At 39.9% G+C, this 144,179-nt stretch overlaps 2 protein-coding genes across 2 annotated transcripts; one reads left to right on the top strand and one right to left on the bottom strand.

The window, feature by feature from the left end:
- Positions 1-10,296: 10,296 nt before the first annotated feature.
- Positions 10,297-12,191, top strand: LOC311625510 (uncharacterized protein C6orf141). The gene has a single exon (XM_084889858.1). It carries the CDS (start codon positions 10,393-10,395, stop codon positions 10,957-10,959), a length of 567 nt encoding a protein of 188 aa, XP_084745984.1. The 5' UTR covers positions 10,297-10,392; the 3' UTR covers positions 10,960-12,191.
- Positions 12,192-43,670: 31,479 nt separating this feature from the next.
- On the bottom strand, positions 43,671-142,945 carry CD2AP (CD2 associated protein). The gene is made up of 18 exons (XM_084890505.1): positions 142,806-142,945; positions 124,531-124,691; positions 112,454-112,607; positions 98,341-98,441; positions 94,320-94,440; positions 87,532-87,719; positions 80,277-80,355; positions 79,786-79,880; positions 78,687-78,791; positions 76,442-76,478; positions 74,753-74,815; positions 63,160-63,325; positions 62,652-62,794; positions 56,287-56,399; positions 55,490-55,591; positions 53,316-53,497; positions 49,268-49,331; positions 43,671-44,016 (listed from the first exon to the last, which is right to left on the bottom strand). Exons 1-18 carry the CDS (start codon positions 142,807-142,809, stop codon positions 43,975-43,977), a joined length of 1,920 nt encoding a protein of 639 aa, XP_084746631.1. The 5' UTR covers positions 142,810-142,945; the 3' UTR covers positions 43,671-43,974.
- Between the last annotated feature and the right edge of the window lie 1,234 nt (positions 142,946-144,179).

Genomic DNA, 144,179 nt, shown 5'->3' with positions numbered 1-144,179 from the left:
CCCGCCGCTTTCAACTCCCTAAAAAAAAAAAAAAAATCAATGGGAAAAATATCCTCAGGTGAGCATTTAAAAAAATTTTTAATGTAAATTATTTTATTTTAAATGTTACTTTATTCTCACTTTTCCTGCAATGAGTTCTGCTTTATTCATTGGTAACCTCATGATTAATAATTTTTTAATTGATTTCAGAGAGGAAGGGAGAGACAGAAACATCAATGATGACAGAGAATCACTGATCAGCTGCCTCCTGCATGCCCCACAGAGGGGATCAAGCCCGAAACCCAAGCATACGCCCTGACTGGGAATTGAACTGTGACCTCCAGGCCACCTAGGTCAACACTCAACCACTGAGCTACACTGGCCGGGTATGACTAATAATTTTTAATAAATATTGAAATGCTATATTTCATTCCACTCAAAAAACTTAAACCTAGCTCTAGCCTGGTGGCTCCATTGGTTGGAATGTTGTCCCATACACTGAAAGGTTGCAGGTTTGATCCTCAGTAGGGGCGAGTATAGGATTTAAGAAAACCAAAATACCTTAAACCCAGACAGGAGACAATTTAGGTCAGCAACAGATTATGAAACCAAGAGAGGCAAAGAGTGCAGAACTTGAAACAATGAGGTCTCAAGAAGGAAAGAAAGAGGAAGCATGGATAAAAAAATAAAAATTAAAAAAATTTAAAAAAAGAAAGAAAAGAACTGAAAGACAAATATAGTAGAAATAGAAAACTGATTAATTCAACAATGATGTCTGGCATTGATCTAGGTATTGGGGATGCAGCAGTGATAGTTAGATTGCAGTACACAAAATTTTAAAAATATGCCTGCCTTTATTTATTCTAGAGGAAATAGCATTTATTATGGGGTGGGTACTGCTCTTGGGACTTTACATATATTAAATCCACCCCCAACAACCTATAGCATTGGTGTATTCTTTGTTTTTTGTTTTTTTGTTTTTTTACACTATTGAATCTAATTCCTTACTAGAGTGCCAGTCTCCAAAAGCATAAAAGAAGGTGCTTTTGAGCCTAATCCCTTACTATGGTGTTCTTCTCAGAATGCCCACCAGGGGACACTATTGAACCAAATCCCTCACTAGGGTGCTATTCTCTGAATGCCCACAAGATGGCGCTATTGAGTCTAATCCTTTACCATTATGCTGTTCTCAGAATGTCCATAAGAAGGAAGATTAAATATTGCCACAGAATAAGTAGATGCTACACAGACAAGTTCCCAAAACCAAACTGGAATTACAACTAAATTACCAAAATATCATCCTGAAGTTAGAGCTCAGAAGGCAGACACTATGCTTTTCTGAGTCACTCCTTCACGCTGAGGAGGCCACCTTTCTCAGGCAGCTTTTTGCTATGTGGGCAGCTTTTGTCTAAGCGGGGAGACAGCTGTCCCATGGGGTAGAGTCTCTGAGGCCCATTAAGAGACTGAAAATGACAATTAGCCTCCAGGCAGCAGCAATTGCCCCACCCTATTGGAACATCTCTCACCACACCTGAGGATGATTGTCTGAGGGCTGCTTAAGAGTTAATCCAATCAGTCTACAGGCAGGGGCTGGTCTCTGGAGGCTTTGGGAATTTGCCTGATCTCATTAGTTAGAAACAGCATTTGACACTATCCTATACTGGAGATTGAGAGGCGTAGCAGATATACCTAATACTTAGTCACAAACCCAAACACATGGCCAAAATGGGCGGACAAAAACAACCCCCTAAATGAAAGAACAAGAGAATTCTCCAGAAGAAATATTAATAGAAATTAAATGAAGATAAGTGATTTACCTGATATAGAGTTTAGAATAATGGTGGTAAAGATGCTCAACAGCATGAGAAAAGATATAGTAACTATGAAAAAAGAACAGTCAGAAATATAGGCTGAGGGAGCACTAATAAAGATTACACTGGAAGGAATACACAGCAGATTAGGAAAAGCTGGGGACTGGATCAGTGTATTGGAAAACAGGCATTGGTGCTATTCTTAACCTCACTTTTCAGATGAGTCAACTAAGACAAAGAAAGTAGGCTGCCTAAAGCCAAGCAGCCAATATATGGCGGGGTAGAAAGTAAATCCATGGAGTTGGGCTCCACCACTCACACTCTTAAATTCTGCACTATATCACATAAGTAGGGAAGGAACTGCAAAAAAGGCGGGCAGGGGGTGGGGTTGAGAAGAAGAAAGTTCAAAAAAACAGTAGAAGAGACACAAATTATGGTCAGAGAAAAGGATAGCTATTAGGAGTACTAAGGAAGGGCTAGATTCCAAACATTTCTTAACGAGTTTATAGTATGGAAAATAAGAAAAGATTTTCCTTAATATAAAAGTTGAGAAAGAGAAGTAAGTTGAGAGAGACAGTGGGGCCAAGTCAATGTATTATACCAGTAGTCAGCAAACTCATTAGTCAATAGAGCCAAATATCAACAGTACAACGATTGAAATTTCTTTTGAGAACCACATTTTTTAAACTTAAGCTTCTTCTAATGCCACTTCTTCAAAATAGACTCGCCCAGGCCATGGTATTTTGTGGAAGAGCCACATTCAAGGGGCCAAAGAGCCGCATGTGGTTCGCGAGCCACGGTTTGTCAACCACTGTATTATACCATTTTGGCTAAGCCTTGCCCTTGAGGGGTGAATTATGAAGTATGTGTAAGAGGAAAAGAGGGATTATTACTAACAGTTTCTTTAGAGTTCATGGACATTCCAGATCAACTAGTTTGCAAACTTGCTAAACAAGAGACTCATCCTTTTCCACCCACTCTCCTTCGTTGCTATAACGTTAGCACATTATAACCCTGAGCTACTTGGGAAATTAAGTCTTACTAAGGATTTCCACAGCTGGCATCCCCACTGGTCGCATACATGCACATTGATTAATACAATAATGTGATGGAAAGAAAAGGTGCCTTGCCCCTTAAAATTTTTAATTATAACCTAATCAAGACTAGGTATTAAGATCATGACCTTTATTTTACTACCCAAGTGATTATTTTATTTAACATATTTAATGAATATTAATACACCCATGTTGAGTCACAGATAAAAATGATCTCTGGAATAACATTACCTGCTGCTGCTGGACTTTTGTTTATGCTGAAAATGAGTGTAGGGTAAAGAGCACTGGTGCTTTCTTATCACTAAATGCTGACTCAGTCACTAATGATGCCATTTCCTGTTTAATAAGTCACTTAGTCATATACTCAAGGAGAGGGCCCGGGCTTGCATCCTGGCCTCTACCAGGAGAGCACGATGATGAATATACTTTAAAACTTAGGATAACGCAGGTAGCTGACACTGACTTACAATTTTAAAACCTCATTTAAGCAGCTGTTGCTGAGTGCTACGTGAGCCACCTTTTGCAGTTGCCTGGGTGGAAAATAATTTTTTTCTCCCACCTTTATAACTTTTTCTGGCCAGAATCATAATCAAATTAACATGAGACAGATTAACAGGAGAAAATCTCCAGCTTTATCACATGCGTGCATATGGAGGTAGCATAAGAGTAGGAGCCCCGAGGACACACTGGGCATTGAAGCTTATGGGCCTTTCTGGAGTAAGGAGAGAGGGCAGGGGTCTGGGATTTCCAAGGGCAAGTAGGCAGCTCATAGGCAGATGAGAAAGAGCAAGCATGTGACAGACACATTCTTGCTGGGCTCCCGGAAACAATGGTGCACACAGAGGAGTCCAACAAGGAGGCTCTGCCAGCACACTCACCCAGCACACTAACCCTTGCACTCTCACCTCACATATAAACTGCCACACAGTTTATATGTGAGGTGAGAGTGCAAGGGTTAGTGTGCTGGGTGAGTGTGCTGGGTGATTGTGCTGGGTGAGTGTGCTAAGGTGAGTGTGCTATGGTGAGTGTGCTGGGTGAGTGTGCTGGGTGAGTGTGCTGGGTTAGTGTGCTGGGTGATTGTGCTAGGTGAGTGTGCTATGGTGATTGTGCTGGGTGAGTGTGCTGGGTGATTGTGCTGAGTGATTGTGCTGGGTGAGTGTGCTGGGTGAGTGTGCTAAGGTGAGTGTGCTGGGTGATTGTGCTGGGTGAGTGTGCTGGGTGATTGTGCTAGGTGAGTGTGCTAAGGTGATTGTGTATGGTGAGTGTGCTAAGGTGAGTGTGCTGGGTGAGTGTGCTAAGGTGAGTGTGCTGGGTGAGTGTGCTAAGGTAAGTGTGCTGGGTGAGTGTGCTAAGGTGAATGTGCTGGGTGAGTGTGCTAAGGTGAGTGTGCTGGGTTAGTGTGCTGGGTGATTGTGCTAGGTGAGTGTGCTGGGTGATTGTGCTAGGTGAGTGTGCTGGGTGAGTGTGCTGGGTGAGTGTGCTGGGTGAGTGTGCTGGGTGATTGTGCTGGGTGAGTGTGCTGGGTGAGTGTGCTGGGTGAGTGTGCTGGGTGATTGTGCTAGGTGAGTGTGCTGGGTGAGTGTGCTGGGTGATTGTGCTAGGTGAGTGTGCTGGGTTAGTGTGCTGGGTTAGTGTGCTGGGTGATTGTGCTAGGTGAATGTGCTGGGTGAGTGTGCTAGGTGAGTGTGCTAGGTGAATGTGCTGGGTGAGTGTGCTGGGTGATTGTGCTAGGTGAATGTGCTAGGTGAATGTGCTGGGTGAGTGTGCTAGGTGAATGTGCTGAGGTGAATAGCAAAGGTATTCCTTCAAGCAGGTATTCCTTTAGGCAGGTAAGGTTCTGAGTCCTTTGGTTCTTACGGTAAAAATAACCAGCTTAAATTAATCAATATCCCTAAAGGCATATTAAAAAAAAAAAAAAAAACACTTTTAAAAAAAATGTTTTTATTGATTTCAGAAAGGAAGGGAGAGGGGAAGAGACAGAAATATCAATGATGAGAGAGAATCATTGATTTGCTGCCTCCTGCATGCCCCACAGTGGGGATCGAGGCCGCAACCTGGGCATGTGCCCTGACCAGGAATCAAGCCGTGATCCCCTGGTTCATAGGTCGATGCTCAACCACTGAGTCACACCGGCCGGGCAAAAGGCATATTTTGCAATGGCAAACTCTGGTCCCCCTCACAGTTAACCGGCAAACTTAGTATTTTTGTCTTTTAACCCAACATCATGCAGCTTCCAACCAGAGTACCTACTCAAACCAACAGAGATAGAATTTCACTCCTTCCATCTCATTCCATGAAGCTTTTCTCAACTGCTCTGGCTGTCACCCATCCCCCCTAACTCTGGACTGGATCTCTTTAACTTCTTTTCAGTAATTGTGGCACCTACTGTACATATTGTTCTTAAATTTTCTTTTCCTGGTGTCATAAAGATAATCTACTCCAGTGGCTCTCCTGCTATTGGTGGCTGTTAGAATCAGCTGGGAAGCATTCATCAACTCGCCAGTGCCCCAAGCTGCCCAGGCCAACGGAATCAGATCTCTTGGAGCGGGCCAGATAATACTTTTTTAAATAGATTTTTATAGAGGAAGGAAGAGAGAGAGCAATCAGTAACCTCCCTTACACACTATGAAGGGGAATCGAACCCACCACTCTTTGGTAAACGGGACCACGCTCCAACCAACTGAGCCGACCGACCAGGATGGAGATAACACTTTTTAAAAATACTCTCCAGGTGATTCCAATGTGTACTCAAGTTTGAAAAGTAACAAGGTAGTTCAAGTTCATTCAGATTGGAAAACTTGGCTGTTTCATGCCTATTCATTTTTCTCTCCCCAATGTGATTGTAAATTCCTTGAAACAGGAATTCTTGCATTTACTTAGCAAGGATCACTTAGTTATTTGTGATGGAGGCATATCTAGCAAACAATAAAGAAGCTCCATTATCTAGTGACCCATTATTCCTTTCAGACAGGGCGGCTTACAACAATACACCTGCCTGCACCTGGCCTGATTTATTCGCTTAGGGAGGCCTGAGCTTCATGAACAGCTGTCCTCGAGAAAACCCTGATAATTCCCCATAAAAGTGACACGTGCGTGAGCATGACCTGTCATACTGTGACAGGCTCATTTATTTCTAAAGATGAAAAACATTATCTGAACGAATTTATTTACCAACAGACCCAGGAGGAGTGAGCCACAGAGTCTTTGCTGAAAGATTCTTGTCTGAGTTGTGACTCCCGTGGCCGAAGGCACGGATAAGCTCTCATGCTGCCAGTCCGCCAAGGGCCCAGTACAAGCTTCTCGGACCCTTCCCACCCGGGTGTAGAAATGGGAACGGTAGCCAATACGCTGAAATACACATTTCTTGGCCATTCCATTTGCCACAACTCTTTGCATTTCCCGAGTTTTAAAAGTGAAACCCTATTACCATATGACTTTGTCTGATGAATGTACTGATTCAAGAGAGGTACTGATTCATATCCCAATGTCAGCGCCACCCCAAGCTGCCTGTAGCCAAACCACTAGAAACCCATTCTGGCAGCAGCTTTTGCCCTCCCCTTTCACCCCAGCCTCTTCCTGTCCCAACAATTTTCCTACTTCACGTCAGGGCGTGGCACCATAAACTTTCCAAATTAGTAAATGGTAAACCACGGCAGCAGCCAAAGACCAGCAGGAACACACCAGCACTACAAATCTAATTAGGCTTATTTCTCTCGCTCAGGCCAGTCGCTTCGGCAAGTCAGAATGCACCTCAGAGAAATTGGGGGACCTGTCATTACGTGGAGTTGGGAGGCACATCTCAGAGGATTCAGACTCAAGTTAGCTGATTCTAAGAAAGCAGGAGCTGCTCCTGATTAGATCTGGTCAAGGAGAGGGCGATGCAGAGAAAGGTGCCTTGGTGATTTTTATCTAGCAAGCCAGAGAATTTAAGCAGGAGCAGGAGAGCGGCATCATGGGTAACACAGCAGGGCCAATTATGTTAACCATGGGGGAGTGGAGGGGGAGATGCTGGATCTTTTTTATGGTTTTGTCTCTGGTCTCAGCGTGTTCTTCACATGGTCAATGTTTATATGTGTGAGTGTTCGCTAAGTGCCATTGGCACCAACACGGCCTGGCTGCCAGCAGGGCCGCTTTATTTTTACTTTTCCACGAGTAAAAAACAAACAAAAAAACTGTTTACTAGGTCAGTTTCCCAAGTCAAGAATTTTAGATCTGCTAGGAGAAGAAAGCTATAAAATATCGCCCTGGCTATAAAACAAAGCCAGAGGCCTGCAAGTGGGGGGGTAAACCTCCTAAAGGCAAAGGCACTAGAATAACTGAGAATGAGAGCATAGTAGAATTTAAAATAACGTCTGAATCTAATAAGCAAACGAGAGAGCCAGGTCCTTGGGAGACTGGGCTACCTCCAAATGACAGGCTTCCTCTGACAACGTCTGCTGTGACTTTTCGGGCCTCAGGGGTATACATTATTATACTACCTGACCGGCCCAAAACTATAATAAGCAATCCAGAGAGCCAGGGGGGTCCTTTACAACCTTTCTCAGCCGTTCTGGCACTCTGAGTCATTAAGGCGCAGCAGACACCACCACCCTGGAGGCACGCCACCTGTTTCTCTGGCTTCCAGTCTTGTTGGGCTTTGTCTCATGGAAGCTCAATGTACTCGGCATTTCCTCCCCCTCATGTCCTTCTATGCATGTACATACAACTTCCTGACATCCAGAAATTCAGGTGCTATGTGATAGGTGCCTCTCACTTCTCCACAAAGGGGTTTTTCTCATTCTCCAATATTGAAATGCTGAATACTGAAATACTGGAAGCTAAAAATCTTGTGGTTTACGTTAGGCTTCCCTAGGAATACAGACCTCTTCGCTGGAATTTCCCCAATATTCCTGTAAAGAAGGAAAATACAGTGTTCTTGTTGCCATTTGAAAGCAGAAAAAAAAAAACAAAAAAAAAAACCTCGAGTTTATCTAAGCTGATGTTTGGTGATGTTTCTCATAAAGTTGTCCAGGGACTCTGGGATCAGAATCACTGAGGGTCTTGCTAAAACCCCATATTCTAAGCCCTACCCCAAACTTATGAGAACAGAATCTGACAGTAGGTTAGGGCATTAATTTGCAGGTGATGTTCATGTACATCAAAGTTAATTTATCATCTCTTATTTCTGGATAGAGAACTTGATTTGTGTTACTACATATAACAAATACTTCAAGAGGACAAGCAATTTGGTTTGTCTCTTCCCCTACCCCACCCTGTCCCCATCACTTAGAATAGCAGCTGACACTCAGCACACACTCAGTCATTACTGGTCAAGTAAATGAACAGGAAAGAACATGAAGTCATAGGCTTAAAACAGGCAGGCAATTTCTGGCTCCACTCCTTATAAGTGCTTGACCCTGGGCAAATAAATACATGACCTCCCTGTCCTTCAAAATTGTCGAGGAGACTGGAGCAATACTTCTGTTATCGGTGGAAGTGGGGTTCTTGGAGTTCCACTGGGATAAGCATTTGCAGAGGGTGAGATATGGTAGAACGCTATTTCCACGGAATTACATCCTTCCCACAAAGCTAGAAGCAGATCAGAGTCCAGAGTTCCCTTTCCACGTTGGAGCCCTTTAGTTCCAGTCCATTGTGTGTGGGGTCACATGACCATGGCTGTAGTCCATCAGTCCATTGTGTGTGGGGCCGCCTGACCATGGCTAGTTGCAGACCATTATTCCATTGTGTGTGGGGTCACATGACCATGGCTAGTTGCAACCATTAGTCCATTGTGTGTGGGGTCACATGACCATGGCTAGCTGCAGTCCATTATTCCATTGTGTGTGGGGTCACATGACCATGGCTAGTTGCAACCATTAGTTCATTGTGTGTGGGGTCACATGACCATGGCTAGCTGCAGTCCATTAGTCCATTGTGAGTGGGACTGCATGACCATGGGCCATGTGCGGGAGCACAAAGGGAGCGCCACAATCCCAAAATCACAAAAGTCCCCAGAGCAGCAAGAGGAACGAAGGGCATGTACTCCTTCATTCAGGGGATTAAACTGTCCCAAATGTCCTGCCCTTACAGTGGCCACGCCCACTCTGGCCAATGACTTTTTGACAGCAAGCACCTTCCCTATGCTACCCCAGCTTTACTGGACATGCTCCTGCTCCCCTTTGTTGGGCCCCGGGGAGTGTGAAGTTGTAGCTTCCTGGTGAAGCTGCCCAATAGACAAGCCTATAGTGTCTGGCCTTTCCTTTGCTCCTTTCCTGCTGTTAATAACTAGTTAATTACAACAGGATCGCTCCTCCCTTAGTTTGTTGCAAAGAGTGGAAGAGTTTTAAATCTAAAAACCCTCAAAAAACTTCAGTGAGCTGTGATTTACCAGAAACCAGTCCAAGGTCAGGCCTCAAATCCGCCAGGTCTGACCCAGGTTTTCTCATCGACCACACTTTTCCTAATTCTAAGTCCTGGCAGGCTACTTGGTCCCACCTATATGGGCAAACATTTCTACCGCTGCTGTATTTCTTCTAAGGCAGAGAGGAACACTGAGCAGTGTCTAATAAAACCGAACCTAAGAATGGACGGGACATCACACACCCATTTTCCTCTTCGCTAGCTTCCACCTACCTCCGGCGGAGATTAGTGTGGCAGAGGGGATCGCAGTAAGCAGATGCCAACAGCACACACATAAGAGCACACACATCCATTTTCCAACTCTGGCGTTAAAGAGAGGGGACTGGGGGAGAAGGGGACGGGGGGGGGGGGGGGGGGGGGTGCTGGTGACGGGGGGGGGGGGGGGGGAACAATATGAACACATCATAAACCCTCAAGAAGTTCATTTAGCGCTTTGCTTCCCTTTGGTCAAAGGCACCAAGGCCCTTCCTGGGAAGCACGCTGACTGTCACCAGAGGGGAGACAAGTGCAGCCCAGTCCCACAGTCCCACAGAAGGGGGACCAGCAAACCGAAGCCCTCTCCCACCGGCGTCCCCTTTCCCAGTCTGATCCCTGGATCGACATTCGGTTGCCTAGGCCCAGGGTGGGGTGGGGGGTGGGGAGTGGGGTGGGTCCGAGTGGACAGGAGCCCTTTTTCAGAAGAATTTGATGAGGTCAGATCACTTTTCCAGGGAACTTCCTCGTTCCTGCACCAGGAGGCGCGTCCTGGGAGCTACTAGGTCGGCCAACCCCGAGGTGCGCAGAGCGGGGTGTCCGCGCCTCGGTCCCGGGGGATTCGGGGGTGGGGGTAGGGGTGGGATGCGAGGAAAGAGGGGCCGGAGCCAGAGCCAGAGCTGTGGCCTCGGGAGATCAGGCTTTTAGTCTCTAAATGGCTGCACGCGGGGGGAAGGAGGCGAGGGAGTGGAGGGAGGGGAAGGAGTGGCGGGTCCGGTCCCAGGTTCGCCCCAGCCGATCACCCCCAGCTCCGCGGGCGGGACACCCCGGGGGCGGAGGGGGCGGGGGCGGGGGCGTGGCCACACCCGGGCGGCCGGTCCCGCGCTTCCCGGGCTCGGACGGATGGACGGACGGACGGACGAAGTCGGCAGCGGAACCGGGGACGGCGCCGGCGGATGAATGAGCCTCCGGCCGGGATGGGGGCCCCGCGTCTCCGCGGAGCTGCGCCCCCCGCGCGCGCCCCCCTCGGCCTGGGGCGCGCCGAGCTCTTCCTGCGCGAGACGGGCCCCCCCCGGGCGGCGGGCACCCCGAGGCACCCAGAGGTGGCGGCGGGGGCGAGCGGCAGCGCGGGCGGCGCCCCCGAGGCCCTCGGGGCCGGGGAGGATCTGGACTCCGAGTCCCGGGTGCGAGAGAAGGTGCTGTTCCTTCTCCACCCGGAGCGCGGGCAGCGGGCTCGCGAGGACCCGGCGCGGGAGGAGGGCGCGGACCGGGAGGCCCAGGGGTGCCCTCCCGCTCACTCACCCCGGGAGACGCGGGCTCCCCGCGCGGCGCGGCCGCCCAGCGTGCTGGTGCGGGTGGAGGACTACCGGGCCACGGAGGAGGTGCAGCTCACCGAGTGGGCGCGGGGCTGCCTGGCCACCCGCACCGCGGAGCGCGCCGTGACCGTGCTCACCTTCCGCACCGGCGGCGACGCGGGCTGCGGAGAGACCGACTTTCCTGGGCCACGAGGCCCCAGAAGGTGAACCGAGGAGGTGAACCAGGAGGGGAACCAGGAGGTGAACCAGGAGGGGAACCAGGAGGTGAACCAGGGAGCCGGAGCCGGAGCGATGTGCGGGGCGGGGGGTGAGTGCAGATCTTCGGGAACCGAAAACGCTCCTCCCGGAACCCCCGCCCGCAACGGACCGACCGCAACCGAGGACTGGCCGCGGGGCTGGCGGTGCTGGGAAAGGAGAATTGTAAGCAAATACTACCTCTTTGTGACTTCATTACTGTGAGGGTCTCAGGCCCGCGTCGTTCGGAAGGAGCGGGTGTTTTGAAATTAACAGAATGCGGGGCTTTTTGAAATAAGATGATCTGTTGTTCATTCCCATATTGCAATCCCCCTCACTCATCTGGTTTCCGCTAACCCGCTTTCTCTTTAAGACTTCAAAGCAGGACGTTTTATAAAAGCTGAAAAAGTAAAACAGAGCAGCGAGCAAACAGCGCTGCCTTTCTGCTGGTGTGTGCACTTTTTTCTGCTTTCGCGGTTCGGTGTTAGGGAGAAGGCAGAGGAGCTGCGAATGGAGCTCCCACGGGGAAATGCCACTTCAAGGAGCTTTACCCCGAAGTGTCCATTTTAGGCCAGTGAAAAGGCTTTGCATCTGAAAATGTTGATTGTCTGAATGTTTAAAACACCCAGATAAAGCTTCTGATCTGAAGGTGGAAATGTATAGTTTGCTATAAAATGACTGTATATATTTTCCATGTCCAGGGTTATTTTATTAATAAGCTATGTAGTCAAGACCGTTTGATGCTGTTGAAGACACATTTCTTCTGGTGCTTTGGAAAGAATTAATTTTTATTCCACTTATTCCTCTTTTTATTAAATTCCATCTTTATTATCCCTTTAGTAGCGTGGTGTGGTTTGGGAATCTGAGGAGACAGGCACCCCCTCTGGAAATAGACTGCTGACTGGCAGGACTGAAGGGCAGGTATTTGGTTACCGAGAGAATTCACAAGACAAGGGGACTTGGCTTTTGAGGGATAGCTGTTCACAGTGTCCCCTACCTTACTGGCCCCTCCCTCTCTGCCCCTTGTTTTCAGTTTAGAGCTTGAAATGCCCTCAAATATCCTCTGATCCACGTCTTGCCTCCAGGCAGACAAGACTGGGAAAGTATGTCCCTATTTTATAGATGAGCCAGCCGAGGCCTAGAGGTCATGTGACTTGTGTAGGTCACAGCTGGTAAAGCATCTTCTTGCCAAATAATACAGGTGGCTGTGCAACCAATAAAACTATTTAGGGACACAAAAATTTGTATTTCATGTAACTTTCCAATGTCATGAAATGTTATTCTTATCATTTCTTTCCATCTATTTAAAAATGAAAGGACATTGTTAGCACACTCGCCCTACAAAGCGGTGATGGCCTGATTTGATCTGTGGGCAGTTGTTTGCTGAACCTTGTATGATCGGTCATAAAACTCAAATGATAAAGGGCTTTCACTCTTTGATGTGTAGCAGAGTCCCTGGCATGAGCTCAGGATACTCAGGGCGAAATTTCTACTGAAATAGTGAAGCATTTATGGGTAAATTGGATGTAAATGTAACTAGCATGCACTTTCCTTATATCTACGTGCTATTCCCATAATTTTAGATAAAACTGCACTGAGGGAGGCAAGGATAGGATCATCTCTCTCCTCAAGGCTGGGGATGGCCTTTAGCAGGTCTTCGAGGAAGTCAAGGTGATCTTGGGTTTTCCAACTCACGTTCATGAGAAGTACTGGCATCACCTCGACGTTCCCAAGTCCTGCAGGCCTGTTGGCTGAAGAGTCACCACTAACAGTGCTCAGGCCCAGGAGCCCCACACTTGAGAGAGGAATTCAGGGCCTGAGCTCATCTGTGTGCAAAAGTGCCTGGTGGGTAGAAGAGGAAATAAAGATCCTTATCTCCTCCCACCCCACCCTCAGCAACCCTGCTTGCCTGTGAGGTTCACCTTGGCTGATAGATTTCAAACCCGAGTTAGTAAATTTGGTTGTGAGTCCTGGTATGCGCCACGTGATAGAGCATTGACTAGTCAACAAGAAAAGCCTTTTTATTTTTAAAAAATATATATATTTTATTGATTTTTTACAGAGAAGAAGGGAGAGGGATAGAGAGCTAGAAACATCAATGAGAATCATCGACCAGCTGCCTCTTGCACACCCCCTACCAGGGATGTGCCCGCAACCAATGTACATGCCCTTGACCAGAATCGAAGCTGGGACCTTTCAGTCTGCAGACCGACGCTCTACCACTGAGCCAAACCGGTTTCGGCAAGAAAAGCCTTGCCAATCAAAAACAGCATCATTTGGTTGTCTTTATGGAGATCTGTGTGCCTGTGTCCTTATTTGTTAAGTAGGGATAATAGATTCTATCATCCTCATAGGGGTTTTCCCCCCTAGAGTTAAGTTAAATGAAAAATACTTAGAACAATGCTTGGCATGTAGTGAATGATCAATGTTAGCCATTATTATTATTATTATTATTATTATTAGTGTTATTCTTTTTAAGTATGTTCTTATTGATTTTTAGAGATAGAGGAATGGAGAGGGATAGAGAGATAGAAACATCGATGAGAGAGGAACATCACTGATCAGCTGCCTCTTGCAGGCTCTCACTGGGGATCGAGCCTGCAACCCTGACCAGGAATCAAACTGGCAACCTCTTGGTTCCTGGGTAAACACTACTGCTGAGCAACACCAGCTGGGCATTCATGTTATTGTTATTTTTGGCTCACTTTCATCCTAAACAGGTGTCAGTCTTTTGTTTAATGAAATCAGCTGAAGGCATACAGCCCAAGAAATCATTTCGAACTCAAAACCAGTGGTTTTTATTCGCTCTTCTCTCCGTTGCTGAAAGAAGACTTATTTCTAGCTTTTTCCAACACTTAAAGAATCAGTAAATACATTCCTTAAATTCCTTAGAAATGACCCCATCTTTGTAATAAAAATTCACTCTAAGGGTCAGAGACCTACTGTGGACCATGCTTGTGTCTTCACACACTGCTTAGCCCCTGGGGCTGGTAGGAGCTTTGAATTCTTTCTTTGGGACCTGTCAGGATCTTTGTTTTCCCTCTGGGACTCAAAATCTGATGCTGTACAGTTGTAAGGGAAAAAACAAAAAACAGCATGGGCACAATTAAATTTCCATTTTACAATATTTCCTTTCTTTTAAATGTATTTACTCAACTCAGCTCAACTCCATTTGTTGGGATAAGGGTCTGAAGGTCTGGGCAGTTCTTACTAAATACTGTTCTTGCTAAAGGTTAAAACGGAGCACAGTATTTTGTAGGAAGGGCTGTCATTACAATCAGCTTGACAGGAACCCAACCTGATAGGTGCAGCCAGCTGCAGAGAACAAAGCAATAGGAATTAACCAAACAGTGGCCATAAGCAATGGCTAAGTCTCCCTTTTAGGGAGGTGAGTGTTTTATGTGGCTCCCATTTCCTGTACTTGGTACAAGTAAATACAGCTACCTAATGACTGACGGGATCAGCCCAACAACACACAGTAGGTCCTCGGGGTATGTGGGAGATCTGTTCCTATGGCACAACATAGCGATTTTCACTGGAAGTCGGAACTCCCCTGCATAATAAGCACCTACATCACTCACATGGAGCACACACACAGCAGCAATGAAGTGAAACAGTAAAAATAATCTAAAAGAAAGATAATTCCTGACCTTTACTTGTAAGTAATAAAAAATATAAAGCACATATGTACATACGTCAAAATGACGGAACTTTTTTTTTTATATAAACAAATGGGAGATGGCAACGTAACCACAAAAGACGTATGTCGAGTCCAAGGTAACCTGAGGACTTGCTGTGTATGCATACTCCATAGACACAGACAACAGGGTGGTGATGGCCAGAGGGAAGGGGGCGGGAGGGCTGGGTGGAGGTGGGCAAAGGATGAGGTGGGGAGAAATAGGGACACCTGTCATAGTAACAATAAAAATAAATTAAAAAAATAAAACTAATGACAGCCATGTCCAATGGAGCACCCCAAATAGTGCACCTCCCCCAACACTTTCATCCAAATGTGTTGGTTATTTTTAGCTCTTTTAAGTAAAAATTCTTTTTAAAGCGCTTACCAACCTCCCTGTTAAATGCCTGCAATGTACTTACAGATTTCCTAGTTTAGACAGATGTCTCCCTGATAGGAAAAGGAGAAAGTGGAAGTGCTGTTGAATTTGCTTCACAGGTTTTCCTGATCCCAGCAAACTCTGTCCGGGGAGGAGCCTATAGAGCAGTGTTTCCCAAACTTCTCTCATGATGAGAATCACCTGGTGGAGTTGTTAAAACACAGATTCCTGAATCCCAACTAAGAAGTGCTAAACTAGAATTTTTGGGAACATATAGGTAAAATTGCATACCTAACTTAGTGCTCTGTATATAACATCTGTCTTAGAGCACTAGTTAAGTATACAATTTTACCTATATGTTCCCAAAAATTCTAGTTTAGCACTTCTTAGTTGGGATTCAGGAATCTGTGTTTTAACAACTCCACCAGGTGATTCTCATCATGAGAGAAGGTTGGGAAACACTGCTGTAGAGTATTGCCATTCACAGTCCTGGGATAGGATCAAGTGAGACTCGGCCATCATCAGTGCTAAGATGGCTGAGAACGGCTGGGTCTTGACCCTTCGGTCTCACCTCCACTCACTGAAAAGTGTGACCCTCTATAATAAAATCGTCTTAGGCGGATGAATCCCAGCAAGGGCTCCCCGAAGCCACCTGGCGCTCATTATGTTAAGTGAAATAAGCCAGACAATGAAAGAAAAATACACATGATCTCCCTCATTTATGAAAAATAAAGAACAATATAACCCGATGAGCAAAAAGATAGACACAGCAATAAAGCACCGAGCAGACTGTCAAATTACAGCGGGAAGGCTGGGGAGTGTTGGGGGGGGGGGGGGAGGGGGAGATCAACTGAAGGACTTGTATGCATAAAGCACAACCAATGGACACAGACACTGGGGGGGGGGGGGGGGGCGGGGCGGGGCGCGAGAGGTGAGGGCATGTGACAAGGGGTAGGGGAGGCTGGGGGAAAGTCTATAGGGGGAAAAAGGAGATATATGTACTACTATATGTAATACTTTAAATAAAAGATTTCTATCACACACACACACAAATGGTAAGACAGTATCACAGTCACATAACCACCATGGGTCGGGCAAGTGTCAACCTCTCTCAGAACCTCTGTCCACAACCTCCATCACTTTTGAGATTCAATACATGACTTGCTACTGAGAAAGAGAGAGAAAGCTGCAGAAAAATTGGAGGAAATATTTTGCTAGGGAAAAGAAAAATAAAAGAAAACAAACTTACCCATGACCCCACATCTCTTTTCATAATTGGTATGTTTCCAGTCTGGTTTTATTGCTTTTATTCTGTTTCTTATATGTATATGTACACTTTTCTGAGCATAAACTAAAATCTAAGTATTATCTTTACACAAACTAATGTATGCTGATGCTTTTCAAGGTGTAGTCTGTGAGCCTGCAGCCTGGACATTCTCAAGAAAGTTTAGAAATGCGGCATGTCAGGCCCCAAACCCCGATCTGCCGAATCAGAATATGCAGCTGACTAAAGCCCTAGATCAGTGGTCGGCAAACTGCGACTCGAGAGCCACATGCGGCTTTTTGGCCCCTTGAGTGTGGCTCTCCCACAAAATACCACGGCGAGTCTATTTTGAATAAGTGGCATTAGAAGAAGTTTAAGTTTAAAAAATTTGGCTCTCAAAAGGAATTTCAATTGTTGCACTGTTGATATTTGGCTCTGTTGACTAATGAGTTTGCCTACCACTGCCCTAGGTGATTCACATTAAAGTTTGAGAAGTAACAATCAATATATACCAGACTTCACTCTTGTAATCTCTAAACGTTAAAGATTGACATTACAATGTATGTATTTCTGTATCCCACTTTGTCACTTGTTAAAAGTTTTTATTTTTTTCCTGCATTCATTCCCCCTGGTTAACAATGCTGTGTAAATAATACTTTATAGAATTATGAAAACATTTAGAGATTACAAAAAAGTAAAGTCTGGTAGATATTGATTTGTGATTTGGCAAAGAAAGCTCTAAAAAGCCTTATAATTTTTAAAAAGGCCATATTATTATAAATTTTTTCCTAATAAAACATTGATTGATGATGAGAGTTAGAACTACAGCTATGTGGGGCTTAAAGACAGATACAGAGGAGAATCCAAGATGGCTGCTCGGGTAGGCAACTAGCCGCAGCCGCACACAACAATTTTAATAAAATACAACTAAAATATAAAATGGACATTACCCAGAACTACAGGAAAGTCGACTGACTGGAAATCCTACAACAAGAAGCAAGGAGAAAACCAGAAGGAAGCGCGGAGGAGCTGTAAAAGCCTAAGGTACGGAGACACGTGGCGCGCGGAGAGGACGGAGCCGGAGAGGAGGGAGGCCGAGTGCCTGGCGGGCGTTCCCTAGCGGAAAGGAGATAAAACTCCGACTGTGCTGGGCCCCTGACTGCTCTGAACCTCAGTTCTGGGCCAGACCCCGGGGACTCAGGCTCAGCCATAGGGAGCTGGGCTGTAAGTCGGAACCCCGGGGTAGCGGAGAAAGGAGGTCCCGGAGGTGCGCACACAGCGCGCAGAGAAGGGACGGCCGACTGTGCCGCGGGATTGCCCTGACGGGAAGGAGACTGGGGCTCCAGACTGCTGTGAACGCCACCTCCAACTCCACTTCCAACTGAACTGAACCCCAATACCGGGCTCATTGTGGGAGAGCATAGACTGTTTGGCAGCAGGCGAAAATCGAGGGCACCTTTCTCTCAGAGGCGCCGGCAGCGAGCACTGAAGGACCCGCATAGGGCGGGGCTGACGGAAGCCAAAGCTGCAGGCTCCACCCTGAAACCCCGTCCCATCTGTAACTGCGAAATGCGACAACAAAATAGATCACAAACGAAAGAAATGGAGGACAAAAAGCGTCTGGATATAGAGTTCAAATCTACGCTTATAAGGTTTTTCAAGAATTTCCTAGAAAAGATGGATAAGGCCTATGAGGATATGAAAAGAGATCAACTAGAATTAATAAGGAGTCAACAAGAAATGATAAGGGATCAACAAGAAATAAAGAATACATTGTCTGAAATAAAAAATATTCTACAGAGTCCTAAAAACAGAAGGGAAGATCGCAAGAATCAAGTCAAAGATTTGGAACATAAAGAGCCAGAAGACACTCCTCCCCAGAAGCTAGAAGGCAAGAGAATCCAGAAAATTGAAGATAATGTTAGAAACCTCTGGGACAACTTCAAGCGAACCAACATCAGAATTATGGGGGTTCCAGAAGATGAGAGAGAGCAAGATATCGAAAACATACTGAAAGAAATAGTGACAGAAAACTTCCCCTACCTGGTGAAAGAATTTGACTTACAAGTCCAGGAAGCGCACAGAACTCCAAACAAAAGGAATCCAAAGAGGACCACACCGAGACACATCATTATTAAAATTCCAAGAGCAAAAGATAAAGAGAGAATATTAAAAGAAGCAAGAGCAAAGAAGGTAGTAACTTATAAAGGAGCACCTATACGATTGTCAGCTGACTTCTCAACAGAAACCATGCAGGCCAGAAGGGAATGGCAAGAAATATTCAAGGTGATGAATAACAAGAACCTACAGCCAAAAATAAGCTACCCAGCAAAGCTATCACTCAGAATCGAAGGCCAGATAAAGAGCTTCACTAATAAAAAAAAGCTAAAGGAGTTCATCACCACCAAACCAGAATTATATGAATTGCTGAAGGGGGTTCTTTCAGAAGAGAAAGTAAACAAAGATAAAAATTATGAACAACAAATACGTAATTATCAACAAGTGAATCTAAAAACCAAGGAAATTAAAAAAATCTGATGAACAATATTAACTGTTGAATATAATAGAATCAGAGGTATGGAAGGGGAGTGAACTGACGATTCTTGGGGAAAAGGGGAGAGGGGGGCGTGGGAAGAGACTGAACATAAACTGTGCACCTATGGATGAGGACAATGGGGAGAGGGGAAAGGGCAGAGGGTGGGGTGGGAACCTGGTGGAGGAGAGCAATGGTGGTGGGGGGGGGAAGGAACATTTGTAATAATATGAAAAATAAAAACTTATTAAAAAAAAAAATAATAAAAAATAAAGACAGATACATATGTTCTGAGAAATGCATTTTCACATTGCAGGCATTTTTATGTTTGTGTGAACATAGAGTGTGCTCACAAACCCACATGGTCAGCCTACTACACACCCCTGGGGGTAACAATGGTATAGCCTATTGCTCCCAGGCTGCATACCTGTGCAACTTGTTACGGTACTGAATACTGTCAGCAGTTGTAACACAATGCTAGGTATTTGTGTATCTAAACATAGAACAGGTGCAATAAATACACAGTATAAAATAGAAAAGAGGGTACACCTGTGTAGGGCACTCACCATGAATGGAGCTGGCAGGACTGGAATTGGCCCTGGGTGAGTCAGAGTGAATGGTGAGTGAGTGCAAAAGCCTGGGACAATACTGGACACCATTGTAGCTTTTATCAGCGCTGTACACTCAGGCTACACTACATTTATAAAACAAAATGAGATGAAGTCAAGCACAAGAGAAAATAATGCAATCGAAGAGACATGCTAAACACAAGCTGTATGATGAGGCTTTTCATTATGAGTAGAAAGAGTATGCTATAAAGTAATGATCAAATAGCCAGTTTAGCTCAGTGTTTAGGGTGTCGCTCATGGACTAAAGGGTGAAGGGCATGTACCCCGGTTGCAGGTGCAATCCCTGGCCCCTGTTGGGGCAGGTGCATGCAGCAGGCAATCAATCAATGTGTCTCTCACACCAATGCTTTTCTATCCCCCCTCCCCCTGCCCCCTTCCACTCTCTAAAAACCAATGGGAAAAATGTACCGGGATGAGAATTAACAAAAAAAAATATATAGTAAACACAAAAATAAGTAACATAGTCCATGTTATCATTACCAAGTATTAGGTAGTGGACATAATTGTCTGTGCTGTATTTTCGTGCAGTTGGCAGCGCAAGAGGTTTGATTGCACGAGCAACATCACAAACCCATGAGTAATGCTTTGCAGTATGACTTCAGGATGGCTACCCAGTCACCAGCCAACAGGAGTTCTCTCTGCTCCATTATAACCTTACAGGACCACCAACTCACACGTGGTCCCTCTTGGTGGAATATCTTTATGTGGTACATGACTGAACTTCAGAAATGTGCTTCTTTCATTATCTAAGAATGTGAGACAATACACACACACACAAAAACGCCCTTAGGGAAGGAGGGCAACAAGTCACTAATGAGAGCACAGTTGCCACCGTTCAGCAGGCCAGCCAGGACGTGTCAGCACTTGCAGTAAATTGCTAGGAGGTGGGGGAAAGGTGGAACCTGAATTTCAATCAACTGATTCAGATAAGAACACAAAGGCTGTGACTGCTGAACATCTGGACATCGTACAGCTCTACTCTCCTCTTTCGTTCGAGCAAAAGGCTTGGTGGCTTCTCCAGGTAAGAAAAGAGAGAGCTCCGTGCACTTTGGGAAGATATAAGGAATTACAACCAGCTCTCAGGCATCAGGCAGACAGTAGGCAACAAAACAAGATTTGGTTACTTCAAAGCAAGGCACTAATTTTGCATTCTAACTCTGCATAAAATGGACTTCCGAGAGCTTGCAGGAGCCCATAGCCTTCACTACGGAGGACAAAAACACTCAGAGCCTGATACAGGAAGGGAGTCGGTGGGCAGCACTTGTGCTTGACTGGGAGCAAAGGCAGGCAGGGCAGTGGGAAGACTCCAGAGTGACTGAAGTGACCACATTATCCTCAGCTTGACTTACAGTTAGGCAGGTTTCTTAGTCTGTAGGCCCCTGACCGCCCTTTTTCCTACAGCATTTACATAAGAAAACTTGCAGGTATAAATGCTTTCTCTGCCCTTGGAGATGTAAATCTCCCAGCCTCTTGGAGTGTCTACAACCTAGGAGTGTCTTTCTTAAGGTCCTGGGAGCCGCCTCTTTGAAAGGTAATCAAGAAAGATCATACCTAGCTCTAACCGGTTTGGCTCAGTGGGTAGAGCATTGGCCTGCAGATTGAAGGTCCCAGGTTCGATTCCAGTCAAAGGCATGTGCCTTAGTTGCAGGCACATACCTGCAGATTGAAGGTCCCAGGTTCGATTCCAGTCAAAGGCATGTGCCTTAGTTGCAGGCACATACCCAGTAGGGGGTGTGCAGGAGGTAGTTAATTGATGTTTCTCTCTAATCGATGTTTCTAACTCTCTATCCCTCTTCCTACCTCTCTGTAAAAAAATCAATAAAATGTATTCTTTAAAAAGAAAGAAAAGACCATACCCCAAACCTCACAGGAGCCCAACCTTCTTAAGCATTCGTTAGCAAACAGATGGCTTACTGACACTGGCCAATCTCCCCTAATGGCTTTCCAGTTCTCTTCCAGGAGCTCACTCCAGTGCCTCAAAACCCCCCACCTTTTGTGTCAAAGGGGTTGAGTTCACTCTCTCCTATTGCATAGTCTTGAATAAAGTCTGACCTGTTTAACTCTGGTGTAATTTTCCTCTGACAATAGTGAAAAAGGAAGGCTTAGCGTATGCTCTGATAGTATGGGGAGCTGGAGGTTAGTTTGGGGCTTTCTCCGGTGGGTCCTGAGTTGAAAGGGTGCGGTCAAATAGGGAAGCTGGCAATCAAATAGGGAAGCTGGCATCAACCACATCCTAATCTCTCTGGGCTGATTGCAGCAGAGGCTATAGTTTGGCTTCCCAGGCTTGTTGCTCCAGAGGTTGTAGGTCAGAGTTCTACAACATGACAAATAGTATCAGTCTCATAGGGTTTTCCTCTAGGAGTACGTTAAAAATACAATGCCTGGCATGCAAGAAATATTCAAACTTAGCTGTGATTATTGTTCTTTAGTTCACTTTTCATTCTAACCATGCTTTAGTCTTTTAATTTTTTAATTTATTGATTGATTTTTTTTTTTAGAGAGAGAGAAATATCCATTTGTTGTTCCACCCATGTATGCATTCATTGGTTGATTCCTGTATGCACCCTGACCAGGGATCAAACTGCAAACCTGGTGCATCGGGAGGATGCTCCAACTGAGCTACCTGGCCAGGGCCTGGTCTTTTATGTAATCTCCTTCTCCCCCTTCCCCTTCTCCTTCTCCTTCTCCTTCTCCCCCTTCCCCTTCCCCTTCCCCTTCCCCTTCCCCTTCCCCTTCCCCTTCCCCTTCCCCTTCCCCTTCCCCTTCCCCTTCCCCTTCCCCTTCCCCTTCCCCTTCCCCTTCCCTCCTCCTCCTCCTCCTCCTCCTCCTCCTCCCCCTCCCCCTCCCCCTCCCCCTCCCCCTCCCCCTCCCCCTCCCCCTCCCCCTCCCCCTCCCCCTCCCCCTCCCCCTCCCCCTCCCCCTCCCCCTCCCCCTCCCCCTCCTCCTTCTCCTTCTCCCCCTTCTCCTTCTCCTTCTCCTTCTCCTTCTCCTTCTCCTTCTCCTTCTCCTTCTCCTTCTCCTCCTCCTCCTCCTCCTCCTCCTCCTCCTCCTCCTCCTCCTCCTCCTCCTCCTCCTCCTCCTCCTCCTTCTTCTTCTTCTTCTTCTTCTTCTTCTTCTTCTTCTTCTTCTTCTTCTCCTCCAGGGCAGAAAGCATACAACACAAAAAATCTTGTCAAACAGAATCCAGGGTTTTAAACTAATACTCTTCTTTGTCTCTCCCTCCTCCCCCCCCCCCCCCGCCCCTGCCAACATATTACATGTGGTATGGACACTGTCCATCTATATACTTAATTATTAATTACAGGACTGTCTTAAAAGATAGAGTTGGTAACCAGAAGACCCAGTCACAGTATTTTCTTTGCAGGGGATGGGGGAGGGGGGAGATTATCACATATTTTTCATTTATTTCTTAGAAACGTCCAGAATACAGCATTGTAAGAAGTTCCTTATGATGCTGTAGTGGGGGGAACTATGCTTCAACATATAGTTCAGCTCTAACTGTGGCACCCAAGATGCTATCGAATGGATTGATGACACCTTACTGAGAGTAGAGTAAGATCTGCAGAGAGTCCACCTGAGCAGAGTCTTCCTCAACGATCACTGAGGTCACTGAGTGCATAAACTTCATCGTAAAGCTGATTTGTTGCACACCCTGCCCCAGGCACAAAACCCCGGGTGTCAAAGCTGGTTTGTGTGCCCCCTGGATCGTCATTAGGCTCATGTTCTACCTTCAAAAAATCTTGTGAAGGTTTACTTTGAAAGCCCACTAGGTCCATGGGCAAGTGGCAAAATTATATCCGGAATTCACCTTGGCAATCACACAGTGAAATGTGACAGGAGTCAGCAAGAGGTACATTAAATGGCTACAAGCGGCAGGGAGTGTCCAGCTGAAGTAGGATAGCATCACTGTAGTGGAAGCAATCATGAAGTTGGGGTGGAAAAAACACGTCTACTTTGTCCTGCCTGCAATCTTAAGGCTGGCAGAAATGAGTTACCTCTAGATTACTTCTCACTGCCTTCTCTTCTTCCAAATCTTTTCGTAGTTTGTTTTCTTTTTCTTCATTTCTTTCCTAAAAAAACAAAGTCTTTATTTCTGTTGAGGCTTTCAAAACATTTTTAAATTGTTTATTTATTGATTGATTAATTTTAAAGAGAGAGAAACACCAACTTGTTGTGTATTCCTGCATTCATTGGTTGCTTCCCATATGTGCCCTGACCAGGGATAGAACCTGTAACCTTGGCATATCAGGACAATACTCTAACCAATTGAGCTACACAGCCAGGGCTACTACTGTTAACTCCTTTAATAAATGGATTAATGTTACCAGTCTCTGTGTTGTCTGACATCCTAGAACATGGGGCAAAGTTTTTTCTTTTTAATTTTAATATATATATTTTTTATTGATTTCAGAGAAGAAGGGAGAGGGAAAGACAGATAGACACATCAATGATGAGAGAGAATCATTGATTGACTGCCTCCTGCATGCCCTCTACTGGGGATCAAGCCCGCAACCCAGGCATGTGCCCTTGACCAGAATGGAACCTGGACCCTCCAGTCTGAAGGCAGACACTCCATCCACTGAGCCAAACCAGCTAGGGTGGGGAGAACTTTTTAAGGAAAGAACTCTATTGCTTGAGAAAAATTTCAAAATCTTAGATGAAAAAAGTTCAATGTAATAGTTAATACTCAGCAAACATAGCACAACTACCTGAGATTTAAAAAAAAATTTTTTTTTTTAATGAATACAGACCAGTGGATGATAAAATAAATAATATACTGGCTTTTGGAAGCAGTTTCTCATATCCAGTTACCATGCATTTCCCAGGTTGGGCACTCTAAGAGACTAAACAATTTGGTAAAATAATTGTCAAAATATGTCCTAACATAAGGCTAATTATAGTTTATTAAATAAGAACCTAGGTTTTACAGTTCTCTTCCTATTTTTTAAAATAAAATGGTACATTAAAATCCCCAAACCAGCCCTAACCGGTTTGGCTCAGTGGATAGAGCGTTGGCCTGTGGACTGAAAGGTCCCAGGTTTGATCCCAGTCAAGGGCATGTACCTTGTTTGCGGGCACATCTTCAGTAGGGAGTGTGCAGGAGGCAGCTGATGGATGTTTCTCTCTCATGGATGTTTCTAACTCTCTATCCCTCTTCCTTTCTCTCTGTAAAATATCAATAAAATGTAATAACAAAAAAAAAAAAAACCAAAACAAACCAATAAACAAAAAACTTCAGCCAACAATCCCTCTTCTAAAGAACTCATGCGTTCATTTTTATGTGTTGCATCTACCTCTTTATAGAGTCAACCCCCCCCCCAACAGCTCTAAGTATATATTTTATATTGTGTCTTTTCACAAAGTATTTTAAGCCATTTCTAAAATTTTCATAATTCTGATGACTGCTGTTTGTATTCAAACAACCAGATTTTTGTTTGGTTAGTTGGGTTGTGGAGAGGGACAAAGGAAATGGGAGGAATAGTAAATTTACACATTAGTAGATTTTCTAAATAAAAATTGTGGACATTTTCAGTCTCTCAATATACTAGTAAAATTATCTTCAAGCATATTGTAGAAATAACGTGAGAAATCTGTGAAAAACTCTCATGGGGAAGGAATATATGAGAATGGAAGAAAAAAATTATATTGTACCAAAACAAATTTGTTCTGTGATTTTAATAGTTAAAAAACTTGTCTATATTGGGAGTAAATTTTCTGTTTTAACTGATTATAGTTGTTAAGTAGTATTTAACTCAAATTTATCTAGAGCTTATTTTCCTATGTGATATAAAAAGTACTTCTAAGCTATTTAACTTCTTCTTTTCATAAGGTTATTACTAAATAAACTAATGCTTCCTTTGTCCAATTATTCTATTATTCTGAGTTTAATAACATTTCATTTATATTTAAATTAGGATCTACTCCTAGAATATTTATCCTGTTCTCCTTATCTATACTTACCATAATGTTACATTTTTCTAATTAATTGTTTTTTGATCTGATAATTTAGTATCACTCTCACATTTTTATTGTTCTTTTTAAAAACCCATTTGGTTTAGAAGCACTTGAGATATTTGAAGGTATTTAAAGGTACAGAGATAGATGAAAAGATCATAGAAATTTTTCTGATTTTATTTGTATTCATTTAAGTTCAAAAGATTTTTATAACATGGAGATAAATAATTAAAGTAATACTTTACAATAAATTATTTTTATTTTTCAATTAAAGATGACATACATTATTATATTTCTGTCAGGTATATACCTCAATGATTAGAAATTACTAAACTGACTAGGTGATCATTCTGATAAATCTAGTACCCATCTGACATCATACATAGATATTAGAATATTAGTGGCCCAGTGCATAAAATTTGTGCACATTAAAAGGGAATTAATTAGAGGAAATATTTGAATATTGCTTTTTGCCCTTTCACTATAAGTGTCAGAGATGAATGAAAATTAATAAAATGTATATGAATATATAAATTTATTAATAAATAATCACAACATAATATAACAACAACAAAGACATGATATAAATAGAATAAAAACATGATGTAAAAACAACACTGATACAATTACTGATAAATTGATTAACTTATTCTAATATTTCCCTGTATACCACATTAAGATTGAAAACACTTTCAGAGTGCTTGACTTGTGATGAAGTATTTACAACTTTAACTTTAGTATCACATGCTCTTCAAACGTGAGAGAAAACAACATATAACTGACCATGTGTGAAAGTGAGTTCAGGTAGGAATATTCCTACTCTGTCTAGAGTTTGTCCTTGTGATTTTTTATAGTCATCGCAAGTGCTGGCATCATGGGAAACTGTCTTCAAATTAATTGTATGGGAGGCCAGTGTCTGATCAGGGTCCAGGGTGCAAGGGAATGGGATTTCTGGCTGGCAGGCAAGCTGTGTGGCAGCTGATTCTGTGAGGAATGGGGCTACATCCTCCCTCCTGTCAAGGTCTGGTTTGAAGGCCAGCAATGCCTCTGATCGCTTGAGACCCAGACTTCTGCCACACCCAGGCCGGAGCCGGGTGGGAGCCTGCTGTTTGGTTGTCTGTCTGGTCATTTAGGTCATGATGGCCCCTGGCTTTTTATATATTAGGATTATTGGCTATATTCCCTATGCTGTACTTTATACCCAACCAATTTGTACTTCTTTATCTTTTCACCTTTTTCCATTCATCCTCTCAAACGCCTTCTCATCTGTCAAACATCAAAATGTTCTCTGTACCTATGAGTCCATTTCTATTCTGCTTGTTCATTTTATTTTTTAGATTCAATTGTTGAGTATATATATTTATTGCCATTTTTATTGTTCATATTTTTTATCCTTTTTTCCCCTACATTTTTTTCCTAAATAATACTGGTTTGATGAACTCCTTTCACTTTTTCTTATGTGGGCAGCTCTTTATCTGTCCTTCGATTCTAAATGGTAGCTTGACTGGGTGGAATAAGCTTGGTGGTCTTGGTGTTACCAGATGGGGACCAGTGGGTCTGCTTCAGGCTAGAGGATACTGTGTAGATTCTTGGCTTCATGTAGGAAAGATTCCATAACATGAGTTCAGGTGGTTCTAAAGGTATGTTCATTAAAGCTGGGGACACTGAAACAAAGGAGGGGCTTAGGACAGAAAAGGCCACAGGAGAGAGCCTGAGCAGGGCTGCTGTAGCTCACTGGGAAGTCAGAGAAAGAGGAGGTTTAGAGACAGGAGTGGGGGGGGGGGGGCGGGTAGTCCTGGACAAGTTGTTGCTGCCTGCTGCTCCTTTGGTTGCAAGTCTTTTCCTCAGAGTTTAAGAAAAAGGAAGTGAAAAGTTCCTGCCCGAGAAGGCATGGGTGTGCTCCAGAGAGTGAGAGCCCTCACTGGTATTCTTTGTCTTGAGGGTTTTTAATCTTCTGTGGGGGAGACTCAGGGTTTCAGCAGAATATTCATCAGCTTTCCAAGTGCATTTTTCATATGCTGATGCATCAAAATGAGGGTACAGGGAAGTCTGGAATTATTCTCTGGGCAGTTTCATTGCTTCACTTTTATCTTGGGTGTCTGCTTCTCATTGCGTTCTTGTTATTTGTTCCCCAGACTTCATCCATCTTTGGGATTAAATGGCATTAATTGAGCCTTTGCTCTCTATTTTCCCAGGCCAGGGTGATTTAAGCTATGTACTCTCTGCTGAGGGAGGAGAGGTATAAACCATTTGCTCTCAAGTGTCCTTGGTTGGGGAAGATAAGGTCTTGAGATCTACTAGCTGTAAACTGCTCAAATTGTTTGGCCTTGTTTTCTTCTCTAGTCTCAGTTTCCCTATTCCACTTGCCCAGGAATTGTCCTGGCTTCTTACTATCCCATCTCAGTAGTGCAGGGTTGACAAATGTCTCCAACAAATTAATATATTTGAGCATGTTTCATTCTTAGTATAAAAATGTTATTGAAAAACTTACCTTTAGTTTTACTTCAGTGTCTGATTCTGGTTATCTCCACACTCAGAATTCTAGATCTTAGTGACTGTATGGTACAATTAAGGGCTAGAATAGAGGAGAATGAGATCAGCTATTTTAAGCTAGAATGAAGATAATACTGTTAAACAAAGTCTCCAATTACAGTTGTGCAGCTTTCCCTAGAGATACTTAGGGCCAGATTAGTAATGAGACTGAAAACTTGTCCATGAAACAAAGATCTTAAAAGCGACCTAAATGATAGCTCAGAACGCCCAGCTTTTAAAACCTCCCAGTTTTATGACAGAAAATACTCTGATACCCATAACACATTACCCTAATTTTAGAGCCTCTAAAATAACAATAGCATTTGAAAACTTATGGGCCAATCCCTGAGCTAAGAACTTTACATTCAATATAACTTGGTCTGCAGAACACCCTGCATAAGGTAGACACTAACATTTATACCTTTTATGGACTAAGAAACAGTTACATAATCCGATCATGAGAAGAGTAATTTAGTAGAACCCAGATTGAAACCCAGAAAGTATAATTTTCTTTGGACAAAGAAAATATGAAATAGAAACAGAAGCATAAAGCATCAGAGCTCCGAATGCAGCAGCAAACTGCTCCTTGCTGACAGACTACCACAGAAAGACTTGGAAATCAAACTTCTGGGAAGAAGACAGACAGAGCTAAGGAATTAGGTGCAGGAGCTGCAGTCAATATGACTTTTTATGTTTTAAAAAATGCTTAATGAGAAATGGAGTTAATCTAAGTAAAATTTATCAATATTACATTTTCTGATTTTTCTCTTCTGTTTCTCTACTGGATGCTCTTGTCCTAACTGTCACAGAGCCTTCTCCAAATCCATTCCTTCGAATTTCCTTTGGCTGTGTCACCGATCCGAGTGCAGTTCCATTCCCATTCTCCTGAAACAGGAAAGACAAAGGGGGCCCAAAACAAACAGTGTTAAAGAATAACTTGTTTTTGTTTTTAATTAATCCTCACCAAGGATATTTTTTCCATTGACTTTTAGAGAGTGGAAGGGTAAAGGGGAGAGAGAGAGAAAGAGAGAAACAGTGATGTGACACATTGATTGGTTAACTTTTGCATGTACCCCAATCTGGGGCCAGGGTTGAGCGGAGTAAGTGTCCCTGATTGGAATTGAACCCTGGACCCTTCAGTTTGCAGGCCAGCACTCTAGCCACTGAGCCAAACTGGCTAGGGTAATTTGTTTTTGAAGAATGACACCTAACATCCTGAAAAGCCTGATACTCCCCCTTCCATAGTGTTTCTATTCTATGCCTCCTAATAAAAAATGTCAAATAAAAATAATAAATTAAATTAAATGAGTATTAACATATCCAAAAGAGTAAGATGCACTTTATACCAATGTTTTTGTGGATGCAGTGTAAAACAAGAACAATTTAGGTATTTTGAATTAGTAAGTGCTAATTAAGAAATCCAAGAAGTCATATTATATAAGATCCTTATGGCAGCTGGTCCAATTTACAGCTTTGGACAAAGAAAATATGAAATAGGAGACTGAAGCATTAAAGAGGTAAAGTTGACCGTTTTAAGAAGTTGAATGACTCCATCTGATCAAAGTTAGGATGAGTTTCCAAATATGAGAACTGATAATAATAGCAAGTGTTTTTTTAATTTAGAAAGTCAACAGTTCAAGATCTGTCACTTTAAATCATGGATGAAGTGATGTAAGCCTACATTTGATGCAGTCCTGAAATTTTGCATTATAATGGTAAAAAATACTTCTAAAACTTGAACATTAGAGGAGTAAGACAGTTGTTTCTACCCGTTTCCTCAGTAGCAAAGGTTCTTATTCAGAGGCCTCCATGAGTCTATGAACAGCCCCAGGGAAAACTGTGTGGATATTTTTTTCAGTTTACTTTTTCTGGGTAAAAGCAGCACAGCTCGTACCAGATTCTCAAAGGGCCTTGTAATCTAAACAATGAAGTTATTGAGTAAATCATCCACAAAAATTGCAGTAACATTTCAGAGAGGGGGTGAGGAATGGGAAACATTACAGAATATCAGTTCATTCAACTGTGAGTCAGTTGAAATTTATCAGTAAGAATAACAATGGGCAAGTATAAAAACAGTACTGAAGTGAAGTCAGAGGAATGGCTGCATGAGAGAGCCCTTCGATTTTTCTTCTCAAAGTTTCAACAATTTGAACAGCTAGCTCCTCAACAAAAGCAACCCACAAAGGCACCTGGGGGATCAGAGAACCGCCTAAGGAAACATTCAGAGGTGGTCACATGGGAACAAATGGGGGCGGCAAGAAGGGAGAAGGGCTGAGAGTGGAGGTGAGAGGAGACAAGGCTGAGATGATCCTGGGACGCAGCCCTATGGCCCAGAGCCCTCTGAGGGCCTCAGTCCGGAAAGGGCAGGAAATCGGTTGTGGCCGGGCCTCCTTCAGCAGGGAGGAGCAGAGAGATTCGGTGGGCACTCCTGCAGGAGTGAGCAGCCTGAGCTGCGGCTAAGCCCAGAGATTTGGGCAAGGACACTGCGCAAAGGTCTAGCTGCGGTTGCTGGGGAGTGCACATTCCAAAAAGAGGAACAGCGCCTAAAGCCCTGCTGGCCTGCAGCCTCCTGGGATTGCAGCACGTTATCTGCAAACCTGAGAACTGGAACTACAGAATCACACGTTCCCCTGAGCAAAGGGTGCACTCTGGGACGGTGCCAGGGTCGGGGCTCAGGGGGGACCCCAGGGAGGTCTGAGGTCATCATTACTGAAGGGCAAAATGACTAAGAAGCTGACCAGTTCCTCCAGCGTATCCCATCCCCAGACATCTCTGTTGCACCAATAGCAGCTTCTGGCTGCAGGGACTCACTGGGATTTCACAGAGCTAAAAACTTGTTATTTGGCGCCACCTTCTGGAAATTAATAGAAAGACAACTTTGTATTAATCTGCTAGAGAAGTGCCCAGACAAGTAATCCATCAATTACCAAGAATATAAAAAGGTAGCCAGGCAGCTCAGAAAGAATATGACTCTCCAGAGAACATGCTTAAGGACATGGAAATATGTAAGAGACAGAATTCAGGATCGCAGTTCTGAAAATACTCAAGATGAGGGGAAAAAATACAGACAGGCAAGTTAATGTTTTCAGAAAACAAATTAATGAACAAAATGAGTACTTTACCAAACAGATTGAAACTTTAGAAAGAACCAAAGAGAGCCCTGATTTGGTATTTCCCAATGGTTAGAGCGCCGGCCTTTGCACTGAAGGGTCGTGGTTCAATTCCCGGTCAAGGGCATGTACCTGGGTTGCAGGTTGGATCCCCAGAGTGCGTGTGGGAGGCAACCAATTGATGTCTCTCTCATATCTCTCTCTCTCTCTCTCTCTCTCTCTCTCTCTCTCTCTCTCTCTCTCTCTCTCTCTCTCTCTCTTCCTCCTTCCCTCTCTCCCTCCCTCTTTCCCTTCCTCCCCCCCTCCCTCTCTCCTTCCCTCTCTCCCTCCCTTCCACTTTCTCTAAAAATCAATGGAAAATATCCTAGGTTAGGATTAAAAAAAAAAAAAGAAGAACCAAACAGAAATTCTGGAGAATAAATCAATATCCAAACAGGCCTTCTCTAAGGCATATTGCATTAAAATTGTCAAAAATCAATGACAAAGAAAGAATTTTCAAGGTAGCCAGGGAAAAGAAGGAAGCAACCAACAAAGAAAAACCAATCAGGTTATCATCAGTCTTCTCAGTGGAAGTTCTACAAGTCAGAAGAGAGTGGAACCAAATATTCAAATTACTGAAAGAGAGAAATTACCAGCCACAAATAATATATCCAATAAGGTTACCTATAAGTATGTAGGACAAATAAAGACTTTTCCAGACATACAGAATTTGTCACCAGAATTTATCACCAGGAGACAAATTTGTCACCAAAAGACTTGCATTGCAGGAAATACTCAAGGATGTTATTCTACTTGAAACAAAGAACAAAAGATCATAACACTATGAGTATGATTGCCATCAGACTTATAGCATAAACAGAGATAATTTCTGACAACAAAAACATAAACTGGGAGGGATAAAAGTCTGAATTTGCAAAGGAGGGTGGAGGTCAGATTATTCAAAATAAAAAGGACTACTGAATATGTAACTTTCTTTTTCATAAATCTAATAGTAACCACACACACACACACACACACACACAAACAAAACTGAGACACTTGGCATAGAAAAGAGGAAACAGAGAAAAGAAGTATGGAACACCATCAAACAAAAATAGCAGACAAAACACAAAGGAAAAGAACAAATCTTTTGTTTTCTGGAGGCACAAAGTTACCAGAAAACAAAAGATAAAATGGCTAGAGGAATCCTTAAACATCAGTAATTACCCTAAATGTAAATGGACTGAATTCACCATTAAAGAGGCACAGAGAAGACTGGATAACAACAAAACAAAACACACAACAAAACCTCAAACATATGGCTACCTTCAGGAGACACATCGAAGCTACAAAGACAAAGGTAGATTCAAAGTAAAAGGGTGGAAAATGATTCACCAAGCAAATAACATCTACAGAAAAGCAGATGTAGCCATACTTATATCTAACAAAACAGCTCTCACGATAACAAAATTAATAAGAGACAAAAATGGACATTTTATAATGACAAAGGGAACACCACATCAAGAAGACATAACACTTCTTAAATATGCACCCAATCATGGAGCACCAAAATATATAAAGCAACTACTAACAGAATTGAAAGGAGAAACAGACCAAAGCACAATCATAGTGGGGGACCTTAACACTCCATTGACAGCTCTTGACAGATCATCCAAACAGAAAATCAACAAATATTGGCCTTAAATATGACACTGCTAGGTCGAGGTGTGTGTGTGTGTGGGGGTAAGCCCAGAGCCGATGCAGGCCTCTGCAAGGTGGATGGTGACAAAGACAGCTGGCTAGCTGGTCCTTCCTGGGGCCTTCCTAGACCCCTGGCAGGAATTCCACCCCTCTCATGCCCCCCACCCTCCCCTCACTAAACAGCTGTATAAAAGAAGTACCTGTGCCGCTTTTTGGCGCTAACTTCCCTGGCCCACCCTCGGACCAGCGAGCTTCGCCCGGGAGCGCAGATTAAAACCTCCCTCCTTTTTTAATCACCTGGACTCTGTGCCTTGCTTCTGTGTAGCAAACCTCTCAGGTGGAACCTTACAGACACACTAGACCAAGTGGACATGAGTGACATCTACCGAGCCTTTCATCCCAGAACATCGGATTACACACGTGCTTCTCCCGTGCACATGGAACACTCCCAAGGACAGGCCATAAGCTAGGTCACAAAGCTAGCCTCAACAAATGCAAGAGTTTTGAAATTATACCACCAAACAAACAACCCGGCCAGGGCCCAATAAATTTAATTTCAAAATAAATACAATTTTAAAAAATAACATTCATTAACCACTCTCCCCCCACCCCCCACCTCCCAACACACACATACACACACACACACACACACACACACACACACACACACACACACAGTACTTACCATGGGTGAAATGGCAGTGGCAGGCCTGGGGGTGACTGCACTGCTCCTCGGAAGGGTGGGGGTGTCTGTTCTGGCTGGTGTTGCCACAGCCCCCAGCAGGGTGCGGGGCAGCAGTTGTGGTCCGTTGAATGGGGACTGGGGCTGAGGCACCTGGGGCTGCTGGAGTGGTCATTTCAGATAGATGACAACACCCACTCCGGGAAGGGGCCTCACTGCTCTGGGAAGAGCAGGACGGCACCTTGTCCCTGTCACAGCGGCAGCTCAATGACGAGGAGCTGGGTCAGCTTTGGGACATGGCCGCCCTGAATGGCCTGTGCTGTGTCGGAGTCCGCAGAGCTCTGGGGCCCCTGATGGCCCTGAAGCTGGGGCTAAGGCTCCTCTGGTCCCCACACCCTAGGATGGCAGCCTTCTCAGTGCCTGGAGATGGGGCAGGCGCAGAAGGCCAAGGACGCCAGGAGCAGAAGTCCTTCATCCTGAATAGTGGATGAACATCACTCCTATTCTCCTGTCCCTTATGACGGGGGAGGGACAGATCCCAGGGTCCAAGTGGGTGGAGGTGGTCTGTGCAGGGCTTGGTCCAGTCAATACCGTCCTCTTTCATCAAGGGATTCCCTCCTGCCCAGAGCGCTGAGTCCTGGGTCTTCCCAAGAGGGATTCCCTGTAGCCTCAAAGGCTTCCCAATGGATGGAATCTAAGCTCCTGAGCCCCATGGAACTTCTGTCCTGTCATCTCTACCCCCCCCCCCGCCCCCCACACACACACACACAGCTCTGCAGTATGGGAACATGCCAGCTCTCTCCAGCCTCTGGGCCTTTGTTCTCAGTTCTCACCTTGCCTTCCCAACCTGGCTAGCCAGTCCCCTGCCTCCTAGATGATCTAACTCCGTGGGCGGCAAAACCCCGGCTCAGGAGCCACATTTGGCCCCTGGAGTGTGGCTCTTCCACAAAATAACACGGCCTGGGCGAGTCTATTTGAAGAAGTGGCGTTAGAAGAAGTTTAAGTTTAAAAAATGTGGCTCTCAAAAGAAATTTCAATCATTGTACTGTTGATAGTTGGCTCTGTTGACTGAGTGTGCCAACCATAAATCTAACTCATCAGACACACTCCCGTCTCCCTGTCCTTGTGGTCACAGAGCAGGCCTGGGCTGGCCTGGCCCTGGGCATCGGGCTCCACTCCTCCTAGAATCCTGCCCCCGGGCCCTGCTCTGCCTTGTCTCTTCCCTGTTCAGGTCGCCAGGCCCTGCTTAGGCGCCGGAGGTTTCACTGTGTCATTTCACGTCTCCAGGCCCCTGCACACAGTATGCCTTACGCCTAGGTCAACCCTTCATCTCATTTGCTGGCCAACTGTTTGTCCTCAGTCATGGTTCAACCCAACTGTCTCCTGAGAAAGTCTCCTCCAAAGCCTGAGGTGAGCCTGAGTAGCCCTCCTTCTGCACACATCCCCCTAGCACTCACGCTGTAATGCTGGAAGCTGATTCTTCCCCTCTGACGTCATCCTCACTAGGGTACACATCTGCCCTGTCTTGTCCATCTTGCTCTAGCCTAATGTCAAACTGGTTCACGTCCCTCTTCTTTTCCATTGGCCTCCACTGCAGCCTGAATGGACTCCACCCACCTCTACCCAGAGCCTCCCCTGGCTGACTCATCCTTGTCTTCAACTGTCTCCTCCACTGTCTCACCTTGCATGACCACCCGGGGCTAGACCACCATGATACATGGTACACGAGACTGACACCATCTCATCACTTATTTTTATTCCCTAACCCCCATCACCACCCCTTTAGCAACTATCAGCTCATCTACACTAATAAAAGAATAAGATGCAAATTGACTGTACCTTCAAGACGCCCATAGCCAATCAGGTGTAGGCAAATTAACCCAACAAATATGGCAGGTTAATTTGCATATGCAGGCACCGAGAGGCTGAGGGCGGGTTGGGAAGCTTGTGTTGTTGCCATGGCGATGGCACAGGCATTCTGCACCACCCCAGCCGCTCTGGCCCTCTGGGCAGTGTGGGAAGGTGGAGAGGCAGCTTGGGCCAGAGCGAAGGTGGTGCCAGCAGCCAGGGGAAGGAAGGCCCATTCTTGCAGGAATCTCTGTGCATCAGGCCTCTAGTCATTTAGAATTGAGTTCAACTGTCACCTCTTCAGAGAAGCATTCCCTAATTTGGCAGCCACCATTTACGTACCCACGGTCATTCCATCTTCTTTGTTGCCAAAAATCTACATTTGATAATTTAAAATGAATTTTTTTTCACCCATTGTGGCCACTTTTCTTTTCTGGTCATCAACTTAGATATAGAAATATGACCATTTGTGTTCGATGAATTTTAGGCAGAAGTTGGCTGAAGAGGACTGAACTTCTAAGAAAATTGTTTTTCCTGATAAAATGAGAGACCAACTCTAGGAAAAAGGTTACCTTGACCCTCTTCTCCTATTTCTTTCTCATTTCTGACTTTCAAATCTGTAAAGGAATGTAATATCTGCAGCTACAGCAACCATCTTGCAACCATGAAGCATCAAGCCTGAGGAGAAGGCCCAAATGTTGAGGGTAGGGGAGCAAAAAGATGAAAAGCCTTGGTCCTTAATGACACCACTAAATGACTGAGCCCACCTTGGGATCAATAACCTCTGGGCTTTTAAAATAAAAAATTAATGCTCCTAAGTCTTGTGCCCCCCCGTGAGGTCTTCTATTACTTGTCGCCAAAGTAGCTTAATTGATACTTCTAACACCCGGTCAATGGCAGCACCCCCGTCATTCTCTCTCACATCCCACTTACTTTTTACCTATATAACTGGTCAAAATGATCATGCTTGGAAAGGTTATTGGTTAATTTTATTCCCCAAGGATTATGGGGGCAGGAATTTAGTCAATTTCATTACTGCTGTATTTCTGTGACCTAGATTAACGCCTGACACCTTGAGGGAGCTCAATGAATGTGCTATAGAAGTGCTCAGAGGAATGAATACCTCTGGTGACAATTCTGCTTCTTGTCCATCTCACAACAGATTGTGAGCTCCTATAGGTCAGAGACCCAGATTTCATTATTTTATTTCCCCAAACCTAGCAGACTGCTCGGCATATAGCAGGCAAATAATATTTTATGAATGGATACACATGCTTTCTGGATCCCTTCTTCAATAACCACCTTTCTACTGAAGATACAACTTCTGAGCATCCAATACTGAACACCTTGAATTCTAGACTATCATTTCATGAGAGTTGAACTTACAAGAAAATTTTATGATAGAGTCTTAAATTGGCAAAAGATCACAGAGATTGGCATTGTAGGCCAAACGTCTAAATGAAACACTTCCAGTAACACAGAGCTGATCACCTCAGGAGAAAGGGCTTACAATGATGTTGGAAATACATAAAATGTGAGTGGGCTCAGAGAACCCAGATGGCAGCATAGCTAACCGCCCGTACTCACCGCCTCCCACAACCACATCCAAATTACAACTAAAAAACAGAACAATCACCACCTAGAACCACCTGACATCTGGCTGACTGGAAGTCCCACAATTAGAGAAGTAAAGAAGAAAGCATATTCTTCCTGGTAGGAGGGGCAAAGACCCCCAACGGTCTGGTCTGACACCCACGTGCGACATTTTTTAATTGGGAGGGATATCGCCAAAGCCCCCTGTAAGAAATGGGGGTGCCAGCTGCACACCAGCCCCCCAGCCCAGGGTTCCAGAGCTGGAAAGAGAAGTCCCTGTAAATGTGGGCTCTAAAAACCAGCGGGGATTGTGGCCGAGTGACATGTAAACTGCTGGAGTCCCAGGTGGTCTTCTTAAAGGGTCCACGTATGAACTTATAGTTTCACTTTCCCTAAACTCCAGCTCCAGGTGGCGGCTTTGGGGGAGTCCAGGGACATACAGGCAGGAGCTCAGGGGCAGCTCCTTCCCTGTCAGGGATCACACAGGGGTCATTTTTCCTGCGCTGGGACCTCCCCCACCAGAGGGCCGAGTGGTAGCCACATCTGAGCTTCCCCCAGTGTGGCTCACACTGATGGCTTTACCCTGGGGATACTTTCAACAATAAGTTTTTTGTTGTTGTTGTTTTGTTTTTAAATGTGAGAGGGCTCAAATAGGCCTCTTTGTGATAGGCAGCTATTGTCAAGCTGTTATCTCTTCATCTTGTTTTTGAAACCTGATCCTGAAAGAAATGCCTTTTCCATGACTTCACACAGGCAGCTGAGCTTGGCAAAGATACAATTACCATATTTCATTGATTATAGGATGCTTATTGCTTTATGGACCATTGATTAAAAAAAAAAAATGCTGACAAACTCTGAAACTGCTAGAAAACTATGGAACAATATTAGAAGGTATTCCAATGTCAGCATACGTCTTAGATTTGACCAACATAAAACATGGTCATTTGGGTGTTTTATAAAATTAATACGAAATTCCAGAGCCCTCCATGCAGTTGGGCAATCCTCCTGTGGTTGACCAGCAGGCTCGTTTTCCCACGATCCTGGATGACTGAAGGCATATGTTTGATCTCTTCAAAGTGCTGGTAGAACTTCTCCCCACCCCTCACATTATCAAGGTCACCTCACATTTTGCAGAGAAAATAGAAACCATCCGGTGTAAACTCTATCCCCTCTCACCTTCAGGCCCACATACCTACCTGCATGCATCCCCACCTTCTCTGCCTTCCCTCCTGTCATCTTAGAGCAGTGTTTCCCAAAGTGTGGTACGCGTACCTCAGGGGTACGGGAAGCGTTTGGTGGGGATATGCACTGCACCGTGCTTAGCTGCACCTAATTCTACGTTCTCATGAGTACGAGGGGTACTCAGCGTTACAAAAATTATAGAAGGGGTACACATGTCAAAAGTTTGGGAAACACTGTCTTAGAGGAACTGTCTTGTCAAAACTCATCCCTTCCCAAGAGCTGCTCCCTTCTCCCCGCACTTCCCCGAGGACAGCATTCCTTAAGACTGGTACTCCCCGCTTCATCACTCTCTCCCTGACAAGCATCATTCCATTAACATTCAAATATGTTCAAATAGCTTCCTTCTTCAAACAAAACCAAAACCAAAAGTATCCCTTAGTTTCTACTGACTCTGACCCAAGTCTTACTCCTTGCTAAGCTTCCCAATTCTAACCACCTATCTTCCAATCTGATGTCACCTGCAAGCGTAGCAAATGTTTACCAGTTTATCAACTCCTGGATCAGTGATCAGAGCGAGCCTCACAAGCCCACCGCAGGGACTGAGACGACTCTCACTAACGACAGCTCTGGAGCGGAGGGCATTATCGATGGCGATGGGAAGATTACCAGTGTGGGCGTCCATGCACAGGCGTGGGCACTAGCACAAAACGCGCCCAACCTGTGCTCTAAACATGGGTGCGCACCACTGTGTGAATTCTGTCTCAAATGTGAAATAAATGGGGCGTGGAAGTCACAGGCTGCAGGGCATGAGCTGTGTGACAAAGCCAAAGGCAAGGAGTGTTTTCTGGGACAGAGGCCCGGGGGGAGGTGTCACTGGAGAAGAGCCCCTCCCCAGGGGCCTCACCTGGAAGCCCCCACTCAGACGTTGCCTAGCAACAGCTCATTGGCATCTGATCCTTAGCTCCGCCCGCATCGTGATTCCTAGACAATTGGCCGCATTGTCTGATGGCGCTGGACGCTTTGGGCAGAGCGACCAGGTCAGTCCTAAGACCCGCAGGGATGGCCATTCCCTGGGGCAAGTGGGCGGCTGAGTGGCTTCCTTCAGACACAGCTCTAACTTCACAGAAGGGACTGATGGAGGATCAGAAAAAGAGCAAGACACCTGACTTGAAGGAGGTGGGAGCCACTCAGGCAATGCTAAGAGCAGAGAATGAAGGACCTGAAACTGTGGTGACCCAGAACAGAAGCATGAAGCGTCAGAGCTCCGAATGCAGCAGCAAACGGCTCATTGCTGACAGACTACAACAGACAGACTTGGAGATCAAACTTCTGAGAGGAAGACAGAGCTAAGGCACAAGGTGCAGAAGCTGCAGTCAGCCCGTAGTCAGGAAATTCTGAAGCTGGGTTGTACCCATCACCCCGGCATCACCTTCACTGGTGATGACATCAACGCTCAGGCTACTGCTGCTTACAAAGACTTAGACATCAAACTTCTGAGAGGAAGACAGATGGTTCTAAAGAATAAGTTGCAGAAGCTGCAGCCAGCCACTCAGTCAGGAAATTCGTGGCGCAAGGGTGGGGCTGGGGTGGCTAGTGGGGGACTGGGGCAACGTAGCCGGTCAGCTGAGCACGTACTAGAGCAGGCACAGCACTGCACCGCACCCGTCCTGTGCTTCCACACCTGCACCTGCGTCCCTCCCCGCCCCCTCCATCCTGCCTGGTCACTGGCAGGAGTGATGGAGCAGGCATAGCACCGCCACCACAGCCACAGCAATGTCCCTGGCTCCACCACTTCAGCCCGCCACACTCACCTGGCTCCCCTCCATGCTCCAGCTGTGGTTGGCATGTGCCCACCTGAGAGCAGGGGCTAGTGGGGTGGCGCACAGCGCCAGGATGTGGCAGAGAGGGCAGGAGCGCAGAGGCGCTCAGGATCACCTTTTGACTACCTCAGCAGGTACCAGAGCAGGCACAGCACCACTGCCCCCTTCTACCTCAGCTGCCAGCTATTCCAGTGATCTTGACTTTTGCCCCCAAACTGAGCTGAACTGTGTTGCACCAAGGCCTGAGAGCTTCACAGTGGCGTCGTACTCCTTTTCTGAGACTCAGGTCTCACAGTGCATTTCTAGAAAGCCTGGAGCCATGTACGTGGCATATTGTCAATAAGAGGACATAGTCCCAATGTCTTCCGGACTCTCCGTGTTGTATTTACCAGGATTTCTAGTTTTAAGTTCAGAAACCCACGTTGATGAGCATGTTTATGCTTAAGGAACCTAGCAATGCATGGGTAGCTGGGGCTCATGAATGATTTGTAATCAGTTTAAAAATTCTTGTGGATTGTTTGCATCTCTGTATGCTTTATTAAGTAGGTTCTTTCAAATCAGCTTTTTCCAGGTGGCAGAAGAATGTAACTGCAGAGAGCTCCCATGCTGAGTCTAACTCTTTATATTTCAAATGTTTTAAATCTCAAAGTCTCTAAGACAATAACACAATTTGGGCACAGCCCTCTCCCTCTGCCAATCACTGGGTGGCCAGAAAGGTGGGATCTGTGAGATGGAAGCAGCTCTGTTGTGAAAATAATACAAAGGAAAGGGGTATTTCCCCCCAAAAGGCAGTACTAGGCTTCCTTTCCCTTAACTGTATCCATCTTTGTAAAATGCTTTTGAGAAGAGTTTTGAGAGGGCCCCATTAAAAAAACAAAACAAAAAAACAACAACTCCATGCCAAGCACTTTATAAGGTACTTTATATAAATTACTCAAATTCCCCCAATATTCCTGTGACATAGAAAACATCATCTCACAGTTCTAGGTGAAAAAACAGACTCACAAATGTTTAGTAAACACCACACAGATCTAGAACTTTTAATGCTTTCATTTTACTATTTATATTGTTACTTTTATTTACAAAACTGAAATATAAAATAATTTTCACTGTACTCAACACTAAGCATATGCTGTTAATTAAAAAATAATCAAGAGACTACACAACTGGCAATAGTATTTTTTATTAATTTTTCTTTTTAAAGGAGAAGCACGCTTTTTTTTTTTTTTTCTTTACAGCACCTGGAAACAAGTCAGTAAGTTTTGAGTTTCTGAATTTATATATATATATTTTTTCCACCCTCCACGGAATGTTAGCATATCACACCACCAAACAGCGTTACATAATAGTTATGTAGGCAATCATTACCAAAGGTAAGTTGGGCAAAAACAAGGGTAAAATTTCATGGTTAAAAATATTCATAGCAGCAACTTCTAAAAGATGATTTTATTAAATCAAGTCATTGCACTTGGTCATTTTATTGCTATAGCAAAACAAGGCCATGAAGTTTATAACACTTCTCATTTCTGGTTTCAACTGATTGTCTCATTCTGCTTGTGCATTTCAAGTTTAAATGCAAGCATAAAATGTTTACCAACACCCAGAGAGCACTTGAGTTTGGTTTCAATGATCACAGTAAGAAGCATATAAAAAAGAATTATCTGTTACTCCAGGCCCACTTTCCTTTCTCCTATCTTCAGACTTAGAATTTCTGAAGGAGCTTCAGAATTAAATTCTGTAAAGGAGCTTTGTGGCCACATATACGTGCACACACATACTACTTCTAATACTGAAGCACAATTAGGAAATTAGTAATATTATGTGTTTCAAAGAACAGCAACCTGAACGATACATTCACAAATAACTTGGCAATGACAGATTCTGTGCTACTCACCCGTCTGTCATTTATGCTCTCAGAGCAAATAATAATGTTTTACCCCCAAGTAAAGGCTGTTATTATTACACACCACTTTGTGTTATAAACTTTATGAATAGGCATTAACAAAATTCCCATATCAGGGACAAATACTGGTAAATTACTAGATTTAAGTAACCAGTTTTCCCTTTGAGTATGAGATTGTTTGGTTTTCTCTATTTTTTGGTCAAAGGTAGAAAAATAGAAAGCACTTTAATTGTTTTTCTATTCTGATTGAGGAAATTTATAAGCAAACATTTGAAATGTATTTCTGGACTCATGACCATCTTCCCTTTATGTGAGAAAATGACCAACAGAAACTTTAACAATAGCCTGAAGTCTGCTGGAAACTTCCCCACCCCATTATTAGGGGGAGGAGGAGTCACTTACAGACTTTTTTTCAGACAGAAAGCTGAGGATGATTTCTAGGACACACTGCTTATATTTCTACTTGAGGACTTTCATTAAAAGAAAATAAGGTGTAATTTATTTAACAAGAAGGAAGTCATCCATTTGACAAGTCATTTAAAAACTTTAGAACAGGAATAAACAATTTTGTTCAGTAATGAACCTCATCAGTAGAGCCCAAGGACTTTCAAGAGTTAAAACATACATATTCAACACAATTAGGTTTGCTCCAAACACTCATGTAAGTTATGAATCTAATATAAAGTAATTATGAATTGGAATTTCTACTTTTTCAGCTTTAGTTATTTTATTTGAAATGTGACAAAATTAATACAAGATTTCAGAATTATAAGATCAAAACTTTAAAGGAAAAATATTGGTTTGATGCTTTAAAATAACACAAAAAGGAAGCATGATAGAGGGTACTCAAAATCTAAGTCATTTGCAATTAAAAAATCTTAAAATCTAAATTATTTTGCAAATGAAGAATGTTAAATTTCTACTTTTATTACAAAAACGGACATTTTCAGACGACACGTGTAATACTTTAAAATATCCAACTGTTCATAAATGACTTTGAAGGAACTGCTAATTCATCCATTTTGTGAAAATGCATTTTTGATATGGTCAACTATATTTGGTTTTAAATAAGCTACAATTTAATGATATATTAACTTCTTTTTATGAAGTTGCTTCCTAAATCACAGTCCAAAATATCTCCACCTCTTAGTTCAGTCTATTAGGTCAATTAAACATTGTAAAAATCTAGCATTTACATAATGATAACTTGTCAAAGTATGAAACCTCACACTGAACTTCTGAAAGTTTTGAGTTTTGTTTACAATTATTAACTATCAGAGGAAGGGGCAATAAAGGATTAAATCACAAGATTATGAAATGGGTAACAAAGAAGCCTGTAAAATAATCAGAAAAGCACAGCAATAAGGCTGGTGTTTGCATATCATGTATGTGCTATAGTTTCTAGGCACAACACGTTAAGGGTTAAATTGACATTTTTACTTCTTTACACCCAATGAATTTAAAATATAGCTCGTATTTTTCCAAATATATTTAACAATCCAATATACCTTAACTAAATTCCTTTTATAAATCCTATAGTGCAAGCAATATAAAATATTCTAAAAGCAGAAGAAATTGTTTTGATTAATTCATTAGATATTACTATATGCATGGGTGAGTAATCTGGATACAGCTAGAAAACTCCTATTACATCGCCCAGAATATAAACAGCACTGCAAACAAACAGGCACAACAGTGTCTCCTGGGTAAGAAGCTAAAAGTGAAAGAAAAAATACATATTTATATATATATATACACACAAAGTACATATCCCCTAAATATAATGTAGTTACTATCGTTACTATAACGCTAATTTGTCCCTCTCAAATAGTATATTTTACAGATTTGTAAAGATATCACCATATTTATAGTATAGATCTCTTTAAAAATAATGTTCCAATAAAAAAAAAAAACTATTGTGAATTTTCCTTTTTATATAGATTCAGTAGTATTTTCAAGCAAACTAAAAAAGAAGTTTGCAATCCCAGCAAGTAAGAAGTAAGGCCTCTTTTCCCCTCATATTGGCAAAGCAAAATATATAAAAAAATTCGCCCTCCACTTTTCTCTAGATATTATAGTTCATATACTCATATTTCTTTACCACAACATCAGCATTTGTTATTTTTAAGTAACCAGTCAATTGAAGTTCATAGTGTTGCCTCTGAGTCCCCATTTCATTATAAATACTGGGTCTGTGCCTCTTCAAGAAGTCAGGACAGCTTTTTTCAGCTTCTCTATTTCTACCTAAAATACAAAACATAAATTGAGCAGCAGAGACAATATCTTTACCCTAGTCAAGTTTTTTCATTTTATCATATGCCATTAAGATCTGGTCATACTTTCAAGTTTACAGATGCTGATTTCCAGTCTAAATCCAATTTCCAATGGTGTTTACAAAGTTCAACAGAAGAAAATGTCACAATGCAAGTTCCTAAATGGCAGGCAATAACAACACAAGGCAACTACAGTTGTTTCAGCCAGAAGGTTAAGCCATGTGAGTATTTAGAAGAACTGTAAGAAAATCAGCCCCACAAAGAACAAGGATTTTTGAAAACAAATTAAGAACTTATACACAGATCTTTAACTGAACAAAAGGGACAGTATAGAACAGAAAAAATAAAATAAAAAAATCAAAAAAATAAAAAAAAAAAAAAATCTATCTATCTATCTATCTATCTATAAAGCACTAGATTAGTTCTCTTTTTCATGTACAACCAATGTGATGTTGGTAAATCACTTAACCTCACTTGGTCTCAATTTCTGTATCTGCAAATAACATCTTCTAGATTGTTATCTTTAAACCCCAGAAATGTATTTAAGATTCAATGTATTGGAAATATTTTGACCTGTAGGCAGACTCTATCCTTCCATTAACAGAAGTTCACAATTCAGAAACTTAAGGAAATTTGAAAACTTCACTGAATTATCATAATAACTACAGTTATGTAATTTTGATATATTACAACCAACTAAGTTGAGGCTCGAAGAGATTAAATACTATGCCAATGGTTCCATGCTAGTAAGTGACAGAGAACTTGTACTGATAAATTCTAAGGCCCTAAAGCACCATTTTTATATTCTCTTTACATTGATATATTTTGATCATCTTTGACCTTTCTTGGCATGTGGAAATATAATATTTAGGCCTCACTATCTCCTGATAGCATCATCCCTCTACCCAAAAGTCCATACATGCTATGACTAACCTCTGACAAATAATTCATCATTAAACAAGTAGAGGTCCAGAGCACAAACTCAGCAAAATTGGGGTCCCTCCGCCTGGCCTGTGGGATCGGGCTAAAACTAGCTCTCCAACATCCCCCGAGGGGTACTGGATTGCGAGAGGATGCAGGCCAGGCCAAGAAACCCCATAAGTGCACCATGGGCGCTGGGGAGGGACACAAAGGTTAGCCAGCAGGGGAGGGGCTGTGGGAGGGCTCCAGGGGCATGTCCGACCCATCTTGCTCAGTCCTAATCTGCTGGACCCTAACAGCATCTGCCCCCTGGTGGTCAGTGCACATCATAACATCTGGTTGACCAGTGGACTGTCTGCCCCCTGGTTGTCACATTATAGTGAGCGGTTGAGCGGCCTTAGCATGTCATTAGCATATTACATTTTGATTGGTTGAATGGCCAAACGGACAACAAGACACTTAGCATATTAGGCTTTTATGATATATGATGAGCATTTTTTGTCAGTAAAAAACTGGAATTCAATATCTCCAAGGGATTCTAACCATTCAAGAATGGTTTGTTGCCCAGCCGATGTGGCTCAGTGGTTGAGCATCAGGAGGCCACAGTTTGATTCCCAGTTAGGGTGCATGCCTGGGTTGTGGGCTCAATCCCCAGTGGGGGGTGGGATGGGCAGGAGGCAGTCAATTAACGATTCTCTCTCATCATTGATGTTTCTATCTCTCTCCCTCTCCCTTCCTCTCTAAAGTCAATAAAAACATGTTTAAAAGAAGAAAAGAAAAAGAATGGTTTGTTAATTCCAGGGTCTTTCTTGATATTATTACTCAACTAATATGATTATTATACATTTTAGCAGTATTGGATTGGGACAATTCTTAGTCTTTAGACTGGACCAAGACAACATTGCTCAATGGTCTGCCTAATGTGGTATTATTGTTTCTAGTCCAAAGATACATTAACCAACCATACCAATTTTAATGGGAGAGCATACACAGAAATAGGGGGGGGGGGGGGAACTCAAAAACCAAACATTGATGGAAGAGAGTAGAGGGTGGAAAAAATAATCCCATATGCAGTCAGTAATATTCCTGAAAGACTGCATAAGTTTAGATATTAGGCAAATACTTATATTGCTGTAGTTTCTCTCATCTAGTTCCTTTATGTTCATTATTCATATATAGCGCTATATAATGCTAACTTCATAGTAGCTCAAAGTACTACTTTTAATTATTGGGGAAATAAAATTTCTCCTCTAAACAGATGATTCTAAAACTCAAATGCCTAAAGAAGAGTGCTTTTACAAATAGAAGTAAAAACTTTCCCCATTAGGGAAAAAACAAACAGCACAAGTCACTGAGTGGCTAATAGCTGATTTGGCTAAAAATATTGAGTCAAAGAACTTTCTTCAAAATAACGAAGAGTTCAGGCCCTGGCTGGGTAGCTCAGTTGTTTAGAGCGTCGCTCTACCAAGGTTGCAGGTTCGATTTCTGATCAGGGCACATACAAGAAGTAACTAATAAATAAGTGAACAACAAATCAACATCTCTCTCTCTCTCTCTCTCAAATCAATTAAAAAAAAAAAAACACAGTTCATTTGACTTTGATTTTTGTAATTTTTTTTACATATCATATATTGAGACTCGATACTGTATTAGTTCCTCTTACCTATTATCTTATTTTCACATATGAATATAAATGTGTATGTATAAAATGTAAAAAATAAAAATAAAAACAAAACATTTTTAAATTTCTCAATTTCCACATGTTACACACTGGGAATCTAAGACCTTTTTAGCATGTATCCTCTAACATCAATTTGACAAAAGTTGACTTGCTAATATAATATGTACATAGCACTGTGCTAGAAGCTATGGGCAAAGATGAAACAGACATAGATCCTGTCTCCAACAGTCTTCTAGCTAAAAGGTAGGCAAAAAGAAGTATATAATGCAATGATGATAAGATAAAATTAATCTAATAAAATTAAAGTATATGAACTTGGAGAAACATAAATTAATCTTAATCAGAAAAGACTGGTACCAACTTAAGGTGACTGAGCTGGGCCCTGAGAACCTGGAGAATTTGGGCATGAGAAGATGAGACCAAAGGAAAATACAATAGGCATAAAAGTTCAGATGATTAACTGTAAGGGACTATGGAGGATCAGCAAATAAGGAAAGAGGGAAAAACTAGGATCAGGTCATAAAAAACATATGCCTAGTCGAGAAGGTTAAACTTTATTCAGCAATTAAGAGAAAGTTCTGAGAAGTACTGAGTAAGGAAATTTGAGATAAGCCAAACAGAAAGATAAAGAGCATGAGAAATAGTAGGAAAAAGAAGATGAAGGTTAGGATGTGAAGCTAACAGGCTTGAATGGAATAGAATCAGAAGAGAACAGAAGTACCATTTCCAAATGCCTAGAAGAGCAACAAAACCATTGACAGAAACAAAGAATCACAAGAGTAGGAAAGAAAGATGATAAATTTCATAGGGGTCATGCTAAATCTACATTCAAGTGGAACATCCAGGAGAACTAATAGCTAGAAACAAGATAGAAGATGAGACAGGAAGGATTAGATTTAGATGGCGATACACTAGAGCTAATCTCGCTATTCATGGGCTCAGAGAAGCAAGAGGTAATGTACAGAAAGGAGAATCAAGGACAGTCCTGAGGGAGCACCTCACTTAACAGCACAAGAAAGGAAGAGATGGAAAAGTTAAAGATAAAAATTCAAGATCATAAAAACCAAGCAAAACCTTGAAAGAGTAGCAATGTCAAAATGGGAAATGCTGTGGAAACTGCAGACACTTTGGAATTGCCATTAGTAAACCAAAAATGCCAGGGGTGAATTCCATGCCAGGACTGAATTAAAGGTGAAGAATTAGAGACTGCTAACGCATGCATTTTTTTCTTCTTCTTCTTCAATAAATGAATCCCAAATGAAAAGAGAAAACTACAGTAGATGCAGAGGGTATCAGAACATGAAAGGGGGCTTTTCTTTGTTTTACTTAGACTAAAAAAAGAAAAAACAAACAAATGTATTTTTATGGAAGAGCCAGTAAAGGGAATATCTATATATATTTAAAAGCCTAATATGCTAAGTGTTTGACCATTCATTCAACTAGTCTTTACGAAATGCACTGAGCACCAGAGGACAGATGCTCCGACGGGTAGGTTAGCTTGCTGCTGGAGTTCGGCTGATTGGGATTGGGCGAGACAGGCTGAACACGCCCTGGAGTCCTCCCGTGGTCCCACCCCAACCCCAATTGTCTAGTGTCATATAAGAGTAAAAACAGAGTTTTGATAATTGACTAAATACCTTCACATATAATACCTCAACAACCAAAACCAAATAAGGCTAAGTGACTTCCTCAAGTTCAAACTGTATAACTTAATCCCTATGAGCGAAGGTTCTGAAGTCTGGCTGCCTTTGTTAAAAATTTCAGCTCCACCAGTGACTTAATCATTCTAATCCTGTTTCTTCATCCTTAAAATGAGAACAATAATCCTACAAGTTGTTATGTGTGTTCAATGAGATAATGTACAGGAAGTGTTAAGCCTGACTGACCCATGGTTTAGAACTGGAAATCATGAGAAGCCAAAAGAGGAGCGCAAGGTTTTAATGGCAAGTCCACCTCCTCTCCGTGTCTCAGTGCTAACAGAAGAAATGGGTAAGTATAATGAGGCAAGGGAAAAGTTGAGAAAAGTATAAACAGAGAATGGAATGAGCCTCTGAAAAAAGGCAGGACACACTTTCTCTGAAGAAGACAAATGAAGGCCAAAGTCAGTGAGGATGGGGAAAAAGTTACAGAAGACAAAGTAAACAAGTGAAATTGTCAGTCATCAGCACAGTGAAGATGATGACATTAGTTATAAACTCTCAGTGAGAAATTCAAGTCAGCAAATCAATAGCCATCCCATTACCACCACCACTACCAAATTTGCCCCCAGCAAAAGCTGGAGAAAAAAAAAAGAAAAAAAAAAAGAGAGAACTTAGCTCCAGTAAGAAGCAATGTTGAGTGCAAAAGATTTAGAAGTAGACACTCTTAAGAGGTCAGAACCATGCTTTACCCACATGCCTCATGCTCCGCCAATGAGTGGTAGTGCAAACAGCATGTGCTCCAACACAATGGGATGTGACAGGGAGTCAACAAGAGGTACATTAAATGGCTACAAGCGGCAGGGAGTGTCCAGCTGAAGTAGGATAGCATCACTGTAGTGGAAGCCATCACAAAGTTGGGATGGAAAAAACACGTCTACTTTGTCCTGCCTGCAATCTTAAGGCTGGCAGAAATGAGTTACCTCTAGATTACTTCTCGCTGCCTTCTCTTCTTCCAAATCTTTTCGTAGTTTTTCCAGTTCTTTCCTAAAAACAAAGTCATTATTACTGTTGAGGCTTTCAATTAAAATATACATTTGACTACTGTTACCAGTCTCTGTGTTGCCTGACATCCCAAAACATGGGGAAACTTTTTAAAGTAGAGAGCCAAGTTAATTGAGAAAAATTTCAAAATCTCTATGTGGAATGGTTCAGTATAAGAGGTAATACTCAACAAAACATGGCACAAGTACCTGAGAATAAAAATAATTTTTTAAGTGAATTCGGAACAGCTCATGACAAAATAAATAATAACTTGTTTTTAGAAGCAATCTCCCACATTCAGTTAACATGCATTTCCCAGGCCTAAACAATTTGGTAAAACAAATATCAAAATGTGCCCCACTATAAGGCAAATTATAGTTTATTAAATAAGATAACCTTTTCTCTTCTCTATTTTTTAAATTAAACATTACATTAAAATCCCAAAACCAAATATACAAAATAACTTCAGCCAACAATCCCTCTTCTTTAACTCATGTGTTCATTTTGCTATGTCCTATCGACCTTTTCATAGTCATTTTTCCTTCCACAGATCTCAGTATATACTGTATATGTGTCTTTTTCACAAAGTATTTTACACAACATTTCCACGTTGCTAAAATTTTCATATTTCTGATGACTGCTGTTCGTTATTCAAATATTCAAGTTTTTTATTTGGCTATAGTTGGTATTTTGGGGGAACAAAGGAAATAGGAGGAATAGGAACTTTATTTAACATCATGAACACATCAATAGATCAAATTTCTAAACCAAAAAGTGCGGATATTATCAACTTCTTGATATACTAGGAAAATTATCTTTAAGAGTATTGTAGAAATAGCTTAAGAAAACTGTGAAAATTTTCATGAAGAATATATGAGAAAAAAAAGGAAGTTTTAAATTATATAATATCAAAACTAATTTCTTCTGTGGTTTCAATGATTATAAAGCTATATTGTGATTACATTTTCTAATTTTTAAAATATTTAACTCATATTTATCTAGAGTTGTTTGATATGTGATATAAAATGTACTTCTAAGCTATTTAACTTCCTATTTTGATAGTTTTCATTAAATAAAATAATGCTTCTTTTGTCCAACTATTCTGAATTATACATTTAATTTATATCTAAATTAGGATCTACTCCTAGAATATTTATCCTGTTCTCTATATCTATACTTAAAATACTGTTACATTATTCTATTTGCTTTTTATTTTGATAATTTAGTACCACTTTTACATCTTGATTGCCTTTCAAAAACAGATTTACAAATATAAGCTTTTTACATAGCATTGTTTTCTCTTTACAAGAATAAGATCAAACTACACATCTTGTCCTGTAACTTTTCTACTGAAAAAATAAACTACTGATGTATTTCTCCACCATCACTCTTTGCAGGGCAATCTCCCTCAGTTTTTTAATGACTTTTTCTATGCATTTGTGGTTTTAATATTGAACGCATAAAGTCTATGTTTTTATAAACTATAAAGATATAATTAACAAAGCAAAAAGCTAAGAACTCCAAGTCAGCTTAGGAAATAAAATATATACCACCAGTACCTCTGAAACCCAAAAGTGCCACCCCCTCCTCAATCCCATTTCTCCCCTCCCCTTTATAGGATGAGTTTTATAGTATTTACTAGAGGCCCAGTGCACAAAATGCGTGCATGGGAGTGGGAGGGTGGGGGCAGGGGCAGTGGGATCGGGCCCAAACGGGCAGCCAGACATCCCTCTCACAATCCAGGGCTGCTGGCTCCCAACCACTCACCTGCCTGCCTTCCTGATTGCCCCTAACTGCTTCTGCCTGCCAGCCTGATCATCCCCTAATCACTCCCCTGCCAGCCTGATCAATGCCCAACTGCTCCCCCTACCAGCCTGGTTGCCCCCAACTGGCCTCCCCTGCCGGCCCAGTGTCAACCCTAAGTATCCTCCCCTGCTAACCTGGTTGCCCCCAAATGCCCTCCCTTGCAGGCCTGGTCCTTCCCAACTGCCCTCCCCTGCTGGCCTGATTGCCCATAACTTCCCTCCCCTGCAGGCCTGATCGCCCACAACTGCCCTCCCCTGCTGACCATCTGTAGTGGCCATCTTTGACCACACGGGGGCAGCCATCTTGTTTGTTGGAATGATAGTTAATTTGCATATTAGGCTTTTATTATATAGCATTGTTCTTTTCTTTCTAATTCTGTTACACATACATATATATCATAAAACAAAACACTGTCTGATGCTGTATGTTTTTCAACTTTATGTAAATACTGTATGTATGTCTCTAAATTACTTCCACCCCACATTTCTTAGATTAATTCATGTTGACACATGTAGCCATAATTCATTTATTTTGATCACTGTACATGGTACAGTACTTCTCTGTATCAATATACATACATATATGGGATATATATATATCAATATACATACATATATGGAATATATATGTATATTGATACAGAAAAGTACTGTACAGTGTACAGTGATAAAAAATATATATATATATATATACACATACACACACACACTCTACTATGATGCTCTTCTTCAGTTTAAATCACTGCCATTCATTTCATTTTTCAAGTAGAAGACTTCTAAAATACATCATGTTTAAAAATAAATATACATCATAAATATTTTATTCATTTTACAGCTTATTTAAGAGCACCTACAGGAAATTTGTATATGTAATTATGAGTTCATTAAGCACACCTGGTATCAAAAACATAAAATGTCAAAATCAACAAATCAGTAGGACTCTTGGGTACATGGGTGGTACTCAGTAAATATTTCCTAGATGAGCCAAGACCGGTTTGGCTCAATGGATAGAGCGTCGGCTTGGGGACTGAAGGGTCCCTGGTTCGATTCCGGTCAAGGGCATGTACCTTGGTTGCGGGCATATCCCCAGTAGGGGGTGTGCAAGAGGCAGCTGATCGATGACTCTCTCTCATCGATGTTTCTAACTCTCTATCTCTCTCTCCCTTCCTCTCCGTACAAAATCAATAAAATATGTTTAAAAAAATATATATATATATTTCCTAGATGAAATAACTTACAGTTAATAATGTGCATATTACAGAATCTGTGAAAAAATTGCTGAATTCAGAAGAGATAACTGAAGGATTCAAGAAAGAGCCATAATATATCAAATTACAAATATTCTCTCTATATGATTATATATGCATAAAGTATTATTTAAGTAGATGCTCAAGATAAAATTTTTATTTGTATCCAAGAGATGTTTACAAAAATGCTCTGCAAACTATAAATATATCCTATTATTCATCTTAATATTGTTTTTATTAAAGAACCCAATGCCAACTGAGTATTGGGGGAGAAATTGTACATTCAGGCTCAGAGGTAACATGGTTTCTGGAGGGGGCTTTTACACCAGATTCCAGATTCCAGGAAATAGTTGTAGAGGCTACAGGAGACAGTGAAAAAGGAAAAAAGCACCTGACCTTTTATCCTCACTTCAGTTAGATAGCTGATCTTTGATCTAACTACTGGGCTTTTGCAGAAAACGTTCTTAACTTTCACTGAAGGTATGTGTCAACATATACCATTATCAAAAACTTTCAGAGGTAACAGATGGGTCCTTAGAGACCACCTCTCCCAACCCATTTCTTTTACAAACATGCAGCTTGACTCTAGCAGAAACAGCGATCAAAGTCTCTGAGAAATAAACATACAAAAAGACATACCCAGATCCAACATATAATATGGTTTTCCTAATTTTTTAAGTTTAATTAACTCCTGATTTTGGCCAGTAAATTTCTAGCTTTAAATGATAGGTAGGCTTGTACCTTTCTTATAATTGGGCTACTTGGACAAGTTTTCTAATTCAAGTTTGTTTGTTTTTTTTGCCAAGAGGAGATAAGCACTATTAATGGAAATTTCTTTGAAAATAATACTTGTTGATATCAATAACTTGGAATACTTCATCTGATTTGGAAGAATTCTTTACACAAGTGTCAAGTAGTATTCAAAGGCTCCTTACCCGTGCTCTTTTTTCAGTGCTTCCACAATGCACAGCAGCTCAATCATCTCAGCTTTAATTTCATCCAGGGAATTTTTTTTCCCATCATCTGCTTCTAATTTAGCTTTGATTTCTAATGGAGTTAAAAAACTAGCTGCATTTGGTTTTGAAGGACTTGAAGGTGTTGAAAGGTACAGAGATGGCTGAAAATACAATAGAAATTATTGTGAATTTATTTGTATTCAGATTTAATATTACATTTAAATCCAAAAGGTTTTTATAGCAAGGAGACAAATAAAGCAATATGGCAAGATAAATAGTAAATTTGGAATACTAAAAGCAGTCTGGTATTCACAACTGGAAAACACTACACTAAAGAATGAACTTGCAAATCATTAAGGTATTTTTGTGAGAAATAACAAGGATTTTGTTTTCTTAAAAAAAAAAAAAATACATTAGATTTACATTATGAATAGTTTGCCTAGTGGACTATCTAGAAGCAAGAATATACAGTCCCTCCCTTCTGCAGTTTTCCATTATGCACTTTTTACCTGCAGTCAACCTCGGTCTGAAAATATTTCTTTTCCATCTTAAAATATTAAATAAGCAATTCCAGAGATAACAATTCCTGTTTTAAATTGTAGGCCATTCTGAGTAGTGTGATTAAATCTCGAGTTGTCTCGTTCTGTCCTGCCCAGAATGTGAATTATCTGTTTGTCCTGGTGTCCAAGTGGCTTATAGACTACTTGTTAGTCACTTGTCACTTAGTAGCCATCTTGGTTATCAGATCAACTTGTCCTGGCAATTGATATGCTAAAGAGAAGTCACTGATGCTTCCCCAAAGGAAAAAGATATGTATGCATGTACGTATTAAATATAAAATTATATATATTGGGGGGGGGGGGGGGGCGGAGATCTGGAAACAGAATCACCACAGATAATGGGAGAAAATGACCTTCTTAAATATGATTCCATAGTGGTAATACTCCTTTAATAACGGGAGGCCCAGTACATGAAAATTCATGCACTGGAGGGGGCATCCCTCAGCCTGGCCTGCCCCCCTCTCACAGTCTGGGAGCCCTCAGGAGACCAGGTGATCAGGGGAAGGCGATGCCCCATCACAGTTCTGCTGCTGCCACTGCCAGCAGCACAAGCCTTGGGCAGCCCTGGGCAACTGATCAGCCGCCATCCGAGGCTTGCCTGTGCCTTGGGCCAGTGCTGGGTGGCTAGGGTGCTGAGGGGTCTGGGGGACTCGAGGTAGGCATGGAGTGGCAGGGCCTGGCCTTGTTGTGTACCTGCTGCCCCAGTGGGGCTGAGGAGACTGGGTGCCACCATCTTGGAAGGTGTGGCAGTCAATTAGCATATTCCCTCCTTATTGGCTATGAGCACTGCCATCTTTGTTTTATTTATTTGTTTTTTTAAATATTTTTATTGATTTTTTACAGAGAGGAAGGGAGAGGAATAGTTAGAAATATCAATGAGAGACATTGATCAGCTGCCTCCTGCACACCACCCACTGGGGATGTGCCCACAACCAAGGTACATGTCCTTGACTAGAATTGAACCTAGGACCCTTCAGTCTGCAGGGTGACGTTCCATCCACTGAGCTAAACCAGTCAGGGCAGAACCACCGTCTTTGAGTGCAGGGAAGTCAATTAGCATATTCCCTCCTATTGGCTGTGAGTGCCACCATCTTTGTGATGCTATGTCGGTCCATTAGCATATTCCCTCTTTATTAGATAGGATAGCTAGAGTTTAGAAAAAGGTCTTATCATAAAATAGATGGGAGAAACCATATATTCTACTACTCATTCCAGTGCTTATTATGGTACCAAGCATCAAGCTAGATAAGAAGCAAACATGTGAATGCTTCTCCCCTAATGAGTTTATGTTTCATGAAAGCAAAATAAATGTATAGATCTATGCCTTAACAAGTAGAAAACCTATTCATTTAAAATAAATGTGAGGTCTTTCTAAAAAAAAAAAAAAAAAAAAAAAAAAAAAAAAAGATCTGCAGAGAATAGTGTGACAATTTAACAGTTCAATTTTTTTAGCAAGTATTATTTTATTTCTTGGCAGAAGAAATATTTCTTAAAGGACACTTCAAATTACACAGCTTTGACGTTTAAAAAGAATCTTACACAATATATAAACCTTAGACCACAACGACAGTATATAAATCTTGGACACCTCACCTTTGGAGAGTTGCAAGAATCCTTTTTAAATTCAGATGGCTTTATGTTGGCACTATCTTCTTCTTTGGGTGACTTCAAGATTTTTTCTGGGCTTTGAGTTGGCTAGATGATTTTTTTTTTTTAATCAAGAAACAGAAAACACCAAAGTAGGAAAAGTTAGTACTTGATAATAAAATAAATAACTTTTATCTCTGTTCTCAGCACCTAATGTTCCATTATTATTAACAGGATGTTACATAATTTCAAGCTGAATAAGTCACTTGCATAGCTTGAGGGAAAAACAGGTTCCCTCTCAGTGGTAAAAAGTTCTCTAGTTAAAGATATGTACTTAAAAACGATATATTAGCACTAAAGTATTACTAGTATCCCAAGTAATATATAAAAAGCATAAAAGGAAGTTCCACATTTATATACCAGGATTAGTACTATATAAATCACTTCCTACTTCAAGGAGAAAGATGTTTTCCATCTTTCCTAAAATGTATATATGTACCACTCAATTCTAATTATTGTTGTTGGTCAGGCAGATTATACAATACACCGTGTCCTTTTTTGAGTGCTCTGTGGTTATGGTCTCAGGACTCTCTATTTCTGATTCTGGAACCTTCCATTCCCAGCTCTTTAAATGAGCAAGACACATTCCCCACATCTTAAATACAACATGTACCACTTGAGTACAACAGCTAGCTTCCTGTTTTTCAAACTTTAGTAAAGCTATAGAGCCTCCCTCAATCTTATCTTCAGAAGGACTCTGGAGCTGCTAAATTCCTTGTTTTACAACAGTAAGTGTAACTCACAGAATGCCCGCCATTGAAGCGGCCAGGCAACCTTCTTCCAGGCATCTTCGGTCTGTTTGCAGTGAGATGTAGTAAGTTTTCTGAGGAAGCTATGTCATCAAAATTCACAATATCTGGAGAATAAAATTCAATGTATACACTAAGAGATAACTGTGCATTTTGAAAAGTAAAAAATATTTCTGGATTTTTAGCAAACTTTAAATGAAAGAACTCACAAGTTGACCTGTGCTTTTCATATGCATTTAGAAAACAACACTCACCCTTAGAAAACAAACATCCTCTTCACCTGATACATTTTATAGCATAAGGCTTTAGTAACAATATAAAGTTCATGCTTTTAACAGAGCAAAAAGTTCTTGAAAGATATAAATCTGTACACAAGCTGTTGTTGCATTAAAAAAGCTATCATCTTAAGTTCTTCCTTATAAAAAATAATTTATTTCAACTCATAATTACTGTATCATATAATAAAAACAAATGCTTTGTTTTAAACTTCAGGTAGTATCCTGATATTCAAATTTTAAGGACTCAACTATATCTGGGACCCACACTGCTGTTTTCCAGTTGCTTTTTATAAAGTGAAAACACAATTTAATGTGTTTGATATGTATGTATGTACACAGTATATTAAAGCTGGGATGCACACTGTTTATAGTTTACTGCATTTCTACAGAGACATCAGCATGTTTAGAAGTTACAAGGTAGTTATAAATCTAAGGCATATGGGAAATCAAGGAAAAATCCTACATAGATCATCCACTAGTTTCCCCTTCAAAGGCTAGCTGACCTTAGATCCAATAACAGGTGTAAAGAGAAATCTAGTAACTCGTATTCCTGAAACAATAGTGTATAATGCCTTTTTCTAAATGATCCAGAAAACCTTCCTAAAGGAGCTGGTCTTTAATTTTGAAGCACAGGTATCTATAAGTATACAAAAATCTTAAGGGTAATTCCAGATACTTCCACTGTCAATATTATTTTCCTTCAGACCAAATTATAAACTAGGGATATTAACCACAGTCAAGATTCTTGAAATGGCAGATTTCTTTGGCCTAGTCTTCCAGGTATAGAATCATTCTTCATGTTTTCGTTACCTGAATGTTTATACACTTTCTGTAAAATATTTAGATGCCCCACCTCAGTTATACTATTTTATAATAGGATCTAAAGATTCTAATCATTACTGTCCTCAGCTTATTCATCAACTTTTATATTTAAAATAATTCATTTAGATTTTTTTTTAAAGAGATGAAGAAAAAAGGGGTAAGGCAGAGGAAGTTAGGTATCACTTTTTGGCAATATGTAATTTATGACACCTAAACGTCTGTTGACCACTTTATTCTTCTTACCTTCACATTCTGGGATTCTATTCTGGATTCTATTTTACATCTAGTCACTAGGTTAATATGTCACAACAGGCAATCTAATGTGCTTGGTTTAATTATTGAGTAAAATAATTGTCTATAAGTAAGTATAAAATAAAACAAATCATAATAAACAGTGGATTTAATGTAAAAGTCATTATACAGTGTGTGTGTGTATGTGTGTGTGTGTGTGTGTATCACTTTATCTGTAAATGTCACCCACAAAGCAAATATATATATATATATATATATATATATATATATATATATATATATATATATTTAAATATTTTTTAAATGTAGTTTAAAGGGTGAAAAAATATTTTTACACTGATGTATATTGATAACCTAAAAAAAAAAAAAAAAAAAAAAAAAACCACCTTGAAAAGTACAATCTAATCATTTTGGTCCCTGGAGATTATTTTCAAATGCATATTGAAGCAACTTGCAGAAAGAAAAAGAAATAAACAGAAAACCATAGAAAGGGATGAAGATAAATGAAACTGAAAGAGTAAATAAAAGGTAAATTATACATCATGCTAATGTAAAAAAAAAGGCCTTTTATGTGTCTAATTTTGGGCTACAACAGCAAGATAAATGATTTTACTATTCTAAAACTTTCTCAGGTCCTCCATTGAAGCCATTCGGTTAGTAAAATAAAATAGTGCACATCTTGGACTCATGATATATTAAACACTTTTCAATTTCCCTGAGTAATAACAATAGATTTAGACTGTCCATGTGGCATAAAAGGCATGACAACTACTTAATTCTTGCAATCACATTGTCACTCTGCCAGCCATTTAAATTTCTAAATACTGCCTAAGAAGACATGGAGTTTTTAAAAATCTCAATGAAATATCAAATTGGGGGAGAAAGTAAACTGATTTTTATTGTTTTCAAGTAAACAAAAAACTTTTATCAAAAAATATCTTAAACTGACCAGGAAAATTTTTCTAACATGAATTTCATTTTATTTTAAAATGGAAAACCAAAGGGTTAGAATAGACAGACAAACATGTACACTTTTAGTAAAGTTACACAAAAAAAGAAAAATAATCAATGTGCACCACCTATTTATAGTGAATATAATATTTTGATTTCTTTTATAAATTGTTATCTTACCAAAATGGAGAAAGGTAGAATAATTTTCTGACACGTAAGAAGGGAAACATGGCAAACAGGCTAGGAAACAAAATCTGGAAAGAAAAGTCAAGGATAGAAATGTCTAGAAAAAAGACTAAACCAAAAATTTATTTTACAAAGCAGGAAAAAGAAACAGTTGCAGAACGAATAGAATTAGCTCAATATTTAGCACATACCTATTACAAATAATCTAAACTTACATAAGATTTGTCCTGGATTTTAGATTTTTTCTTTTGTTTTTCAAAGGGAAAATTATGATGGGTATAAATTTCTATATATATATATTTAATATAGCTGTTACTAAAATTAAACTACCTTTTAGTCAAGGTTTAGTCTTCAGCATATAGTAAATATGAGAAAATTTTAATTCTATGATCTAATAAAAACTATATTTTTCTTTAAAAATATTTCAATATAAAAATGCAACTTAGTATAACACTTGAAATCTCATATGAGATTTCAAGTGTTATACTAAGTTGCATTTTTATATTGAAATATAAATATATATATATATATATAAATGAAAATTCAATAATATCTTATACTCTCTAGAATGACATCAAGGAAATTATTAGAAGATACAAATTTTAACCCAAGAATTTACCACAGAAAAGCAATTAAAAAGATAAAAAATACACCGTGGCCTGTGTATCTCAGTGGTTAGAGAATGGCCCTGCATACAAAAGGGTTGCAGTTTCGAACCCCAGCCTCAGTTGGGGTGTGTGCAGAAGACAACCAATCACTGTGTCTCTCTTACATCTCTCTCTCCCTCTCTGTCTCTCTCTCACTCTATTTCCCCCCCTCTCTTCCAGTGTATCGAAAAGTCAATGAAAAAAAATATCATGGGGTTCAGATTAATAACAACAAAAAAGATTAAAATGCTACACTCTTAAGAATACTTCATCATCTGTGCTTTTGACATAATTACTTTACCACTACATTTTCTATTTTAAAACTAATTGTAAACTGTCTGGAAAATTATTTAGATCACATAAAGTTTATGATCAACCAGCAGTGGCAGCGAGATTATCCAAACCAATTTTTTAATGAAGTGTTTGAAAAAGCAATTAAAACATGGTTGTAACAGCTCTACAATTTGTAGTACTATTTTATATCATATATGAGGATATATATATAAACTTTTCAAAAGAAAAATAAAACCTAACTGGCTGCTTTGGAATGTTTTTCTTACATGTACAAAAGTCAGAGTCTGTACTTATATACATACATGTGTTTTATATGCCTTTATATACAGGAAAATCCTATCTGAGAGGAGGATCAGGAATTTACATCCTTCCTAGATAGGAGCAGAAACAGAATGAGATGGGATTAACAATGGAGGAGGGGAGCAGAAAGGAAATAACTTTTTATACCAACTTCCATGTCAGGCATTCTAGTATCATAGAAATTTTGGGCTGTTCAATTGTTACTTAAGCAAGAAAATATATTTATAGAAGAAATATGCCAAAAATGACCATCAACTAATAATTTACAACCCACTTTTTACTCTGTCATTTCACTTGAAATTATTTATTACTTTACAAACATCATAATGAAACTCTAAGATTTTTGTATTTTTTAAAACTGTCTGAAACTTGTTAAAGGGCTGTATTTGATGCAGAACAGTTTCTGAAGAAGAGGTAAAACATCTTATTAAAAGAAAATAAGAAATAGCCTGAGTTATGGTCTGAGACCATAAGCTACTGTCACCAACTGTGCCTTTTATGTTGATACACTACTTATGCCTACAATAGTACTGAAGAAAGAACACTTTTTAGTAAATATCTGCCACTTAAGATGAACTCAATTTCCAAAATTTATATTTTCTGAACTTTACAGGGTATAAGTGTGGTACACCTAGGGCAGTCTGATACTTTATCCCTGAAAGAATAAAGGACAGCAGCTTGAAAGTCAGCTCTTAGTTTCTTGACCATATATAAATCTCAGCATCTCTAAGTTACTCCCTTATTCATTTGATAAAGAAAGAAAACAGAAAATTTCAAAACCCTGCTCCACAAAGCCTCTGGTTTTTAATGAAGACTGAATAATGGCTATGTATGTAAGATAAGAATTGGGACCAAAAACAAGGCAAAAAGTAGAACTTTTCAACTACCAATACTTTCACACTGTTACACATAATTTTTATTAGAAATGTAGCAAAGGAAACAGAATTTACTGGTGATCATATGTAGAAAAAGTTTGGAAAACTAAAAATGTTTTTTATTTACTTAAAATTTTTTTTTTGCAATTTTCATGACCTTGAGACAACCAAATGATGAAAAATATGCAAGAATGATACAAAGTAACAGAAAAATAGAGACTATAGAAGCTCTAAATATTACTTCTTCAGCTCCCAAAATGACTCATTAAAATTTAAGACTTCTGATAAAGGTGGAAGATAATTGTGGAAATTAAAAAAGGTAATGTCCATGGAGTTTTGTTTTCCAGAGTTAAAACTGTGCACTTCATCTTTATTTCTCCAACTATGACTTTTGAAAACACATTTCTAGCTGTATTTTACATCAAACAGAAAACAAGTAAGAACTGATAGAATCATATTTTCACCACTAACCTCAACAGAAAGGAGTATTTTGAAAAACACAGAGAATTTTACTTTATTTAACTAACAGTGAATATGAATAATTTTCATCAGATAAAACATACTGAACATATTTGAGTAAATGGCTCTAAAATACAACCAACATCTTAAATTCCAGAAATTATTAATGAATATGCCTTCATCCAGAGCAGGCAGGATCCAAAATACATGACAAAAGAATCGATAAAACACTTCCACAATTAAAAAACTGTGGGAGGCCATGTTAGGTCAGAGCTTTGGTATTGGCAAACTGAAGAGGAAAGACAAATAAAATCATCTGAAGAATTTTTAAAGTTAATAAATAGTACATTTTCCAATATAGTGACAAAATAAAAATCTAAGTATAACTGACCTTCAGTTTATATTAACACTGAAACTAAAAATATATTTAAAATATTAAAATTTTAAAAAATATTTCACAGAGCGTTTAGTATAAATATGATTTAAAAAGTTCCCTTCTGGTTTATGTGCTATTGAACATCTGATGTACCTTTAGCTTACTCTGTTTAGATGTACCATAGAAAAATTAGTATTTGCCTCTTACAATTACTGTAAAAATCTGAGAAAGTGCTTTGAAAATGTATAAAAACTAAAAACAAATTCAAAGTACTATACAAAAACCATTACCACAAGTGTACAATGTTTTAATAGTGACACTTTTGACTTGTATCAAGACTTCCTGTTTCAAGTGTTCCATTTTAGAACTAAAATGGATAAAAGACTAGAAACTAATAAAGATGATTAATAGGCTGAAAAAGTCAGTCTAAAACTTAATGAACATCATTTACCCAAAGAAGTAAAGACTGCTGATATGTAGAGAGTAAGTCACAAAAAGCCTATTGTTCTGAATAGAAAAGTATATTGGTTTTAAGTAGAAAAAAAAAAATTTTTAAATGTAATCTAGTGCTAGCATTGAAGTCTTTATTTTTAAACTTCTAAAACTAAAACATTTTCAGATCTGTGTGACTTAGGTGGTGTGGTCATCTATTCTGAAGAGTCAGATGACAAATGAATGAACTCTTAATCGCCACCTCAGTCCTCTGGCCAATAAGAAAGTTTATGTGAATCATAAATATCCTGCCCATTTATCTTCTTTTATGTTTTTCTATTTTGGCTTCATAGATTTAAAACAAATTTTAATTAAATTCCACTGTATCTGTCCACACACAAATTGTGTATACAAATTTATTTAAATTGTTTCTGAAAATTATACTGGCAACTTTTAAAATGTACCACCTTTCTACATGTTAACTTACCGGTTTCTTTAAAGCTCCTAACTGTAAATGAATCTAGATCTACTGATTTTGGTCTAAGTGGTGACTGTTCAGAATCTAACTTTGGTTTTGATACTGGTTCAGTTTCAAATTTTGATGAAATGGCAGGCACTTCCCCATTAATTCTGAAATGAGAAAATCAAACAGAGGCAAAAATCACTTGTATGTAAAATATGACCATTTTTTAACATTTTAATTTAATGATATTAAGATGTTATAGCATAATACTGATTTTTCTTTCTGTTCTATAAAATGATTTCCATAAATATTGACTTCTACCTTAAAACTAATCCCAATAAATTCAGAAATGTAAAAAACAGCTTAATATGAGTATATTCACTGAATATAAGTGTGAATATAAGATTAATATTTAATAGAGAATTATTAAAATCTATAGAAAAATATGGAAACAAAATACTTTAAAATTTTCTTTGAGATTTAGAAAGGCATTGATGTCAAAGGCAGGTAAATTAATTAGCTTAAATCGTACCTGGCTACAGGTGGTAGTGGAGGAACTGGTTTCTCAGGTCGCTTTGGGTACACTGTTCCAGAAGATCTCAATAAATTATTGGCTTTGGTGGGTGGAGTAGGCTTCTTGGGTGGAACTTGTGGAGCAGCTGGTTTAGAAGGTTTCTGGTCCAGAATGGATTTCTCATCTGATTATTTAAAAATAGTTAACAAGTTATTAACAATGGGAACTGTTTAGGTTTTTCTATGGCTTAAAGCTAATACCAGGCTGGGAAAGTGTGAAACAGAGCGCATACACACTCTTATATGTTTTAAAGGTATAATAAGCCTAAATAACTTTTAAAAAGTTTACTTTGCTGGGGTAGGGCCCCCCAAATAAGCACTGATATATAAATGCTACCTGGTTCTTATTTTCTTCTCAGCATCCTTTGCTCTTAGGGGTGGTATTCCACTTAAATATAAGTTTACGCTAAGCTGAGAACAAGATTATTTAGACTTAACTCCATCAGATCACTTAGTAAAAATAAAGAAGGGGGAGCTGAAAATGAGTACTAATCCTAGTGCCATTTAACATAATTATTTTGAAATAATCACAATGACAAAGAAAAAAAAATCAAATGTTAGAGAAACTGATGCTAGGCTGATTAAGCAAAGATAAGAAAATTACATGCTATATTTATAATTCTCACTGTGGTATTAGAAATTTTATTAACATTTCATTTAGTAACTCTATGAAATAAATGTGAAAATATTTATTGGACAAAACAGCATTGAGGGCTTTTTTAAAGAATGTTAAGAAAAACAATTTTATCACTAAAAGTGCATGGTATTAACACACTTCCTTGGATCATTTGAAATATAACTTAGTCTATTAAAGCCCTGGTCATCCAAACTTAAATTTCTATAAAAAAGTTAAATAGATGTTTAATAAAAAATGTTAAAGGATAGCAAATAGAAGTTCACTGATTAAGTGAATATACACACTTCTCTTAACAGATAATATTCATGGAAAGCAAATGTAACAAAAATAAGACTCATCATCCCTGGTATATCTGTGATTAAATCAACTATAGTATACTGATTTATTATACAGGGCATCCCAAAAATGTATTATAATTTGAATGATTATAAAGTCAGTGTTTATTAATATAAAGTCCATTTTCAAAATTTTAAAAAATCTACAGAAATTTTTTTGTCAATGCCTGTTTTCTTTATTTTATTTTATTATTATTTAAAAATATATATATTTTATTGATTTTGTACAGAGAGGAAGGGAGAGAGATAGAGAATTAGAAACATCGATGAAAGAGAATCATCAATCATCTGCCTCTTGCATACCCCCTACTGGGGATGTGCCCGCAACCAAGGTACATGCCCTTGACCGGAATTGAACCCGGGACCCTTCAGTCCCCAAGCCGATGCTCTATCCATTGAGCCAAACCGGTTTCGGCATAATGCCTGTTCTCAAACTGATGACCATTCTGATCCAGGAACTGCTGATAACAGGAAGCAATGAAATCACAGACATCAAGAATAATTTCCTTTGGTATTTGTGCGCCCTCAATTCGTCGACTGCTGCTGGTTTTGTACCATAACAAAACCAGTATGAGTATGATAGTATGTATACATAAAAGGATACATACTATCTTTTATGTATCCCCATTAAAAAAAAAAAAAAAAGTCTAGTGGCACTTTAGGATAAATTGTCTTTGTTCAAAGCTTAGTCTGGCTTCACCCATTATTTCAAATTAAACCCTGAAAGGAATAAAAAGTGAGTTAGCTGCTTTTAAAATGTGTACACATTTTTTTGGATCCCCTATATAATTAATATATGATGGCAATGTATTTGTGTACTAGATTTTAATTCAGGTAAAACTTACTTAAAATTAACCACATTAAAGTGAACAAGTCAGTGCCATTTAATATATTCACAATGTTTTACAACCACCATGTCTACCTACCTCTAAAACCCTTCCATCTCCCAAAAAGAAAACGTTGTTCTCCTTCATCATTTACTCCCTTTTCCCTCTACCCAGCCCCTAGAAACCACCAAGCTGCCTTCTACCTCTATAGATTTACTTATTCTATATATACACGGAATCATACAGTACGTGACCTTTTTTGTCTGGCTTAATTCATGTAGCATAATAATGTTTTCGAGGTTCATCCTCATTATAGCAGGTATCACTATTTTCTTTCTTTTTCTGACTGAATAGTATCCATGAATATATTATAGCATAATCCATTCATTTATAGAAAGACATTTGGGTTGTTTCCACCTTTTGGCTATTGTGAGCTGTGCTGCTATGAACATCTGTGTACAAGTATTTGTTTGAATACATGTTTTCAATTCTTTCTGGTATATATCTATGAGGAATGGCTGAAACATATGGTAATTCTGTTTAACTTTTTGAAGAACTACCAAAAATTTTAACAGCAACTGTAACATTTTATATTTTTATCAGCAATATACGTGAGGTTTAATTTCAGCACATCCTTGCTAATATTGCTTTTTCCATTTTTAATATTATAGTCATCCCTGTAAATGTGAAGTGGTAGCTCGTTGTGGTTTGGTTTTCATTTCCCTAATGACTAATGACACTGAACATCTTGTCATGTGCTTGTAAGCCATTTGTGTGTCTCCTTTAGAAAAATGTCATGTTACCTTGTCACTGTCAACATTGTTGTAGATAAAGTACAATTTAGAAGATAAAGTAGACACTAAGGCCGGCAGAATAGAGAGAGAGAGATTATCCAAGTTCATCATAAATTATAGAGTTCAGGGTGAAAAAGGTCAGATGACCCCTACTTTTGGACTTCTAATTACCTAAGACTGTTTCCCTATTGTTTAAGTAAGTTTGAATGATGATTTTATTTTCTTTGCTTTTAAATTGTCCAACATTTTTTTAATCCATACTATCACTACATCTACCTAAATAGCATGAGAACAAAGTCTCAGAAAAACATATATCTAAACAGGTCACACCAGTGTTTAAATTATACAATAAATATTGTACTGGGTATCTACATACATTATATACCTACTGTACAAGGAACTACAGAACCAATGTCAAATAAGATTTAGACACACACACACACACACACACACACACACACACACTCCCTAAACCTGTGTCCTTATGAAGTTTAGTCACGTGAGAAAAAAAACACAACAAACTAAACTAATAGGTGACATATGACAATGAGTTATATCTACTTTTAGATAAGAGTAATTAAAAAAATTAATTCAAGGTGACATAAGCTGGATATTATAACTGAAACCTGAAAAATAAAAAGGAATAGCCATAAAAAGTTTCTGAAAGGAATATGAGAGAGATAGGATTCCAGGGAAAGAGTACTATACCATGTAATTATGAAAAAAAGAAACTGGTATTCTCTAAACATGATATAGTGGTGGACTGTACTATACTCAGTGATCAAGAAAATTCAACAGAAGCAAGTTCACTCAAAACTTGCAAGGCTAGGCTAAGGCTAAAGTAATCAAGAAAGTCTGCTTTTGAGAAAAAAATATTATAAACTGGATATTTCTCCCACATACAATAGGAAGCATTCAAACACATTAAGTTGATGTGTTATATATAAAATACACATATTCGAGGGAAAATACACACACACTATTTATTTCCATAGTATAAATTCTGAAATCCTTATTACTACTTTAAATCCTTTTTGGAGCAGGGCAAAATATAAACAAACTAGAGGTTTGATGCATGAAATTTGTGCAAGGGGCTCAGCCCTTGCAGCCCCAGCTTCATCTGGAAGGTTGTCTGGCTGTCAGTCTAATTAGCATATTACACTTTTATTATTATAGACCAGAGGCCCAGTGCACAAAATTCGTGCAGGGGTGTGTATGCGCCCCTCAGCCTAGCCTGCACACTCTCCAATCTGGGACCCTGGTGGGACTGGGCTTAAATGGGCAGTCGGATATCCCTCTCACAATCCAGGACTGCTGGCTCCCAACCGCTCGCCTGCCTGCCAGCCTGATCACACCCTAACCACTACCTGCCAGCCCAATCGATGCCTAATTGCTCCCCTGCCAGCCCAATTGCCCCTAACTGCCCTCCCTTGCCAGCCTGGTTGCCCCTAATTGCCTCCCCTGCAGTATGGTTGCTCCCAACTGCCCTCCCCTGCAAGCCTGGCCACCCCCAACTGCCCTCCTCTGTCAGCCTGGTCCCCCCCAACTGCCCTCCCCTGCAGGCCTGGCCACCCCCAACTGCCCTCCTGTCAGCCTGGTCCCCCCCATCTACCCTCCCCTGCAGGCTTGGCCACCCCCAACTGCCCTCCCTTGCAGGCCTGGTCCCTCCCAACTGCCCTCCCCTGCTGGCCTGATCACCCACAACTGCCCTCCCCTGCCAGCCATCTTGTGGCAATCATCTTGTATCTACATGGGGGTGGCCATCTTGTGTGCTGGAGTGATGGTCAATTTGCATCGTACCTCTTTATTCGATAGGATAGTTAATTACACACTCCATCCCACACCACTGAAAGTTCTTTCATGAACTACACAAATGGTTCTCAAGTTTGTCTTCAGATTAAGAATCATGTTATATATGCTAATGATGGTACCTGAGCCCTACCCTATAAAATTCTGTAGAGTAACCTAGGCATGAACATTTTTTCATTGAGAACAACTGTACCAAAGCTACCTTTCTAGCTTAGTTCCTCAAAATTCCTCCTAGGTGTCCGTAGCCATTTCCTGAATATGCTATGGTTTCTCTCATTCTTTTCATGTTCTCTTTTTGTACAATCACCTTTGCTTTCCTAGCCAACACATTCTGCTCATTTTCCAAGTCTCTGTATAATCACAACACAGTAGTTAATGTCTATTAACTATTCAACTAGCAATGGTCAGAATATTTAAAAAAAGAAACTTTTAAATCTTCCCAGTACTTAGCAGAAGCAAATTGCCTCATACATAACTGATTGAATTTATGTTATATGTTTAGCACTCGTTAAGTCTGTTTCAGGTATGCTTATAAATGAAGAATATAGTTTGACATATCCTAAGAGGTCAAGATTATTTTTTAATTCAATCTGGAGAAAGAAATTAAGAGTTATCAAAATGTTCTTTGTAGCCGGGACCGGTTTAGCTCAATGGATAGAGCGTCGGCTTGGGGACTGAAGGGACCCGGGTTCGATTCTGGTCAAGGGCATGTACCTTGGTTGTGGGCATATCCCCAGTAGGGGGTGTGCAAGAGGCAGCTGATCGATGACTCTCTCTCATCGATGTTTCTAACTCTCTATCTCTCTCCCTTCCTCTCTGTACAAAATCAATAAAATATATTTTTTAAAAAAAATGTTCTTTGTAGAACATTAGAGATAAGTATCATTTCCTTTTTGGTAAGCATGCTAAATATAAAATACAATAGAGTCCTGCCACAGCTCTCAACTCAATGTCTACTAGTATGTACTACAGATTGTGTTACAAATTAAAAGACACATCCAATAATAAATGACCTTAAATGAGTCTGGTAATGTTTTGTTTAGAATCAACTGAAAAATAAGAAGGCTGACCCCAACTTCTCAAACAGAGAAGAAATGCTCCTCAAGGAACAGTGAGCAGATTCACTGCCTCTAATAATAAAAATGTGGAAACAAGAGAGGGTTTAGCAGCCTATTCTGTTCTTGCTGTGAACGTGTCTGGGGCCTTGGGGAGGACATGCTAACGGTTACCATTTAACTGATTTTTATAAGCCTGACTAGAGGCCTGGTGCATGACATTCATGCACTAGGAGGTGAGAGGGGTAGGGGAGCCCCTCAGCCAGGCCTGCACCCTTCAGTAGGGGATGTCTTCTAAGGGCTTATCGGACATCCTTAGCACTGCCGTGGAGGTGGGAGAGGCTCCCGCCACTGCTGCTGTGCTCCGCAGCTCTCAGCCCAGCTTGTCGCTGAGCGGTGCTCCCCCTGTGGAGCACACTGACCACCAGGGGGCAGCTCCTGCACTGAGCATCTGACCCTGGTGCTCAGTGCGCATCATAGGGATCAGTCGTTCCACCATTGAGTCAATTTGCATATTACCCTTTTATTATATAGGATAGAGCTTTTGTTGTATCCTATCATACACCTCCCTGCCTAGCACCCCAAAATAACATCTGTTCATCCCTTCCTGTCATACATATTTCATGCCAACGATGAGACAGTACACCAAGAATGAAATAAACCACTGATAGGTATGCCTAGGAAAACTTTCCCAAAAAGTAAGAGAAAAACTTAAACTCCAAAGTGCTGACAGTACTAGTCTTCTGAGTCATAGTATTACTGGCATTCAAGGTACCTCTGAGAAAATCAACGGCATAAAACTGCTACGTAGGTCTGAGAAGATACACATGGCGTCTTGGGGTAAGGAGTAGACAGTGAAGATTTAAACTCCATTCTTAAGATTTGAAAAAGTATCCCAAGGAAAAAAGCATCCTCACTTAAGAGTCAAATGTAGGATGATCAGATGCATGTCTTCTAGTGGCTCTTTACCCCCACTCCCCATCACAGCAGAGCTTTTCAAAACATATCTTATCTGCAATTAGGATCATGAGAGATAAAAGTCAGGAACACACTTACTGGTGAAATATACTGTATTTCCTGTTGGAAAGCTAAGGCTTCTAATGTGGCACTTGACATGGCTTAAAAAGGCTTGTTCTGCTGACTGTGGAACAAGGACAGAACTTGCATGTATGCCTATTTTTATTTTAAAAGGGTTAAATTAATCTGTACCAATATTTAATATCAGATTGAAACCGGCTCTCTCCCCTAGTCTATTTCCCCTATTCTTTGCACCAGATCTATCAAAGTCATGTCAAGTTAATAAAAACATTTTGAAAAATATTGAGTTTTGTCCCTTGTTGTACATGTCGTTTCACTTATAAAACAATTTTTATATTTGCACTTAAACTTTAAAACCAACACATTAAAATAAGTTTTAAAATATTTTCAGTGAAGCCCTGACTGGTGTTGCACAGTGATTAGACCATCAATGAGCCATGGGTTCAATTCCCAGTCAAGGGCAAGTATTTTAGTTGCAGGTTTAAACCCGACACCAGTTGGAGTATGTGCAAGAAGCAACCAATAAATGTATCTCTCACATAGATATTTCTCTACCACCCTCTCTCCCTTTCACTCTCTTAACCCTTTGCACTCCGCTGTCCCCTCTCAGGGGACATCGGAATTCTAGCATATCACTCGGATGTCCCCTCTCAGGGGGGACATTGCAGTTTATTAGTGATTATGGGGAATTGAGTTAATTCAACGCACGTTTCCGCCACAAAGTAGCGTCGAGAAGCTGGTAGCCAATGTCCAGAATGGTTCGGAGTGCAAAGGGTTAAAAAAATCTTTTCAGTGAAATTTTGGTATTAAGACTCAAAACTAAGAGAACAAATTTATCTTTTCTATTTATTTACATACTAGAGGCCCGGTGCACGAAATTCATGCATGGGGTAGGGGTGTCCCTCAGCCGGCCTGCACCTTTCCATTCTGGGACCCCCTCGGGGGATGTCTGTCTCGCAATCTGGGAACCCTGGCTCCTAATTGCCTGCCTTCCTGATGGCCTCTAACTCCTCTGCCTGCCTGCCTGATCGCCCCTAACTACCTCTGCACACCTGCCGGCTTGATTGCCCCTACCTTGCCCCTCAGCCTGATCACCCCAACTGCCTCTGCCTCGGCCCACAGCCTAAGCCGCAGTCTGGCCTCCTTCTGCTGGAGGCGAACTGGCCGATCAGGGTAAGGCGCCATCCCTATTACCCCGCTGCTGCTTCCACTGACTGCTACCATTGCTGCCTGAGCCTCGGGCAGCTGCTAAGGACTTCCAGATGGTCGTCAGGAAAACATCCGCTCTAATTAGCATATTATCCTTTTATTAGTATAGATTTACCATTTCTGGCTTCCCTCATTACTTGGTATACATCCAAATGCCTACATGACACCATTTTCCTTCTCCAAAAAATAACTTTTAATATTTTCTATGTAGCATATAATCTGCTGGTTATGCGTTCCCTCAGATTTTGTGTGAAAGTTTTTATTTTGCCTTCAGTTCCTGAAAGGTATTTTTGCTGGGCGACAACTCAAGGTTGACAGTTATTTTCTTTCCAATTTTATGTTCTTCTCTTTGTCACTGCTTTAATCAAATGTATTATGATATGTCTTAAGGTAGTTACTTTTATGTTTCTTCTGCTTGGTATTCATTAAGCTTCTTAGATCTGAAGGATTATAGTTTTCACCAGATCTAAAATTTTTTCAACTACTACTTCAAATATTTTTTCTGTCCCCACTTTCTCTCTATTACTTATTTTATCAATAAGTAAAACCAATTGATACTGTCTCTCAGGTCACTGATGCTCTGTTCATTTTTACCCCTTAGTCCTTTCTATACATTTTAGATGGTTTCTATTGCTTTATCTTCCAATTCATTAACATTTTCTTCTCTATTCTCCAACCTCCTGGTAATTCCATCCAGTGGTTTTCATTTCAGATATTGTATTCTTCACCCACAAAGTTCAATTTGAGGTTTCTTTTTATACTTTCCATTTCTGTCACCATCATGTTCAAATTTCTTCCACTTTCTTGAATACATAGGATACATTTACAATAGCTCTTTTAAGGTCCTTGCTCCTTTTTTCATTATGTCTTATCATTTCTGGGTCTCCTTAAATGGAATGATTTTTCTTTGAGTTATTGGTCACTATTTTCTCCTGTTTCTCTCCCCCCCCCCCCCCACACACATATCTGGTAAATTTTTAAAAAATCAGATAATGGACATTGTGAATTTTACTCTGATGATATTGTGGGTTCAGTTGCAAACTGCCACAATAAAGCAAGTATCACATAAAGCAAGCTGTAATCTTTGCTGGTGAAGGATTTTGCCTTCAGTCTGTAAAAGAACGCAACATCTGTAAAACATAATAAACCAAGCACAATAATAATTAAAAAAAAAAAAAAAAGGTATGCCTGTACGTTGTGTTTTTTTTGTTTTGTTTTTTTGTTTGTTTGTTTAACATTCTATTGAATTTTGTTCTAAAATTAGTTTCATCTGTTTCCAGGATAGGTGCAGAGAAGCCTTAAGTCTAAGGTGAGATATTCTTTTAGAAATGCTATCCAATGCTTTGTTAGTTCTTTCCACTATGGCTTGTAAGAACAAAATTTTTTTGAGTTCCAGAAATTGCCTCACCAAATGCTTTTTAGCACTTATTTCTCCAGCTATCCAAGTTCTCTTACACATGTGTGTAATTCAGTACTCAGCCAAAGCAAGCCTCGTGATAAGTTCTACAGGATCTCTGAGTGCTCTCTCTTGTGCAGTTACAGCCATCTGGCACTCTGCCCCACACATTGTAGCTGCCTTGGCCTATCTAAACCCCAATCTCCTCAACTCTGCAGAAAAACTAAGCTCTGTCTGCTTCCTCTTTTCTGTTGCTTATAAAATGCTTCTAGACAATAAACTGGCAATAATTTCAGGGCGTGCCTTACTTGTTTCAGTGGAAATTTCTCTCAGTATAACAATCCTATGCTACTTGTTGTTCAGTATCTGAAACTGTCAAATTAGCATATTATCATATGTCAAATATTTTGTCGTTTCCTAATTGTTTAACTCAGGAGGGAAAATTCAGTCTTTGCTACTTCATTGTGGTCAGGATTCTGAGAAAATAAATGTAAAAAAGCAATATCTTTGATTTATAAGATCAACTCACTGATCTCAGAAAATATGAGAAGTCAGTATTTGAATTTTAATAAACCGCTATTTGATTGAGAGGACTATAAAAGAAATTATTATAAAGCAGATGAAACAAGCAACACACTTCTACATATCTATACATGAGTTTCATGAGGGACAGATATTATAACCAAGTACTATAATGAACTGATCCAAAAATCAGACCTAATAATAGTGATACCACAAAGAACTAATCTGAGATTAAGAAATGCTTTTATTGCCCTGGTTGGTTTGGCTCAATGGATAGAGTGTGGGCCTGCGGACTGAAGGGTGCCAGCTTTGATTCCAGCCAAGGGCACATGCCTGGGTTGCAGGCTCGTTCCCCAGTGGGGTGTGTGCAGGAAACAGCCGATCAATGATGTTTCTATCTCTCTTCCTTTCCCTTCCTCTCTAAAGTCATTTAAAAAAAGAATAAAGAAAGAAAGAAAGAGAGAGAGAGGGAGGGAGGGAGGGAGGGAGGGAAGAAGGGAGGGAGGGAAAGAGAAAGAAAGAGAGAAAGAGGAAGGAAGGAAGGAAGGAAGGAAGGAAGGAAGGAAGGAAGGAAGGAAGGAAGGAAGGAAGGAAGGAAGGAAGCTTTTATTAAGTACTAGAGACCTGGTGCATGAACTTTGTACACTACTCAGGGTGGGGAAGGGGGGTCTGTCAGCCTCTTAGTCCAGGAGCCTTTGAGGGATGTCCAGCTGATGGCTTAGGCCCGCTTCCCCTAAGCCATCAGTTGGACATCCTCAGCACTGCTGGGAAGTCAGGAGTGGCTCCTGCCACTGCTGTTGGGCTTGCCAGCTGTGAGCCCATCTTCTGGTTGAGAGGCACTCCCTCTGTGGGAACACACTGAACACTGGGGGCAGCTCCTGCATGAAGTGTCTGCCCCCTGATGGTCAGTGGATGTCATAGCAACCGGTCATTGTGCTGCTTGGTCAATTTGTTAACCCTTGGTCAAAATATTAACCTTTTATAGGATAAATTACTTTTACATCATAAATAAAATTCTCAAATGTAAAAAAAAGGAATACAGAAATCATACATTATAAGGTAAATGGGAACATGGGTCCCTTTCCATGTTCCCCCTCCCCCCCTCACCCTGTGGGGAATGTAGGGAAGGTCAACCAGTAAGTGGACTATGAGACCTGGGGAGATGAGCCAGCTCTTCAATCAAGAAAATAGCTAATATTTTTATCTCACACAGTGGCTATCCTCCTTCCCTTGCAGGCTGTTTTTCTCTTTTTCCTTTACTCTATAAAATCTTTTGTTGGGGAAGTCTGGTTAGCAGCACAACAACAGTACTGGCTGCCCGCCCCCTGTGTGGCCTATCTGTAGGCTAGATGGGACTTAATGGCTCAACTTCACAAGTGGTAGCTGGTGCAGTGGGAAAAACTTTACCGCATGGCCACCCCCGGTGTGCATGTACCAGTAGTCCTAATAAATCAGTTTCTTTCACAGCCAGTCATCAGGTAATTTCTTTGGAATCGGCAAGCATTACCCTGAGGTTTTGCCAAACCTCAGCACTTTGCATTACACACACAGAACTCAATTACTGAGTAAGAGATAAAGCTATGAAGGTGCATAATATATTCAGGGAAAAGATTGTAGTTGTTGCATTTAGTGAGAGAAAACAGTAGTAGAAGATGGTAACAAAAATATAATTTGGAATCAGTTCCCAACAATACCAAATACAGGATTTTTAGGGCAGCGAGACTATTTTGTATGATATTAAAAATGTACATTTACCAAATTACACATTTGTCCAAATTTGTAAAATGTACACCAGGAATGAACCCTAATGAAAACACTACACATTGCAAAGTATATACTAAACATTTATTAAATATCAATGTAAATGGCTCAGTGTGGAGCGACAACAAAAGAAAGCTATATTTTTTTAAAGTAGAAATATTAAGCATACCTCTTTCTTCAGGCTTTACAGGAAAATACTTTTTCTCTGTAGATATCAGCTCAGGCTTTGGGGCTAAGGAAAAAAATAAAGTTCACACCTTTAAAAAAATCATTTTAGAGCATAAAAAACAATTTTAGTAAAGTAAGGGTTCATTTAAAAATAACATCAGATAAAAACATGGTTCAACAGAAAGAACAATAAAGCAGAATCACTAGGCTCAATTTAATGCTAAACATCCCACTGCTAGCATGAGTAAGTAATAACTCTGTAATCTCAGTTCTTTTTTTTTTTTTTTTTTTTTTTTTTTGGCAAATGAAGGTATTCAAGTCCTCTACATCACCATTGTTCAGAGAACTACAATGATGGAAATATTCTATTGCTGTGCTGATATTGACTGTTGAGACTTGAAATGCTGCTACTGCAACTGTGGAATGAAGTGTTTTATACTAGGAGCCCAGCACGTGATTCGAAATTGTGCGATGTCACCCACCCTCAGGTCGCTGGTCAGGCCCTGCCTCGCTCTCCGGGCCCTACAGCAGCCGTGGCCACTGCCGGTCTGGTCCTGCCTCCCCCTCCTGCCTTGGAAGCAGCCACAGCTGCTGCTGAGCAGGACCTCCCTCAGTGCAGATGCATGGAGGCCCCTGCTGCCCCACTCCTTACGCTGTGCAAGCAACCTCCTCCAGTCTGGTTGACCTGTTACGGTGTCCCGGTTAATTAGCATATTTCTCTATTATATCTATAGATAATTAGAAGTCCGGTGCACAAAACTTGTGCACAGGTAGGTTCCCTAGCCTGGCTGGCAATCAAGGCCAATCGGGGTCTTCCAGCTGCCAGCCAGGCCCTTCCTTCATTCCGCACCACCCCCTGGTGGTCAGTGAAAGTCATAGGAAATGATCCAACTCCTGATCGAAATCCCGAGGGGACACTTTGCATATTAGCCTTTTACATACATAGAAGATTTTAATTAATTTTGTAGGACCAATATAACTAGTGTCTAAAAAGCCTCCAACACTATCTTATATAAAAGTTATTTTTAACTTGTGTTTTTCATGGTCTGGGATTAGGTCAGCGGATACAAAGCTAAAACTATTGAGCAGGAAAGGACTTTCATTATTCTAAAAAGAGCAAATCTTTCAGAAAAAATTATACTGTATTTATCAACATCAAAAATTGGATGCTTTGAAATTCCTAGACATAGACAAAGAACCAGATTATAAAACATTAACTCTGGAAAAATCTTCTAGGTTTGTTTAATTCAACCGTTTAAAAAAATAAACTCTTCTAGTTTCTTTAATCCCTAACACACTCTCTTAAGGAAGAGTACATAAAAAATTATTTGTTTGAGACAAAAAAATGGATTTCATCTGGACATAAAAAATAATTTGTCAGGTCAATATATTAAGTTTTTCTAGCAGATCTTAACTTAGTCAATTCTCTAATAAAAATGACATAGAACTACACTATATAAATTATTTTTCAACATTCCTATTTTATATACCCTGTTTTAATATCTGTTGAAAAATACTAACAGATATTAATGCATGTGAACACTCAGTTTCTATATATTTCTAAAAATTGATACAGAGCACATACTTTTTTTTGCTAATAAAAATAAATGATGTACATAAAACCAAATTTCACTATTTAAGAATTTAAAGATATGAAAACAGCAAACTGAAAAACAGTTTTCTTACATACCTGGACCCTTGGCAGGAGGTGGTGGTTTCTTTGGTTTCTATTAAAATAATAATGGTGAAAACAGTTCAATACTTACATATTAAATATACTTAAAATAAATTCTGATCATTAAAAATCAAAATTATATGAACATCTCTAAACCCCTACCTGCTAAAAATTATAAAATAAAATCCTAACAACACCAAAAAAAGTCATGGAGAAAATTTTATTCTATTATAATACCTCCTTGATCAAAATTCAAAATTTATCAGTATTAGATAAACCTACAAATTCTTGAAGAGCAAAACTGTTCTGTCCTGCCTCCCGCAATTTAAGAGTCCTATGTACCATTTCACTGTAACAGTTGACATTTGGGTGGGGAGGGATGGCAGGGGAAGGAAAAGAAATACTCATTGTTTAAACAACAAAAAGGAGCAGCTAGTAAATATATGTAGCTTTCATTCTTGATTCTTTAGAATGCTCAAAAAGAAGATAACAGCAAAGGTATGTATTTCTTTAATTTATTAAAATTCTCTTATTTAGAAGGATTTACCTAATAAGTAAAAAAAAAACTTGAGGCACCTTTCGAAGTATGTGAATTTTGTTTTTTCCAAATTTAAAATAACTAATAATCAATAGGGTATAAGCATCCAATAAAGACTCTCCCCCCCCCCCCCCTCAAAAAAAAGGGTATTCATTAAGAAAAGGCCCTGGCTAGGTAGTTCAGTGGATTAGAGCTTATCTCCATACACTAAGGTTGTAAGTTCAATCCCCAATTAGGACACATACAAGGATCAAGCAATAAATGCATAAATTAATCGAACAACAAATTGATGTTTCTTTCTCTCCCTAAATTCAATAAGCAGGAAAAAATATATATAAAAGTAAAGCACACTGGAGGCTGAATCAGTGAATAAAATCCAGCTAAAGAAGGGCCTCAGACAGTGTGAGCCTCCACAGAGTAACCTCTGGTAATTTACTTAACTAAATAAAAGACAGAACATCAGCGAGTTCTGCATTGCTTAAATCAAATGTGGTAGACTGCCTTGCTGTGTAACTGCAATCTAACTCCCTTTCTCCCTATATGTTTTTAAAACTCAATTAGGTCCATCACTCCACAGGGTAGAAGGGATGAAGGTGCACAAAAACAAAAGATTACTGATGAAACTCAGATTCACTTTATTTACCATGAGAAGTAAACAGATATATTAAATCCTTTAAGGAGGCAAAGACTGATTTTTATCGTACAAAAAAAATGAACTGACAGAGTAACAGCAAGGTCTACATTGCCTTATTTTCAACAAATTAAATAAAACTATAACGTCTTCCAGCTAAGTGCTAATTTATCTAACTAGTATGGCCAGCTTTTTTTCTTTTTCTTTTTTTACTGCATGTAGTATTTCATTTTTAAATAATTTATTAAAGGTATCTGTTTCCATATTAAAAGATGTGTGTGTGTGCTGGTGTTATTTTTCTGACCTTTAAAGAAAACTTTTAATGTTAACATTATTACAGTATCCCTCTTCTCCTACTGCTTTTCCCATCTCCACCACCTGATTCCCTTTCCACTTAATTATAATAAAGTAATAAGCCCAGCTGGTATGGCTCAAAGGTTGAGCATTCACCTACGAACGAGGAAGTCTCGGTTTGATTCCCAGTTGGGGCACATGCCTATGTTGCAGGCTCAATCCCTAGCTGGGGGCATGCAGGAGGCAGCCGATCAATTCTCTCTCATCATTAATGTTTCTATTTCTCTCTCCCTCTCTCTTCCCCTCTGAAACCAATAGAAAATATTTTAAAAAAGTAAAAAGTAATGAGTCAAAGGTTATTCTTCAATACTATCAGTGGGGAAAGAAAACCAGTAATAAAGCACAGAGCTGAAATATTGTTTTGTTTTTACTATAATTCAAATAAGTTACTTGAAAATATGAATCTAAATATCCTCATAATAGTATTCAGTAACAATGTAAAAATCCTGTTTTTTAAAAAATACTGCCGAAACCGGTTTGGCTCAGTGGTAGAGCATCGGTCTGTGGACTGAAGGGTCCCAGGTTCGATTCCAGTCAAGGGCATGTACATTGGCTGTGGGCACATCCCCAGTAAGGGGTGTGCAGGAGGTAGCTGGTCAATGTTTCTCTCTCATCGACGTTTCTAGCTCTCTTTCTCTCTCCCTTCCTCTCTGTGAAAAATCAATAATATATATATATAAAAAAAATAATGTTAAGACGTTCTTTATACTATATCATCATTGAAAAATAAAGCTTACTGGAAAGTCCTTATCCAGTTCATTTATCTGAACAGCAAAATTGTCCGGAAATACTCCTTCTTTACCATTAAGTTCACCCTTCCACCAGCCAGCTTCTCCAGTCTCCTAAAATGCAACATGAAAAATAATTAAGATAATAAGGGTTATCTTTAAATAAGCAAAAAATTATAGAAATTATTGAATTCCATTATTTTTGCAAGAGAAAAAAAATACCTTAACACATTATGAGATCATCCTAACAAAAAATATTCCTCAATATTGCTTCTAGCATTAGTTATAAGTTAGGTTTATAAGTTAAATGTTTTAAATTTAATTTACAAGGATAAAAAGTTTTTGGGGAGGAGAAAGGAAAAAGAAGAGTAGGAGAGGAGGGTGAAGAGAATATGACTTTCCAAACTATATCTTACTAAACATTCTTCCCAACATTATAATACTCAATATCAATCACATTATTCATTTGGTTTAGAAATTAACAAGCCCTTCTTCAATTCCTTCCAAATGCCATCCTTCCATGAGAAATTAGTCCATACTGTATGAATATTCAAAATGGCATACAGTGAACCAGCTGGTCATTAATTTAAAACAATAGAAATAAATTTCAAAAATGATTCAAAGGGATGAAAAACAAAATATTTATAATTTTGCTCTCTTACAAATACTAATTATAGAATTTTGATAGATCCCAATAATACTGTTTAGCTGCACTACCTTTCACTGTATAATTTTTACATGTTGAGGGACATTTAAATTGTTTCCTCATTATTCCTTGTGAGTTTTTTTTTATTTTTTTAATATACATTAAAAACAATACAACAAACAGTAGGTTCAAATAAAATGGGATAAGGTAAAAAAATAAAGTAAGAACAGAAACCTGAAGGCTGGTTAAGGTTAAAGAAAAACACAATATGACAGTAAAAATAAATCCCAATAACATAAATTATAACAAAGACAAAGTTGCCTAAACACACATACACATGCAAGCGCACATGACAAGTTCCAGCACTTCCAGGGCTCAGGTGCCAGGGGGAATATAAGAATACTGAAAAAATGTTTCTATGAATAAATTACACATGATTTTCAAAGCAGAGAAAGATTTTACCTTACTTATCAAGTGGATTATGTCCCCCTCTTTAAAAGTAAGTTCATCTTCATTCGTACCTTCATAGGCAAATAATGCTCTGCAATAGTCCTTAGCTAAAATAAAGAATGTAAATAATATAACTTATATACATTGATTCTTTCCACAAATGCTTAAGTTTCTATCTAGTGCAAAGAAATGCATACTAGAAACTATTAAAGTGAATTTAATAATTTTAGCTAATACCATATGTGAAATTAAGTAACAATTTCATTAATCATTCATTAACTGCTTACGAAGTTCCTGCTATGCTCTAGGCACAGTTCTATCTGTCAGGGTAGAACATCAGTGAACAAAGCACATTAAAATCTTTGACCTCATGATACCTATAGCTAGCAGGATTTAATACACTGATCAAGTGGTATACTGTTGACAAATGCCTTCAACAAATATAATAATAAAATTCTGAATATGTTTCATTCCTAGTATGAAAGTTTTATTGAAACACTTACCTTTTGTTTTACCTTCAGTGTCTGCTTTTGTTATCTCCGTGTTCTGAGTTCTGGATCCTAGTGATTGTATGATTGAGGGCTACAATAGAAAAGGATGAAATCAACTATTTTAAGTTAGAATAAAGAAAATGCTGTTAAACAAAGTTTCCATTTACAGGTATCCAGTTTTCATTAATAGTATACTCAGTAACATGACTGAAAATTCTGCCATATGAAAGAGACAGATTTCAAAAGTGACTGAAATGATAACTCAGAACATCTAACTTTTTAAACTTCCTGGTTTTATGATAAAAAATATTCTGATACCTATACATTACCTTAATTTTAGAACCTCTAAAATAACAATAGCATTTAAAAACTTACTATGGGCCAATCCCTGAGCTAAGAACTTGACATTCATTATAACTTAGTCTGCAGAACACCCTGTATAAAGCAGGCACTATCATTTATTCTTTTTACAGTTAATAATCCAACCATGAGAAGAGTAATTTAGTAGAACCCAGATTGAAACCCCAAAAGTATAACTCCAGAAAGTGAGCCCTTAAACATCATTAAACGTCCTTACGAGACAGAGGTTAAAAAAAAAAAAAAAAAAAAAAGTCTTGGTACTTCATTGCTCCTATTGAAATGAAAATACCATTAAGGTCATTATAACTATAGTCAATATAACTATAGTCTAGTAGACAATTTTCCACTATAATTTACTACAGTTAAGTCCTTTGCCATTTTATACCATTTCCTTGAGTCCTATTCCCAGAAATAACATTCTATTTGAACTTAGATTTCATTGCTTCAGTTAAAAATCTGAACACACTGCTAACTTACTCACTGACTTTAGAGAGAGTAAGGGGGAGGGAGGCAGAGAGAGAAAGATCTATGTGAGACAAAAACATCAATAGGTTTGCCTTGCTCTAGCTGGTTTTGCTCAGTGGATAGAGCATCAACCTGCAGACTGAAGGGTCCCAGGTTCAATTCCAGTCAGGGGCACATGTCTGGTTTGCGGGCTTGATCCCCAGGTAGAGGATATGCAGGAGGCAGCCAATCAGTGACTCTCTCTCATCATTGATGTTTCTGTCTCTCTTTTCCCCTCTCCCTACCTCTCTGAAATCAATAAAGATATATTTTTAAAAATGTAAAAATAAAAAAAGGGTTTGCCTCCCATGCATACCCTGACCAGAAATTGAACCAACAATCTAGGTATGTGCCCTGAATGAGAATCAAACTCAACTGGCCAGGGCTGTTCTGTTTAAATTTTAAGACACTCACTGTAATTCCTCCGAATTCTAACCACCATATCTTCCAATTTGGTGTCATTTACAAACATAGCAAATGTGCTCTCTACTTTATCAATTCCTAGGTGAGTGATCTAAGCAAGCCTCGAAAGCCCACCATGAAGGGTGAACTGAGACTACTTTTATAAGCACAACTCTGGAGCAGTGGACATTATAAATGGCAATTAAAACATCAATAGTGTAGGATTCAATACACAGGCACAGATATCTACCTAATATCACTCATTTGTGTTCTTAAGATGAATGTGTCACTGTGAATTCAAACCCAAAAAGGGGGTGGGGGAGGATGGTGGTGTGGAAATCACAAGCTGCAGGACATGAGCTGTGTGACAAAACAGTCAAAGGAAATGTGTATTTCCTGTTTGCCTAAGGTAGGGAGTGTTTGAAGGCAATGCCTTCATAGTGGCCATAGTGGCAGTGGAGTCTATGTTTGTGGAGTGGAAATAGTCACTGGGACAGAAGAGTCCCCTTTGACAGGCTTAGGCCAGATCTTTCAGCTCTCAGGTGTCCCCCACGTGGTAAGACCCTTCCATCACTCAGGCGTGGACTAGAAATGGATCATTGTGATTTGATCCTTAGCCCCACCCATGCCACAATTCCTGGACAGTTGGTGGGATTGTCCTGGGCACAGGATGCTTTTGGCAGGCGGACCAGGTCAGTCCTATGTTTGGTGGCTTTGGCTCTGGCTAAGGCCATTCCCTGGGCAAGTGGGCAGCACTGTGGCTCCTTTCAGAGACATATCTCTAATAGCACAAAAGAGGTGCTGATGAAATAATAAAATAAAATAAAATAAAATAAAATAAAATAAAATAAAATAAAATAAAATAAAATAAAATAAAGAGGAAGAGCCTGACTGGTGTGGCTCAGATGGTCAAACTGTGAGCCAGGAGGTCATGGTTCAATTCCCAGTCAGGGCACATGCCCAGGTTTCGGGTTAGATCCCCACTGTGGGGCATGCAGGAGGCAGCCAATCAATGATTCTCTCTTATCATTGATGTTTCCATCTCTCTCTTCTTCTTTGAAGGTAATAAAAATATATTTTTAAAAAAGAAAGGAAGAAACACTTGACTCTAAGAAGAAGGAGGTGGAAGCCATTCGGGCAATTTCAAGAGCAGAGAATGAGAGACCTGAAACTCTGTGGTGACTAGACCAGGGGTATGAAACATCAGAGCTTTAAATAAAGCAACAAAAATGCTCCTTTCTGACATCAACTACAACAAAAAGACTTGGAAATGAAACTTCTGGAAGGAAGACAGATTGTGTTAAAGAACAATGTGCAAATGCTACAGTCAGACACTCAGCGAGAAATTCTGGAGCTGGCCTTGTACATCACCCCTGCATCACCTTCAGTGGTGATGACATCAACCTTCATGGTTCAGCTTACAATGGAAGTGACATGGACTTTCCTAACCTGATTTCATCATAAGGAAATAAACTGTCAAATAAAACTGTAATACTTGAGGCTGAAGTTAGCCATTGGAGGTGCTTTGTTCAGACTTCCACAGCCAACAGCTATGATGGTTAATTCCAATAAACCATCAAGAAACTTAAACAGAAGCAAAACAAGTATACTGATGAACATCAATTTGAAATGGCAATACTTCAGAATGTTCAAATACAAAAAGTAGAAAAGTAAGGGATAGGTATCCTTCCTAATAAAAGAGTAATATGCAAATTAACCATCACTCTGCTATACCCACCAGTAATGCCCAACAGCCAATCAGAGTGAGTATGCAAATAAACCCAACCAAGATGGCTACAGCCACAGAGAGCAGGAGGGAGGCTTGGGTTTCCCAGGCAATGGTGGAAGCCAAGCTTTCCGCCTGCCCTTGCCAGCTTTGGCCTCCACAAGGCTACAAAGTTACAATTATAGAAGGTAAACAAATCCAAACAGAAATGGCTGCTGGCCTCGGAGTGAGCAGGAGGCTTGGCTCTGTTCCAGGATACAAAGGTTCAATTGTAGAAGGTAAATAAATTCCAGATACCAGGGCCTCCACTTGGGTCACCAGGGGGCGTGACTGGCCTACAAACCACCACAGGCCCTTGGATCAGGCTGCCCCACTCCCAAAGGGAACCCCCACCCTGATCCGGGATACCCTTCAGGGCAAACAGGCTAGCAGGGGAACAGTTAGACATCAATCAGGCTGGCATGGGAGTGATTAGGGGGTGATCAGACTGGCAGGCAGAAGCGGTTAGGGGCAATCAGGCAGGCGAGCAGTTGGGAGCCAGCAGTCCTGGATTGTGAGAGGGATGTTGGACATCCCTCAAGGGTCCCAGATTGGAAAGGGTACAGGCTGGGCTGAGGGACTCCCTCCCCTTCCCTGTGTGCGAATTTTGTGCACTGAGCCTCTAGTCATAAATAAATGAATATAAAGAAAAAATTGAATAACTTGAAAATCTGTTACAGCAAGGTTGCTGGGGAATCTGAGGAAGTTCTCTAAATATCACGAAATCTAAAATTCATGATATGCAAAAATCTCTTCAAATTCTACAAACAGAAAAAAAACAAAAAACACCAACAAAACAGTTAACGAAAAGACCAACGTACTTTAAATCAGAATTAAATCCCTCAAGAAAAAATTACTTTCTGTACAAAATGAGAGATATTTCAAGATGAGAACAAAATGAGAATGAGGAAAAGGAAAACAGCTAAAGAATGTGAATTGAAGTGTGATGTTACAAAGCAAAATAGTGTGACAAAAAAAAGTTTTTCCCCAAAATACATTCGTGGGAGAATCATTGAGTGCAACATACTGTCTGCTGCTGAAAACAAAATAATGAGACGGAGTAGCTTAAACCAAGGTAACAATCTCATTGTAAACAACCAACGTTCAGAAAAGAAACCAGCATTAATTCAGCTCAGTGTAAGGTAGCTCTGCTCTTTCAGGTCAGTCTGAGCTTATTTCACCACAGTTCTCCAACGGGTCCATGACTGCAGAATGCAGTCTCTCTGAAGGCAATGAAATCTGATGAATTCAGTGAGTCTTCTAAATTGCTCCCAGAAGGGCTTCAAGGGCTGAGAAAATCAATGTAGGAAAAAGGAGCTACAATTGGAACCACAGAGAAGAGAGAAAGATCACCAGAGATTGATTCATTTGCTGCCATCTCTGGACCAGAAAGAAAATGTGAACAAACTAATTCAGAAATTGAACAGCAAAAGGAGAAACAAGATGTTTTACAAAATCTATTAAGAAAAAAAGAGGGGTGAGGCAAATTTAAAAAAAAAAAAGAGAGAGAGAGAGAGAGAGCTTATTCAGAGCAATATGTGATAAATTTCTTTCTTCAAGTGAAAATTTCACTAAGTGAGTGAAAATAAACTTTTGAGGTAGATGGCAACCAACCTAAAGGATGAGACTACTGAATCTTGAAGTCAACATACGGAAAATCAAACAGGGAAATGAAAAAATAGTAGAAACTTCACAGGAAAAGCAAACAGAAAATCAAGCACTACAACAGACAAAGGTGTGGCTTTTTATGGTGGGAAAAAAAAAAAAGAATTGGAATATATCGCAATGATAACAAGACCCTTGTTTTAGAATAATTATTAAAAGTAAAATAAAAAAGATCAGGGCAAGATGAGGGAATTAAATCAGCTCTTAAAGGCAGTCACATTACTCAAAGAGAGAGTTATGTTTCATCAGGAGGGAAATGAAGTCCTGTTTGCACTGAAACAGAAACAAATGGAAAAGTGTGCTTTATGAGAAGGAGGTTCAGTATTTTTGTGTCAAAGAATTATACTTAAACCAGGAGCTAGAGAGATCCCTTAACCATGCTTTAGGATCACAATATTTCCCTTTGCCAGAAGCCTACAAAAGATGGAGCAGCTAATCTGAGAAGGAAAGTCACAGTGTTATAGGAAAAGCCAGATTCACCTTCTAATGCAAGCCATGGAGTCAGTCAGTAGGTAGAGTCATTGCAGGAACAATGGAGTGTTGTCACCAAGGAGAAAGATGAAAGTGCATTATAGCTTTCTGTCTCAAGAACAAGAAAAGCAGTGTGCTCACACAGTAGCTAACAAAGTTGTTACTAGCTGAATGGATACAGAAGGCAGATAGTAGATGGAAAACTGAGGCGTTACAGGGGTATCTAGATAAAACGAATGCTGGCTTGTATCAGAAGGAAGAACAAATTAAAGAATTTAACAAAATGAGGTTCAACAGGAAGTACTGGGGAACATTAAAAAAAATTTAATTAACTTACTAAGTAACACAGAAGGAAAGTCGACAGAGTCCAAATGAGAAATCTCTTTAGAGAATATTTTCGAACACCTAAACATGAACATCATGAAGTGTTACAATTGATGGGAAGCACCCTGCGTATCAAGAGCGAAGAAAGGGAACAGTTGTTCAATAAAGAGCAAGGCAGTGTTACTAGGTGGGTGATCAAGCGGCTTAGATAAAGTATCCCCACTCAGCTCTCACACCAATACAGCAGTTGTGCATGAAGGTTCTTTTTCAGAACTTTTTGTTAAATATCTAAAAGCAAAATTTCATTCAGCTTTTCCAACAGCAAAAAAACACTCCACTTTGTCATATGAAGCCGTGAGATTCAACAGGAAAGACAAAACAAGCTTACAATGTGCCACTATTCAACCTTCCTGAGGAGCCACACCCAAAAACAGGTGTGAATCCCTGTTCCACAGCTGTTTCTCTTAATCCACCTGGACCTGCAACTGGTGGTCCAGGGCATCATCTTCTAAATGCCACTGCTAAAGTTGTCCTGAAAACCTTCCAAAGCAAAATAGAGGAATCTCAAGCCAGGGATAAAATGGCACTTTGAAACAGTGGCCTTTAGGGAAAAGGCACGTATTTATTTTTGAAGTTTTACTTTGTTTAATAAAAATATTTTTAATAATTAAAAAATGTTAGTGTCATCATTAATCAAATGAAGTGTTTCAATATAATCCTAAACTGGAGAGTTGGAAAGAGGCCCCCATATCATCAATGCAGACATTGCCTCTCCAACATCCCAACTGTTATGGCTACAGCAACACTCTAAAATCCACAAGAATTCCAATCTTTATCTTGAAAACCAAGAATCAATTAGGCCCCATAATCTTAAGGCTAGAAGTCTCATAGCTAGAAAAAGATAAGATACAAAATACAAGTTTTCTTTCCTGAACCCAAATCACAATTAGATGAGAAAATGTGTAGCAAATTAAGGGGGGGAGGGGGAAGTTGAAACTAAACAAGTTAGGAGAAAACTTAAATATATATTTCATCAACCAAAAGAGTCTTAAAGCGAAATACAGCTAAACAAGGCAAGTAAATACTGAAATATTTTAAACTCTTAAGAGTTAAATGACAACATACAGATGAGAACTAAAAAGGAAACAATGCCGTAAACATCACAGAAAGCCTCCTATCTGAAACAAGTATTTGATCTGAAGCTCCCAGATATTAATTTAATTAATGCCAGGAACAACAGCTTTGAAATAAATGCCCTTCAGATTGTAGCTATTTTCCTCCAAAAATAAAGATTTCGTTTTAAATCTCTTATTAGAACTTATAATGTATGGTACAATCACTGTGTCCTATTTTTACAATGCCTGAGAAAATTTAAGCCGTGCCTAATACACTTCATATCTCATTTTAAAGCCATTTTAAATGGTCCATTTGAGGACTACTTCAAATTAAATATATAATTTTAGTTTTAAAAGGAAAAGAAAAAAAAGACTTGCCTTTTCTATTTTAAACTGTGATAACTAAAACTCTAAGGCTTTTACTAAGGAGAGTTTGTGTTAAATTTACCACAAAACATTCTAATTTTATAAAAATCAAATGTAAACATTAATCACTGTAAACCTGAAGAGTCTCTCAGTCTTTTAACCAATGATCAGCAATATCAAAAAACAACAACAACAACAACAAAACATTTACAAGTTGCAAGTGATTTTTACATTTTAAAAAATGCTTAATGAGAGAAATGATGATATTAATCTAAGTAAAGTTTATGGATATTACCTTTTCTGATTTTTTCTCTTCTGTTTCACTACTGGATGCTCTTGTCCTAAGTTTCACAGAGCCTTCTTTAAAAATATCTCCAAATCCAATCCCTCGAATTTTCTTTGGCTGTGTCACTGATCCAGGCGAAGTTTCATTCCCATTCCCCTGAGATGGGAAAGACAAGGTGGGCCCAGTCCAAACAGTTTCTGAAAGAATAATTCATTTTTTGAAGAATGACATGAAAATCTTGATATTCCCCTTCCATAGTGTTTACATTCTATATCTCCTAATAAAAAATGTCAAATAAAAATAAGTTAAATTACTGAGTATTAACATATTCAAAAGAGCAATATGTACTTTATCCTGATATTTTTCTGGATTTGTGCGAAACTTTAACAATTTAGGTATTTTCAATTAGTGAAATGCTAATTAAGAAATCCAAGAAATCATAATATACAAAATCCTTATTAAGAGGATGTCAAATTTACAGCTCTGTGCCCAGCCAGTTTGGCTTAGTGGTTGAGCATTATCCATGAACCAGGAGGCCAAGGTTTGATTGCCAGGCAGGGCACATGTCAGAGTTATGGGCTCAATCCCTAGGCAGGGGTATGCAGGAGGCAGCCAATCAATGATTCTCTCTCACCATTAATGTTCCCATCTCTCTCTCCCTCTCCCTTCCTCTCTGAAATCAACAAATACATATATATATATTTAAATTTACAACTTTGGGCAAATATATGAAATGTAAGACTGAAGCATTAAAAGAGATAAAGTTAATCATTATTAAAAGTTGTATTAGTCTAATCAAAGTTAGGGTAAGTTTCCAAATACAAAAACTGGTAATATTAGAAAATTTTTATCTTAAAGAGTCAACAGTTCAAGATCTGTCCATTTAACTCATGGATAAAGTAATGTAAGTCCATGAAATTTTACATTATAATGGTAAAACTATTAAAGAAAGCCTAATGTTACATGGGTAAGAAAGTTGTTTCTACATGCTTCCTCAGCAGCAAAGGTTCTTATTCAGAGGCCTCAATGAGTCCATGACCAAACCCAAGGAAAACTGTGTGGGTATTTTTTCAGTTCATTTTTCTGGGTAAAAGCACAGCTTATAACAGATTCTCAAAGGGCCTTATAATCTAAGAAATTAAGTTCTAAAGTAAAACATCAAAGAAAATTCAAGAATCATTTCCCTAAAAATCTGTGGTTATCAGCTCATTGATATTTAACCGTAAGAAAGAAATGAGTAATAATTACAATGGTAGTACCATTTATTCCTGGCTTAATCTGTACCAGGCACTTTCTAAGCACTATACATGAATTATATCTAATTTGTCTTTCCCAAGGCCACGGTAACAAAGCCAACATTTGAATGTAATTCTAGATGGCCCCAAAACCATTTTAAACATTTTAATATAATTTAATAACAAAGCTTCTTGAGCCCCAAACCTGGTAGCCACTGGCTCTTCCTTCTCAATCATTCACATTTCCCATCAACACAGTGCAGTTCTTTCTATCACCTATTTAGCTCCTATTCTACCCATGTTTCTTCATTCCTATGATCACTCCTCTAGTTTAAACTAATACTATTTCTACCTTAATTACCAAAACATTCTCAGCTAATCTCCTTAACTAGTCTTTACTCTTCTCTAAACCACTTTCAACAATGCAACCAAACCAATCTATCTAAAAACAATCTAATCATTTCACTCTTGGTTTCTGGATTTAGCATTTTTGCAATGCTTTCTTAAACCTGACCCAATAATTTCTCCAGTCTCAACATTCACCACATCCAACTATACTCTCTAAAATCCCTCTGAATTGAATCTCTTTCAGCATCTTGAAAATACTATGCTCTTTCTTTATCCTCTGACACAAACTTGCCTAGGGATCTCCCACCTATTTTGGGATCTTAATCTGTAACAGGGCACATTCCCTCATATCCTGCTAAATTTGGTTTCTCTAACATACATCTATAGCAGCCTAAAGTTTCCTGTCACAAACATTTCTCATGTGGAATTATAATCACTTGTTTAAGTCTTCTTTCCCAAAGGACTAAAAGCTTCAAATATGGAGAAGAATCATGCTTATGTTGCTCACTACTGTATTCTAAGAACCTTGCATAATATGCTCATCAATAAGCACTCAATATATTGATAAATATATGAATTTTGAATTAATTAAATAGTATTTATATTAGGAATTTTCCTTCACTGGTTTTGACTTTCAAATTTAGATTTAAGAATACATTGACTCCATAGGAAATGCCACTGATATCACTGCCCATAACTTGCATAGGAATAAAAGTACACGAGAAGACAATTCTATGATTTTTTTAAAATTATAATAAAAGACAGCTGGCAAACAAAAGTGGTAAAATAGTGAGAATCATCTAATATCCATACCCTCACATGTTAAAATAGCATAGTAATTAAAAAGATCAGCACAGCCGAAACCGGTTTGGCTCAGTGGTAGAGCATCGGTCTGTGGGCTGAAAGGTCCCAGGTTCAATTCCGGTCAGGGGCATGTACATTGGTTGCGGGCACATCCCCGGTGGGGGGTGTGCAGGAGGCAGCTGGTCGATGTTTCTCTCTCATCGACATTTCTAGCTCTCTATCTCTCTCCCTTCCTCTCTGTAAAAAATCAATAAAATATATTTTAAAAATAAATAAATAAAATAAAAAGATCAGAACAGAATTCCAATTGTGATTTTTATCACTCCATGGATAAATTATCTGAGTTACAATACCTTCACCTTTAAAACAGGAGTGAACTAATCCCCTCAAAAGTTATGAGACTTTAACATGACAAAGTGTTTGAAAAGTTCTCTGTAAACCACAAAAGATCATTCATTCATTGAGCTGTCAATGAATGTTCTAGAAATTGGGCATGCAGCAATGAACAAAACAAAATGTATATTTAACATAGGGGTAGACAGGCAATAAGAAAATTAATAAGGACCAATAACAAATATCAAAGAGGAAAAGGAAATTAAGAGTGGAGGATGGGAGCTTCTGGCTATTTTATCCAGAGCTATCAGGAAAGGCCTAACTGAAAAGGTGACTTCTGACCAGACTGCTGAAATCAGATCTAAAGCCATAAGGAGATCTCAAAGAACATTCCCAAAGATATACAACAAATATAAAGGCTGTGAGACCAAATTGTTCCTGACTTCTTGAAATGCGTAACTACTGGAGGTGAGCACTTGAACTTTCAAAAGGGAAGAAATGGCAAATAACAGGCCACTACAATTATACAGCAAAATAAAACTTACACCAGGGTAGCAGCAGTGGAGATAGTAAATGAAAACAGATTCCGCACATTTATTTAGTAGGTAACAAGTAAAGGGTGAGATTAAAAAGAAGAGTAAAAGGTGAATCCAAGTCTTTGGTCTAAGTCAGTGGTCGGCAAACTTATTAGTCAACAGAGCCAAGTATCAACAAGGTGACCAGGGCCAGGCCAGCCCAGGCCTGCTCTGTGACCACAAGGACAAGGAAACAGGAGTGTGTCTGATGAGTCAAATCAGTGGTCGGCAAACTCATTAGTCAACAGAGCCAAATATCAACAGTACAACGGTTGAAATTTCTTTTGAGAGACAATTTTTTAAAACTTAAACTTCTTCTAATGCCACTTCTTCAAAATAGACTCGCGAGACCATGGAATTTTGTGGAAGAGCACATTGAAGGGGCCAAAGAGCCGCATGTTTGCCGACCACTGGTCAAAGTAAAAGAGAGATGGAGTTGTCATTAACTTGAGTAAAAAAACTGTATAGAGCAGATTTGGCTGCAAGAAAAGAACAGATGTCCAGTTTTGACCATCTTAAGTTTAAGATACTTATTAGATATAAATGGAGGTTTTGATAGGTTTAGGATGGGGAAAAGATTATACAAGGGAGAAAAATTCCAGCAGATATAGTCACGGGCTTTATAGAATAAGGGGAAAAATTGAAAGCAAATGTTAGCAAATAAGTGGAATCTTTAAGTGGCAAAAGAGCACTCTAAACAAAATAGGTTACATATATTCATTATAAAATGGAAGTATAACACTTCCCTTGAGAATTTAATTTTCATGAAAATACTAAAAAATATTTTTATCTTGAGATTTTATATAGAAACCAATCAGAACAGAACAAATTATGAACTTATCACATTCCTATAAAAATGTAATAGTAGCTCTTATAACTTTTATTCTATGGTCCTTCAATAAAAACTGAGGGTATAAAAATAAATTATCCTGAAGGATCAGAAAATATTGTCTAATTTTTGTTTAGAATCAGAATTACCTCCTTAACATGACAGCCAGAGTTTAACTGGTAAAACCAAGAATATTACCCCATTTATTTCAGTTAATTGATTAAAAGAACAGAAGAGCTCTACTAAATGAAAAGAGGGTAAGGAGAAACTATATAAAATAATCAAATTGTGCTGAATATAGCACTAGAATATAAGTAAAAAATAATATTTCATAATATATAGTCGACTATATTTCCTATAACAGTTACTAGAAATACACACTACTATCTAAAAAGACTGTCAAAATACCAAATATAAACAAAGGATATTACACTTTGTTAGGACACAGGAAGAGTGAAAGTCAATTCTTTAATGAATAAGATCAAACTCTTAAAACTTAAAGAATTATATACTTTTATCACTAAAGTTCTAAAATCTTTATAGCACATTCGTTTCCTGGCATTTAAATCAATATTCAAACAAATACTCTCTGCTTAAAACTTAAGAGTTTAAAAAAAGGAATTATAGTGCACTTAAACCGCTGACTTACCACCCCATAATCACAAAGCTCCACATTTAGAATGCTTGTTATTGTAAACAGGTTAAATAAGCAAGGAAGTGTATTTTTAACAGATATAACTGCAAGGTTACTAAAATTCAAATAAGGCTAAACAATGTGAGAAAAATGCCCAAAATATTTACAATTATTTACATCCAAATTTAAATTTGATTTCTTTTTGCTAGAGATCCCACATAAACTTTAAGTTTTGTACATACTTTAAGAGCTCAATTTATATAGCATTATAAAAATAATTTCATAAGTTTTAATACCAAATTCTAATGTTAAGAACAAATATCAGCCGAAACCGGTTTGGCTCAGTGGATGGAGGGTCAGTCTGCGGACTGAGGGATCCTGGGTTCAATTCCGGTCAGGGGCATGTACGTTGGTTGCAGGCACATCCCCGGGGGTGTGTGCAGGAGGCAGCTGGTTGATGTTTCTCTCTCATCGACATTTCTGGCTACCTCTCTCCTTTCCTCTCTGTAAAAAATCAATAAAATATATTTTTTTTAAAAAGAAAAGAAAAAAAGAACAAATATCAGAGAACCCAATACCTATAAAACATAAGAAATACCAATATGGAATAGAAGTAAATCAGGGGACAGTCTGCTAAGGAGTTAAATGTACCATTAAATTTAAGCCAGATGTTTTCAGTACTTGTTTGTTCTCTAATGGTTACTATACATCCTTAAAACATAAGTTTTGACTTCAGAACTGGTACTAAACATCCTCAAATAAGTGTAACATAAAATACTAAGTCTAGTTGTTATGACTCCTCTATTTATTCCTATCTTAATGATTTTCTATCTTTCAATGAAATCAGTATTTGCAATGAAGATTGACTTCAGCATCTTTGACTTGAGGAATTTCTAAAATTGTGGATAGGATATTTGCAAAATCAGATCAAAGCTGTATGTAAAGCCTGGCCAGTGTGACTCAGTGATTGAGCATCCACCAATGAACCAAGAGGTCATGGTTTAATTCATCCATCAGGGCACATACTTGGGTTACAGACTCGATCCCCAATGAGGGGCATGCGGGAGGCAGGTAATCAATGATTCTTTTCATTGATGTTTCTTTCTCTCCTTCTCCCTTCCTCTCTAAAATCAATAAAAATATGTATTAAAAAAAACTGTATGTAAGCATATCTTAAGTGGGAAGAAATATAATAAGTATTATCACTTCACAATCAGAGTACAGTACTACAGGTTTACTTCAGGCTAAAGCAGACATCAGAGGAAAAAAACGTTAAGTTATTTTGCCTACTTAGCTCATTTTGAGACCCTGTCATAGTTGTTGTTGGTTGGGTTTTTTCTTAAAGTAGATAAACCAAAGCTCACAGTTCAAAAATAAGAAAAGTTTCAAAAAATCCTATATAATAAAGAGGTAATATGCAAATTGACCATCACTCGAACACACAAGATGGCCAGCAGGGGAGGGCAATTGTGGGAGATCAAACTGGCAGAAGAGGACAGTTGGAAGGGACCAGGCCTGCAGGGGAGGGCAGTTTGGGGGACCAGGCCTGCAGGGGAAGGGAGGTGGGGGCAACCCAGGCTGCAGGGGAGGGCAGTTGGGGGGAACCATGCCTACAGGGGAAGCCATTTGGGGGCAACCAGGCTAGCAGGGGGGAGCAGTTAGGGGAGACCAGACTGTCAGGGGAGGGTAGTTGGGGGTGACCAGGCCTGCAAGGAAGGACAGTTAGGGAAAATTGGGCCAGCAGCGGAGCAGTTAGGCATCAAACAGGTTGGCAGGGGAGTGGTTAGGGGGTGATCAGGCTGGTAGGCAGAAGTGGTTAGGGACAATCAGGAAGGCAGGCAGGCAAGCGGTTGGGAGCCAGCAGTTCTGGATTGTGAGAGGGATGTCTGACTGACCTTGACGAGTCCCAGATTGGAGAGGGTGAGGGACACTCCTGCACCCCCTCCCTCAGTGCACAAATTTTGTGCACCGGACCTCTAGTATAAACACTAGATGATATATAAGTTTATTTAAATCTATTAACCATTTTTAGAGTTTACCTGAATCCTCCTGGGCTTCATGAGTTTCACCATCATCTGTTATCTCTAATTCTTTCACAAAATTTGAGGGAAACAGTCCCAACTTATTGTTCAGGGTTCCACTCCACCAGCCTTCTTCTACCTGAAAGAGTTCACAACTCAAAAATTTAAAAAAAAAATTTCTCCTAAATGAAAATCTTTTCCCTATGGGAAAATTTAAGCTACATAAATGAATGAGCACAAAGTTAGTAATGTAAAATAATTCCTTTAAACCTATAAAAAAAAAATACAATGGGAAAACATATTTAAGTAGATTAAATCTAAGTGGGTTGGATTAACCATATCAACAGCACTTTGAAACATTTGCTATGAGAACTTGTAATTGTAATCTATAAAGAAATAATTTTCATTTAAGTATCAGATAACCAAAAATAATGTATTAATAGCAAGAAAATAGTTTTCTTCTGGAATGTTACTCTTTTAAAGACTACTGAGCCTTGGTTTGTAATTATGACATAATATTTAAGTATTTGTAAATTTTTGTTTGGAAAAAGTTTGATGAATATTAGAATATACCCTCCTAATTGACACATGAAATTCCTCAGCCTTTTACTTGAATAGCAAGTCTTAACCCAAGTATGAAAAAGAATCATTTACTTGTAAAAAGTCAAGATTTCAGGCTCTACTAATAACTCCCGCCACCACAACCAAAAATATCTTCAGAAACCAAACTCTTTAGAAAAATGTATATTCACTAACAAGGATACTAAGTTTTCATGAAGTTACTTAACAGTATTTTATTCAGGTTAATTTTTTTTAATTAAATTATTATCTGTGTACATATTTTAACATTACCGCCCCCCCCCCTCCCAAAACTCCCCAGAGTTTCGTGTCCATTGGTTGTACTTATATGCATGTATACAAGTCCTTCGGTTGATCTCTTATCTCCCCCAGATCTCCCTAACCTCCCCGCTGTAATTTGACAGTCTTCTTGTTGCTTTACTGTCTTTATATCTGTCTTTTGGATCATCAGTTTATAATGTTCTTTAATATCCATAAATGAGTGAGGTCATGTGGTATTTCTCTTTCATTGACTGGCTTATTTCACTCAGCATGATGTTCTCTAATTCTATCCAGGTGTTCAGGTTAATTTTTAATATTATGTATAGGAACACATTAAAGGGAATATCACTACCCTGCTTCCCTGAAAATAAGACAGTGTCTTATATTAATTTTTGCTCCCAAAGATGCGCTAGGTCTTATTTTCAGGGCATGTCTTATTTTTCCATGAAGAAGAATACGGTACACATTTATTGTTAAATAAAAATAAAGGAAATTTATTACCTGTATACGGTATGGTAGTACAGTAGTTGTCAACACAAACCAGACAAATTGTGAATCCTACAGTATCAAGAATTTACTCATTTATTCAATGACAATCATGTCATCATCTTCTGGAACATCATCATAACAATCAATTCCTGAATTTCCTGGTGAATTTCTTGAGACTCCATTTCTTTCAGAATCAGTGGACCAAATCTCTCATGTTTATCCTGGGGGGGGAGGCTTATTTTTGGAGGGATGCCTTATATTTCACTCAGAAGGAAACCTGTAAGTAGGTCTTATTTTTGGGGGATGTCTTATTTTCGGGGAAACACGGTAGTAAAATCAATCCCCCATTTGAATTTGAAACAAGTTGTTTGGTTAAAGTGATCCCTTTTCTTTACTATAATTAGATTTTTTTAAAAGTCCAGAAAAAAAAAAATACCAACAATAACGGCACTTGATTTTGTTGATGAATCATTTTGAATAGCCGATCTCTTAACTGGTTGCAGGAGTGAGTGCTGAAAGATTAACTTGAGATCCCTGCTCAAAGGCATCCATACAACCAAAAGAAGGGACAACTGGTTTGGTGCATTATAACTACAAGGTACTAAGAGGCACATAAGGAGAAGAAAACGCTCAGAAATAAACTAAAATCTAAAACCTGAGCATTTTCAGGGGGACTCAATTATGAGAATGGACCAAATTGAACAGGCACAACAAAGAGGAAAACATAAAAAAAAACTATTATCTACACCTGGAATCTCATATTGGCAGCAACTGGGTAGTTAGGTAAATAACCCTATAATAGTTCCTATTGATCAGGGGTCTTCAAACTACGGCCCGCGGGCCACATGCGGCCCGCAGAGGAGTCTGATCCGGCCCGCCAGGTTTTTTGGGCAGTGAGCGCAGCCGAGGTGTTACAGTAGGAATTAGTAGTTCATATAGTCCGGCCCTCCAGCTCTCTGAGGGACCGTGATCTGGCCCCCACTTTAAAAAGTTTGAGGACCCCTGCTATTGATTAAGGAATTCTTAAGAGGTAGGGAGTGGTAAAGAACACTCATTCAAAAACAGTGTGGATTCAGATTCAAGCTCCTCTGCATGCCAAGCATATGAACTTGGGCAAAGATGTCTGAAACAAGATCTACCCCATATGCTCACCTACAAAATAAACTTGACACACTCCTCCCACCAAGAAGTGGTGGCCTTTGTCCCACCTCCTTCAATCTTGCTTGTAACCAACAGAATGTAGTGAAAGTTAAATTATAAAAGGTTATGTTTGCTGAAATGCTTGCACTTTAAAAGCTCTGTACTGCTATGTAATAAGTCCAACTATCATGAGACCTCCCCCAACTACAGTAAAAAAGCCAAGCCTGATGGAGAAGCTACATAAAGGCTCTCCTCATAGGCAGTCCTAATCTTCAAGTCTTCTAAGCACCAGACATGTGAGTGAAGAGGCCTTCTCATGATTCCATAAGCACTCAACCTTGAATCTTTCCAGGAGGCCCCGAGACATCAAAGAACAGACACAGTCATCCTTATTGTGCCCTTTCTGAATTCCAGATCACACACATATGAACCTGTCTTTAAATGGAACAGCCAATCAATTATCTTCTATGACTCAATCTCTTCATATGTAAAACTGGGATAAAAATTCCTATCTCTAGTTTGTTTAAAAATTTAAAGGAAATAATACATATAAAACATTTTTTCAGGCATAATATAGGTTTAATAAATATTATCATTGCCAACTAGTAGAAATAAAACAAAAATGCCCTTTGTATAAACATACTGAACTTAACATAAACCTAAAGTGATAAACTACATTACATATTAGGACACAATATCAATCCCTATGGCACTATATGATATGAAAACATACTCTGAAAATGAGAATTTCAACTGCCAAGTAAAACTTTAATATTCCTTTAATGGTAAAAGCAGAAATGTGAAATTATTATTTTTGTTGTTGTCGTTAAACCTCCCCTGAGAGTATTTTTCCACTGAATTTTTGTGGAAGGAAGGGGGAAGAGACAGAGAGAGAAACATCGATGTTAGACACATCAACTGGTTGCCTCTCGCACGTGCCCCTGACCAGGGCCAGGGATAAAGCCTGCAACCAAGGTACATGCCCTTGACCGGAATCTAACCTGGGACCCTTAAGTCCAAGGGGCCATGGCTATATCCACTGAGCCAAACTGGCTAGGGCTAAAATATTTTAAAATGTCATTCTAAAACATTAAAATGAGGGAAACATGTTTTTGGGCAATATTTCAATGTGATAATTCAAACAATGCAAAGCTTTTTAAAGATTCTACTTTCGTATTCCTTTGCTATGTAAATGGCAAAATTCCTTCTATTTTACTGCTTTGAACCTAAAGTGGATTCAGAATCAAAGGAAAGGTTTATTTACATTCTTAACCACTCATATTACATTAATTTTTAGTTTAATAAGGTTTGACTTCCTAAAGTCAACAAATACAGTACACAAACATTAGATTTAGCGAGGATGAGTGAAATTTTATTTCTACATTTAAGACAATGATATATTAAGTCATTAAAGATTCATTTTGAAGTCTGTATCTTAAAATTTTTATTTAAAAAAACCAATAAACTTGCAAAAAATTGAAACAAAAAATTAATATCCTTACAAAGCATTTTTCTGATATCCAGAGCATCAATTCCTATTGCTGCTTTATCTCTAACATGTTTTCCTTACCTCGTCATTAATATCAATAATATCTCCCACTTTCAACTCCAGTTCATCATCATTTTGTGGAATGTACTCAAAGAGAACCTTACATTGCCGCTTCTTGATCTCTAAAAAGAAGTAACATTAAAAATTAGGTTAAGAAAGATCATTAAAATAAGCAATAGCACCTTTATTTACATACTATTGATATGTTCCCTGTTTGAGTATTTATATACATGTACAAAAACAGAATATTAAGCATTCTAAGCAACTAACCACAATCAGTTCTTATTGGCTTTCTACCTTGCCCCCATGTTGCAATCTATTCAGCCCAAATAAATCCAAACCAACTACAAATAATATATAAGGATCACAGCAATGAAATCATTTATACAATTGATACCACTGATTACACAAAAGTAAAATGCCAATTACCACTTTTGAGACTAAAAAACCTATCTTATAAAGAGGGAATATATAAGTTGACTATCACGCCCTCACAAAAATGGTGGCTCCCACAGCCAATAAGGAAGAAATATGCTAATTTCTGCCATGCCTTCAGAGATGGTGGTACCCACAGCCACAAGATGGCAGCATCCAGTCACCTCAGTTCTGCGGGGGCAGCAGGCACATGGCACAGCTGGGTCTGCCCCCAGACAGGCCCGGCTGCTTCGAGTGCCTGCCTCTGAAGTCCCCCAATCCCCTTCAGACCCTGGCTACCCAGGACCTGCCCTAAGCACAGGCAAGGCTCGGATGGCGGCTGCCCAACCAACACCCAAGGAACAGGTAAGCCTCAGATGACAGCTGCACAGCTGCCCAGGGCCGCCCAAGGCTCAGGTAACCAGGACCAGCCAAGTCTTGCGCTGCCGGCAGTGACAGCAGCAAAAGTGTGATGGGGGCATTGCCTTCCCCGGATTGCCTCCCACCCCTGAGGGCTCCTGGACTGTGAGAGGGGACAGTCAGGCTGAGGGAGCTCTCTCCAGTGCATGGATTTTCATGCACCAGGCCTCTAGTACAAATAATAAAAGACACTATTGGCACAAAAAATGTATCACATGCAAGTCCTCCAAGCCAGTGATTTCCAGACTACATCCTGATCAAATCCTAGGAATACTTAAAATGCACCAATTTAAGAATACCTATTTAAACAGAGATAAAATACACAAGTCTACAATGTACTTTATCTTCTTTAATAGCCCTGCTTTCTGACAGATAAAAATCAAACTCGTATAGGAAAAGATAAAAATAGTTTTATTTTTAGCCCAGCTAGTGTGGCTCAGTGGTGGAGCTGACCTATGAACCAAGAGGTCACTGGTTAATTCAAGTAGGACACATGCAGGCTCAATCCCCGGTAGCAGGTGTGCAGGAGGCAGCTGATCAATGATGTTTCTCTCTCATTGATAATTTTATCTCTCCCTCTCACTTCCTCTCTCTAAAAATCATTAAAACATATGTATTTTTAATTTTTTTGAGTTAGCTTTTCAGATAAAGTTCACTTATTCAGACAAGTAATGACCATTTATAACCATCCAGGTTTGTGGTTCTCAACTTCTTTCAAACTCTTAATAACTGGGAATTCAGAATCACTCCCACCTTTAACAATGAATCATTAAAGCAGCTATGGGTAGGTGACCAGGTATGGTTATTAAAGGATTGCTTCTTGCTATTCAAAGAAATCAAGAGGAGGCTAAGATTTGTAAGAGTTGTAATGGAAGAATTCAGCGAAATCATGAAAAACAAGTGGTAGTGAGGATGTGGAGAAAAGGGAACCGCTGGAGGGAATGCAGCTGGAGGGAATTGCGGAGTGGTGCAGCCACTATGGAAAACAGTATGGAGTTTCCTCAGAAATTTAAAAATGGGTCAGGCATTTGACCCAGTGGTCCTACTTCTAGAAATATATGCTAAAAAACCCGAAACACCAATCAGACAGAGTACATGCACTTGTATGTTCATAGCAGTGCAATGAGCAAGAGTTAAGAGCTGGAAAGAGCCCACGAGTCCATCAGCGGATGAGTGGATAAAAAAGCTGTGCTACATTTACACCATGGATTACTATGCTGGGGGCAAAAATGACAAAGCTGAAGCTGTACTACTTTGGGCACATCATGAGAAGGCAGTTACTTCAGCTCTCACATTCTACGTATCTATGAAATTATCAACATAAAAAGTAAATCCAATTGAACCATCAAAACAACAAAAGAACATCATAACCAACATTGTGAAGAGGTGCAAAACAAACATGACAATCAGGTAGATAGAAAAATCTATACTCTCAAATAAGAAACAGTTACGACAACAAGCGCTGGAGAGGATATGGGGGAAAAGGAACCCTCTTGCCTGTTCTTGTGCACTGCTGGTGGGAATGCACACTGGTGCAGCCATTGTGGAAAACAGTATGGCGTTCCCTCAGAAAATTAAAAATGAAACTTCCATTTGACCCAGTAATCCCACTTCTAGGGATATATCCCAAGAAAACAGAAACACCAATCAGAAAGATATATGCACCACTATATTCTTAGCAGCACAATTTACAATAGCTAAGATTTGGAAACAGCCTAAGTGACCATTGGCAGATGAGTGGATCAGAAAACTGTGGTACATCTACACAATGGAATACTACGCTGTTGTAAAAAAGAAGGAATTCTTTCCATTTGCAACAGCATGGATGGAACTGGAGAGCATTATGTTAAGTGAAATAAGCCAGTCAGAGAAAGATAAATATTTGGTATTGTGATTCCCTCCAACTTTGCTGTTATTTCTTAAGATTGCTGTGGCTACTGGGAATCTTTTTCGGTTCCAGGTAAATTTTTTAGAGTATTTGTTCTCAATCTGTGAAATATGCTGTTGGTATTTAAATCAGAATTGCACTGAATCTATAGACTGCTTTGGGTAGTATGGACATTTTAATCATGTTAATCTACCAATCCAAAAACACAGTAATTTTTCTTCCTCTATCCCTTTTTTCAATATCCTGTAGTTTTCCCTATAGAGGTCTTTTACCTACTTGGTTAAGTTTATTCCTAAAAATCTTTTTGTTGTTGTTGTTGTCACAATGGTAAATGGGATTTTTTTTTTTTTAGTTTTTATTCTAAGAGAATATTATTAGTATATAAAAATGCCACCTGGAACCCAAGGTGATGGCTGCACACAAAATTTTGTACACTGGCCATTTGTAACCATCTCTCCCTGGCAGATAGAAACCCCACTGCTTTTCACAGCCAGATGTTATGTGGGCACATTTCTCAGTTCTGGGCCCATCTTGGGGTTTAGACCCCAGAGTTCTCAATATGGAACCTCTATAACCTCCTGCAGCTGAGATATCCCGCTGAAACTTCAGCTGCTGTCTACTGAAGCCCAGCCAGCCCTCAAATGCCTCTGCCCTTTTTACCAGTCTTTATGCGGTCTCTACTTTCCATCTTTGGTTAGTGAGGTGACCAGACATCCCGATTTTTAACAATTTGTCCTGTGGCGTTTTTAAAAAGTTCCAATTTTTGGAAAGAATCGTCGGGACTTTTTTAAAACACTGCGGGGACGCGGGACAAATTGTTAAGAAACGGGACTGTCTGGTCACCAAAAGCGGGCCGTCTGGTCACCATAGTTATAAGGGTTCTTCCCAGCTAGATTTCAATTGGTAATTCAGGATGTTTTTTCTATATTTTACTTGTAATTCCAGTTTGTTACTGGGGGTGAGGGGGAGATGTCAGTGTAGCCTCCACTTAATCTGCTGCCATCTTGGAATTCCCACTGGTGGATTCTTGTATGTATTATGACCAGGGATCAAACTAGCAATCTTGGCATATTGGGGCAACATTATAACCAACTGAGCTAACCAGCCAGTGCCCTCTTTTTTAAATTGAATTTATTGGGGTGACATTGGTTAGTGAAATTAGATAGGTTTCAGGTATACAATACATTAATTTGTATACTGTTGTATGTTTACCATGCCAAGTCAAGTCTCCTTTCATCACCATTTATCCCCTCTTTTACCTCCTTTCTCTCCCACTGGCAATCTCTATACTGTTGTCTGTGTCCATGAGTCTTCTTTCTTATTTTTTGCTTTGCTTAATCCCTTGGCCCTTCTCACCCAGCCCCCAACCCCTCCCCTCTGAGAGCTGCCAGTCTGTTTTCTGTATACATGAGTTCATCTCCATTTTCTTAGTTTATTTTGTTCATTAGATTCTACATATAAGTGATATCATATGCTACTTTTCTTTCTTTAACTGGCTTATTTTACTTTCATAATACTATCTGAAAGTAGTAACCAGTATTTTCTTATCACAAGTAATTTCCACATAGCTTTTCATATCTATAAACAATGCCAAGAAAGTTTTTTAAATTGACAATCCTATCTAATAAAGACAGAATATGCTAATTGACCATCACTCTGTCACAAAGATGACTGCACCCACAGCTGAGGCCACATTCCCATAAGGAGCTTTAACGAGCAATCAGCAGGGCTTGACAGGGGACCTTAGGCTGTGCCCACTGCCCTGCGTCAGGCTGGGGGACCTCAGGCGGCACTCCCCTGCCCCAGTGCCAGGCCAGGGGACCTGAGGTCACACCCCCACACCCAGCAGGGCTTGGCATGGGACCTCAAGGTGCACTTCCCATCTTGATGCTGGGCTAGGGGACCTCAGGCTGCTCCCCCCACCCCAGCACCAGGCTGGGGACCTCAGGCTGCACCCCCTACCTGCAGAGCTTGACAGGGGACCTCAGGCCACGCCTCCCACCCAGCGGGGCTTGATGGGGGACCTCAAGGTGCACCCCCAGTGCTGGGTTGGGGGAACTCAGGCCAGGCCCCTGCCCAGCAGGGCATGACAGGGAGCCTAAGGCTGTGCCCCTCTGCTGGTGCTGGGCCGGGGGCCTGAGGCTGCGCCCCGCCCCCCTCCCGTCTGGCAGGGCTTGACAGGGGCCCTCAGGCCATGCCCCCCACCCAGCGGGGCTTGACAGGGGAATTCAGGCCATGTCCCATGCCTGGCGGAGGCTTGACGAAGAACCTGAAGGCACACTCCCTGCCCCAGTCTGGGCTGGGGGACCTCAGGCCACGCCCCCATCCTGGCATTGGGCCAGGGGATCTGAAGCCATGCCCCATGCCCAGCAGGGTTTGACAAGGGTGGGACTGGCCAGGTCTGGATCTAGCCCAATGAGGCAGGGAAGGGGGGTGGGGGGAAGCTGGCCGGGTCTGCGTCTCATGCAATTTTGAGGTGCATGTGGGTGGGCAGATAGGTACTTGACTCTGGGTCCCATGGTGAGCCCCAGACTCTGACAGGAGGAAAGTTTTCATATACATTTTACTAATTTTCTTTCATCTCTGACACTTCTATTATACAGAAAGGGCAAATAGCAATATTAAATTATTTCCTCTAATTAATTCCCTTTTAATCTAGTGCTTACTCACTATTTATAAATAAAACTATTAACAAGGAAAGAGGATAAAGGTAATACAACAAGGCAGGGACATATTCCATGTCTTTTATGTACCACTACTATTCTAAGTCTTTCATAGACATCTTCCACACAGCAGACATAAAAAATGTATTATCAGCCCTGGCCAGTTTGGCTCAGTGTATAGTGCATTGGCCTGCGGACTGCCGGGTCTCGGGTTCTCTTCCATTCAAAGGCATGTACCTCAGCTGCAGGCTCCTCCATGACCTGGTTGGGGCATGCATAGGAGGCAACTAGTTGATGCGTTTCTCTCACATCAGTGTTTCTCTCTGTCCTTCCCTCTCTCTTCCATTCTCTCTAAAAATCAATGGATAAAGTGTCCTCGAATGAAGATAAAAAAAAAAAAAAAAAAACATAAGAAGAAAGAAAATGTATTATCATCATTTTACCAATGAGAAACAGAAACTCAGAAATGAACCTGTCCAAGACCGCAGAACTAGAGAGGCAAAACTAGAATTACATGTAGTTCTGACTCAAGTATTTTATCTTTCTACTATATCATTATGTTGTCTTCTTTACAGACAATAGTTCTTTAACATAGTTCATGCTGTCCAGTCATGTTGGATCCTTATTCCCTAAAAATACTATGTACTTGCTTCTCTCCAGAGGTTTAACAAAGGTAGCAATTCTACCTGGAACTCCATAACCCCCAAAGAAAACCATCAAAAGTTAAGAAACACATTGAGTTATTCGTTATGTATATGGTGAATCTTCTGCAAAATTCTTTCTTACCCTCATCTAATAAAAAATTACAACACCTAGACCAGTGGTCGCCAAACTCATTAGTCAACAGAGTTAAATATCAACAGTACAACGATTGAAATTTCTTTTGAGAGCCAAATTTTTTAAACTTAAACTTCTTCTAATGACACTTCTTCAAAATAGACTCGCCTAGGCCATGGTATTGGAAGAGCCACATTCAACAGACCAAAGAGCTACATGTGGCTCATGAGCCGTGGTTTGCCAATCACTGACCTAGGCCATTAAAGAAAGATTCAAGCTGTTCCAGATCCTAGCTATATTGCTGAGATATACCACTTTATTTAACACAATCAAAATCTTAGAAAATATTATCATTATTACCATTATGAAGCAAAAACTCATATGATTAGGAATGCAGTATCTTGTCTACAATATACTTTCAACTGACTCAGTTGAAAATATGTATCTGTTTATTTATATATAGAGATATAAAGCTAATTTGACAAAATGTAAACAGCAAACTTAGGTGCAGAGCATACCATGTTCATCGCACAATTATTCTTTCAACATTTCCATAAAATTAAAAAATTTTCAAAATAAAATAGAAAGTTGGGAGGGAGGGTAGGGAAAAGATTAACCAAGTAACTTATATGTATATATGCATAACTCATGGACACAGACAATAGTGCAGTGAAGGCCTGGGGAGAGGGTAAGAGCAGGGTGGAAGGGTTCAGTGAGAGATAAATAAATTAAATAAAATATATTGTCAAAAAGAGACAGAACACCCTACCCCATTCGTCTGAGCGGCTATAGCTGGGGAGGAGTCATCTGAATGGGTCTTTTTCCCCTTATGAGTCAGAATATTTTAGTATCAAAGAGCAAAGCCTGAACTTATATGCTCATTTTTTTAAAAAATGTAAACTGCAAGATGTATTGTCGGTGACCATATTTTGATAGTATTCAGTATTTTCATTACTTTCTCCAGTGCTTCCTCAAAATCAGGAGGCATACCATTTACTACCAACTGTTTACTGGGAATGAAACAATGTGTAGATTGGCATTCTAGTCAACTAATTTTTCATTTAGCAACATCATTTCTTTCAGCACAGATACATACTAGTGATCTATCACTATCAACCTCAATGTATCTGTTTACATGCAAAGAAAGCACTTCTGAAGCATGAGTTCCCATTAATAAGGAACAGAAATTTACAAGCACTGATAACCTTTCCTCACACATGCTAAGTGTAGATCCTCATCTGATATCCATTTCTTCCACATATAAAGTGAAATATCTATTAATATTCCACAATTAATGTTAGATAGAATTGTGATGCTGACAGATTTTTATACTCTACACCATCTATTATCTTGGTGCCTGATTTTACAAGGATCTAAGAAGTAATGTGAGACTTGTATCTGTTTTGCTATTCTATAACTTCAGCAACCTCTAACAGTCAACTTTGTCCTGGAAAACATTATTCAATACTAGTTCTAGAAAATACCTATTTGTTTGACTGAACAAGTTATCAAGCTTAACTTACACGCAGTTTCTTTCTATTTTTAAATATGTTTTTTTAATTTAATTTAATTTATTTATTTATTTATTTTGGAGGGAGAGGAAGACAGAGAGAGAAAAATTGATGCGAGAGAAACATCAACCAGCTGTCTTCTGTAGGCCCCTACTGGGGATGGAGCGCACAACCCTGACATGTGCCATGACCAGAATCAAACTGACAACCTCTTGGTGCATAAGATGACACTCAACCAAGTGAGCCACACCAGGCAGGGCACAAAGAAAAGTTTCAATGGCTTCATGACTAGACTTCACAAAAAAGCCAACACTTTTTTGGCTTTAGTGATTATTAAAAAAAAATAATCAAGTAGCATTCAGATATTTAACATCATATTATCTATTTGAACTTGTCCTTTGTTGCTTATTCAAAATTCAACACATCCAATTCACTTGTCTTGGGACACAGATCTAAATTGAATATTCACTCTGCAATGTCTATCACTATAAACTTTTACAAAATGGTTTTAAGGGTTGTTGTTTTTTTGTTATCCTCACATGAGGATATTTTTTCCATTGATTTTTCTTGTTGTTGTTAATGCTCACTCAAGGATACTTTTCCACTGATTTTCAGAGAGAGTGGAAGGGAGGAGGAGGGGGAAAAGGGAGAGAGAGAGAAACATTCAAGTTAAAGAGACACATTGATTGGTTGCTTCCCAAACATGCCCTGACCAAGGCCAGGATTTAGGCCTGCAAATGAGGTAAGGGCCCTTAACTGGAATCAAACCTTTGACTCTTTGGTGCGCAGTTCAACTATCCACTGAGCCAAACTGACCAGGGTTCCATTGCTTTTCAGAAAGTGAAGGGGAGGAGTGCAGGGAGAGAACATCGATGTGAGAGAGACAGAACAACTGGTTGCCTTTTGCATATGCCCAGACCAGAGATAGTGAACCCACAACCCAGGTATGTGCCCTTGACCAGGAATCAAATGTGCAACTTTTTGGTGTGCAGGTCAACATCCTAACCATTTAACCACAGTGGCCAGGGCTTAAGGTGTGATTTTTTAAAATTGCATTCTATTGGTTAGCAGCGTGAACTATTATTTAACACTAGAGGCCCAGTGCATGAAATTCATGTGGGGGTGGGGGGAGGAGAGTAGTTGGGGGGTGTCTCTCAGCCTGGCCTGTGCCCTCTCACAATCCAGTACCCCTCAGGGGATGTCTAATGGCCAGTTTAGAGGTTAGAAAAAAAAAGTTGAGAGAGAACAAAACAAAACAAAACAGAGGCTACTTCAGCAAGGGTGGGTTCTGAGGAGCTAGGATTAACTTTGTGTGAAGATTTGACATGCCATAAAAGAGGGGTGGAAAAAGTGACTGTGTGTGTGTGTGTGTGTGTGTGTGTGTGTGAGAGAGAGAGAGAGAGAGAGAGAGAGAGGAGTACACACACATCCCCCCCAAAGACTCCAGACTCTTTTGTTCTAAAGCACAAAACTTAGCTTTTCCCATATTTATCACATGTCTAAATACAAACTATCATGTACTTTAAGCAACATGTATTGGGAAGAAGAATGCAGCCTTAAAGCAAAGGGTGGGGGTAAGAAGTGAGTAACTCCTCTCATCCCGGCAGCTGAAGCTCCTCAGGGGCTTGCCTCTTTGTGAACACACATTTATCTCTTGGCACATGGGAAGTCAGGGAGCGCAGCATTATCTCGGGAGGGGAAGGTCATGGGGACTGCACCTGTGGTATCACCCCAAGTTTCATTTCCTCACCCTCCTGGGTTGCTTTCCACCCCACCACTGATCCAGTTAATGGGGTCGGAGGTCTGAAACTGGATGCCTCCAGGTGGAGAGCGTGCTGTGGGCCAGGTAGTCCAGCTCTGAGGCCGCCTGTGGGCAGCAGCTCAAGGTGTTCTGCCCCGCTGCGCCAGACTCAATCCAACTGGGTTTCGGGAGAGATTGGGTGGCTCTGCAGCAGGCAGCTCCACGGCTAGCACCTTTGAATTGCGTGCTGCTGGGGGGAAAAGAAAAGCCTCCCCAGAAAGAGGTTTTTTAAAAGCCAGCAGGGCCAGGTGGTTAGCTGGCCTCCAGCCACACCCACCTTAGCATGGTGCCTCCTGCCACCCACCCCGGATTCCCCATTCCCCTTCAGGAGGTTGGCCAGCAGGCCCTGATCAGGCAATTGAGGTGGTCAGTGTGAGTCATAGCAACCAGTCGTTCTGGTCGTTTGGTCATTCAGCTGTAACAATTGCTTAACGTTTTATATCACAGGTGTCAAACACAAGGCCCGCGGGCCAAATCCAGCCCGCCAGGCCTTGCAATGTGGCCCGCACCGCGCTGTCATCACTGCACTCCGCTGTCAGTTTATGACATTGTCAGTTTATGACTGTTCAGTAAACCATTCGGCCGCGATTTAGGCTGGATTTTAGATTTTGGCCCCTTCTCTGATTGAGTTCGACACCCCTATTTTATATATATATATATAGAGAGAGACATTGCAATGAACCACTTTTTAAAACTAGCGTATTTTGTGATTGAAGGATATGATGCAAACTAACAATAACAAAAATCAGATTAAAAAAAACACACATAAGCTTGCTTTTCCTGGAAAAGTAATCTGAAAGCAAAAATAACCTGCATCCTGTTTTAAATGTTAGCTAGCACCAAATGACCAATTTAGTCCTTCTGGCACAGGAACTTAAAAACTAGTTATAGAAGATCCTTAGGAAAAAAACTAAGCTTCTTGGCACCAATAACATATGGGTGTTTTTTTTTCTTTCTTACAAAAAAAAAGGAATTATGACCCATATGAGGAAGATAAAATTTAGTGTCTTTTCCTATTAGGAGATAAAATAAAATACTCATAACCTTAAAGCCCTTTGTCTAGCCTTCTCTTAGAAGAAACTTGTCTCTTTATAACTCAGTAAAGCTAAGGAAAGTGGTAGGTGAATTTTAGAGGCAGAAGTCATAAATAGTTCTTCTGTGGACCTAAAAATTCTCCTTGTGCACAGAAATTCTACATAGAGCTTCACCTGTAGGATGTGGACACTCTGCTAATTGTCCCCAATCTCCAAACAAACAGAATTCCAGAATTCAGGACAATTAAAACTACTGAAACTCTCCATCTTCAGCCAGTGCACTGAAAAGAGTAAAGATAATATCTAAATATGGCTTGTATGTTGCGTTTACTGGGATACACGGAACACATAGAATGCTTTTATTGATCTGTCTAGTGTCATAAAATCTATTGCATTTTTATGAAAATCTGCTTTTATTTTATGAAAGTAATCAAAGGGTAATATAACCCAGAAAGTACAGGTTTCCCTAAACTTCAGACAGTAGCATAGAAAGTAAAAGGTTGAAATATAAGGAGACTATAAAAGTCATACATTTTTCTTACATTTGTGAAATGTATGTAAATAAAATGTTTACAGTAGAGTACTTGGTACTGCAAGAGACTTGAAGATCACAATATCAAAGACACTAATCTAAGATAAAAGTGGTCGAACACTAATTTACTACTTATTAAATTAAATTGAACAAAGTAATTAGTAATCAATCTCTCAAGGAGTTTCCGGTTTTACTACGTTAAAATGCTATCTGCTCCCATAAATGTTGCACTTCTTTGTACATATTTAATATTTTGGTACAATCTTTCTCAAGATGTCAAGCTTTTTAAGAACAGCAATATTATCCATCTTTTCCTAATACTTTCTCACCAGCAACAAAATAAAACTCTAGTTTCAGGGTAGGGAATGTCTTGGGCTGTATAAAGCCCAAGAAATCACTTGGTCTGGCCCTACCAAGGCATTAGGGGTGAGTTAATTAAATGTTTGACCAAATATAACAGGCTAATTTTTTTTTTTTTTTTTTTTTTTTTTTTTTTTTTTTGAATGAATCAAAATTATACAATTTTTTTTTAATAAGTTTTTATTTTTCATATTATTACAAATGTTCCTTCCCCCCCCCCCACCATTGCTCTCCTCCACCAGGTTCCCACCCCACCCTCTGCCCTTTCCCCTCTCCCCATTGTCCTCATCCATAGGTGCACAGTTTATGTTCAGTCTCTTCCCACGCCCCCCTCTCCCCTTTTCCCCAAGAATCGTCAGTTCACTCCCCTTCCATACCTCTGATTCTATTATATTCAACAGTTAATATTGTTCATCAGATTTTTTTAATTTCCTTGGTTTTTAGATTCACTTGTTGATAATTACGTATTTGTTGTTCATAATTTTTATCTTTGTTTACTTTCTCTTCTGAAAGAACCCCCTTCAGCAATTCATATAATTCTGGTTTGGTGGTGATGAACTCCTTTAGCTTTTTTTTATTAGTGAAGCTCTTTATCTGGCCTTCGATTCTGAGTGATAGCTTTGCTGGGTAGAGTATTTTTGGCTGTAGGTTCTTGCTATTCATCACCTTGAATATTTCTTGCCATTCCCTTCTGGCCTGCATGGTTTCTGTTGAGAAGTCAGCTGACAATCGTATAGGTGCTCCTTTATAAGTTACTACCTTCTTTGCTCTTGCTTCTTTTAATATTCTCTCTTTATCTTTTGCTCTTGGAATTTTAATAATGATGTGTCTCGGTGTGGTTCTCTTTGGATTCCTTTTGTTTGGAGTTCTGTGCGCTTCCTGGACTTGTAAGTCAAATTCTTTCACCAGGTGGGGGAAGTTTTCTGTCACTATTTCTTTCAGTATGTTTTCGATATCTTGCTCTCTCTCATCTTCTGGAACCCCCATAATTCTGATGTTGGTTCGCTTGAAGTTGTCCCAGAGGTTTCTTACATTATCTTCAATTTTCTGGATTCTCTTGCCTTCTAGCTTCTGTGGAGGAGTGTCTTCTGGCTCTTTATGTTCCAATTCTTTGACTTGATTCTTGCGATCTTCCCTTCTGTTTTTAGGACTCTGTAGAATATTTTTTATTTCAGACAATGTATTCTTTATTTCTTGTTGATCCCTTATCATTTCTTGTTGACTCCTTATTAATTCTAGTTGATCTCTTTTCATATCCTCATAGGCCTTATCCATCTTTTCCAGGAAATTCTTGAAAAACCTTATAAGCGTAGATTTGAACTCTATATCCAGACGCTTTTTGTCCTCCATTTCTTTCGTTTGTGATCTATTTTGTTGTCGCATTTCGCAGTTACAGATGGGACAGGGTTTCAGGGTGGAGCCTGCAGCTTTGGCTTCCGTCAGCCCCGCCCTATGCGGGTCCTTCAGTGCTCGCTGCCGGCGCCTCTGAGAGAAAGGTGCCCTCGATTTTCGCCTGCTGCCAAACAGTCTATGCTCTCCCCCAATGAGCCCGGTATTGGGGTTCAGTTCAGTTGGAAGTGGAGTTGGAGGTGGCGTTCACAGCAGTCTGGAGCCCCAGTCTCCTTCCCGTCAGGGCAATCCCGCGGCACAGCCGACCGTCCCTTCTCTGGGGGCAGTGTGCGTGCCTCCGGGACCTCCTTTCTCCGCTACCCCGGGGTTCCGACTTACAGCCCAGCTCCCTATGGCTGAGCCTGAGTCCCCGGGGTCTGGCCCAGAACTGGGGTTCAGAGCAGTCAGGGGCCCAGCACAGTCGGAGTTTTATCTCCTTTCTGCTAGGGAACACCCGCCAGGCACTCGGCCTCCCTCCTCTCCGGCTCCGTCCTCTCCGCGCGCGCCACGTGTCTCCGTACCTTAGGCTTTTACAGCTCCTCCGTGCTTCCTTCTGGTTTTCTCCTTGCTTCTTGTTGTAGGATTTCCAGTCAGTCGACTTTCCTGTAGTTCTGGGTAATGTCCATTTTATATTTTAGTTGTATTTTATTAAAATTGTTGTGTGCGGCTGCGGCTAGTTGCCTACCCGAGCAGCCATCTTGGATTCTCCAGGCTAATTTTTAAGTTGATAATTTTGTATGGCCTGCAAATGATATTATAAATATCCAAATGGCCCTTGGCAGAAAAAGGGTTCCCCACCACTGGTTTAAATGATCTATTCTAAGGTATTAAGATGGACTCCAACTCATATCTGATTTCAAATGGGGTGCTTTCCTCTGTGCTAAACTGTTCTCCTAACATTTGCAGAGTACCAAATATTTAAAAGGCACTTTCTTGGGGCAATCACCTTGGAAAACTGAATGTTTATGTTCAGATGTCTAACCACTAAAGAAACATACTATCAAAATTCTTGCATCTACCTATACTGCTTAAGGATAAGAAGACACCTATGCATTTCAGTAAATAAACGATATTAAAATAAATTTAAGGCAAAGTGTTAACAAGTCAACAGAGTTTATAATAATAATAATAATAATAATAAAACAATTCCCACACATAGTTGTCAGCAACTGATATAAAGAATTGAATATACATGGGCCAGTAATTGGTAACATGAGAGTAAGTAGGAAGTTTCTCCACTCAGCTGCAAAAGGTTGAGCTAATTTTTCATAACATAATTTATAAACAGCTACAAGACATCCTTCTATTTCGATTCAATTTAAAAGTAAAGGAATTATTTACATACTTTTCTTAATGTTTTTAGTTGGTGGATGTGGCTGAATTCCTCCAGCTGGAAGTCCATAGGTGCTTATTCGTTGTACAAGACTTGCTACATTCCCATGCCTTTCCCGTCTAATGGGCAAATTGTCATCCTTGGATTCTGTTTCTCTCTTAATTTCCTATAAAAGGGAAAATTAGGAAATAGGCAAATTAAGTTATATTTTATTAAATTCTCTATTGTAAAATGCCAAAACACAGTAAGTGATCTATAATAATATAAGTGTCATATGCTGATTAGACTGGGCAGCCAAACGACTTTCCAGACGTCCTTCTGGATGAAACCGCCATGCCGGGGGCTGAAGAAGGCAGTCAAAATGGTTAGGGGTGATCAGGCAGGCAGAGTAGTTAGGGGTGATCAGGCAGGCAGGCAGAGTGGTTAGGGGCAATCAGGCAGAGGTGGGTAGGGGCGATCAGGCAGGCATGCAGAGTGGTTAGGGGTGATCAAGCAGGCAGACAGATGAGTGGTTAGGAGCCAACAGTCCTGGATTGCGAGAAGGTGCTTGCCGGGCTGAGGGGACCCATCACCCCGTGCATGAATTTCATGCTCCAGGCCTCTAGTTATTATATAAAACATGATATCAAAAGTTTTCAAACCTTTTCTATACCCACACAAATTTAAAGAATGCAATGCACTTCAGTGGCTTACTATGAGTGTAGGTCTAATCAGAATTGGAGATATAGGTAAAGAAAAGGAGGCTGAAAGCCCACCTCCACCCCAACATATACTTGGCACCCTGAAATACATTAATAAATTATGACAAACAGTAAATCTAAGTCAGGGGTGGACAAACTTTTTCTAAAAGGATTAAATAGTAAAATATTTTAGATTTGTGAGCCATTCAATCTCTGTTGAAACAATGGACTCTGCTATTTGAAGGGCAGAAGCAGCCACATTCTTAAATAAATGAACATAACTATGCACCAACAAAATTTTATTTATGAATACTAAAATTTTGATTTTATTTAACTTTATAATGTCATTAAATGTCATGCTTCCTTTGGTTCTCCCTCACCCGCCATTTATAAAATTTTTAGCTAGCATTCTTGGTCCATGGACTTTACAAAAACAGGAGGCATTCAGATTTGGCCAATGGGCCATAGTTTAATGAGCCATGTTCTAAGTCAGAGGCTAACAGAAGATATGCAAACCTTCATGAAAAGAAGTATAAGAGAAAAGGGAAGTTATGTCATGTTCAGTGATTTTAAAAACTCAATGTAACAAAAATATCAAATCTTCCTAAAACTGATGTAATGATTCAATGCAATTTCAAAAACATCACACAGACTTAGGAAAGCAATTTAATAAACAGGTTCTAAATTTGTACAGAAGAACAAAAGGTCAAGAACAGCCAGAATACTTCAGGGAAAAGAAAGTGAGGGGATTTTTTCTTTTTTATTAAGATATAGAGAAAAACTATGACACACTATAAATTAGTACAGTACTGGCATAAAAACAGACATGCTAATAAATGAAACAAAATTAAAATCCATAAAAAAACCCCACCACAACTTGATTTATGATAGACAAAAAGTAAGAAAAAATAGATTCTTAAAATACATAATACTTGTAAAACTAATGTTCCCTATTTTAGGGTGTAGGGAATGAAATTGGACTCCTAACCTCACACATTTAATATTAAAATCAACAGTTTCTGTTCATTACAATTAAGCATTTAAAAAAGTAAATCACAAACCCGAAGATATGTTTCACATACAAAGTTAACAAAATTTCTATCTCTAGGTGTTTGTGTCTACCACAATGTTAACCAGTTGTTGCTCTCCAACTCAGTGGTTCTCAACCCATCTAATGGCGCGACCCCATACAGTTCCTCATGTTGTGGTGATCCCCAACCATAAAATTATTTTCGTTACTACTTCATAACTGCAATTTCGCTACTGTTAATGAATCATAATGTCGATATCTGTGTTTTCCAATGGTCTTAGGTGACAGCTGCTAGCGGTTGAGACCCACAGGTTGAGAACCACTGCTGTATTAAAGGGTCACGGCATTAGACAGTTGAGAACCATTGCTCTAACTACCGTAGTAAGATTTCAGGTGATTTTGACTCCATTGTACTATATAAGAGTGTTTGATGCTTGCTTTTGTTTTCTTTTAAACAATGAAAATTGTCTTTCAATCAAAATAAAAGTTTTTCATTTTGGGAAAACTGTTAAAGTTAGTGGAGAATTGTGAAAAATTATTAAAGTACAAATTAAAGAAGACAAAATGCTTTATAATATAGTTGCCTCATTTTTATGGTAATTCGTTTAAGGAAAAATACTTCAATTTACTATTAATAGTACATGAGATATCAATATTTGAAAACATTACAATTTTCAGACTACACTAAGTATTTTTCAAACATAAAATCTATGTGAAAACTGGTAGTTTACAAACTCAACATGCCAAATAGTATTCATTTTTAATTCTCCAGTCTCATGAGCTACCTAGGTTTTAAACAAATAAAAGCCATACCTCTGAGAGCTATTGTTGCTTTTTAGTATAAAATTCCAAGAACTTAGCTTGACATCCAAATCTGTTCTTCTAGGAACATAAACCTAGTTTAACTTAATGTGATTAAGTACAGAATCAGGCCCTAGCCAGTTTGGTTCAGTGAATAAAGCACCACCTGCAGACTGAAGGGTCCCGGGTTTATTCTGATCAAGGGCACAAGCCCAGGTTGCAGGCTCAATCCCCAGTATGGGGCATGCAGGAGGCAGTAGATCAATGATTCTCTCTCATCCTTGATGTTTCTATCTCTCTCCCTCTCCTTTCCTCTCTGAAATCAATAAATATATATAAAAATAAGTAAATAAAAGTACAGGATCAGGAGACACCTGACTTGGGTACAAATACTGGCATTATCCTGTTTACTAGTTATATAACTTTGAATACTTAAGCTATTTTTAAAAAGAAATTATGTGAATAGATATATTTGAAACAATGTTTCCCATTTCTAAAAAATTAATTTACAACATATTGCTCAAGATCTAGAAACATTTTAAGGACCTTCAAAATTCTTTGAAACATAATCACATCCATGAATATTAGATATAATAAATTTGAGGGCAAAAGATAAAATGAAAGGGAGAAGCAAGCTAGTACATATATAGTCTACCCTACACAGAGAAAACTCAGGTTCCAAATACAAAATGACAATTAAGATTATCACAAGTACCAAGTGGCCTCCAGGCTATAAGCAAAATTACAAATAAAGTTTACACTGGCTTCTCCTCCACCTCTTCCTGATTTCTTTCTCTCTTTATCCCTTCCTCCCTTTCTTCCCTTCCTCCTCCTTTCTCACCAACCTACTAACACAGTGGTCAGCAAACTCATTAGCCAAATATCAACAGTACAATCCAGTGGTTGGCAAACTCATTAGTCAACAGAGTCCAATATCAGCAGTACAATGATTGAAATTTCTTTTGAGAGCCAAATTTTTTAAACTTACACTTCTTCTAACACCACTTCTTCAAAATAGACTTGCCTAGGCCATGGTATTTTATGGAAGAGCCACACTCAAGGGGCCAAAGAGCCGCATGTGGCTCACGAGCCACGGTTTGCCGACCACTGTACTAATCTAACTCTCTTTTCTAGTTCCTGGACACCTAGTGCCCCCAAATTACTCTTTGGCTACCATCTTCAACAGCAGTTTTATTGAGTACTTATTCTAGTGTTTCTTCCTTCTTTTCCTTTTACTGTTTTTACTTTATTAGCCAGTAAATAAAATAAACATTAATCCGTAGCATCTAATGTCTACCAACTTCACTCCCCCCCCCCCCCCCCGATTTTGAAAATGACTTTAGGAGATACAGTAAAAAAAAAAAAAGGGGGGGGGGGTGAGTCCTCACTGAGAAAGTATCATGTCTTGACAAAGCAGATTCAGAAAAACTATGAATCTCATTCTACAAATGAGGAAAGCCTCTTACATAGCAAGTAATCCAGTTTTTCAGTCCAAAATTGGCCAAGAAAAAATACACCATAGGGATAATTTCCAAATAGATAAGAATGTATTATTGATTTACTTTATTTCATAAGGGGTAAAAAGTAATAATTAAAGGAAGTAAAAAGTAGAACAAAAAGAACATGAGAAATATAAGCAAATGAGGAAGCTGAAAAGATGGGAAAGAATATAGTTATTCTTCACCTATTAAGGTAATCAAAGATACTTAACTCTGATTACACTAAGCAAAACCAGGCAACTTGAAAGATTATCAATCCAAAATTCACAACTTCTCCTTTACGTTGTAATAAATCTATACAATAATTTGGTTTTCTGATCATGGCCAGTGCCATGATCATTATTTGAAAACAGAAATCACTTAAGTTCCATATTATAAAATCAAAGGTCACAAAGAATAAAAACCAGATAAGAGGTTCTTTTTTCTAAATTGAAGAGAGGATATCTAATCATTAAACTCCTAAACAGAGTTACAGATCTGTTTATGTTAATGAAAATTAAGGAATATACATAATTATTTTAAAGTTTACATTCAGGATTTGCAAAAAGTGTTGGAAATCCTAAATGTGACCTCCAACTTTACAGAAGCATAAATCAGAATGTATGGAAAAGTGACATTAAAAATAAGGAAAATAAGATTAAATGTTTATTTGGTACCATATGCTATTCCAGCTAACAAGATAATTAACCCCATTCTTAAAAATCTTACTATGAAATCTATATGTACTTCTGAATGCTAGCATATCAGAATCATCAAGGGAAACAGTAAAAATATAATGTAGGAAGGCCATTTTGAAAGTTTCTAAACTTACTTTTCTTCTTCCCCAAATAAACTATTCTCCATGAAACCACTGTCTCTTCAATTTGGACAAAGGGCCTCCCTATTTCAATTGTCCTTCACCCATTTGTAAAAGGGAAGAGTAGGAAAAGGGGTGGAGGATTTATGTAGATTTATTGGCATCCTACTCCTTTCCTTTTCCTATCACAAGAATGTTAATGACTGCCAAGTGAAGTAGATTAGAAAAAACACTAAATAAAGAACTCTTCTCCTACCCATATTCTTTCAGACATACCACACTGATCAAAACGAACTGAAAATACCGCAATAATTTATAATGGTCATCCTTTTTATTATTTTTTTAAAAATGCTATTTTGTGTTTTCAGCACTAGGATAAAGGAGTTTTAGGATAAGAACAGCAGGGGATGAGGGCTAGTCTATGACTCAAAAGACACCAAGCCTACATGTAGATCCTTTTCTCAAAACTCATAGACTCCCTTGAGGCCACAGATGACAGTGACAAGCAGGCAATGAGTACTGACCTAGTAAAAAGCAAAACCAGGAGATATCCCAAAAGCTCACTATCTGCCAATCAAACTTTCCTGGTTTAAATCATTACAGCCTGAAATACTTTTTGCAGAAACAAAATATATTAACTGTTTAAGGGGGGGGGGGGTGTGTGTGTGTGTTAGATTTTAACTCTCCAGGTAAGTCCCAGGTAAACACTAACATGATTTATATCACAATGTCTCCACTTGAAATTTATGGTGTGAAAAATAGGGGATAGAGGGGCTGAAGATAATAATTTAATTTAAAAGAGTTTCTATAGAATACAGTCTATAAAATAAATATCTACCAAATTCCTAAATGTAAAAGGAGGTTTTTAAAGGAGTGTTTTAAGAAATGTCAATAAATACTTCTATATTGCTTGAATTTTGTTTCAGGATATATTATTTTTTCCCCCATTTATTTCTTTTATTGATTTCGGAGAGGAAGGAAGAGGGAGAGAAAGATAGAAACATCAATGATCAGAGAGAATCATTGATTGGCTGCCTCCTGCATAACCCCCACTGGGGATTGAGCCAGCAACCTGGCCATGTGCCGTTGGCCGAAATCAAACCTGAGACCCTTCAGTCCATAGGCCATCGCTCTATCCACTGAGCCAAACCGACTAGGGCTGTACTACTTATCCTATATAACAGAAGGCTAATGTGCAAATTGTCTCCTCAGGAGTTCTACTGGTAGACTGGGAGTTTGATCACTCTCTATGATGGGCACTGACCACCTGGGATTTGGCGCGGAACATGGCAGGTGACCAGCAGCAGTGGTAGGGCGCTGAGGGAGCGAGGGAAGGAGCAGGCAGGGAGGCTGGGAACCGCGTGGTGGCAGTGCATGGGCAGCAAGGGAAGGAGGAGGAACCTGATTTGCCCTAATCGCTGGCCAGGTCTAGGGACCCTATCTGTGCATGAATTTTCATGCACCAGGCCTCTAGTTTTTAATTAAAAAAAAAAAAAAAAAAGTTGGTGTGCCCACAAATAATAGCACTGTAAGTCAAATTGTTTTAGAGCATTTAGAAAGATCTTAGGTGTGTGAACACACCTTACAAAATCTAAATCCTTATACCTCTTTTCTAACATTTACCTGTATTCAACGATTTCTCTCAGTAAATATAGTACATGTGGGATTCAAAATATTATCAAAAGTAATTCAAGTCACAAAACAAATTGCTGTAATCAGTGTCTAAAGTATAGTTAATGTTTTTACATTATGTAACAGAAAATGTACTATCAGGTATCATGAATAACTATACACAACTTTTGCATTTCTATCTGCTATTTTTATTGTAATTCCCAATAAGCAAATAAAAGTTGTCTTCCATTTAATACTCTATTATCTACAGAGATGTTTTCTCCTCTCCTGTGTTTGATTTATTTTCATAATGTTCTTCTCCTGATTTAAAGCTAGCTTTCTGAACGATTTTATTAAAGCTACCAACAAATCTTCTATTGCTCAACAAGATCACTGAGGTTTCTCTAAGTAAATTAATAGTTTTCACAAAATAAGGATTTAAAAAATAAAATAAAATTGTCACTTCCTTCACTCAAATAATAATTCCTCTTGTTGAAACAGTGGAATACCACAAGATATAAACACAATATCAGCACTCTTCCAGAAAAAGAAGTTATATTTAAAAAACAAAAAAATCTTTAAGATACTTTCCAAAGTAGCCATGTATATCAGATCATCTTATTCCCCATTTTGCTACTTAGTATTTTGAAGGAAGCCTTTTAAAAGATTTCTAAATATATTTGTAACCTACATAATATAGAAATAAAATGACATTTTAAAATGCAAGATAAGTTATCAAACTGCCTATTTTTTAATCTAAAAAAAAAGCAGATTTGATAATTTAAATCTTTTTCCTAAATGTGAAAAAAAAAACACCTGCTAAAAATGTAAAAATATCCAAATGATTTTTATTTACTTGTCAGCTTCCTGTAACACAGGTGAATGACTTGTTTCTTATATCAAAAAGCCTAAAATACTTCATAAAGTTCCAAGGACTCTTCAAAGAGGATCAAACTTTCATTAAAAATTTTAAATATAGTAATTCACATACCAACTCCTGAGACATCTTCTGTAAACATATCCACTTGTTTTTTAAAACAGTAAAGTAAAATCACCGTAGCAGTAACAGATCCTATAAAAACTTGTAGCACCTTCAAGATCAGTATAAAGCCAAGAAAGCTGCTTGGAAGCTGGCATCCCCAATCCAAAACTTCTATCCTAACCCACTTTAAATACAACTAATGTTTCTGCTGACCTCTTTTGATCTTATTTCACTGATATTTCTCTGCTTTCCTTCCCCATGACCTCCTGTGCTTCAATACTTGAAAAACTATCCAATGTGCCTTCTACGTTGATGCCCAACCCTCTTCCCTCCCCAACTTCCTCTGACTCATTCACTCAGGTCATCAGACTATGCACTCTATCATATATGAAACTCGATGAGCAGAGTTCACTAACATTTATTAAATGCCTATAAATAGTCAACTGCACTATTACCTACTTTCATGTGTTATCTTAATCTTCAGAAGCAAGTCATAAAAGAAAATAAAGGTATCAACTATGCTTATTACCTTTTTACTGAATGCAAATCTATTCTTGTGTTTAATAGCTAATATTACATTTTTCTTAGCACTTTATAACAATGGCTTAAGGCATCATCATCTTGCTTTCCCCTCAGATAAGAGGTATTTTTCCCTATTCTTCCCATTAAGTACAGTTAAAAAAAAAAACCTCTAGATAGTACATATTTTTAAAAATAGATAAAAGTATTGTGAAAAGTGGAGGAAAGAAGGTAACACAAGCCAAAGAGACCAGGTTCCTCTGAACCTGCTGAGTTCACTGGATTTTCTTTTTGCCTCATATATTCCAGACTGCGTACTGGAGAAGCTGGCAACCTGGAAATGCCAATAGGCAGAGAGAAAAAAAGCTCCAAGAAAAGCTTTATCTCTTTAGCCAAGGAAAGGACAGTCTAGCAAGACAGAAAGTTCTTAGACAATAGCCACTACACTGCAGTCAAATAATCACAGGGGGGGGGAAAGATAGCCCCTTCCTCACCCATATCAGCAAAGGCCTTGTAAGGAGCCACATTTCCATCCTTAGCAGGCTGCAATGAGATAACCCAACTATCACCCCTCCCCCATATTCCCACCAGGGTAGCCTGTACTCCTACTCACTGAGAATTAACAAGAAGCTCCATCCCCTCCAAGTGTCAATGGAGACCAAGTAGGGAATCGGGATTGGAGGTAACTTGTTTTTCCCCCAGCACAAGTTCCCCTTTAGTTAAATAAATTTAAATTTTGATCCCAGGTCCTCAAACAATATTCTGATTTTTAAAAAAATATTTTACCACCCATGTCTGCTTTCTCGTCTTGTAACTGAGGTCACCTTCTAAAGGCATTTTATTTTAGCCCCCTCATCTTCAAAGAATGACCCCTCCCACCCAAAGGGCTAACAACAACAAAAGATAATTTCCACCAGGTAATTTTTCTATAAATGTAAGACTAACTACACACAAAAAAACCTGTCACAATTAGTGTTATCCTAAGGAACTAGAGCTTACCCAAATCCTAACACACCAAAAAGCTTTTTTTAGTGTCTAGTTTTTCATCCACTTGGTCCACTTTAAAAATATATATATATATTTTATTGATTTTTTACAGAGAGTAAGGGAGAGGAATACAGAGTTAGAAACGTTGATGACAGAGAATCATCGACCAGCTGCCTCCTGCACACCCCCCACTGGGGATGTGCCCGCAACCAATGTACATGCCCTTGACCGGAATCGAATCTGGGACCTTTCAGTCCACAGACTGACACTCTATCTATTGAGCCAAACCGGTTTCGGCCACTTGGTCCACTTTTAAATAAACTTAAACTGTTCTATCGCTACTACCACCAATGAGACAAGATGATTTCCCTAGGCCAGTGGTCAGCAAGCTCATTAGTCCACAGAGCCAAATATCAACAGTACGATTGAAATTTCTTTTGAGAGCCAAATTTTTAATTTTTTCTATTATTTTTTTATTATTTTAAATATATTTTATTGATTTTTTACAGAGAGGAAGAGAAAGGGATAGAGAATTAAAAACATTGATAAGAGAGAATCATTGATCAGCTGCCTCTTGCCCACCCCCTACTGGGGATGTGCCTGCAACCAAGGTACATGCCCTTGACCGGAATCAAACCTGGGACCTTTCAGTCCGCAGGCTGATGCTCTATCCACTGAGCCAAACCGGTTTCGGCGAGAGCCAAATTTTTTAAACTTAAACTTCTTCTAACGCCACTTCTTCAAAACAGACTTGCATAGGCTGTGGAATTTTGTGGAAGAGCCACACTCAAAAATCCAAAGAGCCACATGTGGCTTGCAAGCCGAAGTTTGCTGACCAAGGCCCTAGGCACATAGGCTAACCAGGCTAACTGCTTCTTCCATATTTTTTCATTTTAATTATTTTCTTCTTTATTTTTGACCTTCCTTTAAAACTATTCACTTTTTCTAAAGGGCAATTAGTAAAGTTCTACCTTATTCACCTTCTTTTATTATTAACATTTAATAATACCTGAACTATTACAGGCACACAAAACAAACAAAAAACAAAAACAAAAAGCACCAAAAAACTACATATATGTTGACTAAGTTAACAATTAAGCTGATTTTCTTCTCCCATTTCCTGTTTCCAAAATGGATGAAATAATAAATTCCATCATATATCTATATGCAAGACACACAATCAAATTCCTACCAATAAACCAAACAGGTGGAATATCCCACTCTTACAAAGGAAGAAATGAATGCTCTAGACTAGCAACCATGTCAAACTCACAGTCCGCAACAAATATTTCTGCGGCCCAGCCAGTGTCTTGTTATGAAAAACTAGTGGCCTGGTGCATGAAATTCATGCACTGAGTAGAGGGAAATCCCCTCAGCCCAGCCTGCACCCTCTCCAATCCTGGACCCCCCGGGCCCTCCGGAAATGTCTGACTGTGGACATCCCTCTCACAATCCTGGACCACTGGCTCCTAATCACTCACCTGCCTGCCTGCCTGGTTCCCCCTAACTGCCCTGCCCCTCCTGCCAGCCTGATTGCCCCTCACTGCCTCTGCATGCTGGCCTGGTTGTCCCTAACTGCACCCCCCCTGCTGGCCTGATCGCCCCCCACAGCCCATTCACCAGCCTGGTTGCCCCACACAGCTTGCTGTTCAGTCCTTTAGTCATCCCTCACTAACCCCCCGCATCTTGGTCACCCCAGGCAGCCTGCTTATTCAGTTGTTTGGTTGTCCCTCAATAACGCCCCCTGCTGGCCTGGTCCTAGGCAGTCATCTTATGAGAGCATGAGGGTTAATTTGCATATTTCCTCTTTATTATATTCCACTTATTTCACAAGACTTTTGAAGGCTCAAATAAGAATTTAATGGTATCATATAGTCATATCAATTGATACAGAATTAGCATTTGATAAAATCCAACACCCTCTCCTGATAAAACTCTCAACAACATGGGAATAGAAGGATCATACCTCAACATAATAAAAACTATATATGATACCCACAGCAAACATCATACTCAACGGGCAAAAACTAAAACCATTCCCTCTAAGAACAGGAACAAGACAGGGATGCCCACTCTCACCACTCCTGTTTGACATAGTTCTGGAAGTACTAGCTATTGCAATTAGACAAGAAGAAGAAATAAAAGGCATCCAAACTGGAAAAGAAGAAGTAAAATTGTCCTTATTTGCAGATGACATGACATTGTACATAAAAAAACCCAAAAGACTCCATCAAAAAACTAATAGACTTAATAAATGAATTTGGCAATGTAGCAGGATACAAAATTAACGTCAAGAAATCTATGGCATTTCTATACAACAATAGTGAACTTACAGAAACAGAAACTAAAAAAGCAATCCCACTTACCATGACACCAAAAAAATTAAGATACCTTGGAATAAACTTAACTAAGGAGGTAAAAGACCTATACGCAGAAAACTACATGACACTGAAAAAAGAGATAGAGGAAGATATAAACAGATGGAAGAACATACCATGTTCATGGACTGGTAGAATCAACATCATCAAAATGGCCATACTTCCCAAAGCAATTTATAGGTTCAATGCACTCCCCATTAAAATACCATTAAAATGCCAACGGCGTACTTCACAGACCTAGAAAGAACTCTCCAAAAATTCATCTGGAACAAAAAAAAGACCCCAAAAAGCCACAGCAATCCTGAGAAGAAGAATAAAGTAGGAGGGATCTCAATACCAGATTTCAAGCTGTATTACAAAACCACTGTTCTCAAAACAGCCTGGTACTGGCACAAGAACAGACATATAGATCAATGGAATAGAACAGAGAATCCAGATATCGACCCAAACCTCTATACTAAATTAATATTTGACAAAGGAGGCATAAACATACAATGCAGTCAAGACAGTCTTTTCAATGAATGATGTTGGAAAAATTGGACAGATAAAAGAAACTAGATCACCAACTTACACCATACACAAAAATAAACTCAAAATGGATACAGGACTTAAACATAAGACGGGAAACCATAAAAATACTAGAGGCATCCACAGGCAGAAAATCTTAGACATATGCCAAAAGAACTTCTTCACTGATACTGCCCCTAGGGCAATGGAAGCTAAAGAGAAAATAAACAAATGGGACTACATCAAAATAAAAAGCTTTTTTACAGCAAAAGATAGATGTTTTAACTGAAAATACTTACCTTAACAAAATTATCAGGAAACATTCCTCTTCTCCCATTTAGTTCTCCTTCTAGCCATCCTTCCTCCTGTAGTTTTTTCACATTCCGGATGATCTCCCCAACTCGAATAGTTAATTCATCATCATGTACAGCATCATAGTCATACTCCACAATATAGTCAACTAAAAAAAACAACAACAGATTAATGTCTAAAACTTACCTCATAAAACACTATTAAACCTATTACTAAACTAAGAAATCTGTTTAGCAACAACAATGAATATTACAAAGATATAAATAAGTCTTACCTCGGTGGTTTAAAATATTTGGCTATATTCATAAATTTCTTGGTTACCTTTAAACATAGTATGAGTTTTAAGTAGTAGATTCAATACAATGTATAATTCATGCCATCAGTTTTTCTTACAGTCAGAGTAGAGGCATGGTACATGGACTTGGGCACCGGTGGGGTCCCTTGGCCTGGCCTGCAGGGATCAGGCTGAAACTGGCTCTCTGAGATCCCCCGAGGGGTCCCAGATTGCGACAGGGTGGTTCTCAGGTGACATAGTCCAGAATTGGGCTCCCTCGCCGGGAACTAATTCCAGCATGTAATAATTACAAGAATTTCATTAAAAGATTGGTGAAGCTTGATGGACTCAACAAGGGCTGAGCCACATATGTAGTTTACCTGTTGGAAAGGCTAAACAGCACTTCCCCCAAATCTGAATAGGATAATCGTTTGCTGCCAGACAGCTCAGGGCATTTTATTGCCTCCTGTAGGCCAAACACCTGAACAGCTGTAAGCTATTCCCCAAACTTGACAATGCTTTTGGACCCTACCCTTTGAAGTGTATTATCTCCACCCTGCCTTGGGACAAATTGTGTTAATAAAAGCATGGGTCCTTAGTCAAGAGTAGTCTTCTAACTCCTCTAGCTGAAGAAACTGCCTTTCAATGCCCCCAATGCCTTTCAAAATTATCTTTCGTCTTTGGATTCTTTAAACATCTACGCATAGCCTTTCTCCAGAATGCTGAACCCTTTGTAAGACTGGGACAAGAACCCTGACACTCCCTACTCTCTGGTCTGGGTGCATCATCTGAGAACTGCAGCTGCCAAGTCACTGCAGCTCAGCAGCTCCTGCATTGAGTGTCTACCCCCTGGTGGTCAGTGTGCATCATAGCTACCAGTCAGATGTTTGCTTAGGCTTTTATATATTTAGATATTTCACCCTTCATGTTCAGGGGCAGACAACTCTAAGTTGTCCCCAAAATCCCATCTCTTGATAATCATATTCTTGTAGAATTCCCTCTCCTTGAATATGAATGTAACCAATAACTGACTTCTAACCAACAGAATCTGACAAACATGATGGACTGTATAGGACAATATAAGATTATAATATCCATCTTCCCAGGACACTCAGTTGCTGGCATTGAAGATACAAGCTGCCATGCTGTGAACTGGCCAAGGGAGAGGACCACATTCAAGCACCTGAGGGAGGTTTAGAGCTGATAGCCAGTTCACTGAGGCCCACAGTCCAACAGCCCACAGAGAACTGAATGACACCAATAAATCATGTCAGTTTTTTCCCTGAGTTGAAAACCCAAGCCCTGGCCAACACCTTGATTGCAGCCTTCCAGAGGACCCCAGGCTGCTGAACCACAAAATCAGAGATAATAAATGTATATTGTTTTAAACTGCTAAGTTTATCGCGATACTGTTATAGAACCGAATAAAATGAGTACACCCTAAAATGAAGGTAAGGATCCATATTTCATCTCCTTTAAGTATAATTTTAGATTATAGAACATGACTTATGCATGCTATTAATAATTTATATGGCTCAATAAAAGAAAAGCAATAACAGATTTCCTATTCAAGTGGCAGACTAACCATACATCCATTCATCTTTCTTCCTCCCATGTACAGCATCATATCTTTTTGTTATTTTGAGACCCTGTACTCTACCAAGTGAGGTTTGTCTCAGTCCCAAGGGGGTGATTCTTGACTAGTCCAAACCAGTACTTCCCAAATACTAATGTACAATCAAACCATCTTCTTTACTTGCAGAAGTCATCTTGTTGACTTGAGAATTGTGTTTAAATGCATACTCTGAATAAGTAGGTCCCAGAATACCTAATGCTACTGGTCAAAGAAGCAAAGGTCTAAAGATAGTTGATTTAAAATAATTTCATATGCACACACTCCAATGGGTTTTCAAACATGCATGTGACGGATGGATTCTGATCATTCAAGATGTGAGAAAGAGTTCTGGGAAGGTTTAGTTAACTTTAAATACAAAACACAAAAAAAGGAATGTCCTTCTGCAGACTTTGGATGCTCCTTGGTGAGAATGTAATGCCCAAAATTGTCACAATTATTTGAGACAAGTTAAAGAGTGGTTAGGGTTAGGATGAAAGAAAAGAAAGATGAAAGTAACCTGGATCTCTGCTAAAGTAACCAATCTCAGAATTACAGTGAAAGGTTGTGGGCTCTATTCCCAGTTGGGGTAGGTTCAATCTGGTCCGGGTTGGGGAGCGTTTGGGAAGCAACCAATTGATGTTCTCTCTCTCGTTCTCTCTCTCTCTCTCTCTCTCTCTCTCTTTCTCTCTCTCTCTCTCTCTCTCTCTCTCTCTCTCTGAAACCAATACCCTATCTAATAAAAGAGTAATATGCAAGTTAACCATCACTCCACTACACCCACCAGCCATGCCCACCAGCCAATCAGAGCGAGTATGCAAATAAACCAAACCAAGATGGTTACAGCCACAGAGAGCAGGAGGGAGACTTGGGTTTTGCCTGCCCTTGCCAGTCTAGGCCTCCACTCAAGGCTACAGAGTTTCAATTATAGAAGGTAAACAAATCCATACAGAAATGGCGGCAGCCATGGAGCTGGAAAGAGGGAGGCTAGGGTTGCCCCCAGCAATGGAAGAAGCAAAGCTTTCCACACTCCCTGGCCCACCCAGGCCTCCGCTTAAGGCTACAAAGTTTCAATTATAGAAGATACACAAACCCCAAAATAAATGGCTGTCCACCATGAAGTGAGCGGGAGGCTTGGCTCTGCTCCAGGCTACAAAGTTCCAATTGTAGAAGATAAATAAATTCCAGATACCAGGCCTCCACTTGGGTCACCAGAGGGCATGGCTGGCCTACAAACCACCACAGGCCCCTCTCTCAGTCCACCCCATGCCCCAAGGAAACCCCCACCCTGATCCAGGACATTCTTCAGGGCAAACCAGCTGGCCCCCACCCATGTACTAGGCCTCTATCCTATTTAATAAAAGAGTAATATGCAGATTGGCCATCACTCCAACACACAAGATGGCTGCCCCCATGTGATCAAAGATCCTGCCCCCATGTGGACACAAGATGGCCAGCAGTGGAGGGCAGTTGGAGGCAATCAAGCCTGCAGGGGAGGGCAGTTAGGGGTGATCACGTCGGCAGAGGAGGGAAGTTGGGTGCAAACAGGCTGGCAGGGGAGCAGTTAGACATCAATCAGGCTGGCATGGGAGTGGTTGGGGGTGATCAGGCTGGCAGGCAGAAGCGGATAGGGGCAATCAAGAAGGAAGGCAGGTGAGCAGTTGAGAGCCAGCAGTCCTGGATTGTGAGAGGAATGTCCGACTGCCCAGTGGGATTGGGCCTAAACGAGCAGTTGAATATCCCTCGAGGGCTCCCAAATTGGAGAGGGTGCAGGCTGGGCTGAGGGATATCCCCCCAGCCCCTGTGCATGAATTTCATGCACCGGGCCTCTAATTTTAAATAATTTTAAAAAACACTTTCTTTGTTCATCCATAAGAAATAACTCCTCATCTATTACAGTTTCTCACGACATTGCAGCAATCAAGTCACACTTTCAGTCTCCACTTCTAATTCTAGCTCTCTTACTATTTCCACCACATCTACAGTTACTTCCTCCACTGAAGTCTTGAACTCATCAAAGTCACCCATATTGATTGTAATCAACTTTTTTCAAACTCCTGCTAATATTGATATTTTGACCTCTTTCCATGAGTCTAGAATGTTCTTAATGACATCTAAAATGGTGAATTCTTTCCAAAAGGTTTTAAAACTTCCTTTGCCCAGTTCCATCAAAGGAATCACTATCCATGGCAGCTATAGCCTTTTAAAATGTATTTCTTAAATAAGACTTGAAAGTCAAAATGACTCCTTGACCACAGGCTACAAGGTGTATGTTGTATTGAGAGGCATAAAAACATTAATGTCTTCATACATCTCAATCAGAAGTCTTGGGTGATGAGGTGCATTGTCAATACGTAGTTTAAAAGGAATCTTTTTTTCTAAGCAGTAAGTTTCAGCAGTGGGCTGAAAAAAATTCAGTAAAATGTATTGTAAAAAGAATATGCTGTCATGCAGGTTTTGTTGTTCCTTTTATACAGCCTGGGCAGAATAGATTTGGCATAATTCTTGGGGGCCCTAGCATTTTCATAGCAGTAAAGGAGCACTGATTCAACTTAAAGTTACCAGCTACTCTTAGCCCCTAAGACAGTCCTTTAAAGCCAGGCAAGGACTTCTCTCTAGCTATTAAAATCCTAGATGGCATCTTCTTCCAATACAAGACTCTTCATGTACATTAAAAATATTGTTTATATAACCATCCTTCATTAATTATCTTAGTTAGATTTCTGGATAATTTGCTGAAGCTTCTACATCAGATGGCTTCTTTCCTTAAACCTCATGAACCTCTGCTAGTATCAAACTTTTCTTCTGCAGCCTCCAGATCCTGGTCAACCACTGAGCCATACCGGTTTATTTTGAAAGTGTGAAGAAAGTAATCCAAATTGTGCACTGTTGGTAGGAATATAAATTGGTACAGCCACTATGGAAAACAGTAGAGTTACTAAAAAATTAAATACATAACTACCTATCATATGACTGAACAAATCCACTTTTGGGAATTTATCCAAGGCACAACCATGTTCAATGCTGCATTATTTACAATAGCTAAGATATGAAAACAACCTAACCTTCCATTGAATAAATGGATTTTTTTAAAGTGATATATATATAGTACACACAACAGAATACTATTCAACCATAAATTGAATAGTATTGCTATCTGCATCAACATGGATAGAACTTGAGGGCATTATGCTAAGTGAGATAAATCAGACAGAGAAAGACAAATACCCAAATATCATAAGATCTCACATGTGAAATCTTAAAAAAAATAAATAAAAAATAATTTTAAAAAAATAGCTCATTGAGGGAGAACTGATTGATGGTTGCTGGGGGAAGAGAGAATGGGTGAAGGTGTTCAAAAGGTACAAATTTCCAATTAAAAAATAATTAAATAATATACAACACGGTAACTAAAATTAGTAATACTGTACTGCACATTTAAAAGATGCTAAGAGAGTAAAACTTAAAAATTCTCATTACAAGAAAAAATTTTGTAACTACGTATATAGGTTAACAAATACCCTAGACTTACTGTGGTGGTTATTTTGCAATATATACAAATATCAAATCATGTACAACTGAAAGTATTATGTTATGACGTATAACATAATAGAAAGAAAATTAAAATATAAAAAGATTAAAATAACAGCAGCAGTACAAAAATCCAGAGAAAAAGTATTCTAAGATGGCCCAGGCCAATGTGGCTCAGTTGGTTGGAACATCATCCTGTACACCAAAAGGTTGCAAGTCCAATTCCCAGTAGGGGTGCATACAGAAGGCAACTGATAGATGTTTCTCTCTCATATCAATGTCTCTTTCTCTCTCTCCCTTCTTAAGTCAATAAATATATTTTTTAAAATACGTGACTTATTTTAGCTCCAATATGTAAAAAGCTTGGAAGATGTCACTCTCATCCTTATCCTTACAAGGCAAAAAGCTAAACAAACTGAAAATCAATGACTTTCTTGGAACCCATCAGAGAAATGAGGACACAGAGCAAACCACCACTTCAAGATATAGAAGGGTAGACATATTCAGAGAATCACAGCCATCATCTACTAGATCACATTCAGTAGAAACCATTAGAGCCATAAACTGGGAGAAACACTGTTACCAAGTCTCCCAAAGCTGTTGTAACAAACTGACACAAACCAGGCGACTTAAAATACAACACTGTTCTCTCAGTTACTGCTCTGGAGGCCAGAGCACAAAATCAGGGTATCCAGCAGGGCTGTAACTTTCTTTTTTTAAAATATTTTTTATTGATTTTTGTACAGAGAGGAAGGGAGAGAGATAGAGAGTCAGAAACATCGATGAGAATCATCGATCAGCTGCCTCCTGCACACCCCCCACTGGGGACATGCCCGCAACCAAGGCACATGCCCTTGACCGGAATCGAACACGGGACCCCTCAGTCCCCAAGCCGACGCTCCATCCATTGAGCCAAACGGGTCTCGGCAAGGGCTGTAACTTTCTTAAGACTCCAGGGGAGAACGGCTCCATACCTCTATCTTGGCTTCTGGGAGCTGCATGCAATCTCTGGAATTCCTTGGTTTGCCTAATTCCAACCTCTGCCTCCAGCTGCATATGGCCTTTCCCTAATATATCTCTGGGATCTCCCTCTCCTCTTAATAAGGGCATCCCAGTCTTTGGATTAACGGCCAATCCTAAACCTAGGATGACATCATGTTCAGATCCTTAGTTACATCTTTAAAGATTCTATTTTCTAATAATGTCGCATTCATACTTACCAAGAATTAGAACTTAACCATTACTATTTGAGGGACAAAAAAATTTTTTTTAAAAATCAATCCGTCACAATGAATTCCTGGAGGCTGAGTGTGGAATATCATGAGTGGGAAACTTCTGGGGACTGTAGTCTTAAGAGAATCCCACACTTTTGTGGGCTTTACTTCCAGGAACCCCATCCTGTTCTCGCCCTGAAGAGCCCATGGATATGTCTTTGTAGTTCTGGCAAAGAGGAAGGAAAAAGTAATCACTGTGAAATAACCAAGAACCAAAGCATTCTCCAAAACAAAGACCTATTCTCCAAGGAAAAGACCTTATCAGAGACTTTCCCACCTGTGGAATGGGCATTTCTCAGATTCCAGTCCCTTCTCTTCTGTGTTGGGGTAGAAGGGAACAACAACTAAGAAAGGCTTGTAATGGTCACAGTCCCAGAACAGAGATCCACTAAGTTTGAGATTTAAAATATTATAGGATGCTTCCTCTCTCCTAAACCTTACCGCCATACCAATTGAGTTCCAGTATGAGTTAATTAATGCTGAAATAGCTGCACAATGCAGATACTATCTAGAAAGAGTTCTTAGGGAAACTCAAATACAGCAAGAGAAACAATAACAAGGACACTAAAGGAATCTGAAGCCTCTGGCACCTATAGCTAAAGCAAATATTAAAGTATAATCCCTAGCTAAATTAATATAAAACCTTACACTAAAGACCTATTTACCTCAGCAATTACTGTCTAATACATCATGTCCAACTGTCAACAGAAAATTATACATCATGCTTTTTATTTATTTTTATTGAATTCAGAGGAAGGGAGAGGGGGAGAGAGAGAGATAGAAACATCAATGATGAGAGACAATCATTGTTTGGCTGCCTCTTGCATGCCCCACACTGGGGATCGAATCCATAACCTGGGCATGGGACCTGACGGGGATTGAACTGCGAACTCCTGGTTCAGAGGTAGACACACAACCATTGAGCCATACTGGTCATGCCACATCATGCTTTTAAGAGGCAAGAAAAGACACAAATGCAAAGCAAGCATCAGAGCTGGACTCAAATAATTTTTGGAATCAGACAGGTGATTTATTATTTTTTTAAATAAGTTTTTGTTGATTTTAGAGAAAGAAAGGGAAAGGGAGAGAGAAAAATCAATGAGAGAAACATCGATCGGCTGCCTCCTGCATACCCCCTACTGGGGATCAAACCCAAAACTTGGGAATGTGTTCTGACCAGAAATTCAAACAGCAGCCTTTTGGTGGATGGGATGACACTCAACCAACTGAGCCACACCAGCCAAGGCCAGACAGGGAATGTAATACAACTATATTAATATGGTACTAGTGATAATGAAAAAAACAACAATATGCAAGCACAGTTAGTAAAGTAAGCAGATGAATAATCACGAGGAAATACAAGAAACAAAAATCTCTGTAACAGAAATAAAGGATGCCACTGGTAGGTTCAACAGCAGACTAGACTCTACCATGTACAGAATCAGTAAGCTTGAAGATAGGTCAATAGAAATTTCCCCAAAAAATGCAAAGAGAAAAAAAAATTAAAAAAGCAAACAACTACATTAGCAAAAAAACTAAAACAAAAACAAAAACATAACAGAACATCCAAGAACTGCAATTTCAAAAGATATAACATATCTGTAATTGGAATAACAGGAAATTTTCCAAAATTAATAACATACACCAAGCTACATATCCAGGAAGCTCAGAGAACACAAAATAGGATAAATGTAGGAAAGTCTACACCTATGTATACCATATTCAAACTACAGAAAACCCAGGACAGAGAAAATCTTAAAAGAAACCACAAGATAAAAGCCTAGAGAGGAACAAGGATAAAAATTCCATCAGCTTCTTTCTCTTCAGACACTCAGGCAAGAAGGGAGTGAAGTAAACTATTTAAAGCACTGAAAGAAAAATAACTACAAATTTAGCTATTTCCAGTAAAATTAGCCTTCAAAAGTGAAATAGAAATAAATATTTTTCTTAAACAAAAACTCATTGCCAGCAGACCTGCCATGAAAGAAGTATTAATAGAAGTTCTTCAAGAATCTTGCCTACCTTTTTATTTTAAGTGCTTTTGTCTTTGCTAAAGACTTAAATAAACATTTACCAAATTCAAACCAAAGTATTTACTAAGAAGATAAAATTCTAACTATTTTTCTGGGAAAAAAACAATTAATATGGGCTATGACTGATTAAAAAGTAGAAGTGTTTGTGGGGAAGAAATCACGTTAATAGCTATTAAAAGTCCTTCAGAATTTTTTCATGTCATAGAGCTCACTGGAAAGCTAATAAAAGATACAAACCCTTTAGCTGTAACAATTCTATCAGAAAAATCTGTTAAAAAATTCTTAAATATATTTTTATTGATTTTAGAGAGGTAGGGAAAGGGAAAGAAACATCAATGAAGAGAGAGAACCATGGATCTGCTGCCTCCTACACACCCCACAATGGGGATTGAGGCTGCAACCTGGGCATTTATCCTGACCGAAATCCAACAGTGACCTGCTGGGTCATAGATCAACACTCAACCACGGAGCCATGCTGGCTGGGCCAAAATTTTATATTTATAACTGATAGGCTTCTGACATGTTTTCTCCATATCATTTCTGAGGACTACCATATTCCAATAATTATTTGTGTTCTCCTTTTGAGCTCTTGATCAACAGCATTCACTCAATTGTAAAATGTAACTCTTAATCTTATTTATTTCTAAAGATACGCAATCTAAACTGAAAGAACAGCTCTCTTATTTTTAAGGCTAAATTATACTTTCAAGTAACAATCCAAATGCCATTCAAAGGCCTCAAATTCTCTCACACAAGTAGGCCAAGTGCCCAAAACCACATTTTATTTAGAAGACAGAATGAGCCGAAACCAGTTTGGCTCAGCGGTAGAACATTGGTCTGCGGACTGGAAGTTCCCAGGTTCGATTCCGGTCAAGGGCATGTACCTTGGTTGCGGGCACATCCCCGGTAGGGGGTGTGCAAGAGGCAGCTGGTCGATGTTTCTCTCTCATCGACGTTTCTATTGTAGCTCTCTCTCTCCTTTCCTCTCTGTAAAAAATCAATAAAATATATTAAAAAAAAAAGAAAAAGAAAAAGAAAACAGAATGAAACTCCAGGCATATTATATATAATACACAAAGTTGAACCTTTTTTTTCCCATTAAAAATATACTTGCTATCCTACATAATAAAAAGTAATATGCAAATTGACCGCACCTCCGCTACACCCACAAGCCATGCCCACCAATCAGAGTGAGCATGCAAATAAACTCAACCAAGATGGCTACAGCCACAGAGAGCAGGAGGGAGACTTGGGTTTCCCCAGCAACAGAGGAAGTCAAGCTTTCCGCCTGCCCTTGCCAGTCTAAGCCTCCACTAAAGGCTACAAAGCTTTAATTATAGAAGGTAAACAAATTCCAACAGAAATGGCTGCAACCACAGAGAAAGCAGGAGGCTTGGCTCCACTCCAGGCTACAAAGTTTCAATTGTAGAAGATACATAAATCCCTGATACCAGGGCCTCTGTTTGGGTCGCCAGGGGGTGTGGCTGGCCTGCAAATCACCACAGGTCCCCTGCCCAGGCCACCCCACATGCCAAGGGAACCCCCACCCTGATCCGGGCGGGACACCCTTCAGGACAAACCAGCTGACCCCCACCCATGTACTAGGCCTCTATCCTAACTAATAGAAGTAATATGCAGATTGACCATCTCTCCAACACACAAGATGGCTGCCCCCATGTGGACACAAGATGGCCACCACAACATGGCCAGCAGGGGAGGGCAGTTGGGGGCAATTAAGCCTGCAGTGTAGGGCAGTTAGGGGTGACCAGGCCGGCAGAGGAGGGAAGTTGGGGGTGACCGGGCCTGCAGGGAAGGGCAGTTAGGGGCAAATAGGCCGGCAGGGGAGCAGTTAGGCATCAATCAGGCTGTCATGGGAGTGGTTAGGGGGTGATCAGGCTGGCAGGCAGAAGTGGTTAAGAGCAACCAGGAAGGCAGGCAGGCGAGCAGTTGGGAACCAGCAGTCCTGGATTGTGAAAGGGATGTCCAACTGCTCATTTAGGTTCGATCTTGGTGGGATCAGGCCTAAACAGGCAGTTGGACATCCCTAGAAGGGTCCCAGATTGGAGAGGGTGCAGGCTAGGCTGAGGGATACCCTTTACCCCATGCACGAATTTCATGCACCGAGCCTCTAGTTTAATTATAATAAATTATCATTAAGTATCTAATTCAGGATTAATCAAATAAGGACAAAAATGACTTATCAACAAACCCTAAAATAGTACAATTCCTTATAATAATATATAATTGCATAATACTTTAAAAATATTTTCATAAATGCTCCTTAGATTCACAAGCCTATAAAGTTTATACTCTAAAACTAAAACTGCACTGTCCAGCTGCTAACCACCAGCACAGGTGTTTACTGAGCACCTGAATTGTGAATAGTCCAAACCAAGATGTTCTATAAAATACACACCAGATTTCAAAACCAGGGGGGGAAAGTAAACTATCTCATTAATAACATGTTACATATATTTTGAAATAATGTACTAATTTCACCTATTCCTTTTTTAACATAGCTACTAGCAAACTTATGGGTATGTAATTTATCAATTTAGAATACTTCAAAGAACATATGTACACTTGCTTTGCAGCACCCACTGAATATAATTTTACAGTTCAACCAATACTGTTCAAGTTATTAAACAAACATTTTTAAGCAAATTAATTCTTAATGCCTAAATTTGTTTAACATGATAAAATAGTCATACAGAAATGTCTCATCTGCAAAATCAGTAATTTTTACTTTATTTACTAGAAGTATGTAACATTAATGTAACATACATGGAGTAGGCAGATCCACCTGACAAGATACTTAATATCCTAGATCAGTGGTCGGCAAACTCATTAGTCAACAGAGCCAAATATCAACAGTACAACGATTGAAATTTCTTATGAGAGCCAAATTTTTTAAACGTAAACTTCTAACGCCACTTCTTCAAAATAGACTTACCCAGGCTGTGGTATATTGTGGAAGAGCAACACTCAAGGGGCCAAAGAGCCGCATGTGGCTTGCGAGCCACAGTTTACCTACCACTGTCCCAGATCATCGACTTTCTACCAAAGAGACTTAAGAGCCACAATGAGTCAGACAGAAAGGATTAAAGAGTTTCTTTTTAAAATGACAGACCTCGTCTATGTAATAACTTGAAACAGGAGCTCCAGTTATGCAGCATTCTGTTAATCTGGTTTAAGTGGGCATATTTCTATATATTTAAATTTTGTATTATTCATTAAATTGACCCCCTCTCCCCAATTATTCCAAATTAAAGTATTATTGAACTTAGTGAAAGTAATATTGACTTAGTGAACACATAGTAGGCTCCCAATTTTCTGTTATTTATTAAGAGTGTTCAATTTTTTAAATAGAATAAAACAAGTGATGTAGTTTCTGGCATCAATGAGTTCAGGGCAAGTAAGGTCATTACATATGAAATGAAGAGAATAACAGGAGTTTCTATTTTAGCCTAGCTAGCATAGCTCAGTGGTTGAGCATTGACATAGAGACCAGGTGGTCACGGATTCACAATTTTTGGTCAGGGTACATGCCCAGGTTGCAGGACTCAATCCCCAGTATGGAGTGTGCAGGAAGCAGCCGATCAATGATTCTTTCTCATCACTAATGTTCCTATGTTTCTCCCTCTCCCTTCCTCTGAAATCAATAAAAAAAATATATTTTTAAAAATAGTTTTTATTTTGGCTTTAAACTATGGGCTTCTAAATTATCAATTCAGTTGGGTTTTGGTCCCTTTCTTTCCAGCTCTGGCCCCAAACACTACAGTCACTGGAAAGTTAATGCCAAAACAAAACAAAACAAAACAAAACAAACAGCCGGGACCGGTTTGGCTCAGTGGATAGAGCCTCGGACTGCGGACTGAAAGGTGCCGGGTTCAATTCCGGGCAAGGGCATGTACCTTGGTTGCGGGCACATTCCCAGTGGGGGGTGTGCAAGAGGCAGCACTGATTCTCCCTCATCAATGTTTCTAACTCTCTATCCCTCTCTCTTCCTCTCTGAAAAAAATCAATAAAATACATTTTAAAAATAAATAAATACAAACAACTAGTAAGTTATATTTTTGGCTGAATGAAAACTGTGAGAGAGTGGAACACCCGGACACCTGAGACCTTCAGAAACTAAAACAAAATCCAAAACAAATCAGAAGTAATGTCAATTTACTCCAAAGGAGGAAACATTTGAAGCCCAAAGGAAAAGCCTACCTCACTTGGTTTAAAAGCCAAAGTTATGACTGAAAAACAGAAGTATTACATATAGCAAGGTCTCAGGTCAGAAAAGCCCCAGTAAGATTATGAAAGAGATTCTATCTGCTTAATAATGGTATAAACTACTCTATTAAGTTTGAACATTTAATATAAACCTAAAGAAAGCTGGAAAAAATGATGTGGGGAAGGACTGAAATGGACAAGCATATGCTACAAAAAAACAATCAAGTAGGTCTTTGTAATACCCGGTCAACACCACTCTGGTGAAATCAAGGGACCAATAATTAGTGCTTTCAAGTTTCTTATTCCTACTTGCTTGTTTATTATGTTGGCAATTATGAATGCTTGACACTATTAAAGATTGTGTGTTTATTTCTGAAACTGAAGGATATACTGGAACTTTGTAATCTGCTTTGCACTGGGTCTGAAAGGAGTTGACTCATGTGAAAAATAGACAGCGGGAAAGAAAAAGCAGGAATTAAATCCCTGGGACCAAATGCACAAAGGGAATGCTAAATTGTGACCAGGGAATATCCTCAAACATTTAGATAGATGATCTCATTTCATTCCACTTATCTAGGACCATTAATGTCATGTTTATAGATCCAACTACCATGTTTCCCCAAAAATAAGATATCCTCCGAAAATAAGACCTACTTACAGGTTTCCTTCTGAGTGAAATATAAGCCCCCCATCCCCCCAGGCTAAACATGAGAGATTTGGTCCACTGATTCTGAAAGAAATGGAGTCACAAGAAATTCACCAGGAAATTCAGGAATTGGATTGTTATGATGATGTTCCAGAAGATGATGACATGATTGTCATTGAATAAATGAGTAAATTCTTGATACTGTAGGATTCACAGTTTGTCTGGTTTGTGTTGACAACTACCGTACTACCATACCGTATACAGGTAATAAATTTCCTTTATTTTCATTTAACAATAAATGCGTACCGTATTCTTCATGGAAAAATAAGACATCCCCTGAAAATAAGACCTAGCGCATCTTTGGGAGCAAAAATTAATATGACACTGTCTTATCTTCGGGGAAACAGGGTACTAATATAGACAACTAATTTGGTGCCAAGACAAAAAAATACAGGGGTCCAAATCATGTCAGTTTTACTGCTTGGCTCATCCTATATAATAAAAGCCTAGCCGGGACCGGTTTGACTCAGTGGATAGAGCATCGGCCTGCGGATTGAAAGGTCCTGGGTTCGATTCCGGGCAAGGGCATGTACCTTGGTTGCGGGCACATCCCCAGTAGAGGGTGTGCAAGAGGCAGCTGATCGATGATTCTCTCTCATCGATGTTTCTCGATGTTTCTAACTCTCTATCCCTCTCTCTTCCTCTCTGTGAAAAATCAATAAAATGTATATCTAAAAAAAAAAAAAAAGCCTAATATGCTAAGTGTCCATTTGTCAGTTCAACCAATCAAAGCATAATATGCTATTGATATGCTAAGGCCACTCAACCGCTAGCTACGACATGCACTGACCACCAGGGGGCAGACGCTTCAACCAGTAGGTTAGCTTGCTGCTGGGATCTGGCTGATTGGAACTTAGCAAGATATGCCAGACAGGCCTTGGAGCCCTCCTGTGGTCCCTCCCTTTTTGGCCAACCTCTTCGTCCCTCCCTGACCCTGATCGTGCACCAGTGGGGTCCCTCGGCCTGGCCTGTGCCCTCTCACAATCCGGACCTCTCGGGGAATGTCAGAGAGCCAGTTTCAGCTTAATCCTGCAGGCTAAACCGAGGGACCCCACTGGTGAAAGAATTCGTGCACAGGGCCTCTATCTAAAATAATTCCAATAGCCAAGCTCATCCTGGAAACAAATATCTACCTTCTATCTCTCACAAAAAACCTGGACTCTCTCTGGTTTCACTTCCCTGTGGCTAGGTCTTCAAGACCTACATACTACTAAAACCCACATCCTTCCCTTTCCCCCAAGATACCAATCTGAACTACTACTTAGTGCCTGCTACCAACAACCATCCCACTCCCACACCAAGCTGTCCTGCTCCACCTGTCTACACCCTACCTTTTGCTTGACATATCCCTCATGCTGACAAGCTGACTGTAGATATATATGGACAAACCTCTGTCCAGACTTCCCAGACCAGTTTTCTCCCCCATCTAAAAAGACATAAGTTCTATTTGAGGTCAATCTGCCTAGTAGTAGTGGATATCAAATTCTACAACTAAGCAAGTCATAGCTCAATCATCATGATTACCCAATTTACCTAACTTTCAGTCATATATAAGGTTTTATTCACCCTTTCTTTTCAGAACACAAACTGAAACGTTCAGATCTCTCACAACTTGCTTTACCAGTTTACTTAGGAAGCGATTTGCAGTTCTGTCCTATTTTCATCCAAATCAGCAATCATTACAGCTCTTTCCTTGCCTACCATCAGGCCCTTGACAAAACACCATTTCTTCATACACATTAGAAAATTAAACAGTTATCGCACTTAAAATACAATTAATAGGAGTGGATGTTCCATGATTAAGGAGGGGAGAAAAAAAATAACAAATTTGGATTATGTAGCAATAAAAATTTGAAGGTATTTTTTAAAAAAACAATAACACATGCTGTATTTTTTTAATTTTGAGAACACTGGCATTGTTTTATTTTTAAAAATATGTTTTAATTAATTTTAGAGATGAAGGGAAAAAGAGAATTCCATGAGAAAAACATCGGTGGGCTGCTTCCTGGACGCAGGCATCTTGGTGATGATGCTCAACCAGCTGAGCCACACATGCTAGGGCTTGTACATATTTTTTATTGGTAATATGGAAAGAACCAAAAGCAATTCATGTTTTATAATTTTTTATATTAAATGTTTTCAAATTCAAAACAAAGAAATTAAAAATTTTTTCATTTTGTGACAAACGGAATAAAATATCATGTAAATATTTTAAGTTGTCATCTGAAAGCATAAGAAATAAAGACCTCTGCCCTAATAGGCGTGTTCAATGGTTAGAGCATCAACCTGAGGTTTCTCTTTCCCACCAAGGGCATGTACCTGGGCTGCAGGTCCAATCCCGCCCCCATCAGGGTGTGTAGGAGGTGCATATGGAAGGCAGCCAATGGACATATCTCTGTCACATCAATGTTTCACTCTCTCCCTCCCTTCTCTCTTTCCCCCCTCCCTCTTCCTTCCATCCTCTTTAGGATGTAAAAAATATCCTAAATCCTGAGGAATAAAAAAAGAAAGACTGCTGATAACCAAGCAAATGAGATTTCTATTATAAAAGAAAACACCCTTTAAATGATTTTAATAATTTCAATATGATTACTATAGGACCAATAAATTGAAAGTATACATTCATATGGAAATGTCTGACAAATACCTTTCAAAAATTAACAACATATGCCCCAATAAATCAACCTTCGAGAAACACATTCTGGGTAGTCAAAGTGAAAGTATGCAGCAATCACACTTTACCAAGATAATTTGGCAACTCATCTAACCAGAACACAATGAAAAAGCCACTAAGAAAAGCCCTCTGGACAATCAAAACAGATACTCCAAAACCCAAGTATTGATTCATTTCCTTTTCTCAAGAGAGGATCTCGCACACTGTCTAAGAGGGTCTACTTTATTTTTCCTTTATACAGAACTACAAATATGAGCATGATCTCCACACTTGTAGAAAATTTAAGAGAACAGAGTTGGGAAGGGGGGCATTGATCTCCTTGACAAGCACACCCAACAGCAAAGCAGAAAAGTACTTAAATAACATCAAAATGCAAAGGAATCTGATCAACACTCCCATATACAATCAACAGATACTGAAGGCATGACAGTACCTGACAGACCTGAAATTATGACCCTAAGTCATCAGGAAGATTAATTACATTCTGCATTTCCCACTCAAGACAGAAAAGAATTACATATTTTGACTTCAGTATGCTTTTCATTCAAAGCAATTAAAGTGATTTGATAATTTGGTGCTTAAAGGAATAACCCCTCAACGACCCAATAAGCTCAACCGATCAATTCGAAAGGAATTCACCTGAAAGTTCTAAATACCAAAGGTTTTACTGTTTCTGAGCTGAAGAGCACTCTGTGTACAAAAGTCACCTGCAAGTCGGAGGGAGGCGGGGGCGCGTGAAAGCAACAAGCCTCGAAAACGCAGAAGAGCAAGGCGAGCGTCTATCAACACTCCGCTTACAGCATTTCCCACAGAGCAATGTGTGGGCAAGGAGGAGCCACATCAGCAGGATTTTCTACGTGTCCTGCTCCTAAATCACTTGTTCGTTTCATACATTATTCATTTGGGTTAATAGTGTGTCCGTAGGAAGCAGCTTCCAACTCTTAACAGCAAGGAGTGATAGAGCACTCACTTCATTTACTGTCCGAGACCAACGTCAAGATTGCCTTATGGCGACGCAAACTTATGCTTTAAGGTGGCACACTTTGCTTTGCTTTTTTTTTTTTTTTTTTAGCAGCTTTTTCCAATTGCTTTTGATTTTTAAAGGGCTGCGGGAGATCGTGCCTAGCCCCACGCGGCACACCTCTGCGTTATCAGCAGAGCAGCAACCCTCCCTTCCCCTCCCGGCTGCACCACACACTGCTCTCCCTAGATTCCCAACAAAACTTTTTAAGCACAAAAAAGTATAAATAACATAGAAGGCCTGGTACTTTTCCCTCCTCTAGCGAGGAAGTCTAAATTCCCAAACAGGAAACTGCTTCTCAAAGGGCTCCACACAAGAAACCCTACCAAACCCCAACCCAGTCCTCGGGGATTTAATGTTTAAATGCCAACAGACTCGCTTAGGTAGAAACGGAGTCCATACTCCGCCTTCCCTGTCCCGGAGGCATCCCCTTGCGAGTTTTTTGGTTTTTTACCGAGGGGATTGCCTTTCCCAGCCAAAAATAAAACTTTAAAAGCCTCGCCGGAGATAAAGAAGTTGGAAGTGTAAGTAACTTTGTCAGGTTTTTCGATCACCCTTCCCCATGGTGGGGTGGGGGGAGAGGAAAGGGCCGGGGAGAGAGGGCAGCTCGGGCTGAGCATAAAGCGGGGTCCCGGTGGGCGAGGAGACGCGGCCGGCCGCCCCATGCCCCCCTCGGCTTCCCCGGAGCGGGAAAAGGCGGGAAGGGGGGCGCCAGGCGCACCCGCGAGCCCTCCGGCCACCCTCTCCCCGGGGAGAGCAAGGTGGCCGGGGGCCGGCAGGGCGCAGGGGCGGAGGAAGGGCCCGGGGTGGCCGCCCCCCGTCCCTTCCGCGCGGAGACCGAGCCGGGACACCGCCCTCCCGAATGGGCCGGGCCGGCCGGGCCGGCGGCCGCGGGGAGCGCCCCGTTCCTTACCCATGCTGGGGGCCCCCGCGGGGAGAAGCCCGGCGCCGCCGCTCCTCCTCCAGCTGCTCGCGCCGCCGCTCTGGCGGCCGGAGGCGGGCCCTGCGCCCCGCGCTTGCCCCTCCTGAACTCAGGCGGGGCGAGGAGGTGCCTCCATCTGCCCGCGGCGCTGCCCGGACAGTCCCGTCGGCGCGGCCGGCGAGGGGGAGGCGGCGGCGGCGGCTCCAGGCGCCCGGCCCGCCCCCGCCCGCCCGCCCACACAGCGGCTTTCCCACCCGGCGTGGCTCCCGCAGGGGGATGGGACCGGCCGGCTCCTCTAGGCCGCTGGCTCCCCCGCGCCCAGCCGAGGAGCCCGCCCCGCGCCTCCCCTTCGATGCGCGCCGTTCACAGGGCGAGCGCGACGCCAGGGACTGAGGTGGAGACGCGGACCGAGGCCGGGAAGGTGCCGGGAGCTGGGCCCGGGGAGGAGGCAACTCTCGCGAGATCCCCTCGCACTCCCCGGCCCTCCCGCCCCGCCGGGTGCCGGCTCGCCACCACCCGGCCCGCGGGCCCGTGCCAGGTGCGGTGACGTCACGGCCGGAGGCCGCGCGCCGCCCGCATCCAGGTGCGGCGGGCGGATGTCGGAGGGAGGCGGAGGGACTGTGGTTAGCCCTCCGCGCCCAAGTTGGGAGCAGCTGGGAGGGGGTTTGTTTGGTTGGTTGGTTGGGCGCCTCGGATGAACACAAAGAGTTTGCTGACCAGCAAAGTGGGGCTGGCTGCCCCACTTTCCGCGGCGGCGAGACGGGGCTGCAGAGCGGAGGCTCTGGGGGACCTAAAGGGAAAGAGGCGGCGAGGCAGCGACCCCCCTGGCTTTCCACCCACCGAGGCCCGGCTGCTGCCAGGACTCCGCAATTTACCTGTCAAAGTTCCTTGCGAAGCCGCATTTCTTCATGGGGAAAAAAAAAAAACTGAAGCACAAAATAAACTGTATTTTACAGGAATAAATTATGGACTTCCTATAAGACAATTTTTAAATCCCTTTTGTCTTTTATAATTTGAAATATTGCCAGGTATTATTTTTCTATCCTCAGCATGAAGAAGGGCAAAAGATGATTGTAATCAAATAGTGTTTCTCTTTTTTTAAGTGAAATATTGGTTGCAGTTACACCTTCTATAAATCCCAGTGTGTTTTTTTGTTTGTTTGTTTGTTTGTTTGTTTTTGTGTTTATGAAAGATTTTTGTTGATTTCAGAGAGAGTAAGGGAGAGGGAGAAAGAAACACCCATTGTCTGCCTCCTGCATGCCCCCCCAACAGGGAATCCAGCTCTCATGCAGTCGGGGCTTGTGTCCTAACCAGAATCCAAGCACAACCCCTGATTAACCTGCTTCATGGGTCCAAGCTCAATTC

Source organism: Pipistrellus hanaki, assembly GCF_964339955.1.
Source record: "Pipistrellus hanaki genome assembly, chromosome: 7".
NCBI classification, from domain to species: domain Eukaryota; kingdom Metazoa; phylum Chordata; class Mammalia; order Chiroptera; family Vespertilionidae; genus Pipistrellus; species Pipistrellus hanaki.
This window is presented reverse-complemented; position numbering and strand designations above follow the sequence as displayed.

Coding starts and splice junctions, on each gene's coding strand:
- LOC311625510 (XM_084889858.1), top strand. CDS start 10,393: ATGAATGAGCCTCCGGCCGGGATGGGGGCCCCGCGTCTCCGCGGAGCT.
- CD2AP (XM_084890505.1), bottom strand. Junction 76,479..78,686: donor AACTGGATAAGGACTTTCCA/GTAAGCTTTATT, acceptor TTATTTTAATAG/AAACCAAAGAAACCACCACC. Junction 49,332..53,315: donor GCACTGAAAAAAGAGCACGG/GTAAGGAGCCTT, acceptor CTTTGTTTTTAG/GAAAGAACTGGAAAAACTAC.